A 136,994-nucleotide genomic window follows, 5' to 3' on the forward strand; every position below is an offset into this window, starting at 1 on the left:
TAAAAATTGGAAAATTGAGAGAGACTGGAAGATAACTAATTATTTCAGTAAACTTGGCATGTAGAAGAGGATGTGGATTCAAGAGCTAGCTATGGGGAATAGAAAATAGCTATGGTAAATAATTTCATGAAAGATTACCAAGATCTGATGAGGAACTGGATTAAAAAAAAAAAAAACTTTTTGAAAACTAACTTACACTTTTAACAAGAAATGTTCTTGTCAGATGAGGTCCGCTAATTTTTGCTTAAGATATATATCACAGTAGATATGTAACTTTCTTCTGTCTTTACCCAACTTCTTCCTTTCTTCTTTCTCGAACTTCTCCCAATACCCTGTTGCTTCTTTTTGGTATCCATAGGACTTGGCTAGTATCATGTCCTAAATAAATGTTTATTCATTGATTGATCTTCCACAAGGGGTTGAACTAAATGGCCTCTGAAGTCTCTTCCCTTTCTAGATCTGTAATCCTATCCATCTCTTTCCCATTTTCTTTTCCTTCCTCTTTATTTATTTATTTATTTATTTTCCTGAGGCAATCGGGATTAAGTGACTTGCTCAGTATTGAACAGCTGGGAAGTATTTATAAGTGTCTGAGACCAACTCAGGTTGGAAGTCAGCTTCAGGGCTGCGCCACTTAGTGTGGCCCTTCCCTTCCTCTTTATTCTCCTCCTTCCCTGTCTTGTTTTCCTTTTCCTCTCTAGAATTTTAACCTTCCTTTCCCTCACCTTACTTTGTTTTCCTTTTATTCGGTTCCCTTGGTGGTAAAGGATTGAAAGGTTAGGAATTATGAGTAAAGGAGTTGAGGAATAAAGCCAAGGAGGGAAACAGTGGGGAAGGGAACTTGTCAATGGGTGCTTCACTCCAAGCCCCACACTCTCCAAAGTTTAGCAGCCAACACTCTTTTGGAGAGAGAACTCTAAGGTTGAGGGTCCTCCATTCGTTCAGCGGAGTCTTCCGGGCCCTGCCCAGCTGGGTCCCAACCTAATAAATAGCTGCTTCTCCCCTCCTTCACTATAGTGACTCTTCTCTCCAGATGCTGTAGGCCGCTATCGTGTCTGCGTGGCCACTAGGAGTTCTGTCTTCTCGGGGGTCCAACAACCAACCAGTTCAGCTATGACTAGTTGGAGAGCATGGGGAAGAGGAGCTGGAGCTGCGGCTATGACTGCGATCCTCTCACAGAAAGACGCTGGCACTAATAATCCAAAAGACTCTTTGAGGGACGCCAAGATCTGGGAGAAGGTCGTTTCCAAATGAGATTCCAAGAACCAGAAGTGCCTGAATCACAGAGGAACAAGAATTTGGAGCCTAGAGACTCCGGGGTCTTGGATTTTAGGTTTAGGAGAATTCCTAGGTGTCCTTGATTTGTCCTGTTTTCTGCTTTTTAAATATTACCCTCTGGTTACTGGCTAGATTTCTTTCTTAAGGATTGTGCACTGTAGCACAGTGGCTTCAATCAAACAGATCTGTTAAAGACCTTAGCTTAAAAAGGCCAAGGTCTCCTAAGGGATCCAGGGCCATCTCCAATGGTCCTGATCTATATCTGGCCATTTGACCCAGATGACTCTGGAGGAGAAAATGAGGGAGGTCACACCTTGCCACAGTCCTCCCTCACTTAAATCCAATTCACTTGCTTGTCACATCCCCTCCCTGATGCCATGGTTCTCTTCTAAAAGGAGGGACAAATAACAATCCTCTCAGAAACTGTTCCTCTTTCACAAACCAAATTCTCTTACACTGCAAGGAGGAAAAACCAGGCCCTTTCTGGTCCTTTTCCCAGCCAGATGTTTTCCCATGACTGTAGAAGGACATCTGATTCTTCTTGCCCCACTGGTGTCCAAGGATCCCAGCATCCCCTATACACTACTTCTGTTGCTACATTTTTTCCCCATTCAATCCTGTCTCCCATCTCCCCATCTTTATGTCTACTGATATCATTTCTATCCTGGTTTTCCCATGTCTATTGACTTTTTTTTTTGATGTGTGAGGTAGTTGAGGGTGAGTGATTTGTACAAAGTCACACAACTAGTAAGTGTTAAGTGTTTAAGGCTGTATTTGTTCTCTGGTTCTCCTGGCTCCAGAACTGCTGTTCTATTCACTTGTGTCATCTAGTTGCACCTACATCTTACCTTCCATCATCTCTCTTTCTTCATCTTTCTCCACATGATAACCCTCCCTTCTTTTCATCTCTATGTACCTCTCTTTCCCATTTGAGGCTTGACTAGGATCAGTTCTTCTTCCTAGGTGGGCCAAGGGGAAGTATTGGATGTTAACTCTAGATGTTGCGTTCTGCCAGCCTTTCTGTCCTCCAGAGATTTCAATAGTTAGCTGCTGAATCAAGGAGAGCCTGGGGGTCCCTTCCTTTGCCCTTATTTAGAAACATGGAAAGAAGGCTGCAAAAAATTGTTAGGTTTTCTCCCACTCCATGGACCCTTCTAGGACCCAAGCTTCTTCCTTTTGATTAAGCCACATATAAAAACATGCCTGCTGTGTGTGGAGCATCAGATTTGGAGTACTGATTTTCCTGAAGTCATAGCAGTCCTATTTTGCTTTACATTAAAGTTTCTTAGTTGACCCTTGAAGTTTCCACTGGAGTCCTAAATGTCCTAGCTCTTCTCCCAGGCAACTCTGTGAAATTGTGTTCCCTTTAATCTGTAAAATTAGCACTCTAAAATTGTGTGCCCTCTGATCTGTAAAGAAGGGAGATTTAAGTCTCAGGCCCTCTTGGGAAGCACATCTTCCCAGAGAAGTTAAATGATATCATCCAATTGGGCCATTTCTAAGGCAAATTACCTCCATCGATAGCCACATCTCTATTCAAATTCAGGTTGAAAAAGCCTGAAAAAAAGCAATTCCTCACTTAGAAGTGAGGAAACCAAGGCCCAAAGAAGGAGATCCTAATCTGATCAACTCAAACTGCTCCCCTCCCCCACAAAATCTGCTTATATAATACGTTTCTGTTAACTCAATTCTTTGCAGAATATCCAAAGCAGGACTATGCCTTGTCATAATCTGTCTATAGCTGCCTGTCAGGACCCTGCCCTCTGAGAAAACATTCTCTTCTCAGTGACAGCCTCCATTTCTCTAATAGGACTTTGCCACTATGAAGTCAGTCTCTTAGCAAAGCTGACTTCTCATCCAACAATAAACTTCCATGAACTCTTCAGGTTCATGAATCTTTCATGAAGAACCTGAGCCTCTGATCTAAAGGGGATTTCCACAACTCTCTGACTGCTACTAGAACCTCATCAAGACCAGTTCCCTCCCTTCTTTTCTGGTCATTGTGTGTCCCAGGCCTACCACAGCTTTCCCTGCCTTCCCTCCTCAGGTATAGAAGTTTAATGTAGAAATCTCAAAGTTCCTGGGTTCCCCTCCTATTCATGAAGGTGTGCAAACATCTCTTCCTTGATGAAGACAACTGGTTTTGCGACCAAATCATGATGCAAGGTCTGGGGAATAGTGGAACTGAGTTCACATTCCTGTGTTACCATTGGGTGCTGGGTGAAGGCATTGTCTATTTCCCTGAAGGCACTGATGAGAAGGAGCTGCAGGATGGAGATGGACCAAATTCCCTCTCCATTCAGGTTTTACATTTCTGCCTTATCTTCAATCTAGGTCTGCCTTTCCTGCTCTTCAGTTTTTGTGCTAGGTTGCTCCCAACACCTGCTCTTATCTTTTGCTGTGGAAATTCTTCTCTAAGACAAGGATCAGATCCTTCTCTGACAAATTAAGGTGACATGATAAAATGAAAGATAGTTATTTTGCCATCTTAGATGCCCAGGACCTTTACCTGCTTCTATCACACTCTATATTCTAAAATGTCCCCAGTAGACTGCAAACTTCTTGAAAACAAGGTCAGAGTCTTCTCTTTGTATCCCTGGTGCCAAGCATAGTGTCTCCACATCTAGTAGGCATTTACTAACAGGAATGGAATTGGATTGGGAAGGGATGAAGGAGCTATTGAGGGAAATATCTAGAGTTGTGAGATGTTAGGAGTAGTGTGTGGGGAGGCAGGAAGAAAAAGGGAAAGAGGGAATAGAAGAGGACTGGGGCGGAAGTCTGTCATTCAGGTCAAGAAAGAGATATTGAGTGAAAACTTTCCTTTGTCCCCAAAACCCAAACAGTCAAGGATGACCCCCAGGGATTCTTCAAGATGTTCAGAGAAGAAGAGTTAAAGGAAAAAAGGAAGCAATACAGGCGAGAAAGGGAAGCTTTTTCACTCATGATCCTTGATAACTCATCTCTCAGGAAAGGCCTTTTCCCTCTTCCTTTCTATCCTAAATGTCCTTCTCAAACTTCCTCCTAACCCACATCAACCCTTTTAGGCTTAATACACCAGATCCTGTTCAATTAGACAATGAACTCTCATCTTTCCCTACTCTGACCTCTTACTCCTGCCTACACTACTATTCTTAATGAAATTTCAATCCTAACCCATTAGGTTCTCACTACCCAGTTAGCCCATCCTCCAAGATTTAACACTTGAATCCATATTCCTATCTCAACAACCACAGTTGGCACTCCTGGAAGGATAATGTAATTCAGTCTCTGGGGCTACTCTGTCTGATCTTCCTTTGGATGAAAGATTTCATGAGGACAAGAAAATTGATTTTGAGTGCTCCCTGGCCAAGGGGTAAGTGAGATTGGATCTATAGGTGTCTGAGTTGGTGATATAAGCCTGGTTGAGTGAAAGCTGGATTCTAGATACCCTCATTCTCAGGAAGAGGCTGTAATATCCTTCCTCAACCCTTCTCTCATCCTCTTCTCCCTCTCCTCGTGCTTCCCTCTTGCCCCCAGGCTTAAAGACTTTGTATCTAGGGAACTTTAAGCATCCTGAATTCCTGGAAGAGCCTGGAAGATTTTGACCAAATTTTCTGGCCTGGGCTGAGTAAACTGGCAGGTCAGTGAAACTTTACCACTTCCTCCTTATGAATTACACACCATCATCTTAATTTACCAAGCATTTTTATTCAAATGAGAAGCTGGAGATACTATCCTGAGGTCCTCAAACCATGACCCGGGGGGCCAGATGCGACAGTTGAGGACGATTATCCCCCTCACCCAGGGCTATGAAGTTTCTTTATTTAAAGGCCCACAAAACAAAGTTTTTGTTTTTACTATAGTCCGCCCTCCAACAGTCTGAGGGACAGTGAACTGGCCCCCTATTTAAAAAGTTTGAGGACCCCAGTATGGTTTTTGTTGTTTTGTTTTATTTTGCTTTGTTTTGAACATACTTAGAATTCTGTTAGTATAAAGTAGTGGTCTCCAAAGTAATGGCCCACACAGAACATGGTATATTAAGATGAGTGTTGAGGCTTTGGAAAGAAAGGTCTCCCAGGTCCCCCATAGCAAGTTTCTGGCCAGATATCAGGAATTTTTGGTCTCTCTCTCTTATCACCCTCTTCCAAAGCCTGTAGATTAGCATCAGAGAAAAAAATTGAGGCTGATTGAGAGGCTACTTGGGTAGTGAGTGGCAATAGTCCTACCAAGCCCTAGGTCCAACTGACCAGAAGTGACACCTGCAAAAGGATGGTGACAGAGATGGTATGATTCATGAGGCCTATCTAGGAGGACTGCTGGTTCTCTTCTTAATAAAGACCTTACCTCCAAGGACCGGGATGGGGAAGATGGAAGAAGGTACTGGTGGTGATGAAAAGAGATGAAGGCAAAGACAGTTGAGAGAAGACAGTGGCAGAGGAGGCAGCAAGGACCATGCTGAAGGACCCAGAGGGCTGACAGGAGGTGATAATCAATCAACAACTACTCTCTAGGAAACTTTCTTCCCTTTCTTCTTCCTCACTTAGAAGTGAGAAAACCAAGGCCCAGAGAAGGAAGCTGATGTTTGAAGAAGTTGAATTAGATGTCTCCTGCCTTACAGTTCTAAAATCTTCTACAATTTCCAGTAGGGCTGTACAGAGGAAAAGAGGGATTTCTTCACCCATCAGTGGTGGGGGAAGTAGGGAAATAAGCAAACAGTATTAGGTGGAATTAGATAGGTTTGTCTCACCTGTTTGTAGAGATACATGCAAATGAAATAGACATATTTTAAATAAGATTGGAAGCCTGGGCAATTAAGAAGAGGATTTATTGAAAACAACCAAAAGGAACCACACAAATAAACCTTAAATTCATTGGCCTAAAGGTCCCTTGAGAGAGCTTATCCATCTTATATCTATGCCTAGATACACCACTCTGTCCATTAGTTTAGGAAAATGCTCTCTCTGACATCTGACTGTTTGGATTTTGAAGCCCTCTTATACATTTACATTTTAATTGAATTATATTTATGTTTGTTGTTGTTACTGTTCAATTATTAGTTTTATCTGACTCTTCCTGATCCATAGACCATAGCACACTAGGCCCTTCTATCTATCCAAGTGCATGTTCAATGAATGTTTCCATGTCACTAGCTATCCATCTCATCTTCTGCTGTCCCCTTCCTTTTGCTTTCAAACTTTCCTGACATCAGAGTCTTTTTTAATGAGTCCTTTCTTTTCACTATAGCTGAATTAAATTTTTTAAGTATGACTACTTTGATCTCCTCTGTTCAATAATCTCTTAAAAGCCTTCTCCAGCACCACAATTCAAAACCTTCAATTTTTCGATTTTCAGCTTTCCTTCTAGTTCCAACTCTTAGCCACACCTTGCTACTGGAAAAACCAGTTTTGAACATATGAACCTTTGTTGGCAGCATTCCTTGTGTACCAGAGATAGGTAGATAGCTTCCAGTCTATAAGGAAGGATATAAGAATATGGGACATACACACATAAGAATGATACAAGAGAAGATGATGAGGGCAAAGAAATCACAAAATTTGAGAAATGGAAGGGACTTGAACAAAAAATCTAATCCAACCTTTATTCAAAAGGAATCCCCATTCTCCCTTATCCAACAAGTGGTCACATGCTGCTCATTCAACTTCTGGACAGCTCTAATGGCTAGGAAGAGTTTTTTTTCCCCTTTGATAACATACCTCCTGTTGGTCATTTTGCACCCTTCATCCTTGGTTCTGTTTCCTGGGACCAAACAAGGCAACCCTCCTCTGCATGAGAGATCCCTATTCAACTGATTCCATAGAAAATGGACTCTAGAGTTTTTACTGTTCTGGTTGCTTTCTTCTTGACGTTCTCCAGCTTATCAATATTCTTATTTTTTTGATTGTTTTCTTTTCTTTTATTTCTTTTATTATTTTTTTTAATAGCCTTTTATTTACAGGTTATATGTATGGGTAACTTTACAACATTAACAATTGCCAAACCTCTTGTTCCAATTTTTCACCTCTTATTCCCCACCCCCTCCCCCAGATGGCAGGATGATCAGTAGTTATCAATATTCTTAAATGGTAGCCAATTAAGAAAGAGAACCAGGCAAGGTATTCAAGAAGATTTGTGCTTTTAGCAATTGTATATTCTCTCCTGGGAGACAGCAGCAATAGAATAGTTGGAAAAGTGGGCCTCAAAACCAGGAAGACTTGGGTCCCAGTCTTATTTAAAACATCAACTGGATATATGACCCTGGGCAAGTCATTAATCTTCTTATTGCCCCAGACAACTATAAGTAGTAGAGTAGGAGATCTGCATGGTAAAGGAAGTTTTCCCAACTGGGAGTTGCACATACCAATGAAATCCTAAAATCAGGCCTAAATTTTTTCCCTTATTTGTTTGTAATCCCTTTGAAGGCAAGAACACTTTTTGTAGCTTTGTATCTGTCAGCTCCTCTAAATTATTCCTCAGATATTTCATCATTTTCAGTCCAGGTTCTATAAAACTCTGCTAAAAGAGCACAGGTTCTGACAGGCTCTAGCTGTCGAGGAAAGCATGATAGACTATATAACTATTATATGAGTCTAATTAGTCAATTTGGTTGCTGAGCTGAATTTTTTTGGCCAGAACAACTCTTGAAAACCATCCACTAAGTAATGGGAACTATAAGTCCAGATGTTTTCCTAAAGCATGCCAATTGATGATTTCCAACCTTTTCTAAACCTAAAGAACCCCCAAATACTGTGAAGACTTCAACAGGTTGCTGTCTATGTTGTTGTTGTTTTGTTTTTGTTTTTGTTTTTGCTGAGGCAATTGGGGTTGAACTCAGGTCCTCCTGACTTCAGGGCTGGTGCTCTATCCACTGTACCACTTAGCTGCCCCTGTCTCTATATTTTTGCCATAACCTCATCCACTCTCCTCTTCCTCTTTTCATTTCTTCTAGGTTTTCCCACCTCCTTCTACTCCGGGGATGATCTATTTCTTTTTGACCATGTGTATTTTCACTTGTACTGGCCAGCACTCCTCTGTCCATCTACACATACTATACTATGAAGTTAGGCTGAGAATGGAATGAAGCCTAAATTTGCTTGTAGATTGAGATGGGAGATAAAATGGAATTGGACAGGAAACTGAGAGACCACCTGGTTCTCTGAATGAGTCTAGATTCTCCCCTGTGTTTCATCCTTCAAGCTAGACTGGGATTACTGGGTTCCTAATGCACCATGCACTATGAGTATGCCCCCACCCAGTACAAAAGATGTGATGCTGGAGATGGTGATGGCTACTTTGCCCAATCTCCACCAGGTATCCCTCCAGATGTCTTTAATATGGCAACTTGGTCAAATTCAGCCAAACATGGTGAGGGATTGGGGGTTAAGGCTGGGGATGGGGCTAATACCTGGGCCTCAAATTGGAGTACCAAAAAACCCTGGTATGGAAAAGATCTGGCTTTGAATCTCAACCCTGACTCCACCTTTATGAATCTGGATCCTCTGACACTGAGTTCCTTTTATAAAATGGGGGGATTAAATAGGAGACTGAACAAGAAAAAACCTTAAGACCAAATCAGTTCCAATAGAGCAGTAATGAATTGAACTAGCTACACCCAGCAAAAGAACTCTGGGAGATGACTATGAACCACCACTAGAATTCCCAATCCCTGTTATTTTTGTCCGACTGCATTTTTGATTTCCTTCACAGGCTAATTGTACACTATTTCAAAGTGTGATTCTTTTTGTACAATAAAATAACTGTATGGACATGTATACATATATTGTACTTAACTTATACTTTAACATATTTAACATGTATTGGTCAACTTGCCATCTGGGGGAGGGGGGGGAAGGAGGGGAAAAGTTGGAACAAAAGGTTTTGCAATTGTCAGTGCTGAAAAATTATCCATGCATATATCTTGTAAATAAAAAGTTATAAAAAAAGAAAAAAGGAAAAAGAAAAAACCTTAAGGTTCCTGTCATTATGGATACTTGAGGAATTCTTTGCTGGTCTTTGGGCTGATGTTTTTGGGTTTTTCCCCCCCTTTTTGGCTCAGGTTCCTTTGGGATAGTACAAAGAATACTCAGGATCTGGGCCCCAGACTGCTGATTTGGTCATCCTGGACAAGGAAATCAAAGAAAGAAATTCTAGGCTGGACCTGCAGCCAAGCCGAGTGGAGAACAGTGTCACTATCTGAGTCCTCCAGTCTCTTCCAACCAGTCTTCCCAAGCTCACCAGCATTCCTTTGACGCCTTCACTTAAGTCCTAGCCCCCTCTAAGCATTTCCTAGCACATCTCAAAGTCTTCTCCTCAAAATCCTCAGGCTGGTGGGGAGATAAAGAAAAGCTTTTGGTGCATTAAAAAGAATTAGACTTTATTCAGGAGAATGAATCCTAATAGCCACCCATCTTCTAGCTGAGTCATTAAAACTGTCTGGGAATACTATAATTTATAGGAGGGTTGTGAAAGTACTAGGTAAACCTTAAAATGTTAGAATAGTTTGGGTTATGTCATAGAATTTAACAGCCTGAGCTAGAAAGGGGATTAGAAATCACATCCTATCATGAAAATCTTCATTTTAAAGAAAACTAAAAGCCAAAAGAAGTCACTTAGACTAAAACTGCACGCAATTCAGGAAATTATCTCTTCCTCTCTCCTACCCAATTTTCTATCTTTTTAAAAATGAATGCACACTCAACCAAAACAAATTCCCAAATTGATGGTATCCAAATCTCTATCAGAAGGTAGGTAGTATATTTCATCATGAACACTCTGAAATCAGGATTGCTCAGTGATATAAACTGCTTTACTGATTCTGCTCACTTCATTCTATATTAGTTCATGCAAGTTTTCCTATATAAATTTCTCTGAAACCCTCCCCTTCTCCATTTCTTATAGTATAATAGTAACCTATTATACTCATATAACTCTTAGGTATTTCACTGTGGTGACTGACTTCAATGCCTTTTCCTTGCCCATTTTGAAAAGCTGTTCTCTTCGGCTTATCACTTATCGATGATCTAGAATTTGCATACTGAGATGTATAATTAACATTAGTTTGTCCTAGAAAGGATCTTGGAAGTCATCTGAACTAACTTCCACACTCCTTTACCTGTTGAAATCCTACTTATCCACTTTAGATGGAAAATGCCATGTGCATCCAGAAAGAGAACTATGGAAACTGGATGCAGATAAAAGCATATTGTTTTCAGATTTCTTTTTTCTTCTTTTTTTTCTTTCTCATGATTTTTCCTTTTTGTTCTGATGGCTTTAATTTCACCATCTGATATGTCTGTTCATATCTTTTGACATCTTTACCAGTTGGAGAATGGCTTGTATTATAAATGTGACACAGTTCTTTATATATTTTAAAATGAGATCTTTATCAGAAACACTGGCTATAAAGGTATCTCTGATAGAACTTAATGTAAGCCGACTTTGAGATAGCGAGAACCTTGGAAATTTTTATTCAATATATGGGTACCTAAATATAAAGTACAAACTATGAATTTATACTGTGATTGGTTAATCTATCTCCTTAATTTTGAAAATGAGGAAACTGAAACCCAAGGTCATACAAGGGAGTAAGGAATCATTTGTGCTTGAATATTTCCTATTACAGCAAGTTCATTGCTCATATCCTTCCTTACCTGAAGGTGGCTCTGTTGAGTGAGTGGCAGAAACTGAGAATGTTATCTTCATCTTCTAAGTATAAATGATTGATTTTTTTTTTTTTAGCTTAAAAGTTTACCCCTGTCCTGGGCTGGAAATAGGGGTCCAAAGATGGCATGCTTATCAGACTGAAGATATAAGAAGCAGTACAACTAGAAGGAATAGGTGGAAGAGACAAAGAAATGAACTTAGGGCTGAATGAAAGGGAAAACTTCCTAACATTAAGCATAGTTCCAAAATGTAATGTGCTACCTTCAAAAGTACTAGATTCCATTTCACTGGACGTCAAAGGCTGGATGAGTACCGATTGGGTAGGTAGCATCCAGCCGATACCCAAGGTATAGGGACCTGCTCCTGTACCTTGTTAAGAGAATTTTACTGTATTGGTCTCTATACTGAATAGCTGAAGTCACACATAGCAGACCTAGAGACAGACTTTTAGAGATCAAAGTAGTGGTTTAATCGTCACTTTCAGAGAGGGGAAATATGGTTTGCAAACCAGAAGCTCTTCAGGGAAAGAGACTTTCCCTGTTGAAGGAAAGGTAGATTTTATACACAAATCCTAAGTTGGAAGGTGGATTGCAATATAATTCTTTTGATTGCTTCAAATCTTGAGGGTCAATGCACTCCCACACCTTCTCCTGCCCTCAGCACAGAACTAGAGTTCTGTGATGGGAAAAGGTTTCTGTAGTCCTAGATTTACTTCGCTTATTGTATTCAGATACAATATAGCCACAAGAATGTAGCCACTGTCAGAATGATTGATTTTTAAATTACCTTGTGAGTTTCTGACTGCTAAGTCAGAAATGGCAGCTATGAGAAATCTTATGAAATGGATATGAAATATATGAATATGAAAATCATAATTCTATTCACAGCCTTAATACAGGCTAATTTTTACCTCTGAGAATTCCCAGCTTCCTTAAAGGCTCTGTTCAGGTGCCAACCCCTACATTAGAGCATCTTAGGCTCCTCTCCTTAAGAAAAAATATTTGTATTTACATGTCATGTTGTATCCTCCCAATAGAACATATGCTCCCTGGGGACAGAGACAATTTCATTTTTGTAACTTAGCATGGTATCTTATCTATCTCTGTTGAGTTGAAGTTAAATTGTTCCTTGTTGGAGTACAGGTTGGAGAAGATGGCCTCAGATCCTTCCAATTCTAATGTTCTATGAAAGGTGTGTGTGGGTGTGTGCCTTCCCTGTGTAGACATTTAATTATAGTTTCTTTTCAGTACTCTTATACACAGGTAGAGTCTCTTGATTAGGTTCAAACTAGGTTCAAATCTTACTACATTTAAGACATGACAAGTTCTTTTACTTCTGAAGCTTCAGATTCATTTATAAGATCTATAAAAATACATGGCTTTGTGAGCTATGATTAGTTTTCTACCTCCTGATTCTCCTACCTTTCCCACACTCATACCCTAGATAGAAGCTGATGTCTTAGAAGACCTCTAGTTTGTGAAAGTTCATAAAATCCACCATTTGCTGAAGGATGTCTGGTTGTGCAACCATATAATTGAGTCTTTGATCAGATCTTGGAGGTGAAAGAGGAGAAAGTGTTTCTGTTACCAATGGGAGCAAGGGGATGATATCATCTGTCTACCTGAGGCTACTAGTGAGAGTTAGAGAGTGGGGCAAGGAAAGGGCAGAGGATTTAGGGCTAGAAGAGAGGTTAGGGGTTATCTAAATTAATACCTTCATTTAAAAAAAGAAAGAAAGTGAGAATCATTAAAGGAATGTTATTTGCCCAACGGTTGGGGCTGGGTGGGTTAAAGTTAAAGAATAGAAGGGAGTAAAAGAGAAAAGGATATAGAAAGGAAGAAGACACAAGAAAGGGAAGGCACTAAGAAAGACTGAGGTTAAGGGGACAAGAGTTCAGAAGTTGAGGGAGTTGGGAAAAGTTATATAACAAATCAATAGCTTTACCTGGGTGAGCCTAGGAACATGAGGAAAAGTGGCATCCAAAGTTGAGGAAGAGATAAGATGGGGTGGGAACATAGAACAGTAAATCTGCCTTGAGACTGGGCAGTAGGTAAAGAAAAGGGATGAGAGATGGGCTTGAAATGGAGGCAGAGAGGAACAGAAAATGGGGATGAGATTTAGGAAATTGTTGAGCTGAAGTCAGGGGAGGGAGAGAGCAGCTTGGAAGCACATACATGGAGATGGAGCAGGTAAATGAGACTTTGCTTCCATGCCTTCCCAGTTTGCATGATGGGAAATGAAGTCCAGGGCCTGTTTCAGAAATACCAAGAAGAGCTAGAAAAGGGCACTATTGGTGATGTCCCTAACTCCTGACCTCTCAGCAATTTAAGCAATTAAGCCGGCAAGGTTTACATTATAATCCTTGATTTTTTAGTGGCCTCTAGCCTACTTCCACTAATCCTTGATTTTTAACCCTTCACTGAACAATTAACTTTTGATTCCATGGATCTCCAGTTGGACCACCTGGAAGAAAGGGCTACTCTTGTCAGTGGCTGCAGTATTAGAGAAAGACTTGCCCCTGGATGTGAGATTCCATGAGGAGAAGGCAGCTGACTTTGAGAAGATACTGGTTGCAGGATAGGAATAAAAACTCGGCTTTGGGGGAGAAGTTCCCAGGCACAATGACAAATGTGGGGTTTTGGGGGGGGAAATTTCAAATGTTTTGTTCTCCACTCACTTCCTTATCCTAGAGTCTTACACCACTACTACCCAAAGTGAAAGGTAGAAATAGATTTCATTCCCCTTTCCTAAGATGGACTGCGAGACCATATTCCCACTTCACGACAGTCCGGCAAGACCCTTCTCCCGCACTGTTCCCATTAAAAGATGAGGGAAATTGGGTCGTCATTCAAAAAAAAGTGCTTCGTTTTGGGAATTCACAGAACCTTTCATTGTTCGATGGACCCCAGAGGCTGGCAGGGTCGCTTTTGGGATCGCATGACTGTTCAGAGTTCAGACCCGTGAAAAATTTCCCCCCACCCCTTATTTCGTCCATTAGTAGATCGCACCATTTCCTTGGGGCGATAGATTCCTAGTTGCCCCCGGACTCTGTGGAAGCTGGAAGTCCTGCGAATGTTGGTCTCAACACTTCTTTTCGACGTTAATCTCTGCAATTGTTTTTTTGGGGAAGGGCCGGTTTCTGGCGTTCTACACCTGCCCTTTTTCCGGCTCAAGTGTCTTCCTTTCCCCAAAGCCGGGACTCCTGAATGGGATCTCGTCTCTTTTTTTGTTGGATCCGCCCCTTCCGGAGAGAACTCGGCCTCCCGGCGCCAATCCCTTCAAGGGGTGAGCTCCTTCCCCTGACCCCGCCATTGTAGCCCCTCCAGGCCACACCCCTCAGGCGCATCTCCCTCTCTTCCCTGTCCTCAAAATAGGCTCCCCCCGAGGGGAGGTTCCCCTTTTCCTTCCTCTTTAGGCTAGAGCCCCGCCTCTTTCCACGCCCCAACTAGATTCGGTCCATCCCTGCTCGAGCTCGGCCCCCCCACTTTTTCCTCCCCCAGTCCTGTCCCGCCTCGATCTTTGTCAGTCCTCACTGGCGCTCTTTGGCAGTGCCTCTTGCTATCATGGGTTAGCTGGAACCCATGTTCCACCCCAGCCTTTGCACTCCCTGCTAGGTCTTGGGCTGATGCTCGGCTTGGTTTACATCCTTTGTTGCAGGCCCCACGTGACCGCCTGGAATGTGAAGGAGGCCAACACGGGCAATGAATTATTGAAACTCTTGGGGTTAGACCAGACAGCGTTTGCCAGGAATCGTGGGAGCAGACTTGGGGGGGCAGGAGTTGAGGAGGGCGGGGCTCGAGAGAAAACGGTAGTAGATAGTAGGTAGTGGTGGAGCCTGGAAAACAAGAGGCGGGGAGGGGGGTTCAGAATTTGCTAGTTGGCACTCGGGCCACTAGATGGTGCAGTTGATAGACTTCCCGGCCTGTAGTTAGGAACACTCATCTTTCTGAAATGAAACGGCCTCTGCCACTTACTAGTTGTGTGACCCTAGACAAGTCACTTAGCAATGTTTACCTCATTTCTTCATCTGTAAAATGGGAAATCACTACTTTCTCTGCCAAGAAAACCTTAAAATTTCCTGATGAATTGAAATCAGACAATGCATTTTTGCATGTGTGTGTGTGCATGTGAGTGAGAGAGAGAAGTAAAAGGAGAGGGACAGGAAGAGAGGAGAGGGAGAGAAAGGGGCAAGAAGAGAGAGAGGGACAGGAAAAGTCGAACGTAACTGAACAACATTGATGAATATAACTAAATCTCTTTTAAGAGATTATCTCTCATCTGTCATCATTCTGTAAAACTAAACTACTAAGGGTAATCTGTTCCATGTTGTTCATTTTGCTCTAAATTTTCCTCTTTCAAGCTTCACAAGGATACTTCAATTCTGGTCGATCATAAGTTATCGAATCAATCTGATTCGGTTTTCATCTTTCCAGAATAAGTAACAACTTACTTTTCAAACACTTTAAGATTTAAAGCAATTTATGTACATTTCCTTGTGATCCTGGCAAGCCTAAAATAAATAAAACATTATTTCTTAATATTTAATTTTCCCCAATTATGTATAAAGACCATTTTAAACATTACTTTTTAAAAATTTGAAGTTCCAAATTTTCTTCTTTTCTCCCCACTCTGCCCTAGGAAGCATGTAATTTATCCGAGCCAAGAACTATCAGAAGTGGATTTAGCAGTTAAAAGAAATGAAGTTTCTGACCAAGTTTCAGTTGAATAGTGGGGTCTGAAGCCAGAATACAAGGTCAGTAAAGTGAACTGAAGATAAGGAAATGGGGTCAATGAGAGTTTTCATTTTTTTTCCCCAACATAACTAATATGGAAATTTATTTTGCAATATTGCATAGGTATAGCCAAAGTCAAACTGCTTACTTACCATCTCAGGGAGTGGAGAAAGAGGAATGGAGGAAAAGAATTTGGAACTCAAAATTTTAAAAAATGTTTAAAATATTCTTTTACATATAATTAAGAAAATAAACTAGTAAAGGGGAGAAAAAGAACTATCATTTGCAAGTATTTGAACCCAGGATACCAGATTTTAAATCTATCTTACTACTTTCACTATACTACGCTGTTTCTCCAGTGACACTAAAATGCTTAGTCTAAGTATGCAAAAGCAATACAATCTGTTAATATTTCACAATGCTCTGAAGCTTATATGTGGTTGGTGGTTGGTTATTGTGACCCGCACAACACAAATGGGCTAGTAGTGGTTGAAAATAAAGAGACTGGGTTGTTGATAATTCAACAGCCATTTATTAAGAGAAATCATGCTGCTTATATATCTTAAAACCATTTGTTATTATGAAAAGTATTGTTCTGTGACTAGCCCTGGTTTCTGTTTTCTATGATCTAACTCTCTGAAGCATGTTGAATCTGGAGACTCAATCTTGTGTGAAGTTCACAATGCCTCAGTCAGTAATTGTGCCAGAACCTTATGTTTTCTCATGATTTCAAGCTTAAATGCACCCCTGATTAATCTTAGGAGGAAAGGAACATCCCAGTTACCAGAGTCTCTAGCTTCCTGGGAGTTCTCTACATCTCTCCCTTTTTTTTATTTTTTGAAGTGCTCTCAAGTCTTGAAGTCTGAGATCCTATCTGTAGACATTCTCAGCAATTCTTTTAACAATGGTTAGAAAATAGTCTACCAGAGTAAGTCTATAGATACAGATTCATGTAAGTAAAATTACAGCAAATGCTATAATTCATGCCCAATGGCATGGAATGTTCCTTGTGCTTTCTTAATCCAGTCAACAATTGTTTGGGCACTGGTCAGGTTCTAGATTTTCATGTCATTCTTTATCTAACATCAGCAATCTTTTTTGAAGATCTTCAATATCCAATGAAATATTCCCCATTAACCCATTAAGATGATTTCTAATTTTATCCCAATCCCATTCTGACTCACTGTATTCCTTGTTAATCACACAGAAACTAGTAAACCTGTAATCACACACCAATCTTTATCCTCAATTTTTCTATTTTTTTTTTTTTAGATTGATAAAAGAGGTTTATTATGGGGTTAAAGTATAGGCGAAGATAGAGATAAGGAGGGCACCGGACAGAGGGTCCAGTGGACAGAAAGTCCTGACATGACTAGCATGTTTGGGACCTCTGCCAATTTTTCTACTTCTTATCCTATTTTCAAGGCCATCTTCCCTTAATTAATTTGTAGCTTCATAAACGCCTTATTAATTTTATTCTGTAAACCCTTTAGAGACGTTCAGAGTAAGTTCATGCAAATAATTAGCTTGAAATATTGATTTTGAACAGTGGATACAGACATAGCAAGTGAAGCACTGGAAGCTAAAATAGAAATTAATGCAATATATCAAAAACAACACATGAATTACATCTTTTCTTTCTACTTCTGCAGAACAATGTTCAATGTTCTCCAAGGAATGGTTTGCTCAAGTGTGATACCAATTATTACTCTGTATAGGTAACAACATATTAAATGAAGACTTTATAATAAGAAAAACAATACTGGTCTTAAGCTTACTTCCTATGCATTCAGAAACCTTGAATTCCCTCCAAGTAACATTACAAGCTCCTACTACTGCTATTGTCACCTGGCCAATTTCTCCTCACATGAAAGCATAATCATTTCCCAAACATGCCTGTACTATATATGATATATTATGATAAAGCATAATCATTTCCCAAACATATACCTGCATTATACAATACATTCTTACTTCTATTCTGATAATAGGGATCTCCACCAATTTCATTTGGGGTATACCCCAATGCATATGGTAATTACAAGAGTCATTATGCCAGAATATATAAGTCTGATTCCAAATTGTCTTTCAAAATTGCTGTTCTGTTCTGTAGTCCAGAAAAGGAGGATCAACTTCTGGACAGGGTGACATATGAATTCCCCAATGAGGAGTTGTTGTTTCACAGTTCTGTCCCAATATACTCATAATCATAGTTGTTAGATTGAGGAAGTGTTGTATGTTTTATGGCATTAGACTTAAAGCTTTTTTTTATGCAATTGGAGAGTTGCAACATTTCTAGTAGCCAAAAGCCTGTGAAAAGGACCATATTTATGATGAAAACCTATTGGTTGTATCAGATAACAGCTGCCAAAGCTAGCATTTGTAGTAACACATAGGGGAGGATCTTTAGTAAGTTCAGTAAAATTACATTTAATTATTCAACTATTCGACTCCCCTCCATGCTCATTAACACCAAATTCCCTAACTAAATATTGAGATACTGTACAACAGAATTTCAGAAATATATTCTCACCCAACCCATCCCATCCAACAACTCTCACCCAAGGTAGGCTTTATATAATATCCCAGAAGGTTTTGTTTTATCCTTCTCCCAATTTAAGTTGTGCCCCAACCAGGGCATTTTCAGGAGCCATGCTACTCGATTCCTCTTGGGAAAGTCTTTTCTTTTATCTTCATGCTCTGGATTAATTTGGACAGGGCAGCTATATCTTTCGGGGATCCATGTATCTCCCTCATCTGTGGAAATACAAAGAAAATCTAGGCCCCGAATTTATTACCTTATCAGAGCCCCTCCATATCCCATTAACATCCTTCCATATCACATATTGTAATGGCAGGGCCAGGCAGCAGAACTGGTCCCTTAACCTTTTCTGTTCCTCTTTGTTGGAGGAAAAATGATGTAGTAAAGAAAAAAATAAGTGGGCTGGGGTGTGGGACATGTTATTCAATGTGAGATAATAAATGGTCTATTACATGTTTTGTGGTTTCTCCTCCTAGAGCAGAGGCATAAATGAATCATGAATATATCTACAATAACATGCACATATTTGCATTTTCCAAATTCTAATACATGTGTAATATCCATGTGCCAAAGCTCATTAGGACATCTTCCTCTGTGGTTCATACCCTCTAAGTTAGGAGGGTGATACACAACACAGGCAAGAAATCCTTTGACTATCTGTCGGGCCTGTTCTTTGGTAATATGAAACATTTTTCTGAGCATCCAAACAGATTGGTGAAATGTTTAATGTGATGCCTGTGCTTCTTCCATGGTGCTAATAAGACATTGATCTGCTATATGATTTCCATCAAATATAGATCTTTCAATGTTAGTGTAGAAAGGAATATATAAAATATATTTTTATATTTGTGACGAGCCCTAACTACGTCTTGAAGATCTTGACACATACAAAATTCAATAATATTCATTCTTTTACTATTAGTTGTTTGTATTCTAGATAACACTCCTACTGCATACTTAGAATCTGATATAATGTTGATAGGCTCTGGAAACATAACCATGGCAGTTATAATAGCTGCTAATTCATTTTTCTGAGTGGATAAAAAAGGTGTTTTGATTTGCTTAAGTAGCCCATCCTCAGGGCTATATATAGAGGCAAGATAAATTTGTAGCATCAGTAAATGTATTTTTGCCCTGAAATGACTGTTCTGATATAACTTTCTGAAATATAAATTCATTTTCTGATAAGAATTTAAAAATCCCTTTTGGATTGTCATATTTAATTGGCATTAATTATGAATCCCAATTATAATCTGCTTATTCAGGACTTTCTTGTATTAATTGTTGTATCTGGTCTTCATTATAAGGGATATATATCGCCTTGGGTTTGTTGTCACTTAATCGTATACACCTATTGATGTGTTTGAAAATTAATTTTGTTACTGTAACTGGGTACATTTCTAAAGAAGTGGATGGCTTTATGTAGATCTCCCCATTCTGTAATGTACTTACCTTGTATGATTATGGCCATAGGTGTATAGCTTGAGGCTAGAATTCTCATCTGCAACCCTTTTCCTTCTTTTATTCTGTCAGTGCACTCCCAAGAAGCTAGAATCTTCAGTAACTGGAATGTTCCTCTACTCCTAAGATTAATCAAGAATGCATTTAAGCTTGAAATCATGAGAAAACATAAGGTTCTGGCACAATTACTGGGGCATTGTGAACTTTATACAAGATTGAGTTTCCAGAAACTCACAACATGTTTCAAAGAGTTAGATCATAGAAAACAGAAACCAGGGCTGGTCACAGGACAGTGTTTTTCTTAATAACATATGGTTTTACGATATATAAGCAACATAATTTCTCTAATAATGGCTCTGTTGAAATATCAGCGACCTAGTTTCCTTATTTTCAACCACCACTAGTCCATTTGTGTGGTGCTAGTTACAACACTTAGTAAGTGTAAATATCATCTGACAAATGAAGAAAATCCAACTTCAGAAGATAATTATTCTAAGTGACATAGTAAAAAATTATTATGAAGAAGAGAATTCAAGTTCACTTACTAGCTGACCTGTATTCTTTCTACCTTTGTTTCTCTGTATCATCTTCAAGCATTTTGCATTTTTCCATAAATTCATGAGTACAATTGAAATTTCTGGTGTGAGCAATGTGATATTTTTGTAGGAAGGAAAAGTGTAGAGTAGTAGAAAGAATATTTAATTTAAAGACCTAAGTTCACCACTCCATTTCAGCGGTCAAATCACAACTTCTCTGGGCCTAAATTTCTATTCTGGCAAAATAAGGGAGTTTGGAGCCTATAGCATTCTCCCATTAATTTTAATTGCTTTTCTGATGACTCCTTGGCTTTTGCTTGGGTCACAGGAGCACGCTGACTCCTGGGGCTTGTAACTTAACTTTGAGAAATGATCTGAAGATGCTCTTCCTAGTTTTTAACTGTTAATTGGAAAAAAAACAAAAACAAACCAAAAAAAACCAAAGGATCTTTCCCTTAGGATGTCTCAGTCCCTGGTTCTTCTTATTATCCTCCTTCCCCCTTTCTCTTGAAATTTCAGAAAGGTCATCCCCATCAGACAATAGGTCTTACGTCACATCCTCCCAAAACCCACAGGTGGAAATGAATTTCAGTCCCCTCTCTCCTAAGAAGAGCACAGCAAGGTAGTAAGGCAATCTGGGCATTCTCCCAGTCAAGGGATGAGAAAAACTTGGCTAACATCCAAAAAGAAAAAAAGGAAAAAAAAAAAACATACCCAGAATTCAGAACCACTAATTGGCTAGACTGCAAAGTTGGGCAGGCCTACCTTCCAAGTCACCTGACTGGGGCATTCAGTCAAGTGGGGTCTCCCTATCCTCTGATCCCCCCCCAACATTCATATTCGTCTTTGTCCAGACTGTATTATATTTTTGGGGAGAAAGGAGAAAGATTTGTATTTGCCTCTGGACTTTGTTGAAGCTACAAATATTGTGAAATGTCCCCTTCTGCATCCTTTCATAAGTTGTTTCTCTGGCTGGTATTTGGTGTTCTGCTCCATTAGCTCAAGTTCTTTTTACAAGGCAACTCCAGAACTTCTAGTACTTCTCCCTGTACCATTCCTCCCTTTCTCCTTTCTCCCTCTCCTCCCCTCCCCTCACTCTTTCCCCACCGTTTAGTAGAGCCTCTTCTGTCTCTAGCTTTGCCTCCCAAAGCCCCTCTGCCGGTTTCTTCCGCACTTCCAGGCTGAGTTGTGCTCCTCCTCCATGTTCTGGTCTCCTCCCTATGGCTCGAGCTCAGCACTCAATCCAGCCTCTCCTCCGGGAGGGGAGTGAGGAGAAAGATAAGGTGCGGAATTAAAAGACTGAGTGGGGTTAGGCAGAAAGCTTTTATTAAGCACCTTCTTTGTGTTGGTCACTGATAAGAGCTAGGAGTAACAAAAAGGGCAAAAGAGATCTTACTTGCAAGGAACTTAGTCTAATGAAATTAGGAAAACAAGGTTTGGGGAGTTTGAGCTTGATAGGATTTAAAAATGCTGAGCACCCCAAAATATTGGGATTCAGGGCCAATGTAAGTGGAGGTATCTCAAAATAATTTATAGGCTTAGAACCAGCTCCAAATCAATAGGCAAAATTTTTTTATTAGCTGTTGACTGACGGGATAAATTCTAAGCTAGTGAAATGGGAAACAATTTATAGAGGTAATATTTTGTTGGGGGGGGGGAGGCGTGATGTTTAGGTTACTGTAGTTACCTTTTAGTTTTAGAATGCTAATTTCTAAATCTTAAAACTGGCTAGTTTCAAAAAACCTGATAAAGCTAATTTTAGGACTTAGAGGCTGAATGGAGTTAGGGGTTAGGTATCTTTCTTTCCGAGCCAGCATCCCACTCCTAAACTGAGTCAATAAAACTAACATTCTTTTCAAAATCAGTATGATTATAAAATAAAAATAATCTTAAGGTAAAATATAGTACTTTTAATGTCAGATATCTTGGAGTCCATCTAAATAATACAGACAACTTGGAGCCATGGTACAGTACACCTACTTCAGTCCCTCCCCTCTCAAATAGTATTCCTGAGACAAGACAATGCAGAGATTACAATCACATCAAATTTATTAAGAAGCTCCTCAATCTGTGACCTGCAAGCTACAATGGTCAAGGGTCTACCCACACAGATGAAATTACAATAGATCTAAACTACTGCAATATCTATTAATATCTAATACACAGCACAGAAGAGTTCAATTAATATTGAACAAACCTCAAACTTTTTATCTTCTCTACGAAATTGCTTGCCTTTTCAATGAGGAACAAGGGGAGGGAAAGAATTTGGAATTCAAAATTAAAAAAAAAAGTTTAAAAATATTTTTATATTTAATAATGACATGGGGAACCCTGAAACTGTCCTGACTTTGGGATAGATGCTTAAGAACTCCCTGAAGGGAAGAAACTCCTTGAACTCTCCTGGGAGAGACCCACCCCAGGGAATCAAGATAAAGTGGTTTCATTATGTTATCTTGGCAGGACTAGTTGAGTACAGGACCACTCCTACTTAGCCTGAGCTGGAGATCTAGATTTCTATCCACCTCTATTGAGTTGGAGATTAGTCTAGGACTACTCATTCAATTGGAAAATTTCTATTTAATTTTCAAAGATCTTGGTCTGATTTCAACTCAAACTGCCCCCAACCCCTAGCCAAAGTTTCAAATTATAAAAAGGGGCACTTCCTTGCAGAGGCCCAAAGCAGGAACATGCCATGCCAAGGAATCTTTCTCTATCCTTGGCACAGCTGCCTGCAAGGACCCTCCACTGAGAAACCATTCTCTTCTCAGTGTCAACCTCCATTTCCTTAACAGGACCTTGTAGAAGGTCCAAAGTAGCTTGCTCCGCTTCCAGGGCCCTGCCTGTTGAAATGCATTCTTTTCTCAGTGTCAGCCTTCATTTCAGTAAAAGGACCTGGCAGAGGGCCAAAGCAGGATAATGCCTTGTCAAGGAAAACCCTCTCTCTCCTTGACATAGCCACCTTCAAGGACCCCCTGCCCGCTGAGAAGACATTACCTCATCTCAGTGTTAACACCCCCCTTTTTAAAAAATAGCTTTTTATTTTCAAGATATATGCATGGGTAATTTTTCAGCATTGACCCTTGCAAAACCTTCTGTTCCAACTTTTCCCCTCCTTCCCCCCACCCCTTCCCCTAGATGGCAGGTAGACCAATACATGTTAAATATTAATACCTCTCTTTATCTTTCTGCCAAGATTTCTCTGCTAGGAACTTCACCTTGTCAATCTTCCTAGCAAAGGCTGACTTCTCAGTTCCAACAATAAACTTCTTTTTGCCAGTCTAACTTTTCAGGTTCAGAAGAACTTGCACTGACCAGAAGAAGTTCCCACAACTCTGCCCTGTGCCAAACCTCATCAATAAGAAAAACGTTAAAATGTTAAAGTTGAAAAAAAAAAAAAAAAGCCTTGAATAATAGCCCCACCCCATTATATTTAAACCCTTTTCCTTCTTCCTTAAAGAACCATTTCCCTAAAAGTAAGTAAAACAACTGGAAAAGGAGATACAAAATCTTAATAAGTCCTTGAAAAGTAGAATTGAGCAAGAGGAATTAACTAAATGACACAAGATGTCAAGAAATAACAAAACTAGAAAAATGAGCTGAAACAGCTCACTGGAAAAACAACTGGAGAACTGATCAAGGAAATTATAAAAACTGTCAGATTACCTGGACATAATATTACAAGAAACTATTAAGGAAAACTGCCCTGAAGTTCTAGAACAACTGGGTAAAGTAGAAATAGAAAAAGTCTTGTTCACCACTTGAAAGAGACCCAGAAGAAAACTTACAAGAATATCTTTCCCAAGTTAAGGAAAAAAAGTGCAGGGAACAAGAAAAACAACAAACAATAATTTAAATACTGTGGAAATAACTGTCAGGATTTCACAAGATTTAGCAACCTTTACGTTAAAACTGTGACTCTTGGACCATATTTCGAAGAGCAAAAGAGCTGGGGGTAGTGACCAAAAACAACTTACCCAAAGCAAAGTTGAATATAATGGGGGGAAGACATTAATAAACTAACTTTCATGTATTTGTAACAAGAAAGGACCAAAATCCAATAGAACATTCAATATAAAAGATCCAGAAGAAATATAAGGAAAACAGTAAAGACTGATTATAAGGCACTTATTAAGGTTAGACTATTTACTCATTAAATATATTCAAAATGTTATAAATACTTTCAAAACTTTCATCATTACTAAGGTAGTTTGAAAGAATGACTGGATCTGAATTATATATGATGGGGTGATTCTAAAAAGCAAAATTGGGTAGGAAAAGGTAAAAGGGGAAAATTATATTCTAAAAATATAATGTGAAAGGATATATAGATTGGGAAGGTAGAGAAAGGACTGTTAGAAAAGTGGGTAGATGGGAAGTGAAAAGGTGGGGTAATAGGATAGGATAAAAAGATAGGCTGAGTGGCCAGAAACTAGAAACTGAGTGGATGCCCATCAACTGGAGAATGGCTGAATAAATTGTGGTATATGAATATTATGGAATATTATTGTTCTGTAAGAAATGACTGACCAGCAGGATGATTTCAGAAAGGCCTGGAGTGACTTACATGAACTGATGCTGAGTGAAATGAACAGGACCAGGAGATCATTATATACTTCAACAACAATACTATATGATGATCAATTCTGATGGACGTGGCCCTCTTCAACAATGAGCTGAACCAAATCAGTTCCAATAGAACAGTAATGAATTGAACCAGCTATACCCAGGGAAAGAATTTGGGGAGATGACTATGAACCACTACATAGAATTCCCAATCCCTCTATTTTTGTCCGCCTGCATTTTTGATTTCCTTCATACTATTTCAAAGTCCAATTCTTTTTGTACAGCAAAATAACTGTATGGACATGTATGTATATATATATATATATATATATATATAGTATTTAACTTATACTTTAACATATTTAACATGTATTGGTCAATCTGCCATCTGGGAGAGGGGGTGGGGGAAGAAGGAGAAAAGTTGGAACAAAAGGTTTTACAACTGTCAATGCTGAAAAATTACCCATGCATATATCTTGTAAATAAAAAGCTATATATATATATATATATATATGAAAAAGGCTGAAAAGGAGAAAGAATAAGTGAGTAAAAATAAAATGAAAGTTAATTCACAATTAGTCATTATAACTTTGAATGTGGATAGGATGTTTTCAGCAGCTCTTCTTTGTTGGGATAAAGAAGTGGAAATTAGGGGGAGCTAGGTGGCCCAGTGGATAGAGCACCAGCAGTCCTCCCAGGGCAGGACCTGAGTTCAAATCTGATCTCAGACACTTAACACTTCCTAGCTGTGTGACCCTGGGCAAGTCACTTAAACCCAATTGCCTCAGCAAAAAAAAAAAAAAAAAAGATGGAAATTACAGGGATTCCGAATTTAGTTTATTTAGTTTTATAGTTTAATACACATTATTTTATGAATTATGTTGGGAGAGAAAAATCAGAGCAAAAGGGAAAAACATGGGAGAGATAAAAAAACAAAAAAGAAGTGAACATAGCATGTGTTGATTTACATTCAGTCTTCTTAGTTCTTTTTCTGGATACAGATCACTGAACTAGCAAGAACCAAGTCTTTCATACTCTATCATCACACATTCGCACAATAATACATTATTGTGTACAATGTATTCCTGGTTCTGCTTATTTTACTCAGCACCAATTCATGTAAATCTTTCCAGACCTTTCTATAATCAGTTTGTTCATCAGTTTTTATAGAACAATAATATTCCATTACCTTCATATACCACAACTTGTTCAGCCACTTCCCAATTGATGGGCATCCACTACTTTGCCAATTCTTTGCTATAACAAAAAGAGCTGCTACAAACATTTTTGCATATATGAGTCTTTTTTCTCTCCTTTTATTATTTCCTTGGGATACAGACCCAATATAGTATATGGTTGTGATGCACACATATAGCACTGATATACTGTGCTATGAGAAAAGATGAGCTCAATAGTCTTAAAAAGGCATGGAAAAAGTTACATAAAATAGTGAAGATAAAAATGAGAAGAACCAAGAGAACATTGTATACAGTAATATCAATATTGTTTAATAATGACTTTAAATCTTTTTGACTACTACAAATACACAAATTAAAAAATAGGAATATGAAGAATCTCTCTGTATCTAGAGGAAGAACTGATAGATGTATAGGGTAATTTTATATGTTTATATATATATTTTTACTTACTTATTTACTTATTTCTGATAGCTATCCCAAGGGCAGATAGTGTGAAAAGAAGAAATAGCAGGGGAAAAAAGAAATTTACATGATAACTGTATTGCATATTATATATTTATTGTAATTATAAAATATATTATATTTTATATAATTTTATTGTATAATTTATATTGTATATTTAGCAAAATAGCTAGTTGTACATAATAGATTTGAAGTTTCATGTGCAATCATCATTTTTACTATATTATGTTATGGAGATGTTTGTTTTATTCACTAAATTAAAAATAAAATTAATTTTTAAAAAGAACACCTGCCAAATATTTTCCTAAACTATACCTCTACATCATGTCTTCAGAGCTTCCTCCAAACCCCCAAAATTTCAACAGATTGCTGTCTATGTGTCTACCACAACCCCATCCAGTCTCCTCTTACTGTCTATACTTTCTATTCCTGGATTCCAGGAATGGAGCTCTATTATTTTAGACTTTGTGCATCTTCACTTGTATTAGTGTCATTAAATCAAGCTGGGAGACGGACCTGCTCATAGATTGAAGTAGAAAGTCAGTGAAACTGAGACACTGTGTTTGGTTCTGAGTAACTTGAGGTTTTTCTTTTTTGTTTTTTCCTTCCAACTGAACTAGTATGCCTGGGTATCCAATGGTGCATGCATATGCCTTCATTCAGCACAAAGAAAATGGTGACAACTATTCACTAGGCATCCCATTAGATCCTGAGTCAAGTTCAGCCATAGTGAGGGGGTGGGCAGTTAAAACTGAGGGTCAAACCTTGGATAAAGAGTGGAAGACAAATGTCTTTCCCTACTCCATTCAATCCTCTAAGCAGCTAAAGTGATGTTCCTTAAGTTCACATTCGACTGTCACTATCTACCCTCACTCTTTATTATCTCCAGGCTCAAAAGTAAAATCTTGTTTGGCAAAGAAAACCTTAAATTAGGTCTTCTCCCTCCCACATTTCCAGTCTTGTTACACTATGCTCTCCACCACATAACTTTTATTCAGTGACCTCCTTGCTAAATATTTCATGGACAAGATACCGTACTCTATCTCTAAGCTCCAGGCTTTTCTCTGGCAGTCCCTCAGGCCTAAAATGCTCTCCTTTCTCATCTTCTGGATTCCTTTATGTCTCCACCAAAATGCTATCTTCTACAGGAAATCCTTCCCAACCACTCTTTAATCTTAGTACTTTCAGTCTGTTAATTATATCCTATTTATCCTATACAGGCTTGGCATGTACATATTGGTTTGCCTTTTGTTTTCCCATTAGATTATGAGCTCCTGGACTTGACTCTTTTGGCTTTTTGTACATTTTAGTGTTTAGCATAGTATCTGATACTGAAAAAAGATAGATTTGGAATGAGATCTGGGCTCAATTCTGACAGTACTTTTGTGATCTTGAACAAGTTCCTTCTCTGAGTCTAAGTTTTTCCTAAGAAATGGGGAGGAACTGGCTAGACCTCTGAGTGGTGGAGAGGCAGGGAGCTAGCCCAGAAAGAAGCTTAAGGTTCCTTCCAGTTCTAAATCTAAGATCCCATTAAGGGATACTAGGGAACTTCTTTGCTAGTCTTTTGGGAGTGATATGCTTGTTCTATTGTTAGGTTTCCCTGGGACAGCACAAAGAGTATTTTTTCAGGATCTGGGAAGCTGGCTATGCTGAGCTGTTTGAGGGAAGATCTGGACTCCCTGAAAAAAAGATCATAGAAAAGAATGTTCAGTAAAATCTGGCCTATGAATTCCTACAGCCAAGCCCAGTGGAGAACAGTGTTACCATCTGAGCCTGCCCTGCCCCTTTTCAAACACTCTTTCTTCAGCTCACTAGAATTCCCCTCAAAGTTCCACACCTCAAGTCCCTTACCTAAGTATTCTCAGAGCCCTCTTTTAAAAAACAACAACAACAACAACTTCTATGTTGGAAGCAAGGGACAGATAAATAATGCTTTTGTTGCACTGAAATAAACATGAGTACGAATACTGACACTAGCTGTGTGATTTTAGACAAGTCATTTAGGCTCTCTGGATTTCAGTTGACTCTTCTGTAAAACGAGGATTCTACTAATTATGGGAGGAGTATGAGGAAAGCACTTGGGAAAAATTTAAAACTCTAGAAATGAGAGTCATGTCATAAAACATGGACTGTATAAACTGGAAGAGAACACAGAAATCATGTCCTACTCTGAAAACCATCTTTAAAACAAAACCAAATACAACAAAAACTTAAGAAAAGTCACTTTGTCAGACTTAAGCTATTTAGGATTCAGGAAGGGACAGTGTGGGGAGCCCCCAACCAAAAAAAAGGCAAGTTTCCTGTTTCTGATAACCAAGCCCTTTTATTTCCTATACTAGGAGTCCTAATCACCTTAAAAAGAAACCCCAGACATTCCCCCTTCCCCGCCCATTTTCCAGGGCAGGTCCAGGCCCATCTTCCGGGTGGGGAAAGTGGAAGCACCAACATTTTGAGAAGGGTGGGGACAGCTGTAGGTACATAGGCGGGTATGGGAAGGGCTTCTTCACTAAAAGGCTTGAGTCTGTGCCTTGGAGAATCACTGGACAGCAGTGAGAGGGCTCGGAGCAACTTTCCCGTTACTCTTCTCACAGCAGCCAGAGTCTCCAAGACAGATGGGTCGCTACCGGGTCCGAGTGGCCACTGGAAACTCTGCTTTCTCAGGGTCCAACAACCAGGTGCAGCTGTGGTTGGTAGGGCTCCGTGCAGAGGTGGAACTGGGGCTTCGGCTACGGCCAGCTCGAGGACAGGTCAGTGAAGGGGATAAGGCTGTGAAGAGAACTGGGAACTGGGTAACTTAAGTGTCATGCACCAGGACAACTGAGAGAGGATCAGGAAAAAGTTCTGAGTCAGGGATTTCTAGCTTACTGCCATGCTTATCCTAGTTTAAAGGATGGGAAAATAACAAAGTTGGAACATAAGGGACACCGAGAACTCTTCTCTTCTTGGACAATGGACTTGAACGAGAAGAAACTTTGAAAGGGTATAATCACAAACTATGTATGACATTCTGGGATCCCCAGGAAGGGCCATTTACCTTGGAGCCAAAAAACAGAGGAGAAGAGGGAAGGGATCTATAGAAACAATGCTAGACTTGGAGCTAGTGGATCTAGATTAAGGTGCCCCACTCTGCCACTGAAGCTCTAGTTTGTTCTTAAGTGGCCAAATCACTTCACCTTGCTGGGAATCAGCAGGGTGATTGACCTACATATCAGACAGGTTTGTTATAGATAAAGTTCTTTGAAAAGCACTATGGAAATGTGACATATTCCTATTGTCCCTTTTCCCCTGATTCTCTTAGAATTTTAAAAATTAGTAAACAAAAACTTATTTTTTTCTCCCTCCAATCCTGTTTATGAAAAAGAAAAAAAAAAATGCTTTCTCAAGCAAACCACTTCCTAAATTAGACATTCAAAACACAGATCTTAATTTGCAATGAAGTACCCAGGTGAGAGAAAACACAGGGCAACCAAAATAATGAAAATTTTAAGAGCGTTTATTGCTAGCTAGCGACTGAACCCCACCAGAACAGGGGAGTCAGCAAATGAGTGGTCTCAAGGCCACATATTTATAGAAAGAAGAGAGAGACATCAAAATGTTTCTTGATACATTTGTCATAACAAAAGGAATTTCTATTCTAGACATAAGGTAAAAATTATCACCAGACAGGCAATAAGACAGTATTTCTTTATGTTTATGAAATTCTCAAGGTCTTAGCTTTTTTAGGACAGCGCATCTGAGAGTGTAAAAATACCATCTACATTAGGGCATGAAGAGCTAGTAACAAACTTCTAACTAAAGAGTTTCAAGATTATTTTTCTCACGGTCCCTTCTAGGGTGCTTTTCCTCTTCAGCATCCTGAATCCAACAAATCATGGGCCCTCTGAAATGATGGGTTGTTACTCAATTTTTAGGTCTTTTAAAAGTCTCTATTTACAATGTTATTGTATAGTGTTCTGATTCTGCTCATTTTTCTCTGCATCAGTCCATACAAGTCTTTCCCAAGTTTCTCCATCATTTTTTACCGCATAGTATATTCCATTACATTCTTCCCCAGGTAAATGAATGTCAGACTCTTTGATACTGATCTCATTGCTTGCCCCTTAACTACTTTGAAAAGCTGTTCTCTGGGGTCCATCATTTATAATCTAGAATTTATTATTTATAAGATGTGTATGAAGTGTACAATTCACAGAAGATTATTTCTAGAAAGAATCCTAGAAGGTATCTAGTCTAACTTTCACATTCTTTTTACCTCTTAAAATCCTACTCATCCATCATGGCTCAGCCTCCAGTACTATATCCTCCATAGGTTTTCCAATTCTTGCCTCCTCTACTGAATTTGTTGTGTTTTTTTTTTTTCCTCCAGACTAATCACTTTTCTTAAACTTATGTCACTTAAACATTTACAAAATTGTATTTAATTGTACTGACCCCAACTACTCAAGTATAATCCGATAGCATCCATAATGGTATCCAACAGGTACATAGAACATAAGAGAGAAAGAATCTTAGAAATGTAATTCAGTTTCTCAAATATTAAATACCTACTATGAATTTACATTGTGATTATTTAATCCAACTCCTTCACTTTATAAATGAGGTCACTGAAGCTCAAAATCACATGTATTATAAGGGGCTAGGCTTGTTTATCTTCAGCAACAGCAGTGTAAATGAACAGTAAGTTCATTCCTCACATTTTAATCTCACAGTGACCTCCAGAGAGGAGGACAAGGCTCTGGGTTGCATAGTAGACAGTTATCTGTGAAACTTCTTTTCAATATAGAGGCAAAGTATCTTTAGATGTAGGTTCAAATTTTACTACATTTATGACATTAGGCACTTGCCTAATTCCCTTTAATTCTAATTTAATTTAATTCTAGTTCCCTTTAATTCTGAAGCTTCAGGTTCCTCATTTATAAAATCTATAAAAATATAAGATGTTGTGAGCTATGATTTCAGTTCTCTACCTCCTGATTGACTTACCTTTCCTTCTACCCACGCTGTAGATGGAGGATTTTGAAGTTGATGTCTCAGAAGACCTGGGTCCCCTCCAGTTTGTGAAGCTTCGTAAAATTCATCTTCTGATAAAGGATGCATGGTTCTGCAACCATATAACTGTTTGGGTCTTTGAACAGAGCATGGAAGAGAAGGAAATAGTATTCCCCTGTTACCGCTGGGTAGAAGGGGATGGTATCATCTGCCTTCCTGAGACCACTGGTGAGAAAGGTGGAACCTGAAGCAAGAAGAGGGCAACGGACTTAGTCCTGGAAGGGAGTTTTGGGATCAGCCAAATTATTGACTTTGTTTTAATGGAAAAGGAACTGAAGCACCTTAAAAAAATATGACTTGGCAAAAGAGGGGTGTGGTTGGAATTAAAGTTAAAAAATAGGAAAGAATTGTTAAGGAAAGGACAAGAATGAAGGAAGAAAACACAAGAAAGGGAAGGTACAAGGAAGGGAGTGTACAACAAGGAGGCAGGAGGTCAGAAGTAGAGGGAGCTGGAAGAAAAGTTATGTGACAATTCTATAACATAAAGCAGTAGCTTTAGCTGGGTGAGGCTGGGATATGAGGAAGAGAATGTACAGTGTATGATTTTAGGAAGTTAATAACAGAGAAAGGTGACAATAAAGGCCCCATAGTAGAAAATGCAAAGAATGTGATTTTGGAAAACAGGAGGTATGAGAGTAAAAGTTGGGCAGGGCCAGAAAACATAATGTTCAGAACTGAGAAAGGGGTAAGATGGGGATAGGAAGCTTGGGATGAGGACTCAGAAGAATAGGAAATCTTCTCTGAGACTGGGTAGCAGATAAGAAAAGGGATAAGAAATGAGCTTGATATGGAAGCAGAGAGGAACAGAAAATGGGGACGAGAGCAGCTTGGAAGCACATACATGGAGATGGATCAGGTAAATGAGATCTTGTTTCCATGCTTTCTCAGCTTGGATGATAAGAAATGAATCCCAAGGCCTGTTTCAAAAACATCAAGAAGAAGAGCTGAAGGCGAGAAGGACACTCTATGGGTGATGTCCCTGACCCTTGATCTCTCAGTAATTTAAGCTCAGACTCCTGGGCTCCACCTTATTTACACTGTGACCCTTGATTCTTTGGTGATCTCTAATTTCCACTAACCCTTTTATTTTTAATCCTTCTGATTCCAGCTGGGTCAGCTGGAAGAAAGGGATACCATTGTCAGTGGCTGCAGCATCAGAGAAAGACCTGCCCCTGGATGCAAGATTCCATGAGGAGAAGAAGGTTGACTTCGAAAGGACACGGGTTGTGGGGTAGGAATGAGACAAGAGGCAAAATCTGGGCTTTGGGGTGGAAGTTTCCAAGCAAAATGGTAGATACAGGGTTTGGGGAGGCATTCAAGTATCTAATTCCCAACTAACCCAATTCCTTTACTCCTTATCCTAGGGTGACAGAAATTGCCCTTAAACGTCTGTACACCCTCCTGAGCTCCTGGAATAGCTTGGAAGATTTTGACCAAATCTTCTGGGGTGGCAAGAGTGCCCTGGCCAGTAAGTAACAGCCCCATAACCTTTCAATTCAAGCTCATCTTCTCCAATGACCCATCCATGACATTCTGTTCTCCCTTTCCCCATATCAATAACACTCAACTTCTCCTAACCACTCTATCACTGTTGTCTTTCTACTGACTATTTTATTCAGAAATGTCTATAAAGGTAACTCACTTTAGGCGTCTCTTTTGAGGATTTCCTGAGGGTCGGGGCATCTGAAGGTTGGGGGCCCAAATGTTTGGGACCCTGAGGAGAGTCCAAACACAGAGGCCCTTGGGGTGCTATGATTTCTACCTTCTGTTCCTAGAGAGGGTGCGCCTATCCTGGAAAGATGATGATTTTTTTGGCTACCAGTTCCTCAATGGTGTCAATCCCACACTGCTGAGAAAATCCTCTTCACTCCCCACTCGACTCGTGATTCCCCCAGGGACAGAGGATCTTAAGGCCCAACTGGAAAGAAAGCTCCAGGTAATACTCTCCTCTCTACTCCCAATTCTTTTTTCTTCCTTGTAACCTCTCTGATGATACAGAATTTTAAAAGCTTCAAGGGACCAAATTAGGTGAGTTTCTAAATACATTGCTCAAAGTTTGGGGAAAAGGTGAAATGCCATAAGGATACCTTGTTTTTAAAAACTGAAGAACCCTAATTAAATTCTGGAAAAATAATAAATCAATCACAGAAGTACAACTGGAAGAGTCAACAATAGTAACTAAATACCTTTCCTTCATGGAAAACTTATTTTGTGGCAATCTTGAGAATATGTAAAATAAAAGGAAGAGGAGCATAAAAATAAAGTGAACCTAGTATTCTTTTTCTGAAGAATCTGGAATACAAGAGAAACAACGCAGAAAAAGAAGAAACAAATGGAGACAGGAGCAGATTAACAAATGAAGACTCTTCATATCGATCTTAGTACTGGATCTCATCACATAGAGAAAGGGAGAGAGAAGGGAGTCAAGAGATTAAATGACTTCAGGAAAATCTCTTGGAAAAGATGGCAGGGGAGGGCTTAGGAATTTAGAAAAGATGAAAGGAAGATTGAGAGGAGGGAAAATAAAATTTTTGGAAGAAGAAAAATGAAGTTTGAAAGTGGGAAAAGAAGGCAAATGATATGAGAGAAGAACAAGACTATCTAAACAAAGGGCCCTTAAATGTAAATAGAAAGGATTCTGGAGTCAGAAGACTTGGTTTCTAAAACTCCTGTTTTGCTTTAGTAGATGTGTGACTCTTGGATAAATCGTTTCACTTCTCTGGGCCTCAATTTCTCCACTATAAAATGAAAGGTTGAACTAGATGACCTCCAAGGTACCTTCCAGGTTTCAAATTCTGTGCTTGAGTCTAGTTAAGAATCTGGACTCTCAGTCCTTTTTGTTGATGTTTTGACACTCTCTGATATTAAAATTGTTGTTCCACATTAAGCTTGGAAACTTGACCTCAGACTCAGACTAATATATATATCCCCTAGGAGGGTTGCCTCTTTGAAGTTGACTTTTCACTGTTAGCTGGAATCCAGGCCAATGTGATCCAGGGAGAGAGGCAACATCTGGCTGCTCCCCTACTTATGTTAAAGATGGAGCCTGATGGGAAGCTGCTCCCCATGGTCATCCAGGTGAGAGAACCTAGGCATCCTTCTACTCAGCTCCTTTATTCATCCTTCCATCATCCCATTGACCCATTTCCTGAGACAAAGACCTTTGACTCTACTACTCTATTTAATCAACCATTCTTCCTTTCAAAAACCTATGTAGTTCAATAAAAAGAGCAGTGACTGGAATAAAGGCCTTGGATTCATATCCACTACCTGTCTGATGTTGGGCAAGTCAATTAACATCTGCTGGGCCTCTGAGGTTCCTGCCAATTTTTGGTCTATGGCTGTATTGATTCTTTTGTCCTCCAGCTCCAACTTCCCGGCTCTGACTCTCCAGTTCCACCACTCTTCCTGCCTTCAGATCCCTCCCTCACTTGGCTTTTGGCCAAGGCTTGGGTCAAAAATTCTGACTTCCAGCTGCATGAACTGCAAGCACATCTGTTGAAGACGCATTTGATGGCTGAAGTGTTTGCTGTAGCCACCATGAGGTGCCTCCCAGGGATGCACCCCATCTTTAAGGTACCTACTTTACCTTCCAGCTACCCTTCACATCCCACCCTTCTGGGATTAGATTGGGAAAGGACTGCCAAATAATATTCATGTAGGGTTTCTTTATACCAATTATATATTATGCGTTTCAACTGACAGCAAAGAATCCTGGGAGGCAGCTTTAGTACACCTGAAAGAACAAGTCAACTTTTCTTCTCTAGGTCTTAATTTCCTCCTTTGTGAAATGAAACTGAACCAATGATATCTCAGGTTCTTTCTACTTCTTACATTCTAAGGTTCTAGATTGTAATAATGCAAATACTTAGTGTGTGCTAAGCATTTATTGTGTGCCTGGCATTGATAAAATCTGAAGGATTAAGAAATTATGTGGCCTCTGCCTTCAAGAGGTTCATAATATACATACAAAACTGTAATAAATTCGGTGCTCACTCTTTCTTTCTTTCTTTTTTTTTGCTGAGGCAATTGGGGTTAAATGACTTGCCCAGGGTTATACAGCTGGGAAGTATTAAGTGTCTGAGACCAGTTATTATCTCAGGTCCTCCTGACTTCAGGTGTGCTGCTCTATCCAGTGCACCAACTAGCTGCCCCTGACTCTTTCTTTTTAGTATCTACCGGCACACTTTCCCTCTCATATTCTTTTCCCTACTGACCCTTGCTCAATTCTACTCTTCACTTTTTTCTTTTTTTTCTCTCCCTCTCTTTCACTTGCTTTCCCTTCCTCCCCCCCTCCCCCCCCTTCTAATAGAGATAGCAACAAACATGGTACTGGTGAGGAAAAAGTGTGTGGTCTAAATTACCTGAATTGGAGAGTTTTTACAGGAATGAGCAGCTCTTAAAGATTGGGGGACTAAATTTGTGTAGATTTGAAGGTTGTTAAGGACTTTGGATTTATCCTGGATATTTTACCTGGATAGGTATTTTAAGAATATTAATCAGCATAGAGTAGAATAGAGAAATAAAAAGTATTAAAAAAAAGTCCTGGAGAGGATGCCAGAACCTTGGGGGATCCACCACTGACTGGGGCAAGGAAGAAGAGTCATTAATATAAGCTAAGATAGAGATTACAGATATAAATGGTAAACATTTCCTCAATGATCCAAGAAAAAAACTCTCTAAGAAAATATGAGATTAAAGATTTTGAGCTAATCAGAAGGGAGTAGGCAAATGAAATTGGAATCCTAAATTTCCTCCAAATACATATCAAGTGATTCTCTTGCTCAAAAAATGTCCCCTACTTCCCATCATGTATTTTATAATTTGGACCCACATATAAACCCCTTCCTCTAATCAGTTTGGTCTTCCCCAACTATGATATGCTCAGTCCCACTTTCATACCTTTAAAACAAACAATATCCTAAGATGTCTTACCCTTTCCTCTTATCTGAGTTTCTTATCCCTGAAAGAACCTTGAGAGGTCATCATTTTTTTTTTTTTTATCATCTATTTATTTTTTATCTCTTTAAATTTTTTATTATTTTATTTTTATTAGATTTTATCTGATCTCATCCCATTCCCATGCTAACTATGTAATCTGTTTATATCCTTTATAATGCTTCTAATGTTCCTCTATTGTAGCACCATCTTTGCCCCAAGTCTATTGTTTTGTGGAACATAAATAAGCTTTCCCCTCTCTTATGTCCCCTGTCCTATTCCAACAGCTCCTGATACCTCACCTCCGTTATACACTGGAGATTAACACTCGTGCCAGGACCAAGCTCATCTCTAATGGGGGATTTTTTGATCAGGTATGAATGGATGAGACTTAGGAGTTAAAAAAAATATGAGAATGTCAGGGAAGATTATGGACCTCCACCCCAAGTACTTTTTTTTTTTTTCAATCCTTAGGCGCCCACAAAGACTCCTCTTTCCCACAGCCTCAATCAATCACCTGATTCTATCTTATTTTTAATCCAATTAAATATTATGCACAAAGCATTGTAACTATATGTTAAACCAGATATGAATGATCCCTGTCCTCCATGAACTTACATAACGGTAGGAGATATACACAAATAATAACAAATTAGATGATGATTTAAAGGAAGAGTCAACAACAATGTAAGATTCAATGAAAGAGTTCATATCAACCTGGGAAGATGAAAGAAGGTCAAGCAGCATCTGAGCTGGACCTCAAAGGAAGAGAAAGATTTCAATAGATAGATATGGAGTAATTGTATTCCACATGTAAGGACATTTTGCCAGTTTACCAGGAACATAGATATACAGTGTATGAAGGGGAGTAATGTGAAATAAAGTGAGAAAGGTAGGAAGGACCCAGGTTTGAGAGGGCCTTGAATGGTAGGGTGAAGAATTTGTACTTTATTCTATAATCATGGGGAGTCATTTAAGGTTGAGGACAGAGCAATGACAGCATCAAATCTATGCATTATCTTGAGCTGGATTTCTTCAATTTTTCCTAATCGCAATCCCTTTTCACCCAAGAAATTTTTATGTAACCCTGGGTATATAGGTATATAAAATAGGTGTACAAATCAAGCATTTATTGATAATAAATCATAATTGTACAACCCCCACAATCAGTTACATGAACCATAATTTAAGAAGCTAGGATATAAAATATTCTGGCAATACTGAAAGATGACCTAGAAAAGAAGAGCCTGGAGGTAAAGAAAGATGTTATTTCAATAATGCAGGTCAGAAGTAATAGGGAATGACATTATTAAATGTACCTCAATGGTCTAGCAACTGATTGGACTTGAGAAAGAGGGAAAAGTGAAAAATGACCTAACTAAATTCCTCCCAACCTCCTTTCTAATTCTTAAATTGGCTCCCCCGCCTCCATCCCATCCTAACTCTCTATTCAACCAACACAGGCGGTGAATACTGGTGGGGGAGGTCACCTGGATGTCCTCCGAAGGGCAACAACTTGTCTGACCTATAGATCCCTCTGCCCTCCTGATGACCTGGCTGACCGAGGGCTTCTGGGGGTCCCATCAGCTTTCTATGCTCATGATGCCGTTCGGCTCTGGGACATTATCTCCCGGTGAGGAGGTGGCACTAAGGGGGAGGGATGGATCAGAACAGGGGGAACATGCAATAGTGATAGGGCAAATGAGGACTGGGAACAAGACAATATAGACTAGGCAAACAAGATGGCCAAGACTGAAATGATACATTACAGAGTCATGAGATGGTGATCAGGATATAAGAAAAAAAAGACAATGGAGGGATTTACATTTATGTGGCATATTAGTTTCATATCACTTTCTTTGAAATTACCTGTGAAGTAGGTAGTGAAGATACTATAATTATAAAAAATGAATATGTTCATTTAACTACAGGTAAGGAAATTGAGACTGAGCAACATTACATGATTTGTTCTTAGTTACACAAGAAGAAAAAGTCAAGACCCAGGGAGAGGAAACTTTAAATTGACACAAAGAAAGTTGTCTAAGATAACGCTTCCAATTTAAATAGAGAGAAAAAGAGATGGAGAGAGTTAGGGGAGTGTGTGGGAAAAAAGAAAGACAGGAAGGGAGGGAGAGAGAGGAAAGCAGGTACAACACTGGTGAAAGAATACAAGTAAAGATACCCAATAATTCACAGGATAGAGAATTCTAAAGGGGGAAAATCTCATAAATCCCTCAAATGCACAAAGGAAATATTACTCATGACAACAAGAACATCACTATTGAAAGTTATGACTTATTCAAATAGAAAAGAATAATGGAATGGGGGATGTTACGTACTAAGCTCTAAGCTTAGGACAATATGGTAATTCTTATTAGGGACTAGAATGAGATGGAATATTCTTTGGGCTAGGTGATTTGACCTTGCCCAGAGGAGTTAGGTTTTCTAACTCCCCGCCTTTGATAAAAGGAAGTTCACTCAAGCAGAGCACAGATATGATTTGTAAAACAAACTTACAGAAATAGTTCAATAGCTCCCCTCAACTCCATATTAAGTACAATGATGCACAGGGTCAGCAGGAGATCTTTCCTTCCAGGGCATTCAGAAGTCCACCAAAGCTAAAGAGTATTAATTATTCATGGGCTGAGCTTTTATGTCTCAGGACATTGATCTTTCCAACTTTTATGATCATGTAACCATTTTGGTAAAATCTTTTTTCTTTTTTAGCATGTATAAATAAGCATGCACTTATTTGTATATATTAGTACTGTATGATATTGTATATCATTGTATACATCGTATAATAAGTATGTAAGCTGTAAACGATTAAAAAGTATGAAATAAAGAAAAAATAATAGGTGAATCAAAAAGGAGTCACTGGAGTATGCTAAGTGAAGAAAGTGTTTAGATCTCCACTTATATAAAATCACTTTGGCCACAGTGTACAGGATGAATTGAAGAGAAGAGATATGAAGAAAATAAACCAATTAAAAAGTTGTTACAATAGTCCAGGCAAGAGGTGATAAGGGCCAATGTGGTGATAAGAGGAGTTAGCTGTGTGAGAAAGAGAATGATGCAAGATATGTCACAGAAGTAGAAAAAGCAAGATTTTGGCAGCTTCCTGGATATGTGGGGTGAGGGAGAAAGATGAGAGTACAAAGATAGTACCTAGGTTGCAAACCTGGCTGTTTGAGAAAGCAAATTTCAAAAGCTATCAAAGTACAGAATAAAATCCTATGACCTAAAACTTCATAGTCAAAGGTAGCCTTGGAAGGATGGGAAGCTCTCAAAAATGAAGGAAAGAAACAGAAATAATGCTAAGGAAGAAGAGAGAATTGTTTAAAGAGACTAATGCCTTTTTAGCAAACAGCCTTACTTGGGGATAAAAACAAAAGACAGAATAATCTTATAAGAAAAATGTCAGTGAACTGACTCTGATAAGGAATGCTAAGAACAACAAAAAGTTTTCTAAATTACTTATGGGCAAATAAGGACCAAAGTAGAGACAGGACCACTGTTCTAATAGATGACATGAAGATGGAGCAAAGACAAAAGCACACAATTGTTTTCTTGGCCAACAAGAATGATCTTTGGATTGGAAAGAAGAGAAAGAAAATAGTGAAAACTTAAAAAACAAAACAAAACAGGATAAATTAGGAGAGGGTAGAAAACTTAACTTCTCTAGGCAAGGTCAAATCACCTAGCCCAAATTAATCCCATTGTTAAACTAACATTAGTGATATGAAAGATGAAGAGAACCTTTGCTGCAGGACTTGAGAACAAAGGTCTTAACTATCCAAAGAGAGAAGAGAAGGCAGAAGACTGGAAAGATATAGGAAACTTTCATTCACTTAAAAGTGCCAGCATATAAAGAGACACTAAATTTGTTCTGTGCCTCAAGGGACAGTACAAGGAGCAATGAGGAAAGTAGTAGCAAAGGAACGCCTTCTTTCTTTGATATAAAGAGAAGCTTCTTAATATACAGTTACCTCAGTTAATGAACTACCTCAGGAGGTTTCCTCTCATAGATGATTTTCAAATAAAGGGGGAAAAAAAAAATCACAACCTTTTGGTGATGATATGATATAGAGAAAGGATTTTTAAAAATCGATTTGGGATGAAAAAAGATGTTCTTTGAATTTCCTTCTAACTAATTCTATTATTCTTTTGGAAGCCCACCTGTCCCCCTTAGCTGCTTTTTTTCCTAACCTCCTTCTCTTTTGGAGAATAGATACGTGCAAGGAATAGTCCAGCTCCATTATCTGGAAGACGAGGTTGTGCGGAGTGACCCTGAGCTACAGGCTTGGTGCCGAGAGATCACTGAGATTGGGCTGTGTAAGGCGCAGGAACGAGGTAAGACATGTCGACATCTCTCAAAGGAAAAATCATCTCCCTTTTCTTCTAAACACTTCCTAGAAATCTCTTTAAAAGCTTCTCTGAACTCTCCTACCTTTGTGAAATTGTTTGCAAGCCTAGGGGTCATCTAAAATGATCTCATATCTTAGTCCTCTTACATTTTCCTACATTTTGTTTCCTTATTCCAGGTTATTTACAAACAAGCCCAGCTCACACACAAGGCACATAAGGCAGATGGTACCTCATGGAAACAGGGTTCTGGTTACCAGTAGATAGATCTTGGGATCTCCATCCTCCAACTTTATAACCTCTACTCAAGATAAAACTGAGAGACAAAGACTAAATTCCTCTTTTCTTACTTCTAATTCTTTAGCTTCTCCAACAGACAGGACCTTTTTCTCCTACCCCTATCTGCTAAGCCACTATATATAAGTCCTTGTACATGTCTAAACTTGTATCAAAAGTTACAGTGTAAAGGAATTTGTCAGAACAGAAAAACCTGTGAAAGGAGGAAGTTTCTAAATTTTTCTAAATACTAAAAGTGACAAGAGAAATAAGACTTTTGATCATATAGCTTCTTTTTTTTTTAACAATAAAGCTTTTTATTTTCAAAACATATGCACACTATATCCCAAAGAGATCTTAAAGAAGAGAAAGGGACATGTATGTGCAAAAATGTTTGCAGCCCTCTTTGTAGTGGCCATAAACTAGAAACTGAGTGGACGCCCTTCAATGGCAGAATGGCTGAATAAATTGTGGTAAATGAATATTAGGGAATATTATTGCTCTATAAGAAATGACCAGCAGGATGATTTCAGAAAGGCCTGGAGAGACTTACATGAACTGATGCTAAATGAAATGAGCAGGACCAGAAGATCATTATATACTTCAACAACAATACTATATAATGATCAATTCTGATGGACATGGCCCTCTTCAACAATGAGATGAACCAAATCAGTTCCAATAGAGTAGTAATGAACTGAACCAGCTACACCCAGCGAAAGAACTCTGGGAGAATTCCCAATCCCTCTATTTTTGTCCACCTCCATTTTTGATTTCCGTCACAGGCTAATTGTACACTATTTCAAAGTCCAACTATTTTTGTACAGTAAAATAATTGTTTGGACATGTATACATTTATTGAATTTAACTTATACTTCAACATATTTAATATGTATTGGTCAACCTGCCATCTGGGGGAATGGGTGGGGGGAAGGAGAGGAAAAGTTGGAACAAAAGGTTTTGCAATTGTCAATGCTGAAAAATTACCCATGTGTATATCTTGTAAGTAAAAAACTTTAACAAAAAAAAAAAAAAAAACATATGCACAAATAATTTGACATTGATGCTTGCATAGCCTTGGGTTTCAGATTTTCTCCTCCTCCCTACCCTGTCCCCCAGATGGCAAGCAATTCAATACAGATCATATAACTTCTAAGAGACAAAATTTTCCTAAGTTTGCACATCCCAGGATCTTGGCCACCTCAGGAGAACACCAGCCCTTTTTTCCCCTTTGAGTCTCCTATTTCTTCTACAAACTCTTCTCTTTTCTAGGGTTTCCTGTATCTTTCCAGTCTCGTGATGAGCTTTGCCATTTTGTCACCATGTGCATCTTTACATGCACAGCTCAACATTCTGCCGTTAATCAAGGACAGGTAAAATAATTTGCAAATCTGAATCCCTGACTGTATGTGGGCCAAATACATTTCTTTATTGGGGGAAGAGTTTGGAGGAAGGAAACTAAGGGCTCAGATCCTAAGTAATTTCAGTGTATATCTTAATTACAGCTAGACTGGTATACCTGGGTCCCTAATGCTCCATGCACTATGAGGCAGCCACCACCAACTACAAAGGATGTAACATTAGAGATGGTGATGGCCACAATGCCCAATGTCCATCAAGCCTGTATCCAGATGACTATTTCGTGGCACTTGGGTCGGTTCCAGCCAGACATGGTAAGAGCTAGAGCCAATAGATGGAACAGAGTCTAGAGGTAAGAGAATAGAAAGCTAAGGGGCTAGAGATCTGAAGTTTGTAACTGTGAAATGACCTTCTCTGTCTCAGGTACCCCTGGGTCATCACAAAGAGCAATACTTCTCAGGACCTGGGCCCCAAGCTGTACTAAATCGTTTCCAGGAAGATTTATATACTCTAGAAAGGGAGATTGTGGCTCGTAATGAAAGTTTGGACCTGCCTTATGAATACCTTAAGCCAAGCCGGATAGAAAACAGTATTACTATCTAAGTTAACACCTGACTGACCACTACTCTGATTGGATTGGAAAAGCCCCATTTCCTTTCCTAACCCTAATTCTTTTACAAAAAAATCACAAACTTGGAGATCTGTCCTCACACTTGACCTACTTCATTTTTTCACACTCCTCCTTGCCTGAGGAATCTTCTGGTATAAAACAAGCTTAATATCACACTCTAGTGTCATGAGTTTACATTCAGATCCTTGACAATACTGTTTTCCCATTCCCCACACATGCTTCTTATTTTCTGGTACTGATGTTCCTGTAAAGAAAAACCTTCTTTGACTCTAGTCCTGAGGCAGACATCCCTTCCACATCATTTTGCCTAAGGATGGGAAAGTTCCCAGTTCATAGCACTGATCGTCCCCCTAGCTATACACCTTACTGCTTCTGTGTCCTTTCATTTCTGTGACCCTTTGCTACAATCTGTAATTAATAAATAAACATATCTATATACTATAAGTCTTCTCAGTATCTATTGCTCAGAGAACAAAATAACTGCAATACTGGTATAAGGCCACTGACTAGTACTAACTTTCACTGTACCATTCAGATGATATCCTAGGATACAGTCATCTTCCATGGAAGAGTTCTCCAAACAGCCTTTAAAGCCAACTCTCTGTTGATATAACTAAATTTCTTTTGAAGCTATTTTGATCATCATCTTGTACCACCACTAAGAGTAAATGATTTTATGCCCTTGTTATAAATTTGCCTCTTTTAAGTTTCATGGGGATACTTTGTAGCTCTGGTATGCCATAAATTACAATCTTTAATAAAATCTTTTCTTCATCTTTCCAGAACGTGTAACTTACTTCTAAAACAGTCTAAAATTATTCAGAGTAGGGTATGTCCATTATCTTGTGATCTTTGAAAATCTAGATAAATAAAACAGGTAGTCTTATCTCTATTTCACACATGGATACACAGGTTCAGAGGCTAAATAACTTACCCTATATCACCAAGGTAATATCGGAGGTGAGACTTTAACTCAGGATTTGGATTCCAAATCAACCTTATTTTTTCTACTGCACCAAGCTGACTCTCCAATGATAAACACTAAACCTAAATAAACACTAAACTAAATCTGTTCACAAAGAAGCTCCTCCAACCCAATTCTTTAGTAACTCATGATGTTTCAAGGCTTATAATGTGTTTCCTTTGTAATAACTTTATATTGTAGGAAATAAAAAGAGTATTTCCATCATTGTCAGATAAGGAAACTGAGATTCATAAAAGTTAATCAAAGTACTCAAAATCAAGAGTAGAATAGAAGCAGGTCTATTGATTACCTGTACAGGCCTCTTGCTGCCACAACTACATTTGGCATTGTCCGTACCAGCTCCAAGTCTGTTTCACTTTTCTCCAAGTTCATGAGACAGAATTAAATACAATATTGCAAGTGTAGGTACATGACTGTTTTGTAGAAGAAAAGTGTAGGGAAGAGCTTTTAACGTAAATACCTAAGTTCAAGTTCTAACCCAGATGTCAACTCTGTTGTAATGAACAAATACAATCTCTCTGAGCCTAAAATTTGGCATAAAAGGGGATCGAATCATATAACTCTCAATGCTCAATTGCTTTTCTGATGACTCCTTGCCTCTAGCTTGGGCCACAGAAGCACACTGATTCTCGGGGCTTGCAGCTTACCTCTGACAAATGGTCTGAAGATGATCTTCTAGTTCCTGTTAATGAAAAAGAAGGAACAAAGGCCTTTTCCCTCAGGAAGTCTCAGTCCCTTGTTCTTCCTACATCCTTTTCCCCCTTTCTCTGATATTTTCAGAGGATCTAGTTGATAGATTTGAAAATATATATGCCCTCACCCCCCTCAGACAGCCGCGTTTAATATCACACCCCCCCTAAAGCCCAAGGTGGGAACAGGGCTCATTGCCCTCTCCTCCTAAGATGCACCGCTGGATGACATCTCCCTTCACTAGGGTTGGCCAAAGCCCTTCCCCTATATTCTCTCAGTTAAGGGATAAGGGAAACTAGGTCAACACATTAAAAAAAAAAAAAATGCTTCCGACTGGGAACCCGCAGTTACACTCACAGTTGGCTAAGCTGGAGAGCCGGCAGGGGAACCTTCAGAATCACGTGATTCCGAATTCCAGTCACGTGAAGAGCCCCTCCTCCTTGTTTCGCCCTCCTGCGGAGCGTACCATATTCTGCGGGTAAAAGAATCCTATTTGTTCTCGGATCCGATAAAACACGTCTTCGTGGGAGCTGGAAACGCCGCAGGTTTCATCCGAAGCGTTTCTTATGCACAGCGTTTCTCTCCTCTGTTCCCTTTTCTGGGAACAGCCGCTCTACGGCGCGCTAAACCTGCTCCCTACCCCTGCTCTCTAGTCTCGCCCTCTCTACCTGGTCCCCTCCTTCCGGCTCGCGCTGGCTCCTCCCCGCCTAGGGCGCTCTCCCGTCCGTCTCCCCCAGCTTCGCTAAGGCGCCTCCGTCTCGGAGACCCGCACTGCCTTCCAGTTGCTGCACTGTCTTTTACTCGGTTCTCGGAGACCTGCACTGTCCGTTCCAGCCCGGGATCACCATGGCTTCCCTCTTGTGTTGCGGGCCCAAGCTGGCCGCCTGCGGCATCGTACTCAGCGCCTGGGGAGTGATCATGTTGGTGAGGAGGCCGAGGGAGGGCGCGAAGGGATTGGGAGACTAGCACCGGACGCACCGACAATCACTAGCTTGGAGGGAGTGAATGACTAGAACCCTTTTTGGGTGGAACCCGAGCGTTGTTTTTAGGAGTCGTGGGAGCCGACTTGGGGGAGAAAGGGATGGTGGGGAGAGAGACAAGAATTGGGGAACTGGGGAGGAAGGCGTGAAGTCCAACAATGTTAAGTCTCTGCTATGGGCCTGCCAACTGCTAAGCTCCAGGAATACAAACACAAATGACAGACCCTGTCCTCAAGGAGCTGTCTAAGGATGTGAAGTTGAGCTTGGGAAGCTTGAGGAACAAGAACTGGTTAAGGAAAACTTGATTCTGATTCCGATAAAGAAGTCTGGGGTACCGTTTCCTATGATTGGCTGCTGGCCTCCAGAATGGGATAGAAAGCCTAAGGAGGAAGTCTGTCTCGGATTAGTGACACTTCCCCCCCCCCCCCCTCCCCCGAGAGATGGGCAGTGTGGGGCGAGGTGTGTTGCTGGGTCACAAAATGGGACCTGTTAAAATTTTGAGTTGAGCAGAGAAGGGTGGAGTGGAGGGAAGGTGGTCACAGTTTCACCCGAGCGTCAGGAAGAAGTAGGCGGCCGGTTCTGGTTTAGTCTGACCGTAGGTATTGCCAGATCTGAGAGCCTGATGTTATGACGAGAGGGAAGAAGGACAAGCCAAGGTTGATTCTTGAGAAGTGACTGGGAACCTAGATTTGTTTCCCCTTACCCATTATCTTCATGTTATTTCCTCAGGTCCTTCTTGGGATTTTCTTCAATGTCCATTCTGCTGTGCTAATTGAGGATGTACCTTTTACTGAGAGTGATTTTGAAGAGTGAGTTGTAGGGTATGGGAGGGATTTTCCAGGGCCAGAGGAGTCGTAGGCCCCTTAAAAGCTTGGAGAGTTGATAGAAAACCAAGAGGGCTGGATTTCAAGTATCCTGGGGGCAGTGAGGACTTGGGAGGTCTAGCAGCTGCCTTCACCCTTACTTTCATCCTCCAGGGGTGGTCCTCAGAAAATCTATCAACTTTATGAACAAGTGAGCTACAACTGCTTCATTGCCGCTGGCCTCTACCTCCTCCTTGGAGGCTTCTCATTCTGCCAAGTCCGGCTCAACAAGCGCAAAGAATACATGGTCCGTTAGAACACTTCATTGCACTCCCAAGGATCTGGGGGGTCCTCCTTGCCCCATGTCTCTTATTTAAGTTCCCTTCTCCCACTCTTCCCCTTGCTTCTTGTGGGTCCCTCCATTTCTGTCACTTTAGGAGCTGAGGGCTTTGCTGTTTACTCCTCCCTGGGGAGCGGGTCAGGGGCGGCGAAGAGAAGGACTTCCGTTACCCTTTTGGATCGACCCTTTTCTAGCCTCTCGGCTACTGTCTCTGCTAGAAACAATAAAAGCGAGTGTTCTCTCTGGCCTCGGTATGAGTCTGTGCTTGTGGTCCTCCCTTCTCCTAAGTGCCGGGGGTCGCCTTTAGGGTAGGAAGGAGGGGCGAGAAGCCTCCCGCGTTCCGAGGAGCGTTCCTAGGAAAGTGGGGCGTGGAAAGAGCAAATCCGGAGGATGATTATCCAGGAACGGAAGTGTCCCGGCGCCTCGCCGGAAGCCGAGTGAGCTCCGCCTACCAATCCCGGTAGTCGGGCCGAGCTCCGGCGCCCGCCGTCTTCCCTTCATGCCCCGTGGACTGAGCGTTCCCTCCGACTGATGGTGCGGGGGAGGAGCGCGAGCGCGAGCGCGGCGGACTCCAGGGGCCGGTGAGAAGCAGCTTGCTGAGCAGAGGGGCGGGACTTCCGCGGCCGTTTGTTGGCTGGGCTGCTCCCGTTCTCTGCTCGCGCGGCAGCTGCTGCAGCTGCGTCCCCGGGAGCTGGCGTCCAGGGCCATGACGTCAGCTTCCACCAAGGTGCGCGCTCCTCCCCCACCCCCAGCCCGGGAGAAACCGAGAGAGCCTGGGTAGTCCTGGGGAGGGAGGCCAGGAGGACGTTCTACCCACCCCCCACCCCCATTCCCGAGGATAACGCCTCTCCCGGGACTTGGACAATGAGGAATCTCGGGTGTTGCTTCTTCCCTTGGGAATTGACTCACTTCCTCTCCCCACCCCCAGTTTAGCGTCCCACCAATTCCTGGGTGTCGCTAGAGCCCGGCGCGGTCGCGCTTTCTCCCAAGGGAAGGGAGAGGGGACCCTCTGGGCAGGGTTTTCTCCGAAGCGGAAAAGGAGGTTGGGTGTGCCTATTTATGCCACTTTTCACCCAACGCAGAGAAGGGACAACTCCAGGAGCTTCTCTCACCTGGGGGGGAGAATAGAAACCCTCATGTGATGCTTTCCCTGGAGCGGAGAGCTGAACGTTCTAGTGCCCCTCCGAGCGTGAGCCTGTGTCCTAGGCTTGTGCCCCACAATCCTCTAGTGGTTGGATCCATCACCTGCCATCCTCCAGGTTGGGGAGATCTTCTCCGCTGCTGGCGCTGCCTTCACAAAGCTTGGTGAATTGACAATGCAGCTGCATCCAGTGTCGGACTCCTCCCCTGCCGGGTATGTTTGAACTGGGTGGAGAAGATCTGAGCAGGATCACACTGCCCTCAACCCAGGGAGGAGGGAGGAGAGGGCGCACGGTGCCCTTGCCAAGGGAAGGGGCGGGCCGCTCTCTACAGTCCCCATTCCCTGACCCTTGCTTCTCAGTTCGGTGCTCTGGCCCTTCACTATGGGCCTCTTAGCCTCTTGCTTACCAGGACGTGATCTCCATAAACCACTGACTTGTGCCCTCGAGCACATCCTTTAAACTTTCCATGCCTGTTTTTTTATTGGTAGAGGCATAAATAAGTCTTTGGGCGATTGTTCTCAGAATGAAGCGAGATTTGTATAACGGCTTTGTGAGCTGCACTGTGCAAAATGAAAGTATGATTTAAGTGTTCTAGGCAGGCTCTTTGCATGTTAGCGCTCAGATCATACTTATATCGATTCCTCATTCCCAGGGGTGAGGGAGGCAGATCTGGGGGGTTTATGTAGAATAGTTAAAATTGTTTCTGTTAGATGCCCAGAGATACTTAGGATTTGTGGAAGGACTTTAAAGGGGCTTGGTGGTGAAACTGAGAATCCAGAGCATGTGGTGTGTGTGGGGTGACTTCACCCCTCCTTCCCCTACTCCACTTCCCATCCCCCTTTCCCCTCCTGACAGTGCCAAGTGGACAGACACCGAGATAGAGATGCTGAGGGCTGCGGTGAAACGATTTGGGGACGATCTTAATCGCATCAGCTGTGTCATCAAGGACCGGACTGTGTGAGGGAGGGTGGTTAGACAGGGAATGGGATGGGGTGGGCTGCATTGCTTTTCCTCCTCTTGACCTTTCTTCCCCTTGTACTACCTTTCCTGCTGTCTGTGGTCAGGATGCCCCTGGGAAGTAGATATAAACAATAGGAGGATTACTACAATTGAAGCAGGGGTTTTTGAAATATTTTGGTAGGGTCTCCTAGGTTACTTCTGAAAATAGTTTGCTTAGCTTCTCCACGAGACCTTACAAAGAGTGTAATCCTAGTGAGTCGCTTGTAAGGGGATTTCTGGGATTCTTTGTGTTGGGTATTTGGGGTTGTTTCTTTAGGATGGGGTTCCCATTCAATGTGTGAGTATTTACGGAAGACCTTTATAAGACAGTGTCTATAGCCTTCCTTCTTGCCCTCCCCTCGACCCAACTCCAATTATATGAGTCCCTCTCTGGAGTTCCCTGCATTCCAAATAAAGAAGCATGAAGCCCCCTCCCCTGCTTTGCTCAGATATTTTACTTCTAAGCCTCCTGTCCCTTTCTCCTAAAGTGATCTATTTGGTCTACACTTAAAAAAAATGAAAAGTAATCCCTCCTCATAAAAAAGTTAGGCATTTCTGAGCTAGAATTCCCCAGGCCACAGATAAATTCCCTTGAGTTTCCTACTATCTCATTCCCCATGTGCCCTTTTATTCACCATATCCCTTTGACACCCTTCCCCCTTTTTTCGTATCCTCTGTCTCTCCTCCTCAGCGCTCAGATAAAGTCTACAGTGAAACGAAAGGTATATGAAGACTCTGGCCTCCCTCTTCCAACTGAATCACCCAAGAAAGGGCCCAAGAAGGGAACATCTAGTATCCTGGTTCCTGCCTTACCTGTACCCCCACCCACTGGGTCTAGTGTCCCTGAAACTGGGGGCCCTCCCCTGAAGAAGCAGAAGGCTGGTGAGGGCCATGGAGTGTTTTTTGGTAGAGGACTGCTAAGGAGAAAGATAAGATCCGAGGTCAAATGAATGAACTTGGAAATGAAAACTAAAAGGGAGCAGTCTCTCAACCTGTAGGGGAAGAGGAGAAGCAGGGAGGAGAGGGAACTGGAGTTGGGAAGGTTTGGGGAAATTGATGTTGGGGGGGAACCTAGTTGATGCCTCCCCCTCAGATGTGACGCTGAGCGCCTTGAACGATTCAGATGCCAACAGTGACCTAGTGGACATTGAGGGCCTGGGGGAGGCTCCCCCAGCCAAGAAACTCAACTTCGACCAGGGTAGGAGTCCTACCCCTTCCTATACTAATATAGAGTTGGAATTTGGGGGAGAAGGTTCTTATACCCTGGGGAGAGGGAACTCTGTGGGGTGGAGAGATAACGGCATAATAAAAAAAGAAGTGGATTGAGTCACAGCTGCTTGAGTAGAAGCTTTGCCTCTGACTAGCTGTGTGATATTCTTTAAAATGAAAGAGTCATATCAGATGTTTGTATGTGTTGTGACAGATATTTCCTTGAAAGGTGGGTTTAGGGCTGTCTCTACCTCTCCTCATTTCATTTCCTGTTCCAGACAGCCTGAAACTAGACTCTGGACTTCTCATGACCTCTACTGATCCTCCTTTGCTCTCCCGATGACCCTCCTACTTCTGGCCCCTGTAACCCTTTTATCGTGGATCTAAGTAGAAACCTGGAAAAAGGAAAGCTGAAGGAAAATATCTGCCATACAGATCCTGTGTGAACACTTGCCCTCTGCCTACAATGGACTTTTTTTTTTCTAACAAAATCAAATAAAAATTTCACTCAATTTGGTGGTTTTCTCTCTATCTCATCAGAGAACAAGGGGTTATTCCTTCAGCACAGATGAAAGGGTTGTCTTCTCCCCATAGCTGCTGTAGCCATCCTGTCTGGAGCAGCACTTTCAATACTGGCATGACTTTCCTTCAGGTGCCAATATTTCTGTGCTGCTAAAGCCAGGGAGGCCAAAGTGGTGGTGGGAGTGGGTAAGGAGAGCAAAGTTACAGAAAGATTTCATCAGTTGAGGTAGCACTTAGGATTTCTTCCAAAGTTTATGTGAGGGTATTCTTCAAAGTCTCCATAAGGTGGCCCTAGGATCTTCCCTGGTGAGATACTCCTATGTATTTATGGGGTCTATCCATTTTGTCATCCGTCCTCCAGGGTGTCCAAGGTGTCCTGCTCCAGGTCCAAGCTGTGGTGGTGGCAGTGATGCCTTCCTTACCCTCACTCTAACACCACAGTGTGGTTTGGACTTGGCCACAACACTGAACAAACCACAGTGTGCTGCTGGGGCGGAGGCAGGATGGGATTTGGGAGTAGTGTGCTGTGAGAAACAAAAGGGTAGTAGAGACACAACAAGTACATTGAAGGAAAAACTGAGAACATAAAGCCAATCGGTGGAAAAACGAACCTGGCTTGTTGGAAGGAGTTTTGGGGATGCAGTGGCAATGGGAGGGAAGGAGGCAAGAATGCAGATTAGGTAGACAAAGAATTCTCAGAGAGAATCTGACCAAAAAAAAAGATAGAACCCAGCCCAAGATTTTCTTAGGATCTGGTTGTGCACAACTGGAGTGGTAGGAGAGTAACTGATTAAGAACCTCACCTTACTTAGCCCCTACCCTAAATAAGTGTACACACAGACGTCTATCCTCCAAAGACAAACAAATAAAAAATGCCCCAAATAAGGCTAACAAGTGGTGAAAGCCAGTTCTAGATGTGGATGGGGCTGGTTCTTGAGTTGGAGGTGGAAGCCAGAACACTGTTTGGGACCCTGGCCTGGCACAAAATGAGAGGAAGGAAGAGCAGGAGTTGTAGAGGGGTGGGGAAAGTGAGTAGGCAAAAGCCTAGAGAGAAGCTACTTTTTGGCATTTCTACCTACCTCTACCCTGCTTCTTAATTCCAGTATGGGTCCTATTTGGGACCCATGTGTCCTTTTCTACATACTCACCCTTATATCCTATCAATCAGGCCCAAATCCCCAAGGGGAAGCCACGTTGAACATACAAACATTCCCCCCTTTCCTCACCCATGCTCCTCCCCAACTTCCAGGCCCTTCCTCCTGACACGTCTTCTGTCCTCCCACATCCTCCCATCTTGTCTGAGACACTAGAGGTAATGGGGGTGCAATTTAAAAAAATCTACATGTGAGTCTGTAACAAACAAATCCAAAGTCAAGAGCAAAAATCATTCTAAGAAAAATTAAAAGTACCTTCTAGATATATTAAAAAATATATAAACATATACACACACCACCAAAAACCCCTTTAAATTTCCAAAAAGAAAGAAAAGAAAAAATCCCAGAAACCAAAAAGAACAAAGATGGTGTAAACAGTTTTTCAGGTTTAGGAGGAATCCAGACACCCCCTCTTAAACCTCTCCACCTTCAACACTCCAGACTTCTTGTTATCACCTACATTATCCCTCAAATGTAAGAACCCCTTTAAAAAATCTTAATTTTAATCTTTAGGAGAATTATTTAAAAATTAGAGATGGAAGCCAATGATAGAGATGAGGAGGTGTAAAAATTCTTTGGTCTCCAATTTTAGCTCTGAGGTGATGCGTGCATGAATTTCAAGGCTCAAGAAGTAACTTCAACCTGTCACCCTATCTTCAAAGTCCATACCCCAATTCCCACCATTCCCCCCAACTTCCCCTTATTTTGCCCCCAAACAGGGAATACCTCCCTGACCCCTCCCCACTTACCTCAGCTATTCCCCCCTGGTTCCTGGTCCCCCCCTCATTTCTGAAGGGAGCCGATTTGGAAGCATATTCCCCAAGTTAGGGGCCCAGGAGAGAGGAGACACCCCAAGTCGTATCTTCGGCCTTCTCTTTTCTCCTGGCTGACTTAAGGAATGGGAAGTGTCTTAAGATGGGAGGAACCCCCCCAAGAGGGCTTAGGAGTGGGGTTTCCTCACTCCAAGTTAGAATTGGGGACACCCTCCCCCCCTCCCAATCCATCCGTCTCCAACTTGGGTGGGAGAGGCAACAGAAATGCCCAAGTCAGATTACACCAACACTACATTCCTCACCCACCCTATAGGGGTCCAGGGCCCCCCAAAAAATCCCTAAAAAATTGAGGGTCAAGGAAGGACTACCCTTGACCAGCTCCCCAAATCTTAGACACTCAGGTCCCCCCGTTTCTTCAGGAAAATTCTTTCTTTTGCTTGCCTCCCGCCCGCCCTGCTCTGTCCTGATGCCAATTTTGGAAGTCACTCTCTCCCTCCTCCTCCCGGGTGCCCCAGCCCGCCCCTCTCCCCTTCCAAGGCTGAGATGCCCGACACCTGGGGATGTAGTCAAGAGTCCTTCCCAAGGACCTGGGGAACATGGGGCCCAGTCCATTCCCCCTACTTCCTAGGAAACTGAGAAGCCCGGTTCTCTCTCCCTTCCCCTCCCCCCAACCCCGGCTGGGTCTCTGTGGTGGTTTAAAGAAGCTTGGAGGACTGGAATCTGCCATTGCAGTTGTACAGCCAGGTTTTTTTTTGTTGTTGTTGCTGTTGTTGGGGGTTTTTTGTTTTGTTTTGCTTTTGGTATAAGGTTTTTTTTTTTTGAGGGGGGGTACGGGGGAAGGAGAAGCAGAAAGAATGCTTGTGTCCCTTAATCCCCCACCACCAGATCTTGTTCTCTTTGGGAACCTATCGGTCAATCTAACTCCTTCCAATTTCCTGTATGCTTCTGGCAATCCCAAAGGATTACCAACTTTATGGGAAGGTGGTGGTGGTGGTGGGAGCTCCTGTTCAGGCATCGAATTTCAAATCCCCACTCTTTGGCTTCTAAATCTCACAGCTACAGTGGCTCTTTGTTAATAGGATCTAGCAACAATTTGAGTCCTTCAGACACATGTATTCCATGACTAACTGAAAAATCTCCAAGTCAGCACCCCCCAAATATGACAAGAGCTCTCAAACCTATACTCTCAGTCCCTGAAATCCTCCTCCATAAAGTACTCCTGAAATTAAACCCTAAAAACTGATCGCTGAATTCCTCAAACCCTCTCAGTCTCAAACTGTAAATAGAAACCCAGTTAACTGCTTCACACCCAAACTCCATTCCTAATGTTGAATTCTCAACAGATTTCCAGTCCCGGGGCCTTAAACTCTTATTCCTTGAACCCATCAACATCCTAAAATATTTAACAGCTTCCGGACTTACTGCCTTTCCTTAAATCAAAGAGAATAAGCCTCCAGTCTAGGCTTGTGTTCCTCCCTGAAAAGTTCCAAATCTTTCTCAAACCCAAGGGGCTCCTTAAAACCTGTTTCTGCTCTCAACCAGTCATAGTTAATCTCCAAAGATCTCAGAACCCCTGTTTTGTTTTCCTACAGAATTAGAGGACAATCACTTTTCCCCACCAAGAATAGAGAGGGAACTTGGAAAGAATCATCTTCTCTCCTTGACCCCCTGAACTGCTCTATGATCCTTTACTATGTCTTTCCTATTTTCCAGTATGATCACAAATTATAAATTAATGATGCTTGCTTAAGATTCTTAAGGGATTGAATCGCAGATAATTAGCATGACTAATGATTAAGAGAATTCTACGCCAATCCAAAAACCTAGAAACCTCTTCTGACCATCTTGTCCAGACTATTGGGTCTACCCTCTTCCTCATGACCCCGTAGCCAGAAGCTTTCCACATCTCTGAATTTTATTAAGCTCTACTAAGTACTTAAGCCATGGGCATATACAGAAGGCAGAAAACAGTCGATTCTGGCTCTCAAGAAGCTCAAAGCCTTAAGGGAAGACTACATGTAACTATGTACAAACACAAGACAAGGACAGGATGGAGAGGGGAAAGTCAATAGACACATTCTCTCCCCCACCTCCCTTCTTTAAACTCCAATTCCCATCTCTGTTGCTACGGGCTTAGCTTTTCATATTCCAAATACAAAGGGAGATGGAAGGGTGAAGTTGTGGGAATATAAAATACAGCTGGGGAGTGAGGAAAAAACGGAACCAGGTTCCTCTCCAGGTTTAATCCTTTCCATGACGCCCGTTGAGGTCCAGTCGCCTCCTGAACGTCTGGGACAACGCAATGCCGCCATCTTGTGGATAAAATAAAACATTATGGAGCAGCGTCCTCAATGAACCAAAGACAAAAACCTGTACCTGGTCTGGGCAAGCTAGAAACCTGGGTCCCGTAGAAGGAGCGAGGGATGGGGAAGCAGGAGATCCCTGTTAGAGGGCATCTGTCTAGTTCTAGAGTCAAAGTCAAGAGAGACCTTCGTTCAAATCTCGCCTCTATTAGAGGCTGTGCAACCCTGGGCAAGTCTGTTAACCTCTCTTGAGTCTCTCAATTGCCTCACTTGTATAAGATTTGTTAGCTAAAGCTTATTTCTATATTATTAGCTAATATCTTAATTCAAAATTGTTAATATGGAATAAGATAACGTAGAGAGTAGCAATCTCTCTCCCTCCCCCCCACACACACACACAAATCGTGGTGCTTGAAGAGTGGAGTCTGGCAGGAGGGGGAAAGGCTATAGCTTCGAGTTGGTGAGATGCCAGTGTCCCCTCCGTTTCTCTCCAGACTTCCGCCCTGGCTTGGGGGGTTTCCCCACCCTCTCTGGCGGAAGCAGCTGGACGGTCCGTCCTGTCCCAGTACAATGGCAGGAAATGGACTAGAAATCACATCCGCCCCTCCCTTCACTCCCTCTCCCTATCAGGTCTCCTCTCCCCGACTCTCTCTCTCTCTCCCCGGTTCCCCTGCGAGGCCCGGCCATGAACATTTTCTATAGCTACGTGGCAGCTACAGAAAGTTTAGGGTTGAGGCTAGCCTTCTTGGTAGGGACTCTTAGACATCAGGGACAAAAACCTTCTGTTCTCAATAACTTTTCTTTCCACCTCTTGAACTGGGATGTTTGACTCCAGCTGGAATTTTCTTTTCCTTGCCAGGACTCTTTTAGTCGGCTATACCCCACTTACCTCCCGCTCTTTGCCTAAGCAAGTTGCTAATTGACCCCCAAAGGCCTTCCCCAGTTCTCCTAGATACCCTAAAACTTTTCTCTGTCTTTCAAAGAGGCACTGCAATACCTCAGAGCTTTCTAACCCTAAATCGGTTCACACTAACGTTATTCTTCTTGGACCAGCAGATCAGACTTTTCCCATGCCACTACCTCAGTTTCCAGGGTCCCACCCCCAGTCTCCACCATCTAGGCAGGCAGGAAGGATACCGACCCAAATACTTCCCCTCCTCCCTCCTCCCGCCCCCAACATCCCGCCGGGATAAAGGAGTCAGGACTGGGAGAGATACCCCGCCCCATCCCAGCAAGAACAGAAACCGCAGCCCCTGCCGGACGGGGGTGAAAGACAGAGGGGAATACGCACTCCAGGGATCCTGAGAAGTGTAGGGGCAAGTTGGGCTAGAAAAAGAGGGACCCAGGGAGTTAGACATAATGTGGAGGAGGGAGGAAGACTAGCAGAACTCAGGGTCGGGGGGGGGGGGGGGGGGGGGGGGGAGAGGACCAAGATCTCAGGAGTCTCTGATGTCTCTGGATAGATTTGGGTAAAGAGCAGGATTTGGGGAAATATAGTAGGAGTCGAGGAGAAGAGAGGAACAAGATGCCAGGTTTAGATCAAATTCCAAGTCTAGGTTTTTTGCAATGTCATTAGCTAGCACCCCTTCACTATCTCCTGTTAAGTGAAGAGTATCATTAATAAGTTGAGTCTAGTTTTCCAAAAGCGGTTTTTTTGAATTCTCCCCTGCCTGGGATAGGGAATTAGGATTCTGATGAATGGTGCACCAAATCTTGGGGAGAGCCGCACTTGGACTTCCAGCACTTAAGCCATATTTAAGTCCAAAGGCAATGGGCTTGCAGAGGCTGCCCTTCAGGAAACATATCTTGAGAAAAGGATGGGGAGGAGAGGGAGGCCGTTCCAGGGGAACAAGAAGTGCCCAGATTAGGAATCTACCTATTCAAAATCAAAATCAAAAAAAGGAACAAAGACCCTAGTTCTTTGACTCCCACGTCTCATTCATTTTCAGGCCACCTTCATCATGGACTCCGCCGCCGCCGCCGCCGCAGTGGGGAGTCTAGGCTACGTCCGAGAATTCACTCGCCATGCAACTGATGTGCTCTGGAACCTGAACGAGCTGCGCCTTCGAGGGGTCCTCACCGATGTCACGTTGCTAGTGGGAGGTCGGGCCCTCCGAGCTCACAAGGCTGTCTTGATCGCCTGCAGGTTCGAGAGGGCGGCTCTGTGGAGAGGTGGGGAGGAAGGTGCTCTTCGATCAGGGGCGGGACCTGACTGAAAGTAGGGGAAGGGCGAACTAGACTGATGGGGGATTTGGAGAAAATTTACCTGGATTGAAGAAATGAGGCCCTTGGAACAATTAGGTTTACTTGGGAGGAGCAAAATATTAACTAAAAGCAGAGCCCACGGGTCCAATGTGTGGATCTCAGAGTTTATGTAGCAGAGGATTATTTTTGTTTTGGCTTTCTGGAACTGAACCACCTGCCGCATCAAATACCTGCATTCTCGATTGTGAGATTGTTTTGGCCTAAGGGAGCAATAAAACTCACCTCCCCTTTGTCTGGCCCACAGTGGCTTCTTCTATTCGATTTTCCGTGGCCGGGCAGGAGTGGGAATGGACCTTCTATCCCTACCCGGGGGCCCTGAAGCTGGTGGCTTTGCCCCCCTTTTGGATTTTATGTACACTTCACGTCTACTCCTTTCACCTGCTAATGCCCCGGCCGTCCTGGCAGCAGCCACATATCTACAGATGGACCACGTAGTAGAGGCCTGTCACCGATTCATCCAGGCAAGGTGAGGGGGAGGCAGTTTGGAGGGAGGAGGCTTGGAAGGAGAGATGACAGTTGAGTAAGATTGGGTTCCCACAATGGAGCTATCAGAGGAGTTGAGAAAAGGAGAACAATTTCAGGTTGGGGAATATTTAAGAAGATTGTAGGTTTGGAGGTAGTGAAAAAATTGGAACTTCCAACACCTTGGAAATAGATCAATTTACCTCTCTGACCCTCAATTTTCTTTTCTATTAAAAAAAAAAATTCACATTGACCTGATGGCAAGGGCCTAGTAGTTTTGCTTACCATAGTAGAATGGAAATTAGTTTCCTCTTAAGTGGATTGATTTAGAGGCTTGGATTAAGTTTGGTCAAAATTGTTTGGCTCTCTCACTTCCTAGTAGTGTAACTTAGGGTTATTATATTTATTATACATATTATTACTATTATGTAATTATAATAAAATTATACATATTATTATTATACAAATATTTATTATACATCTGCTAAGTGACAGGTACCATGGTATGTGTTGTTAATTTGAAAAACAAAAATGACAGGTTCTGCCCTCAAAGAGTATATTATTATCTTCCATGTGGGAGACAATACATACATACAGAAAATTTAGAGAAATTGGAGGGAAGGTAATATCAGGAAAGGAATCGGTAGAAGGTGGTACTTGAGCTGAGCTTGAAGGAAACTAGAGATTCCAAGAGATAAGGAAAAGAAGAAGTATTATTATAAGCAGTGTATAGCCAGTACTCTAGGAATAATAAATAGCACAAAGACTAGAGATGGAATATTGTGTGTGAAGAAGGCCAGTTTGGCTGGAGAGTAGAGAGTGAAAAGGGAGGCTAGAAAGCTAGGTTACAGCCAGATTGTGGAAGACTTTAAATGCCAGAGGAGATTGTATGTGATCCTAGAGAGCCATCAGAGGTCATTCAGCAGGGGAGTGCCAAAATCAGACCTTGCTTTAGCAACATTGCTTAATTTTATCTCATTTGTAAATTGAAGGAATTGAAGCAGAGAATTGTTAAGGCCACCTCCATCTCCAAACCCTATAACCTCAACTCTTCTATCTCACAGCTATGAGCCCATAGGTACCTCCCTGCAACCACTTGATGCAGAATCACAGGCACCTCTTATGTCAGCAGCCCCTCCAGAAGGTAGCCCTCACCGCTTTGAGGGGCACCCGGACCCCCCAACAGAGTCCCACAGCTGTTTCCATGGTCCTCCTATCCCAGACAGCCCACCTAGTCTTGGCCCCTCACCCTGCAACTGGAAGAAATACAAGTTCATCATTCTCAACTCCAGGATGGCCCAAGCAGGGACCCCAGCTGGGAAGGCGGACGCTACTGCCGAACCAACTGGTTCCGCAAAGCCTGCCAGTGGCGAAGAGGCCTCTAGCAGCAGTGGGGAGGAGGGTTCCTGTTACGGGACTGGGAGCAGGTTCGAGGGCAGTGGGGACTCCGAAGGTTGGGGGAGGCATGTCTGGTGATATCTGAAGGGTGTGGTCTCAGGGAGTTGGGACCCAGTGGTATTTGGAGGGGCGTGGTCCTAGGAGAAGCGGGGAGGAGGTGTTTACTGAACACTTGAGGGTATGTCCTTAGTAAGTAGTGAAATAGTTCAATCACTAATCCAGATTCTAACTGGGAACTACGAGCTTACCTCTAGTCTAGATCCACTCTAGATCCAATACAGCTTCTCGTTTGGGAGTGGGAGGGTAGCTTTTTTTCTCAGAAGAGCTTTTGCTCTCCTTTCCTCCATCCCTAGGCTCTCCCCGGCGCTTGATCCCCCGTTACTGCTCATGCTTCCCAGCCAGAGAAAACTCGGACCGCCTTCTGAAGCGTCCTGTCCCCGACCAGGTGAGAACTCTCTCCCTTGCTCCGGGAATAAGCAATTCAAAGAGACAAGTTTCTTTCCAAACAACCATAGGGCTAGAGTGAGGCGTTTTCTACCGGCTGTCACAGAGAAGGAGCTAAGCTCAGGAATAGAAATCAGTCACTTCTCGGTAGAGACTACAGTTCTGGAGAGTATTCTAAAAACGGTTACTATTGCATTCCCTTCCCAGGGAATAATTTCTTCAACTACCAAAACTGTGAGGGAAGGCCTGGCTGCCCGGCAGAGGTAGAGTCGCGAGCACTGACCCCCCTCAGCCTGGGGAACGAAGACAAGCCCTACAAGTGTCAGCTCTGCCGGTGTGCTTTCCGCTACAAAGGCAACTTAGCCAGCCATCGTACGGTGCACACAGGTACACAGAAAGAGATCAAGGGGGTGGGAAGGAGAGCCCCGGACCAGCCCGCTCTAGTAGAACCCAAAGGTCAGAGCTCGAGTTCCTTCTTTCCTCCTCTTATTAGGGGAGAAGCCTTATCACTGCGCTGTTTGCGGGGCGCGTTTTAACCGACCCGCCAATCTCAAAACGCACAGCCGCATCCATTCTGGGGAGAAGCCTTACAAATGCGAAACCTGTGGCTCTCGCTTCGTGCAGGTACCGGGGTTGCGGAGAGGAAGCTCGGGAGAGTTCTAAGTAAGAATTCTAAAATGATCCAGGATTTGAGTCCTGGGATGGACAGGTTATATACTTAGCCGGCTCCCTTTAAGTAGGCGCACTCAAAGGTCCCAAATCGACTAAAGCTTGGTTCAATATGTGGAGGGAACGATGAAAGGTGGTGAGTGAGCTGAAAATATGGCTGAGTCCCAACGCTATCCATCCTTGCGCGCACAGGTGGCACACCTTCGTGCACACGTGCTGATTCACACTGGGGAGAAGCCCTATCCTTGTCCTACCTGTGGAACTCGCTTTCGTCACCTGCAGACACTGAAGAGCCACGTGCGCATCCATACTGGGGAGAAACCCTATCACGTGGGTATTAGGGATTGGGTAGAGCCAACCCCTCTAAGAGAAAATCTGCCCATCAGTGTTCTGAGAGCTCAATTCGGGGTCTTTAGGGAGTGATGGGTGAGTCGAGAGCAGAGGAGGGAACAAGAAGGTTGGAGAATTCTGGAAGTGAGGTGTGGGAGCACATAACAAACGGTTGTTGGGCGGAGAATGAAGATCAAGATCGGGGAACTAGAACAGGCACTTTTTTGGTCCCACTTGAGAGGGGAGTAGGGAGGGTGAATAGAAAGTAACTTGCCATTCAGGAGCTGGTTAGGGAGTAGAACTGATGATCGTGAACCAGCACTCCAAGGAAAAGATATTTATTGTAGAGTTTAAAAGTGAAAATGGTAGGTTTGGGTACAGACTGTGACAGTATTTGCTTGTTCTGTGGCACGTTGCCAATTGTGACTCTCCGCTTTTATCCATCAGTGCGAGCCGTGCAACCTGCATTTCCGCCACAAGAGTCAACTTCGCCTGCATCTTCGACAGAAACATGGTGCCGCCACCAACACCAAAGTCCATTACCATGTTTTGAGGGCCCCTTGTTGAGGGCCAGGCTTGTGGCTCAGCTTACCCTTACCTTTACCCTTACCCTTTTCTGGTTCTAATGTTGATCTCAGTGCATTTTTTCACTTTGGGGAGAGCAGGGGTAGCAGATCTACTAGGTCTGTTTCCATTTTGCTGGCCAAAATCTCTTCCCTTTGGGATTTTTTGCCTAGTTCCCTAAGAAGAATTAGGTTGCCTGGCAGGGAACAGAACTCAACTCCTAGCACCTAATTTCAGTTCTTCTATTAATATAATTTATTGGAGTTACTGGGTGAAGTTGATAATTTTTTTCTCACAAGGAACCATATTCCCCATTTCCTCATTCCTCCCCCACACCCATTAGGGAATTATGTGGCTAGAAGTGATCCACAGTAAAGTGAGGATATAGCTCTGCTGGCAGAGCCAAGCCTGGGGACCCATTTGTACCTAAGCTTGAATATTTCATATAATTATTATTATTATTATAGTCATTTGTAAAGAAACTTTTTTTTTTTTTAATTTTACAAGAGGTAAGAACCTCTATTCTACAGCATTTTAGGAATCCTATGGGGGTAATGAAGCCAAGCCATGCCATTCTGGAAAGTGATGGTTCTTAAATCAGTTGCTTTTTTCTGTGCCTGTAGAACAGAACAATCCCTTCGGTGATCTAGATGTAGAGAAAATAAATCTTTCACCGTGGTTCTGTAAGAAGTTTTGGGGTTCTGCATTACTCCAAAGTGGGGGCTGGTAACCTCCAGAAATTTCATTAGTTCATACCTAGTCACCTAGAAAAGGAGGACTGGATCCTTCATGGTGAATATAAAATTATATGTTTTCTCTTGTCACTGTAGAGTTGGGTCTGGAACCTAACCTGATATTTTTCAAATTAGCTCTAGTTGTGCAAAAATTGGGAACTTACATGTTGGCTCTAGAAAGGAATCTAGAATTCCTTGCTACCCTAGAATTCAGCCTGTTATCTGTTAGGCTGCTGGAACTCTCTATATTGTCTCTATATTGTCGTTTGGAATGACAAGGACTAAGGTCCTTGAGGCTGAGGTGACACCTTCTGTTTGGGTCTATATTTCTTTCCTTAGTGTTTTCTCTTGCAGAGAAGAAAATGATCATTTATTTTTCCTTGATGCTGGACATTGCCTCATTAGTCTCCTACTGTAACTAGAAAACTTTAGCTCAAGAAATCTTGGGTACTATGTAATACTGTCTTCTTGTTGTTGTTGTTTAAGCTTAGAAACTGTTCTGGAATATCAGTTTTGTTTGTTTTGAACCGCAAAAGGTATCACAACCTAAGGCTATAAAGAGGTGTGGGAAGAAGAAAGAGATAGTTTAAGTTTCATGGAATAGAACATGGACTGTGGACATTTAAGGGACTGTTGTAATTGCTGAGTTGAATTTAAGGGCTTCCAAAAGGATGGTCTGTCATGAACAGCCTCTGACTATTGGACAGAAAAGTAGACTTCTATGTATCTGGGCCCAGGATAAAAGAAGACATTTCCAAATGATGTTGGTTTCACAAGCTGGGATCAAGTGAACCTTGTATTCTGATCTGCTAGTTGAACAAAGGGTTGGAAATAAAATCAATTCCTTTCAAGATGGAGAAGTCTTATTACAGTTACACATCTTTACATCAAAGCTGTGCAAATGGATAGACTGGTATTTCCCTACAAATTACTTTTAGTAGTGTGAGAGAGGTATCCTCATTGTAGTTAGGCAACTGAATGTGGTGAGGGTTAGGGCTTAAATTTGGTGGCCCTTGCCCAAGTGAAAATAGAAAGAGGAGAAAAATGAGAGACCAGAGGTGATATTTAGAGGGAGAATGAAGGGAAAGTGAATGAGAGATGGATCAATGAGTGGATGGATCTAAAATGGCATACAGTATGGGACTTGGAATAAAGAAACATTAATGTCATTTGTTGTTGATTTCTTGGTCATATCTGGAATGGGGAGCTGTGCTTAGGTGAATTTTGACTTATACTCTCCAGACTAACAACATTAGCCCCTTCCAACTACACTCTCCACAACTTCACACTCATTGCTTGTGATATCATAAAGCTCCAGAGCCACCTGCATCCTGTCCCATGAGGTGACTTCCTATATGAGTTGAGGGACTGAGGAGGAAATCAGAAAGCTCTGTCAAGGGGCAGCAGCACTTCTTTCCTGAAATATTATTAAACATCCTGATCTTTCTCATACCCTGAATTCTTGTTCTACTCTCAGTCCCCAGTTATCCCTTCACAACATGTCATTTCAGGACACATATGTGTGTTAGAGAAGGAAAAGGGAATATATTGTACAATCAGCAGTTTTGATTTATTAAGAGCCTGCTGTGTCAATTCAGGCTTAATATGAGGTCAGTGTAATAACACCCAAGGAAATCAATGCATTTTTAAGACAAACAGTGTCCTAGAATAAAGAGATAGTAATCCTGTTGGGCTCCATCTGGTCAGACAACATCCGGGATACTATGTTCGGTTCTGGGCACCACATTAGGAAGGAGATTGGTCATTTGGAGAAAATCCAAAGGAGAGCAACCAGGATAGTCAAGGTTTTTAAGTTCATGCTATGTAAGAAGGAACTGGAGATGATCAACTTGGAGAAGATAATTCTTCCAATACTCAGACTCAGCTAACTTATTTGCCATCACTTTTTTAGGTGCATATGGCAAAGCATATATTAATGCCCATTCTTTAATGTTATTTCCATTAATGAAATGATACCAGTTTCTGATGTTGAAACATTTGATAGCACCAAAGACTCTGGTGGCAAAAAACTTTTTTTTCCCCTGGGGTTTTATGGCTGTGGCACTTTCAGGAAACATCTCCATAGAGCTTGTTTCTCTATCTGAGGACACTGAGCTGAAAGCATTGCTATTCCAGGGCTTTGGGGACCAGGGTCTTTTCATTCATTAGCTTGGAGCTATGAAACCTTGATATAGGTGTGAAGAAAATTATTATGATTTTCATCATTATCAATATGATGTATATATAATGAATATACCTCTAGATTTTTCAGAGCTACCATTTTCTCAGCAGGCTCTGACTTGGGATTCAGTCTTACATTTCACTTGAAATGATTAATGAATTCTTGACAACTCTCCTGTGTATATTAAGTGAAGTAAACTGAAGATTGTAGAATCTGTTCCTGTCACAGAATTCTGGTCCTGTCCACCACCAAGTAAAACAATCTTGGGGATTTGAAACAATCACTTAACTGTTTCCATAGAATTGGAAAATACCCATATTGTCCTGTACTTGTGGGCTTATCATGGGAAAACTACTCAGGCTCTGAAAATGATTGTCTTATAATCTACCTTCCACATCCTTTCCCAGTTATGATTTGTGTATAAAATCTCTATCTCTCCTGCAATAGCAGGAGGTTTCCTGCTCAGAAGAGCTTCTAGTTTGCAAACTGTATTTCTCACTCTGAAAGTAATTAATTAAAATGCTAGTTGATCTTTAAAACCTGTTTCTAGGCCTGCTTTGTTTGTTCTAGCTATTCACACAATTTAGAGACCAATAAAGTAAATTCTGTTAACACAGGGGAACAAAAATACAAAAAATAATTACAAGTACATAAAAAAGATCATAAGAACTATTCAATTTCCTAGGGAGAAAAGGCCTTTACTCCTTTGGAAGATCAGGCAAGGTTTCATGAAAAAGGTGACCTTTGGTTTGAACTTGAAAGAATTAATTCAAAAATTGGAGGAAGTGGGTGGGGGAATTCCAAAGCATAGGGATTTGAATGAACAAATGCATATTATCAGGAAATCTCAGAATGTGTGGACCAGATGGCAAATAGGGAAGTTTGGCTGGAGTGATTATTTACAGTTTATTTTGTATCTGTCTTGTTTTGTACATAATTTGCATCTAGTCTTCCTTATTAGACTGTGAGCTACTTTTTCCTTTCTATGAATCCTCAGCATTCAACCCAGTGCCTGACACATAGTAAGTGCTTAACAAATGTTTATTGATTGACTCTAAAATGGTGGAAATTAGTATGAAATGAAGCCGTTGGTGACCATCCTCCCCTGCTTCTCTAATTCTCTCTCTCTTTTTGTTTTCATTCATTTCATTTTATTTAGACTTTATTCTTCAACGAAATCCCATAACAGGCAAAATACAGAGGCATTTAATATTGAGGTCTGGATTCAGAACATGAATTACAGGTAAAGTTCCCCAATAGTGAACATGGAGTTCAACCTCAGGACCGATTAATGACATGATGTGTACCCACTTTCTCATTCAAAAGGAAGAAAATAAGTCCACATTAAATATTCCTTGAGGTAGTATTTAGTAGAAAACTGAGATAGTCATAATTTACTAATATTCCTACTCCCTCAGGAACATGAAATGAAGGAAACAACCTAGAGGTATATTTTACAACTACAAGTATTTACTTAGTGGAGGCTTGTTAGGGTCTTTTTACAAATGGGTCAAGCCTGGTGCAAACAGGAGGTTATTCTTAACTGGAGACACCTCCCTCTCTGATTGGCTGTGTGTGACCTCACGGACCCTTTTTAAGCCCACTCCAGCTGGGGGTCACTCTCTTTATCCTGGGGTAGCTGAGCCAAGTGGATGGATAGTCAAGAGAGATAGCAAACATATGGGTCTCTCACAGACCAAGTGTTCACTTGGGAGTTAACAGGTCAGTGCATTATGTGACCAAGTATAATATGGACTTTAAGTTTGACCACAGCTGTTCTTGAGTGCACTATCGGTTATTAAACTATGGTTTATGAAATCATAGCCAGAGATCTCTGAAGGCCTCAGATGAGGCAAGTCGGGTTAGTTGACACTGCAAAGGTCAGTGGCGAGAGGATTCTCTGATACCCTGAGAATTAGGAGACACTGGCAATGAAAAGCACAGGGTAACACTAGGGCATTCGCAAATAAAGTGATTGCCCAGGGTTAAGTAAATTATTGTACTTTTCAGAAGCTGCCCCTGCTGATAGGCCCAGCATGAAACCAGTTCACAAAGTCAGCTAAGAGTTATGATGGTCCGGTTCTATACAAGTTGATGCTGTTGTGGGAGATAGAATATAATCTTTTGGCTTGAATAAGACATCTAAAAGGACACCTCCTAAAAGTAAAGCAAGAAGCACAGGAGAGAAGAATTCATTCAACTGCAATGCTCCAAAGCTTTGGCCCTACACTATAAACTAGGACACTGTGGCTCCTGCAGACTTCCAATAGGTGGCCTTGTCAGGAGCCTCTTTCTTATCCCAGGAGTCACTTGGTCTTCAGTGCCAAATGCTTATCCATTTCAGCTGCTATATCATCTGCCATTTGTCCAATCTGTTTAATTGTACCTTCTATCATTTTATCCTTGATTTTCTTCAATTTACTCATTGCATTGATTGGCGCTTTTCTCAGGGCATCTTAAGCCTTTTTTTGTATTCTGTTTTGCAAGCTTGATCAGTATTTCACTGTGTTCCCTTGTAACTTTAGGAATTGGTACCTGAATTACTGTCCCATCAACTTCTGGGTTGGTTCCACTTTCATTCTATTTTCTTTTATGGTCTTGATAGCTGCAGCAGTACACTCTGGGAAATTGGTCATGTTTAGTAAAATTAGCTGAGGCTATTTCAGGGAAATTTGGCCAATCTGATTTAGATCAAACTTCCCATCATCAGTTGTCACAGTTAAGTGATCCAGGGACCCTGGAGAAGTCCCTATATTGAGATTTTTATTGAAATTATTCTTAATCACAGACTTCATTTCCCCATCTACCTCTTCCAGATGGATTGTGTCCTCCACCAAGGATGCATTAATGATGACTCTGGGCTGGAGATGTCCTTTGCCCTTGGCTTTGGTGTTCTTGGTAGCAAAATGTCAGATAGACAGTTGGATAGGCCCCATATTGCTGATAGTCATTCCATGTTATGTATGTAATCCTTAGCCTAACTTCTGAAACAAGTTGCAAAATTCAGGCTGCACCCAATGAAACCACCAGCCGTGGTTTCTGCTGTCAGGGAAAGAGAATTTGAGCTGGTCTCACATTGTTTCTCTAATTCTCAAAAAGTATTGCACACCTCCTTCTCCTTTTCCTATCAGAACTAATATGAAGTTCTGAATCATTATACTTTTCTTTCCCCACCTCACTTTGACCACCCTTCAGGTTGGACAATCCTGTGCGGAAGACTGGTGGAGAGATTCCAAGATGTTCTCTTTGCCCTTGAGGAACCCAGAAACCAAATAGGGGAACTGATACTAATGTTGAGGGGTAAAAAAGGAGTTGAAGCAGAGGTTAGGCCTGAGGAAAGATAGGCCAGTATTATTTAGAACTCAATTGGTAAGGGTCTTGAGGAAAGAGGATCTGTTGGTACAATATCTGGGGTTCATTGCTTATCTTTCTCTCCAACCTGTGAAGAATTACAGACACAAAGACAGAATTAATGAAAGGATCCTTGCCATGTAGCAGAGGGAAAGGTTCTCCTTCCTGAGGAGGAAAGAAAGAGGATGGTGAGTGTGATCCTCTTGGTTCAATCACCACTACTCTTCTCAGTTATTTTTGTTCCCTTTTCTGATGTCCTGTTTTTGAGAACAGAAGTGATAGGGCCTGGCATCTTAGTCCAAAGATAGAATCTGTGAATTCTGTCACCCAAGTCCACAGCTCTACCTTTCTTCCCCTCAGAAAATGAATTTTAGGAATCAAAACTGTCTTAGTCCTGATTCTTAGGTTGGAACCTGCTACCCCTACTTCCTATCAGGAAACATTCATGATTCCCTCCCTTCCCCCTTACAGCCATGCTCTCTCTCACATCCACACATACACACAAAAAGTTATTCTGGACAGGTTAGTGAATAGAAACAAGTTTATCTAAATCTGTTTCCCCTCATACTTTCCAATTTCTACTAAGGGACCTACTAGTCTCTCAATCACCCTAACTAGAAACCTCAGGGTTAATACTTAACCCTCATTTTCTATATCCAGTCAGCTGCCAACTCTGTCCATTTTACCCCCACCACATCTGTGAATTTGTCTCCACTCCATTTACAGTCACCACCCAAATTCTTGTCCTTCCCAATTCTCTTGTGGACTATTGTAATAGTTTCTTAATTGGTCTTGTTTCTATTTTATCCTTACATTAGTCTATAATACAGCTAAAAATCAAAACAAAACAAAACTCTTCTAAGGCCTAAGTTTGGTCATATTACTACCCTGTTTAAACACCTTCTGGAATTTGCCTCTAGAATAAATTACAAATAGAATAAAATACAAACTCCTCAGTCCTGCATTTAAGGCACTCTGCTCTCTGGTTTCAGCCTCTCTTTATGACTTTATTTTACAATAATTTCTCCCATCCCTTATCTTTATTCTCTATTGCTTTATGGAACTTTATTTATTTATTTTTTTTACATAACTGAAACAACATTTATGATGCTTCATTCTAATTAAAAAAAAAAAAAAAAAAAAAGACCAGGAATCAACATCATGATCTCAAAGCAAATAATAAAAATGTGTCAAGAGACAGAGAAACTATGCCATAGTTTATTCAATTTATTAAAGAATAAAGAAATTACTCACCCACTGACTGTATTTATTATGAGTTCAGCACTATACTAAACAGTATATTAGAATATAAATCAACTACTAGCTCTAATAAAATTTGAATAAAAATTTTAATACTTTATTTTGGAAAAAAAATATTTGACTTTTAATTTAAGTTTTCAAGAATAGATTATTTGGGGACAGCTAGATGGGACAGTGGATGGGGCACTGGCCCTGAAGTCTGTAGGTCATGAGTTCAAATCTAGCCTTAGACACTTAATGCTTATTAGCTACATGGCCCTAGGCAAGCCACTTAACCCCAATTGCCTCACACACACACACAAAAAAAGTTATTCCCCTACTGGCATGCATCATTCTAGATTTGGAAACAAGAATATAAGTTTGAGAATTTGCTGGGGGAAATGTTTTCACTCTCCCTTTGATAAAAGCTAACTGTATCCATTAGCTGAATGTTAGCACCACTGGGGACTTGTGAGCTAAGGAGGAGTATTCATAGTGTACCCCTCTGGAACTTCATAATCATAACCACCTTCTAGGTCAATGGTGTCAAACTCAATTAGAAACAGATCACTAAATGCTACATATTAACTTAGAAAATCATAAATTAATATTATCTCTACTTTTTTTGTATTTTTATTTTATTAAAACATTTCCCAGTTAAATTTTAATCTGGATTTGCTGTGTGAGTTTGACACTTCTGTTCTAGGGTGAGTGAGCAACAGTTGAGGGAATATTCTAGGGGGAATGCTACACAGAAATGAGTTGGGGTATTACCATACCATCAGAAATGATGAATATGATAGCATGGAAGCATGAGAAGCATGGAAGACTTATTTGAAATGATACTAAGTGAAGTAAGCAGAATGAGAAAAGGATATATAAGATGTCTGCAAAATATTAATAAAGAATAACAACAAAAAGAAAGACACATAATAAATATAATTACCAAACTTGGCCTGGAAGAAGAGTTAAAGAAATGTACCTCCTATGAATTATTTTAGTTTTGCTGAAAATCTTTTTCTTTTTGTCACTTTTTTTAGTTCTTTGTAATAAGGGATGGCTTGTTAGGTGGGGGAAAAGAAGGAGGAAAAACTCAGAAATGAAAGTGATGTTCCACGAGTTCCACTATTAGGCATTTAACTCACTCACACACTGATTTTTAGAGAAGAAAATGACAAACCATTCCAACATCTTTGCCAAGAAAATTCCAAATGTAGTCATGAAGAATTGGACTTGACTGAAAATGACTAAACAACAATATTCTCTTTTCTCGAGTCCTTTTCTCACTTTACCTGTCACCATTCACACCTTGATAAAGCCCAAGCCTGCATTATTCTCACCATCTAAACTTAAAGCTGGGATAGGGAACTTCCAGAGCAGTAACTTGTTATCCTTTTAAATGTACAGGTGTCTTCCCCTATGAGAATGGGGAATCCTTTATGTTTCCATTCCCTTGCATCAACCCTTAGCTAAGTCACTTATCCAATCCCAATGAGAAATGCCAGACATTCTGGGCCAGTCCTAATATGGGCCAGTCCAGTGGTTGAGGTTCAAGCTTAGAATGAAATAAAATATTTGTAGAACAAAGTAGTGAAGAAAACTCAGTTTGCCTAATCATAATAAAGAAAGGATATTTAGCAAAGACACAGTTGAGGGAATTAAATGGGTCATTGGATAGAGCCCTGGAACTGGAGTCAAGAAGATCTGTTCTCAATCTGATCTCAGACACTCACTAGCTGTATAGTGCTAGGCGAGTCACTTAACCTCTGTTTCCTTTAATTCCTTAGAGAAGGAAATGGCAAACTGCTCCAGAATCTTTGCTGAGAAGCATGAGATCACAAAAAATTAAACTTACCAGCAATAAATGCAGTTGGGTACAGTTTTCAACCCTCTGCAATTTGCCATAGTGGCTTTAGGGCTATATTAGTGGACAGTTCTAATTTTGGGTATCAATAAGCCTGTGTTAGGCAATATTGGAGATAAAAAATAATAAAAACCTAACCACAAAAGACAACCAGCAATATGATGACCCCCTAAGAAAATGTCTAAATATAAAGATCAGTTTCACCTTCCCTCAGTCTTTAGGTTTAATCTCTAAGGGTTAGAATGGTTTTCTCAAGAACTTTGACAGATATTTTTCTCATCATGGTTACTGTTGTTAGAGACTAGCCAGTCATATTTAATTAGCTCATAGAAATGGATATTTGCTATGGCAATAAAGGTCACATAAAACATCCTCTCAAAAATCTGTAATACTTTTACACACACACACACACACACACACACACACACACACACATACTATATATGTCTGTATCATATTCAGAGGGATCTAGCAAAAGAGACTTCCAAGAGCTGTATATTAACCCCTTTATATGACAAATACCTTATTTTATTGTACTTTGCAGATATTGTGTTTTGGGATATTTTATGGGTTTTTTAAATTACAAATTAGAGGTTTGTAGTAATTGCACCATTTTTCCAATCAAACGTGCTCACATCATGTTTTCATGTAGCATTTTGGTAATTCACATAATATTTCAAACATTTTCATTATTATTATATCTGTTATGGGGATCTGTAAATCTTTGTTTTACTAAAACTATAATTGTTCTGAGACACCACAAACTGTGTCCATATATAAGATGGTGAACTTAACTGATAAATGTTGTGTGTGTTCTAACTGCTCTACTGACTGACTGTTCCTCTGTCTTTCTCCCTCTCCTCAGGTCTCCCTACAACAAAATTGAAATTAGTCCAATTAATAACTCTATGGCCTCTACATTTTCAAGTAAAAGGAAGAGTCCATCAATATGGCAAACTTCATTGTTATCTTGTTTTATGGGAAAGCCACCCCAATCACACAGCAATTATTCAGGTAACATCAATGCAAAGCCCCCCATCAGTAAAAAGATAAAGGCTCAGATAATGATTAGCATTTATTTTTTATCCATAGGACACTTTAATTAAGGTGTCAACATTATATTTTTTAGACATAATACTATTATTGTAACCTTAGCAAAATACAATATGGTATAAAGTAACTTCGATATGCGTTGGTAAACAAAAAAAAATTCATGTGATTTGTATTATTTTGAGATTTGCTTTATTGTTGTAGTCTGGAACCAAATCCACAATTTATCCAAGGCAAACCTATATAGATAGATTTCCTTTTGGACTCTTTATAGTCTTGAATCTTCTTTGAACTATCCTTGGCTCCTGATATAGGCACTTCCATCAATTATTCTGAAGATAGTCCAAAATGTTCTAATCCTTCAAAGTTCACGAGGTCCTCCTCTAGGCAACACATGGAGAAATAGAGAGAAAGAAAGAAAGAGTTTTTCCCAGGTGATTCCTTCTCATGTATTTAGTTGGAACATTCATTTACCTGGTTCATAATTTGCTAAATTTGTATGACTTCCTATCAGCAGGTGTCAAGCCATATTCACATCTACTGAGCAATTAATATATCTTCTCCCAAATAAATATATCAGAGCTTAGCATCTTGACACTTTGAGTGGAAGAAATCAGTTTCATTTATTTACTAAACTGACCTCAATCATTATAGAAATTCATTTTTATGAAGACATATGTGCTCAATTCCATCTTTTTGCCATCTTCGAAAGGGACAAAGCATTGTTCTCATCTAGAATCTCTTATTTAACTGGCTTTGCAAAAGTAAGTGTTCATGAGGTCCCCTAGCCAAAAGAATTTAGTAGCCCAGAAGAGTTTCAACTAGGCCTCATTGGACCATGCTTTCCAGTGCTTTATGAGGTTATTTAAATTTCTCTTGCATTTATGCCAAGTTCCTGTAATGAAAGCCCACCTACCTTTTGATCCTACTTTCAAATGAGGCATACTAATAGGGTAAACCTGAGGCTTTCTTACTAGCAAGGCAACTTTTTAGTTCTCAAGTCTTATTTCCCTTATACCTTTGATTTCAATGGTGATTTAACATATTTTCCAGCAAGATTTCTGATCTCAATTGTGATTTAACATATTTTTCAGCAAGATCTCTAGGTCAGAAGTCATATATCAGTATGATATCTATATATCTATATATATATCCCACCTATGGCCTTTCTGTGTCTCCCCCATTAGCATATTTAATTGTATTGTCATGTTTATTGAAATTGTTTCTTCCTAACCAAGTCATTCTCCAATTGACAAATGGTCAAAGGATATGAACAGACAATTTTCAGATGATGAAATTGAAACTATTACCACTCATATGAAAGAGTGTTCCAAATCATTATTTTACCCTTTTTTAACCCTTGCAAAAACTTCTGTTCCAACTTTTCCCCTCCTTTCCTCCACTTCCTCTCTTAGATGGCAGGTAGTCCCATACATGTTAAATATGTTAAAGTATATATTAAATACAATATATGTATACATATTTATACAATTGTCTTGCTACACAAGAAAAATTGGATTTAGAAAGAAGGTAAAAATAACCTGGGAAGAAAAACAAAAATGCAAGCAAACAATAACAGAAAGAGTATAAATGTTATGTTGTGGTCCACACTCATTTCCCAGTGTTCTTTTGCTGGGTGTAGCCAACATTTACCCTTGCAAAACCTTGTGTTTCATATTTTTCTCTCTCCCTCCCCACCTCCCATAACTTACTCAGTCATTCCCCAACTGATGGGCATCTCACTCAATTTCCAGTTTCTTGCCACTACAAAAAGGGCTGCCACAAACATTTTTGCACATGAGAGTCCTTTTCCCTTTTTTATGATCTTGGGGATACAGGCCAAGTAGAGAACCTGCTGGAGTCAAAGGATATACATAGTTTGATAGCCCTCTGAGCATAGTTCCAAATTGCTTTTCAGAATGCTTGGTTCAGTTCACAGTTCCACCAACAATGTATTAGTGTCCTAGTTTTCCCACATCTCCTCCAACATTTGTCATTGTCTTTTTCTGTCATCTTAGACAATCTGAGAGGTGTATAAGTGGTACCTTAGAGTTGTCTTAATTTACATTTCTCTGATCAATAGTGATTTAGGGCATTTTTTCATATGACTAGAAATGGCTTTAATTTCTTCATTTGAAAATAGTCTGTTCATAATCTTTGACCATTTATCAATTAGAGATATAAATTTGAGTCAATGCTCTACATATTTTAGAAAAGAGACCTTTATCAGAGTTTTTGAATGTAAAATTTTTCCTCCAGTTTTCTGCTTCCCTTCTGCATTGGTTTTATTTGTTCAAAAACTTTTAAATATAATCAAAATTATACATTTTGCATTTTCATAATGTTCTCTAGTTCTTCTTTGGTCATAATTTCCTTCCTTCCCCACAGATCTAAGAGGTAAATTATCCCTTGTTCTCCTCATTTGCTTATAGTATAAATCCTTTATGTCTAAATCATCAACCCATTTCGATCTTATTTTGTTATAGGGTTTTACGTGTTTGTCGATGCCTAGTTTCTGCCACTGTATGTTTTCTTAGTCGAAATTTACCCTTAAAATCAAAAGACCTGCAAATATGGATAACTCTGTGTAATACATGTTGCCTACCAAATCCCCATGGGAACATTTCTGTAGGCAAGGCAATATCATTCAGATCTCAAGAAGGATTTTTATTGAGTATGTTTTAAGTCATAACTATGATTTTAACAGTATGGGAAGCTCCTGGTAAGATATTTCCTCTGAATCCTTCCTGAAAAGGATGCATATGTATAAAAATGCTTACCCAGCTCTTTTCATAGCAAAAAAAAAAAAAAAAAGGAAACTGAAGGAGTGCCCACCAAAAGTTATGGGATATGATTATAATGGAGCAGTACTGTACTGTAAGAAATGATAAAGGGGACTGGTTTCAGAGAAACTTGAGAAGATTTGTATGAACTGATATAAAGGAAAATAAACAGACTAGGGGAACAATTTATAATGTGACAACAATATTGTAAAGACAAACAATTTTGAAAGATTTAGGAACTTTGATCAAAACAATGGGCAACCACAATTCCAGGGACTCATGATGAAACAAACAATTCGCCTCTAAATAGAAAGATCTTGGGCTCAGCATTCAAAGTGAGGTATTCACACACAGAGATGTTATATGTATATATAATACATAACTATATTATATATGTACATATATGTGTATATTATATATATATATATATATATATATATATATATATATATATATACAAACTTCAGGCCCCTTTCTGAGTTGTAGGATATTTATTTTATATCTCAAAGTCCCTCCCCTTATACATGTGTATATATATATATATATAATATTAATATAATATTTACATATAGATATGCTTCAATCTGAACTGACTCTATGACCTGTGTGTGTATACACACACACACACACCCCTACCTGGATATGATAAGACTAATGCAGGCAATTATTGTGCTTGACTACATATATTTGTAACAGTTTTGTATTTCTTGCTTTTTCAACTTGCAAGTGAAAAAAAAAAAGGATTTTTTTTTTTTTTAAAGAAAGAAACTTCTGGACCAGCTTGGTGGTGCAGGGGATGGAGCACTAGCCCTGAAGTCAGGAGGACCTGAGTTCAAATGTGACCTCAGACACTTAACACTTCCTAGCTGTGTGACCCTGGGCAAGTCACTTAACCCCAATTGCCTCAGCAAAAGAAAAAGAAAAAAAAATAAGAAAGACACTCCCTCTAACAACGCAAATGAACACCTTCTCTGGAATATTATATTGTATTGTATTATTTTATGTTATATCATATGAGTTGCCTGGAGGTAGTGAAAGATTAGATGACTCATACAGGATCACAGACCCAGTAGGTATCAAAGGTGGACTGGGAACCTAAGACTTCCTGATTCCAAAACCAATTCTCTCTTCAACAATCTCTCTAGATTCTCTACAGGAAGTTTAACTGAAGTAAATCAGTCACTACAAGGAGAAGAATATAAATATTTTAGAAACCACATCCCCACAATTGGCATTAGAAGATTAGGCCCCAGAGAAGTAGCTGTTCCTACTCTGCTCAGAGAAGTAGCTGTTCCTACTCTGCTGATCTGGGTCAAGCATGTTACTCAGCTGCTCAGTGGGTTCCTCGCTAGGTTCAACCTCTATGAAGCAGTTTGTTTAGCCAGACTTGCTTGCTTCCAGACTGGACCAAGCAGGTCGTTTGGCCACAGGGCAGCTGCTGCCTAACTAGGTTGAGCAGGTAATTTCCTCGCTGTGGCATCTCTACTAGACGGATTTCTTGGATTTTTGGATTCTCTGGATTCAACGAGAACCTCAAGTCTTTGACCACCTTCAGCCTCTGATTCAGTGGGTAGCAAGAGTTTTTTCTCTTAGATTCCCTCAAAATCTCAGAGAACTACCCTCTCTTTTAGGTAATCTTGCCTAATTCAAAGTCAATTTCCAAGGTAATCCACCTGGCTTTTGGTAATCCAGCCACAAAAATCTTCCTTCTTACCTTTTCATCCCCAACTGCAACTGAAACCTAAAGAAAAATAAAACTAATTACAAACAAGTATAGTTAATGAAAACAAATTTCCATAGTAGTTGCTATGTCCAAAAAACAAATCTGTCTCATTCTGTACTCTAAGTCCTTCACCTTTCTATCAGGAGGTAGGTAACATGTTTCATAATTCATAATCATAAATATTAAATTATGTATGAATTATGGAATTGTGGTTGCCTATTGCACTGATAAAAATTCCTAATTTTTTCAAAGTTGTTTGCCTTTACAACATGGGTGTCATAGTATAAATTGTTCTCCTGGGTATGTTCATTTTACTCCATCAGTTCATACAAATTTTTTAATATTTCTCTGAAACCATCTCCATTATTTTTATAACATTTCATAATATTTATATATCATAATTTGTTCATCTATTCCCCATTTTATGGGCACCCCTCAGGTTCTAATTCTTTGCCACTACAAAAAAAGCCATAAATTATTTTGTCCATTATTAATTTGCTCCCCTAGTTTTCCCTCCGGCCTTGTCTCCTTTTATATTTCCCCACTAATTGAATTATACTTTTGTGCTCAACAATGTGTGTGTATGTGTGCATTTTTTCATCCTTGAACCAGATCAGATAAATTGTTTAGTCTTCCAATCATGTCCATACCTTCACTATCCTCCATTATCTCCCAAAATCTGTCCAAATTCATGTTAATTGTTTCCATGATACTATCTCATCTTTTGCCACTTTTCCTTTTACCTTCAATGTTTCCCACCATCAGAGTGTATTTTAATGAGTCCTATCTTCTCATTATATAGCCAAAGTATTTCAGCTTCAGCTTCAGTATTTGACTTTCCAGTGACTAGCCTGAATTAATTTCTTTCATATTGACTGCTTTGATCTCTTTGCTCTCACAGGAACTCTCGAAAGTCTTCTCCAACACCCGATTCAAAAGGATCAATTCTGCAGTGCTCAGCTTTCATGCCAATGGGCAAATGTTTAATTTCATGGCTGTATTTGCTATTTGTGATCTTTGAGCCCAAGAATATGAAATCTTACGCTTTCTTTTCTTCTCTATTTGCCAGGAAGTGATGGGACCAATTACTAAGATTTTATTTTTTTTATGTTAAGCTTCAAGCCAGCTATTTTTCTTTCCTTCTTTTTCTTTCTCCTTCCTTCCTTCCTTCCTTTCTTTCTTCCTTTCTTCCTTCCTTCCTTCCTTCCTTCCTTCCTTCCTTCCTTCCTTCCTTCCTTCCTTCCTTCCTTCTTTCCTTCCTTCCTTCCTTCCTTCCTTCCTTCTTTCCTTCCTTCCTTCCTTCCTTCCTTCCTTCCTTCCTTTTCTTCCTTTTTCCTTCCTTCTTTTCTTCCTTCCTTTCCTTCCTTCCTTCCTTCCTTCCTTCCTTCCTTCCTTCCTTCCTTCCTTCCTTCCTTCCTTCCTTCCTTCCTTTCCTTTCTTTCTTTCTTTCTTTCTTTCTTTCTTTCTTTCTTTCTTTCTTTCTTTCTTTCTTTCTTTCTTTCTTTCTTTCTTTCTTTCCCTGAGAGACTCATCTTCCAATGTTATCTCCTTTATTATTTTAGTATTATCCATGGGCTTTTCTTGGCAAAGATACTGGAGTGGTTTGCTATTTTCTTCTCCAGTGGATTACTTTTTTTTTTTTTATTATAGTAACTTTTTATTGACAGAATCCATGCCAGGGTAATTTTTTTTTACAACATTATCCCTTGCACTCACTTCTGTTCCGATTTTTCCCTCCCACCCTCCACTCCCTCCCCTAGATGGCAAGCAGTCCTATATATGTTGAATATGTCATAGTAAATCCTAGATACAATGCATGTGTGCAGATCCAAACAGTTTTCTTGTTGCACAGGGAGAATTGGAGTCAGAAGGTAGAAATAACCCGGGAAGAAAAACAAAAATGCAAACAGTTTACATTCATTTCCCAGTGTTTTTTCTTTGGGTGTAGCTGCTTCTGTCCATCATTGATCAATTAAAACTGAATTAGGTCTCTTTGTCAAAGAAATCCACTTCCATCAGATTACATCTTCATACAGTATCGTTGTTGACGTATATAATGATCTCTTGGTTCTGCTCATTTCACTTAGCATCAGTTCATGTAATTCTCTCCAAGCTTCTCTGTATTCATCTTGCTGGTCATTTCTTACAGAACAATAATATTCCATAACATTCATATACCACAATTTACCCAACCATTCTCCAATTGATGGGCATCCACTCAGTTTCCAGCTTCTAGCCACTGCAAACAGGGATGCCACAAACATTTTGGCACATACTGGTCCCTTTCCCTTCTTTAGTATCTCCTTGGGGTATAAGCCCAGTAGAAACACTGCTGGATCAAAGGGTATGCACAGTTTGATAACTTTTTGGGCATAATTCCAGATTGCTCTCCAGAATGGTTGGATTCGTCCACAGCTCAGTGGATTACTTTTTGTCAGAATTCTCATTATCACTTATCTGATTTGGATAGCCACTTGGCATAGCTCATGGTTTTATTTAATTCATTTAATTTATTTTTCTTAGAGGGCTCTGCTACACAAATAGCATTGCCATATATTACCTACATCATTTTCTTTTAATTTTTTAAAAACTTATTTTTGTGAGGCGATAGGGTAATTCCAATTTTGATTTGTCTATGGTCACACAGCCTGGTCTAATTTGACCCCTGATAATGACATATGTATCATCTTCCCTATATTTGAATCTAGACAGTTTTATACTTGTTTAGTTCCTTGTCATTCATTGTTCATTGATGTTTATCTTTTGATATTTCTCTTAACTCCTGTATTTGAACTACAAAGTTTCTGTCCATCTCTAATCTTTTCATCAAGAATACTTTGAAATATTCCATTTCATTAATTGTCTATCCACCATTTCTCTTGCATTATGCTAAATTTTTCTGAGATAGTTATTCTTGGCTGTAAGCCCATATTCTTTGCCTTCTAGAATGTTGTACTCCAAGTTCTTTGCTTCTTTATAATGGTAGATGTTAAATTATGTATGAACCTGACCAAATTTCCTTGGTAGTTAAGTTTTTTCTTTCTTTTTATTTGCAGTGGTTTTTTTTTTTCCCTTTGACCTGGAAAATTTGGATTTTGACAATGATGTTTCCAAGAGATTTTTTTATTTCTAACCCCCCCCCCCCCGCCCCTGCCCCAACCTCCAGTCCCAAGATATATGGGCAGTTTTCTTTTAAGTTTTCTTGAAATATGATGTCTAGGTTCTTCTTTTGGGCATGGCATTCAGATAGTACAATGATTCTTAACTTTTTTTTTTGCCTTGATTTGTTTTTCCGGGTTAGTTATTCTTGTTATACCTTACATTTTATTCTGTTTTTTCAAAACTTTTTTCTTGTTGTCTCATGGAATCGTTGGCTTTTATTTAGTCCATTTTAATTTTCAAAGAGTTGTGACTTGGGTAAGTTTTTATGTGCTCCCCTACATAAAGACAAAGCACCTTATGTATCAAACTGTAAATTTCCTTTCCTATTCTTTCTTCCATAATTGTCATTTTTTATTTCTTTTTTATAATAGCTTTTTATTTTTCAAAATACATGCAAAGATAGTTTTCAACATTCACCTTTGAGAAAGCTTGCGTTCCATATTTTTCTTACCTCCCTCCTTCCCATAGACAGCAAGCAATCCAATATAGGTTAAACATGTGCAATTCTTCTAAATATTTCCACATTTATTATGCTGTACAAGAAAAATCAGATCAAAAAGGGAAAAAAGTGAGAGAAAAACAACTACAACAAAAAGTGAAAATATCATGTTGTGATCCACATTCAATCTCCATAGTTCTCTCTCTGAATGCAGATGGCTCTCTTCATTGGAATTGGCCTGAATCACCTCATTGTTGAAAAGAACCAAGTCCATCACAGTTGATCATCTCATAATCTTGTTGCTGTGTATAATGTTCTTTTGGTTCTTTTATCACTTCACTTCTTAGCTCACATTTATTTTCCAGATTTTCTCCAAGTGTTCTTTTTTCATTAATAATAAAAATATTTTTAACTCTTAAGAAAACCAAAACTCATCTTTTTCAGGAATTAGAATTTGAATTCAAGATGGGTATTTCTCTGAGGCTTTGCTTGTATGTTTTAGAATCATTCTCCTTTTCTAGGTATCTTAAGCTTTCCTATAACCATAATAGCATAATTCCCATGTCTACAAAAGTTTTTAGAAACCTTAATAAGGAACATAAATAAACCAAATTATCCAGAGAGCCTTTAAAGATTAAACTAGAAGGAGGAACGCTGACAGGAAAAACATTGGAACAATTTCTCAAGATTTCTATTATAAACTATATTATTAATAAGAGTGGAAATATCAAATTTGAACTTTAAATCACAGTCCCAAATACACTGCATTTGAAAATAAAAATGGCACTAAAGAAAACAAAGATGGGAAAAGCACGCACAGAATATGCCCCTCTTTGCTGAAGGTCAGTTTTGAAGGTGTTGAGGGATAAATTGCTTCTCAAGTTATCAGGATAGTGTCTTCACCTTAACCTTTCCCCCAAAACATGGATATTATCTATTACTTAAACAACATTAAAAAAAATCAGCAATTACCAACTCATTTTACTTTCCCCTCCTTACAAAGTAATAAGAACAATCTACAATCCGATTTGTCTTATAAATACTGGATACAACAAACCTGTGATGACTTCTAGTCAATCTCCGAGCCTCAGTTTTCTCCGCTAAAATAGATATCTTATCGGTGTCTAGTTCAAGCAATTGTTGTAAGGATTTATTAGGATTAACTATGTCAAAGTAACTTAAAAAAAAAAAAAACTTTTGATAAACAAAATCTTTTCTTTCCCTTCTCTCCTCCTTTGACGCAAAAACACAAACAAAACCCTTGTAACAGATATACATAGTCAAGCAACAAAAATTCCTCCCACATCTGACAGACACATCCAAAAAAGTCTTATTCTAAACAGTATTGTTGTGGTGGTATAAATTGTTTTAGGGCTCTGCTTACATCACTCTATATCAGTTCATACAAGTCTTCCCAAATTTCTCATCCATAATCTCAACCATCCTGGTGAAAGTACGGAGGATGCCTAATTATTAATTTTGAAGTCTGAGGACTTTAGATTCAATTAGGTATTGGTTGTACTATGCTGGAGCTAGCTCCTAGATCCCAAGGTTAAATTTTCATCTTGAGCATTTACACCTCCGAACTCGGCAGCCGTTGCAAATTAGGACTGGATTATGTCTTTCTTATTGCTTAGATTTGTGAAAGTGACGGAAAAATATTAATAAAGCAGTTTAAATTCTGGTGTCCTGACTACATTCCCTACTACCACCACCCAGGAGATGGTTGTTAAATATTTACCAGCACTCTGTACTGGGTACCGCTACCTTCAGTTACGTGAAGAGCCTTCTTATCTTAGAAGAACCTTAGAACTCATTGGTCCAGTGATTTCCCCGTCGGGTCCTAGCTTTTAGCTCGTGCCTGGGAGTGCAAGGATTTTCTCAGTTCTCCCCAACCCACTGGCCCAGCCGCCTTCCACAGCTCACCCGACCTTAGTGTCTTGGTGAAGAAGAAAAGCTATAGGTGATACGGGAGGAAAGAGGCGTGTCTTGCTCCGAAGCCTCACCCTCTCCAGGGACTAGAAAGCTAGACCTCGATGAACCGGACTTCCTCCCTTGGAGCGGGTTGGGTCCGGCTCCCTTTTCTACTTTAGTGGTTTCGCGCTCTGCTGTGGTGGGGGGTTGAGGGGTGCGGAGTGTAAGTGGTGGGAGGCTACCGCCTCAGGTGTGCACCTGCCCCGAATTTATTCTTGGCGGGCGGGGGACGAATTGCTGGAGCTGCTTTCCCTTTCCCCTTTCCGCCCATCCCCTAGGATCGCCCCTGTCCTGCTTGCCCCAACTTGTAGACAGCGTGTGGGCTTGCTTTAGCTAGTTTGGGCTTAAATCAGCCAGGGCGCAGCCTTTGGAATCGCGCGTCCGCCTTTTACGCTACCTCCTTGCTCTTTGGGGGATGGCCTGCCCGGTCGAGCCCCCCGATGGGGGTTGGGGGTGGATAGTGGTCCTTTCAGCCTTTTTCCAGTCAGCGCTGGTGTTTGGGGTGCTGCGATCTTTCGGCGTCTTCTTCTTGGAGTTCGTGTCGGCATTCAAAGAGCCAGCGATGCGGGTCTCTTGGATCACCTCCATTGGGATCGCCGTGCAACAGTTTGGGAGTACGGAGGGCAGGGACAAGGCTGAGGGAAAAGGGCTGGACACCCGCTTCTCCGAGGGGCGACAGGGCGAGAGCTTGAGACCCCTGGCTCTTCTCCGAAAAACCTGCCTGTAGCTCACCTCCTTCCACGTCTCCAGGCCCCGTGGGCAGTGCCCTGAGTACCCAGTTCGGCCCTCGGCCCGTGGTGATGACAGGGGGGATCTTGGCTGCTTTGGGTCTGATGCTGGCCTCATTTGCGACCTCCTTGACACACCTCTACCTTAGCATCGGCCTGATCTCTGGTGACTATGTGTGGTAGGGGTTGGGGAAGCTGGGCAAGGGAGGATTGCCTGGGTCTTCTGTTGGGTTCTGGAGTCCCATGTTCTCCCAGTCTGTGCCCCTTGAAGGAGATAATTAAGGAGGGGCCAGGACCTCACTGGAAGACTGGAAGAATCAGACAGGAATCAAGTCTGGAATGCTTTGGCCCAGAGAAAACAGAACCTAAAGGCTGTATCTATGCCGGAGCCTGCTGAGCCCTTATTTTTCTTTGTTTTTCCCCTTTCTGGCAGGTTCTGGCTGGGCCCTGACCTTCACCCCCACCCTGGCCTGCCTCTCCAGATACTTCTCCAAACGGCGCTCACTGGCCACAGGATTAGCACTGACTGGCATAGGCCTCTCTTCTTTTGTCTTTGCCCCCTTCTTCCAGTGGCTTATCACCTATTATGCATGGCGAGGTGCTCTTCTCTTGGTAGCTGCTCTGTCCTTACACCTTGTGGCCTGTGGGGCCCTCCTGAGGCCTCTCAGACTGGCAGAAGATCCTAGTGTGGGAGGCCCGGCGGCTCAGTTGGTCTCCCTGCTTCACCATGGCCCCTTTCTGTGTTACACTGCTGCCCTGACCCTGATCAATGCTGGCTACTTTATCCCTTACGTTCACCTTGTGGCGCACGCCCAGGATTTGGGTTGGGATCCGCTGCACGCAGCCTTTCTCCTGTCCTTAGTGGCTGTGGCAGACTTGACAGGCCGAGTGTTCTCAGGATGGCTGGGGGATGTGAGCCCAGGGCCTGTGGTTCAGCTGCTGGCGATGTGGTCTTTTCTGGCAGGGATGGCATTGGCCTTGCTCCCTGTAGCACAGCAATCCTTGGTCCTCATGGCCCTAGCTATAGTCTATGGCTTCACTGCGGGAGCCCTGACCCCTGTGGCTTTCTCAGTTCTGCCTGAACTTGTTGGAGTTGGAAAGATATACATCGGCCTAGGACTGGTACAATTGGTAGAGAGCATTGGGGGACTGTTGGGGGCACCATTGTCAGGTAAGAGGGCTGGGGGGTGGTCTGAGTGACTAAAGTCACTGAGGAAAAAGAAAGTTGGGGAGTACCTGAATCTCCAGATAGTTATAAATTAGTGAAGAAAAAGGGTAGTGGGGTAGTGTGAGTAACCCTGAGCTCTGGTAGCTTGTGCTTTTTGAAGGGATTACCCAGGCTGCTAGAGTTAAAGTGCTCCTGAACTTCTTTCCCTCTCTGGCTCTTGTCCTTCTGGACTTTGGCTTCAGATATGATCAAAGTCCTTAGGACTGGAAGAGAAGCCAGATGCATTTAAAGGGCATCTAGAGCCTAGAGCCTGTTAATAGTTAATGGGAACAATGTGAATAGGAAGAATTGGCTAGTAGATCTGAAAAGTGAGAGGCTGTGGAATTGTTTTTGTCCTGCTTCATTTCAAGCCCCCTTTGGGTTCTGAATAAGGAGTCATTCTAGGATTTTCTTTCTTTATTGTCCTATGCAGAGGCAGGAGGATGGCTTTGATGATGCAGGAAATCATTTATTGGATAAACCTGAGAAGTGGTGGCTGGAATGTTGCCAATTAATCTGTTGTTCAGAATGGATTTTAACCCATCTGTTCCCTCTCCCTCTCTTTTCTGTTCTAGGCTACCTCCGAGATTTGACAGGAAGCTACACAGCTTCCTTTGTGGTGGCTGGAGGCTTCCTTCTCACTGGAAGTGTGGTGCTTTGTACCCTTCCTGGTTTCTTCTTCTGCTTCTTCCTACCTTCTGCCTCAGAACAATATTCTGTGACAAAATCATTGGAAGCCAGAGTCTCCCCCAACAGGGCTGAGTATGAAGAAGGAAGTCCAGAGGTCCAGGATCCTTAACTTAGATAAGGTTCCAGCAATTCCTCATCTTCATCTTCATCACCACATCCCCCACCCCCTACCTTAGCTATTTATATCTGCCTCCCTTTTTTGTTGCTTATGTTGTAACTCTTCCCTCCCCCTATACCCTCCTGTTGTCTTCAATTCTCTAAAGACTACATAAATTCAAGGCCCTCTACTGTTTTTCTTCCCCTTACTTCCACTAACAGTCCAAAGCTATGGATCAAAGACCCATGGCAAGGATTTGTCTGATACCTTTTATCTGGCCTCAGTTATCTTAGCCTCTTTGAATATCCCACTTCAGGACTGAAGAAAATCAAGATATAAGTGTATTTCTGATGACAAGAGAAGCCAGATGAGGATAGCTGGTGATAGATGGTTGAGCTCATGGGCTTGAGTACTTAGGATGCCTGTTTATCCTGTTTCCAGGGCTGGGATGTCCTGAACTATTCCAGATCAGACTTTGCTCTCTGTACTATGGGTCCTTTTTTATATTTGCTGCCTCTTTTTCTGAAGAAGGGAAGGCTACTGGATCAAAAGAAAGGGTAAATTGATAAAATTCTGTAGAGTCCTAGTGGGGTAAGAAGCTGAAGATGGGAAGAGAGCAGAGGGAAAACACCATGATGTCTAGGGTCCTGCTCAGAGATCAGGGTGAAGTCATATGTATCTTGATCATTCTCCTTGTTCAAAACCAAGATTTTTTCCCTTGGCACCACCCAAGGTAGGGGTAGAAAGGAGGTCAATGTTCTACAGAGGCTTATCTGTTAAGGAGAGTAAATCTTATCCCTCATACTTGGTTTTCTCAATTTGGGAGTTTCCTGTAGCTAATAATATAGGGTCTCCCATCCCTCTTCTCCATCCCACTTATAATTTCCTCCACTTTTTTTAGGTTGTCTATGGGGTTTGAACATGAAAAGGGGGTTGGTAGTAATTTTATTTGGAGATAAAGGGGAAAGAATAAGGAGTTAACAATTAGTATTTGAAAAGGAATGAGGATCTCTTGGAGAACCCAGGGCACTTTCAGGAGAGGGAAGGAGTTCTCCCTGCTCAGCAGAAGGGGTTGGAGGAGGTGGAGTAGGATGACAGGGAGGCAGGGCCCCAGGGAGCATCAAGTAGATGAAGCTGCCAGAAAGGATGAAGGAGCCACAGACAAGGAAGGAAGCCTTAAAATCACCCGTCACATCCCGAAGGAAACCTGTGCAATAGGAGAGAAGAGGCATGGGAAGATTAAAAATTTCTCTTCTCAAGGGAAGGAAGGGACTCAGAGGAGGAAAAATGAGACAGACTCATCTTTTGTGCCTGATTCCCTTACCTGAAAGTGGTGGACCTAGGAGTCCTCCCAGGCTCATCAGCATCATCACCAGCCCTGTGGCCTGCAAGATGCCCCCTAGCCCTACAAGACCAGGAAGAACACCAAATACCAGTGGAGCAAATGCACCTGCACTCATTCCATAAGCTCCTGCTGCTGCCAGTAGGGGTCCCCCCCACCCTTCTTCTTGTTCCTGCACCAACCCCACTGCCACCAGCCCTAGCCCAGTCAGTGCCCCAGTCAGGGCCAGCAACCGTGGGAGAGGGATCCAGCCATGGTCTGCCAGCCACCCAGAGACCAGTCGGGTTCCTGCATCCCCTACTGCAGCCCCAGCAACCACCAGAGCTGCCCCATATCCTCCAAGCCCAAGGTCCAGAGCATGGGGGGCAAGGTGCACATAGGGAATGAAATAACCAAGGCCCACCAGGGTTGTCCCCAGTGCAAACACAGCAAAGGCAGAGTGGGTGAACAGGGTGAGACCAAGAGCATCAAGGGGACTGTGGGATGGAGTCGTAGGATCTCCAGAGAGAGGCAAAGGCCGCAGCAGGGCCCCACAGGGAGTGAGATGGAGGGTGATGGCCCCAAGCAGGAGCAGGGCACCTCGCCAACCAAAGGCATCGAGGAGGAGTTGTAGAACTGGGGCCAGGAGCAAGGAGGCTACCCCGTTGCCAGTCAGGGCCAGCCCCACAGCCAGGACCCTGCGCTTGGAGAAGTATCGAGAAACGGTACCCAGGGCTGGGGCAAACACCAGAGCCCAGCCAGAGCCTACAGAAAAGAGTACAGCTAGAGTCAGTGCCCCAGCCCTTACTGCCTCTGGGGATTCAGGCACACTGCCCTGACCTCCACCTGCCCCAAGGTCCCCCTCTCTTAAGGAATGCTGGTACCCCACTTCCCTCCTTCTCCCACCTCACCCGCGAGAAGGCCAAGGCTCAGGTAGAGGTGCAGGAGGCTGCTGGCAAAGGCTGAGAGAATGAAGCCAAGGGAAGTGATGAGACCTCCTACCATCACCACAGGACGTGCCCCCCAACGTGTACTCAGTGCACTGCCCACCGGGCCTGGGAGAGGTGGGGACTGGAGTCAGTTCTGGAATGCCCCACTTTTGCTTGGGACTTTCCAAACTCTCCTCACCCAACCGTGCCCCACCAAAACCACCCTTCTGCAATGTTTCCCCCCACTTTTGTCTTCAAGACTAGTAGCTGGGTTAGCTCTTGATCTCTTCTTAACTATGCCCTTTGTTGTCTCTTCTGGGCTACCATTTGGTTCTTACTGAAGTCTTAAAATCATCTGCTTGCCCTCCCCCTATCCCTTCTTGCTTACTGGCAGCCTGCTGCACAGCCAGAGTAATGGCACTGACCCACGAAGTGTCCTGGGTACTTTGGTCAAAGTACTCTGCTAAGGCAGGGAGGGCAAGGCCCAAGGATCGCAGCAGCCCATAGGAGAGCCCATTCACCACAAATGCAGAGCCTGCCACCACCCAGCCCCAGCCCCCATCAGGGGGTCTGGCTAGTGGAGGAGGCGTCATTGCCTGTGGGAGTAGAAATGTGGAAATGAGAAAATGACAGCCAAGGAGGAATAGGAAGGATTGGGACCCCACCACTCTGTGTCCCGACTCCTCCTTAAAGAGCAGCTGTTAGGACTCGATTCCCTCCAATGGGAAGGAACACCCCTGTGGTTGTGAGGAAAAGGAGTCAGTGAAACCTAGGGTAGGTGCTGGAGCCTCAGAGCCAAACACCCAGCTCCTTTTTGTAGAAATGAGGAAAAGAGGGAATGAGGTGAGAGATATCTGGGAACTCCATTCTCCAATCAATATCCTTCCTTCTCCCGACACTTACCTTCAGTATTCTATCTGATTAGAGGGAGAGAGCAAGGATGATCCTCTTCCCACTTGTGCCCAGAGGAGGTCAGAAGCCTGGAAAGGAAGAACAGCAACAGAACTGAATTAGGCAGCTTCTTCCTCTGTAAACAGAAGTTACCCTGAGGGACCAAACCACCTGGGCAAAGATAAGGAAGGAGAAGGTACAGCAGAGTAGGGTGGGAGTGGAACAGGGCTGCCAACCAATCACAGGAGAAAAACAGTAAGTCTAGGAGTTGAGTTCCACGGGGATTAAATTACTTCTCTTGTATGGAAGGAAAGTCCTTTCCAGTTTCTCATACATCCACTCATCTGCTCTTGATTTTGCAATGAAGAGTAGGGTGGTTTACAAAGCCCAAAATGCATTTTTGGTCCAAGAACAGACATAGATTGATAAGATTTTAGGAATAGCTAAGACTAATCTTATATGTAAGTGCCATGTAGTTTAACACTTTTATTTAAAAGAAGGGGAAACTGAAGCCAACTTGAAATATCACCATGTCATTCACAGGGCCAAGACTAAAAAACAGATCTTTAGGTGTCTACTACTTAGCTCAAGAGTAAGGGAAACTCAGGTATCGATGGCAAATTAATAAATTATTGAGTTATTTCACTCAGAAATATTTCACTTATTTTGTGTAAATGATGAGATAGACACAAGTAAGAAAGGGAGAGGAATTGATTGTCTCCAAAATTCCAATTCTGGAAATGCACAACCAAGAGCAAAGCAGTAGAAAGCATTAATGTCATTATGTCTATAGTATCCCATCTATTCCTCCTTCTCCTCCTCCCAAAGAGTTATCCCATGTGACAAATAGTATTTTTTGGAGAGAAAAAAAAATCAGCATAGATTGATACATCAAAAAAGTTCCAAAATGTGAGCAATATGTAACACCTGTGATTCTACCATCTCCACAAAAGGGGTAGGGATATCTTATCTCTTTATTTGAATCCTGATCTTTAAAATTTTGTTATATTTACTTTTGATTTTTTTCTATGTTGTTTTTCCAGTTTCATTGTTGTAGTTGTTGAGCATATTATTTTCTTGACCCTGCTTACTTCATTGCGTCAGTTCACATAGATCTTTCTGTGCTTTTATGTGTACACATAATTTCTTATAGCACACATTTTATTTAGTCATTTCCTAAATGTTGGGCATCTATTTTGTTTCCAATTCTTAACTATCATAAAAAGTGCCACTATAAATATTTTGGAGTACATGGGAATTTTGTTTGTTTGTTTGTTTATCAATGACTTCCTTGAGATTTAAGTTCAGCCAGCTACGCCCAGAGAAAGAACTCTGGGAGATGACTAAAAACCATTACATTGAATTCCCATCCCTATATTTATGCCCACCTGCATTTTGGATTTCCTTCACAAGCTAATTGTACAATATTTCAGAGTCTGATTCTTTTGTCCAGCAAAATAACGGTTTGGTCATGTATACTTATTGTGTATCTAATTTATATTTTAATATATTTAACATCTACTGGTCATCCTGCCATCTAGGGGAGGGGGTGGGGGGGTAAGAGGTGAAAAATTGGAACAAGAGGTTTGGCAATTGTTAATGCTGTAAAGTTACCCATGCATATAATCTGTAAATAAAAGGCTATTAAATAAAAAAAAAAGAGAGATTTAAGTTCAGCAATGGAGTCTGTTCTTCAAAAGATATGTCATTTTTGTCACTATTTTCATAACATCACATTTTTTTAAAAATTGTTGTGCCAGTATGGAGCCAAGATGTCAGAGTAAAAGCAGGAACTTGTCGAAACTCTCCCCCTAACTTTTCCAAATACCTTTAAATAATGATTCTAAACAAATTCTAGAGCATTAGAATCCACAAAAAGATGAAGTGAAGCAATTTTCTAGCCAAGACAACTTTGGCTTGGTTGGTACCATGGTGAGAGAGAAGTGCAATACAGTGCTGATAGGACCAGTTGCAGATCTTTGTAGAGGGCCACAAATAGTGGGGGAACTCTGGGTGATATATAAGACCCTTCAGCCCAGAGGGAACCTGCTGACAATGTCTGGTTCGGCTCCTCATCTCCCCTAAGGGCTCTGGGCCCTCCTGACAAGTCAGGGAAAGCATGACCATCTGTGTTCTACTAGAAGCAAAGGATACTTACAGTAAAAAGGCATTTCCATATCAATAGCAGGGTGCTTATAGTTAAATACTTGTGCTGTGGTAGTGATGTAATTGTACTAAGGTACTTAGGGGCTGAGAGGACTTGAAATACACCCACTCCATTTCTGACTGTCCTTGTGGGTCCCTGCTTCATCACGCCTCCACTAAGACCAAGGACTCAGGCTAATCCCAATGTTCTCCAGAGAGCTAGTTCGGACCATATATTTTGGCACCCCAGCGTGGGGGCTCTAAAAAGCACACTACACATCCTGTCTCAGCAAATCAAGAGCAGGCCTCAGGACAACTGAATCATTGGCAGCAGTGGTAGTTTTCAGCCAGCCTCAGCCCACAGATGGTAAGGGGATCAGACAATGTGTCAGAAGGAGATTTACAAGGGTCCCTTTACAGGACTTTGTTGTATGGCCTATACTTGCATGTGGGTTGTGTCCTAGGTCTTCATTCCAGTTCAAGGAGGAACACAAGCACATCTTTCTGTGGGTTCTGTTACTCTAGATTTTGTTTAGAGTCATTGTTGCAGTCTCAGCAAGAGATCAGGGACGCTGGTCACAGTTACAAGATTGAAATGAATGCATGTCACTACTCACAAACCAGAAGGTAGTACAGGAGAATAATAAACACCCCTCCCCAGATCCCACCACCTTGTAAGAGCCAAAAATTTACAGGTCCCCAAAATTGCCCATACACAAAAAGCCTGAAGCTTGGGACAGTGGTGTCTCCACAGGGAAGCAGAGATAGACTGGAAAATGAAAAAAAAAATGAGAAAAAAAATTCTGACTATACAAAGTTATTATGGTGACAAGAAAGATCAAAATACAAACTCAGAATAAGTATTCTCAGGCCATGGAAGAGCTCAAAAATTTTTTTTAATCAAGTAAGAGATATATATGACAAATTGGGAAGAGAAATGAAAGTCACGCAAGAAAATCATGAAAAACAAGTCAACAGCTTGGTAAAGGAGACATAAAAATTGCTGAATAAAATAACACCTTAAAAATAGAGTAGGTCAAATGGTAAAAGAGGCACAAAAATCTAATGAAGAGAAGAATATCTTAAAAAACAGAATTGCCACATTCATCGAAGAGAACTTCTTAAAAAGCATTGACCAACATCCTGCCATCTAAGGGAGGGGGTGGGGGGGTAAGAGGTGAAAAATTGGAACAAGAGGTTTGGCAATTGTTAATGCTGTAAAGTTACCCATGCATATAACCTGTAAATAAAAGGCTTAAATAAATAAATAAATAATTACAGGGAAAAAAAAAAAAAAAAAAAAGCATTGACCAAAAGGAAAAGGAGGTACAAAAACTCATTGAAGAACATAATTTCTTAAAAGTTAGAATTAGGCAAGTGGAAGCTAATGACTCGTGAGATCAAGAAACAAACAAAATCAAAAGTATGAAAAAATAGAAGAAAGTGTGAAATATCTCATTGGAAAAACAACTGACCTGGAAAATAGATCCAGGAGAGATAATTTAAGAATTATAAACTACATGAAAGTCATGATTTAAAAAAAAAAAAAAGTCTATACATCATCTTTTAAGAAATTATCAAGGAAAACTGCCATGATAAACTAGAGGATAAAATAGAAATTCAAAGAATCCACAATCACATCCAGAAAGAAATCCCAAAATGAAAACTGCCAGGAATATTGTAGCCAAATTCCAGATCTTCCACATGTATGAGAAAATACTGTAAAAAGCCAAAAAGCAATAAATTAAGTTTCCTAGAATCCCAGTCAGGATGACACAAGATTTAATAGCTTCTAAATTAGAGGATCAGAGGACTTGGAATATGATATTCCAAAGGGCAAAAGAGCTAGGATTACAACCAAGAATCACCTATTCAGCAAAACTGAGTATAATCCTTTAGGGGGGGAAATGGATTTTCAGTAAAATAGAGAACTTTTCAAGGATTCCTGATGAAAAGACTAGAGCTTAATAGAAAATTTGACTTTCAAATACAAAATACAAAAGAAGCATAAAAAGGCACATAGGAAAGAGAAATCATAAGGTATTTGACAAGATTAAACTATTTATATTCCTAAATGGGAAGATTATAATGACTAAAGATTTTCTCATTATTAGGGCAGTTAAAAGGAGTATAGATAGACTGAAAGTAAAGGTGTGAATTGAATATGAGGATATGATTAGCTAAAAAATAATGTTAAGGGATGAGAACTCACTGTGAGAAAATGAGAGAAGGGGAAAATGAGAGAAAGAGGAAGGCAAGCACATGAAACTTCTTCTCATTAGAACTGGCTCAAAGAAAGAATTATATATCCACAGAAAATTGGGTATAGAAATCTATCTTATCACATAACAAAGTAGGAAGGACAAGAACAAGAGAAGGGATTGAGTGGAGTTGATGGAAGGCAGGGCAGTTTGGGGGAGGTAAAAGTCAGAAGCAAAATATTTTTGAGAATGAACAGGGCAAAATGAGAAAGAGAGTAGGATAAACAGGAGAAAAATAAGATGGAGAGACATATTAGTTGTCAATCATTACTGTGAAAAAATTTTTCAATGAGTTTCTCTGATAAAGGCTTTATTTTGCAATTATAAAAAACAGTCAAATTTATAGAAATAAGAACCATTCCAAAGGATATGAATAGATAGTTTTCATACAAAATAATCAAAGCTATGAAAATAATGTTCTAATCTTAATTAGAGAATTGTTAATTAATTATTAATGAGAGAAATACAAATTAAAACAATCCTCATTGGGTAATATGACAGAAAAGGAAAATGACAAATGTTAGTGGGGATGTGAGAAAATTAAAACACTAATGTACTATTGGTGAAGTTGTATACTGATTCAACCATATTGGAGAGCAATGGCGAAAAAAACCATGCACACTCTGATCAAGCAACACTACTACCAAAAGAGATTTAAAAAAAAAAAAAAAAAAAAGGAAAAGAATCTACAAAGAAAACTATTTTATAGCAGCTCTTTTAGTAGTGGCAAAGAGCTGGAAATTGAGGGGATATCCATCAATTGGGGCATTCTGGGCTCTCCCCTCTAGATGTTTTCTATCACTACCTTGTAAGGACTTATCTCATGAGGACTTACCCTCTTTCCATTGTGTCTCACTCTCAGGACAATAACAATTATTATAAGTATCAGAGAGGACACTGACTCATGATAGAGCCTCTAGTGTGCAGGGCCAGGAGGTAAGACTCCATCCCAGGTTTTGAGTCTTACAGTAACTTGGCTCACCAAAACTCCCTTATTGATATAGCAGAGACTGCTTGTCAATATAATAAATTAATAATCTAGCAACTGAAGCAAAATGCAAACATTACTCTTTGGATTAAAAGTTAAACCTTTGAATTTAGGACAGGAAAGAATGTCCACAAGGAGACTAAAGGTATTTAGGAGAGATATATGAGATAATAGTATAATAAACTTTACTCTGATGTGTATCTCAACTATTTACCTTCCTAAGTAACCAACATCCGGGGCTTAAGGGGTTTGATCATTTACATCATAGTGGAATTTTGTTAGGCTATAGGAATTTTAAAAGAGTGTACTTTGTATCAAACCTATGAGCATTTGTGGTATATATATTTATGTCTCTGTAAACTTCGAACCAGGACTTTTCTGCCTGGTCCCAGTATGTTGTCACATCCTTCATCACTACAGGAGCTGGATTCAGTGGTGGCCCAACTAGGGACAGAACATGGACAGAGTTTCCGTGGAAGAGTTCCCACTTAGACACAAGTGTACAATTCAGGTAAGTGGGGAATTAAATAACAAAAAGTGAGGATAAAGTGGGAAAAAAGATGATCACCAACAGGCACTTTATCACTGGAAATAATTTGGCATTAGAAATAGTTTATCACCAGGCTGACACAAGGGAAAGATATCAAATATAAGATATGATATCATATAAGAATATATATAATAAAATAAAATTTATAAGATTGGTTATTGTCCAGCTGATATTGATGGGGGGAACCCTGAAACTGTCCTGACTTTGGGGCAAATGCTTGAGAACTCCTTGAAGGGGAGAAAATCCTTGAACTCTCCTGGGATATCCTAATCCAATTCTAAAAGAAATCTTACCAAGTAAGCTGGGATCAGTTGCAAGCAGTGGGAGGATAATAAATTCTTGTTTTCTCTAGCATGTTCTCTAGCATGAGAGTATTTGGCTATCTTATCTTAGAAGGGACTTTCTGTTTGCCCTCAGATGGTAGAGATATTGGTTCAAAGAACTTTAATGATTGGCAAGTTCTATTGACTAAGGTCCAATTAATAATATTATTAAAATATTTTTAGCTACTAATTTTATGATTTGTGACTAGACATCAATGGATATTTCCATAACTGAGTAACAAAAGTAAGACTCTTTGTATATATATTCCATCTATCTGGACTGTACAATATGCCTTAAATCCCCTGGAAAGATAGGTTTTGTAGAGGGCCACAGATAGTGGGGAAACTCTGGATAAGACCTTTTAGCCCAGAGGAAATCTGCTGACAATATCAAGCTTGGCTCCTCATTTCCCTTGGTGTTCACACCTTTTCCTGAGAAGTAAAAGCAAAAGGCATGATCACCTGTGTCCTACTTGAAGCAAAGATACTTATAGCAGGGTGTTAACTCAGTGTGATTAATGAGATGATGGTTCTGTAGTACTTAGTATTTAGTATGGTGATGTAATGGCTCTCTAGTTCACACATACTTAGTGTGCTGTAATTAGGACTGAGAGAACTGGACATAAAGACATTCCATCTTTGACCGTCTTCTTTTTGGCTCTCCTACCTTCTGCACTCCTCCACTAAGATCAAGGCTGGTCCTGAGATTCCCCAGAGAGATCCTTGAGAAAGCTAGCCCAGATATCACAGATTTGAGAGGTAAAGCTTGAGAAAAGCCTTAAACTTAAAATGACCCAGCAATACCAAAACTTTTTTGCTTATCTAAAAAGACCCTTCATTCAAGAGCTCTGTCTCACTCCCTTTGTCTTTGAACATTATTATTAAATATATTTTTTAATACTTTGCTTGAAAATACAGTAGTATTTTCAAGTAAAAATTATATGCAATTATTACTACATTGTATACCACTCAAGATCTTCTTAATATTTTTCAGATAGCAAATTTTCTGTTTTTTGAAACAGCCCAAGTTCTGAATATTCTGCTGGTTAAAAGATTTAATAATAATTTTTTTGTATGTGAGTGTATAAAAGTTGATGCTTGAGCAAGTGATAATAACGATAAGATTTTTTTTTTTTATTTTTCAAGTTTATGGCGTTATACAAAGTTGGGACAATTCTCTTTCATGTCATTTTTGTTTGTGTCTATGTTTGTTTCTGCACAGAATGTCCATGTCATATATGTGTATAAGCTAGATTTTGGAAAAAATCATAGGCGACTAGCCAGAAAGAACCTTTGTGCTGTAGTTCATATGCTGAAAAATTTCCTGAAAAGGGGTCTAATCTTTTTTCTGTGAATTTAAAAACCTCTGGCCAAAAGTTGAAAAAATGCACAGAAAAAGTAATTAGAAAATAAAATTAAAATAATATCTTTCAGATTCTCAAAAGTTTCATGAGCAAAATGCCTTAGTAAAAGTCTCAAAATTTTGAGAAAATTGATTATGGAATTTGGAAATTATTCAAAAACAACAATTAGGAAAATAGCAGTTTTTATTAACTTTTCTTTGACTCTTATCTTGCTGGAGTAATCTCCCACTCCATATAAGAATGAGATTCTGGAGGGGTTGCTGATAGGATTGTTGTCTTCCTTATCATTATTTCCTAACTTCTCTCATATGTTAAAAAGTATTGTAGAATAAGCCTTAATAGCAGTAGATGCAAAACCTTGCAAAAAATTCCTGCCCAGCCAAGCTTGGAGGAATGCAGATGGGATGGGGGTCAAACTCCACCATTCTCAAAATCCTGTCTCCAGCCACCCCAACTTCATCAGCTTCTGTCCAGCAATTGCTTGAGAAGAATCTGGATGCCCCTGGCAGCACCCAGCCTGGTAGCATGGAGTGTGTAAGACACTCAACATATTTTCTTTTTTGGTAAATTCACTATTCTTTATTTCAATTAGAGAAATGGACTAGCTATGTAATATATGGCAAATTAATTTATATCTGACCAATTTTCTGATTTGTAAAGACAACTAATGTTGATTGTTGCTTAACAAAAAACAAATGATATATGAATGTTAAATTGCTTCATATTTTGATATGAACTCTATGGGTTTTTAGATGTGATCAATATGCAGTGCTAATGTTGAGAGATACAATTTTTTGGGTGTGTAAATTACAGTAAGCAAATTCAACTAGGCCTCACTAGGCTTAGGAAGATACTCTATAGAATCTCTTTTTCTTTCCTTTTTCCTTCCCTGACCTGAAGAAGGGATAAAAGGAAGATTATATATATACTATATATATATATGTAATTTGTTATTTGATAATATAATTATTGCAATGCAATATAATTTGTTATTTGAGATATGATGATAAAAGTGGTTTAAAGGAACTTTAATCAAAGCCCATTATAAGAATATATAAATTGTAATCTATTTGCACTAAATTTAGGAAAACAGAAAAGCAGTTCATAGCTAACTTAAAAACTGCCAAAAAAAAAAAAAAATCAGCCTGCTTTTGAGTTATCTAGAATCAGACTTCTCAGGGCACACACACACACACACACACACACACACACACGCAAATTACATCTTAACTCTTTCTTGGCTCACCAAGGAAACATGATTTGTGTAAAATTGGAAAATATTCAAAATGGATATTCAGTTTGTCCAGAAGATTTGATTGATATTTAGGAAATTTCATGAATTAAAGTCATATAAATCTCAAATATGTTTTAGCTCAAATATATGTGTGTGCACGTGTGTGTGTGTATAGGTGTGTATCTCCATATATATACATACATTGCATTGTCTTCTCTCTAAACAAAACAGTAAAATTATTTAAGGCAATGAAAATCATCTCTGAGAACTTCTCAGCTCAGCAGTTTGGAGATAGAATAGATGTGGCAACTATTAAGAAGGTGAAAAGTCTGTTTAGCCTTGTTCATCCTATCTCATTTTGTAAATGTAAATTAAGGAATTAGTTATATTTCACTACTGCTAGAAAATTAATAGAAAAATTACCACAAAAATTATTTGGTTATTCTCAGGAAATTTTTTTTTTAATCTGTTAACTAAGTTATTTGGAGCTATTGTCATCATGTTAAACCTAAATCTGATAATTACTGTATACAACATAGCCCATCAAAACACGATGAAGGGTGGGGGTTGGGCAACAAACAGCTCAACTACTTCCCTGGGACCACTGCCCAACCTTTTAATTCTAAGCTTGTCTCTTTTCTTAAACTTTCGGGATAGATAAGGGCATTAGCCCTGTTTAAGAGATATAGTAACATGATATACCAGAATGAGTTTAACATATGAAACAAGTTAAACAATCTTCTATGTGTTTAAGTTTGGTAAACTTTGGTAAAAGAGATAATTTAGCCTTAAGTTGCAGTTAGGAGAATTTGATATAGGAGATGAAATCTCTTAGGAAAGCAACTGATATATTTTTTCTGAGTTTTGAATTTGATTGCCTGATCATTAAGACAGTAACCTACCTCTTGAGAGAAATTTATAAGCTACTCAGAGAAATGCAATCCTGAACAAACAGGAGTCTAATAGGGTAAGAGTTGGGAGCTTTTGCTCAAAGTGAGATCTTTCTGACTGTTTCCCAATTCTGTTTCTTTGTTTCATACTTCATTCCTAAGTCTGATAAAGTAAAACTATTAGAATTGGATATCAATCTAAACTAAGGAAGTTTTATTTTGTCATGTGTGTGCTCTCAGGCTGAGGCCTGAAGAATCAGTTTTGATGGTATTATCATACCTCCATATTTTCCTTTTATAACAAATTCCTATGATAAGAGCAAATGGTCAACACAAATTCAAGTATATAATATCTTGTTTTCAATATGAAAATATGTAGTTAATATATCTTTAAAAATTTGATGAATGAGTATTTGGCCTAGTCATTCATTTGTTATAGATATATATAAATGTTTGATGAAATAACTTTTTTATAGGTTTCCAAAATAATGTAAGAACAATTAGCATGTTTGTTCATTAAGGATGAACTGTTATTTTATTGTTCATTTGAAATTAAAACTGAAATATCTTTAAAATTGGTATATATTGTATGTCCTGTGATACAAATATATTTCTTTACCTGGACATTGCTGCTCAATATACATTGGTCTTTGTACATCTTATAGAAGTCCTTGTGGATTGTCTTTTTATTTCAGATTATCCTAACTGGTATTTGTTAGAATTGTTTTGTATTCTAGATTTTGGTCAGTTACAGCTGCATTGGCCAGCTTTTCAAGGAATTAAATCAACCTTTAGATTAATTAAATCAACCTTTAGTCAACTCCAACTTGTCATCCCATCCATAAAAAGATGGTTCCCTGCAAGTGATTCAAATCTATGCCCATTCTTAGCAGGAAGCAGTTTCAGAAGATGAGATCATCCCCCTGGCACCCAGAGGACTTTGAGCCCCATTTGTTTAAAGGGGGGAATTGGAACTGATTGGTGAATGGACCCCAAATTATCCAGTCTCTGGAGGGGTCTACTGTTACAATGTATTTGGGACTTAGAATGGCACAAATTTTCACATTTCAGATATGGATTCCATGATGTTTTTCAAACCCCTCAGAGATATACTGTAGCATATTTTAAAATAACCACAGATATTTCTAATTGCAGAGACTGTTTTAAGGAATGGCATTAGAATCCAAATCATGAATGTGTTAGAAGACTATATTGTAAAATGTTACAATTGTATTTTAATCCAGTGTCTTACTTCTATTCAAATGTTTGTCAAATTCCATACCTATATGATAATATCTAATTAGATTAATCACAATTGGTATAAATCAGCAGGTGAAGGGGTTTGAGACAACATCAAATAAACTAGAAAACAGTAGTAGTAGAAGAGATTTGTGGGATGACTTACTGATGGAATTCTAACAACTATTACAACACTTGCTATTTCAGCTACAGCTCTTACAAAAACTGTTCAGACTGCTCAATTTGCAGATAAATCAGCAAAAGTTTTTTATCATAAGTTTTTTTTAAGAACAAATTAATATAGATTATGAGTTAAAACAGGAATTAAACCTAGTGGAACAGTCATTAATATAGTTAGGGAATCATGTAAACAATTTGAATCTTGGTTATAGCTAACTTTTTAGCAAAAAACATGGCAAGAAGCAATGTCCATGGAATTGATCCTGATAACCAAATCTTTGAGTGGTTAAAAAAGATAAATCTTGTAAATAATCTGACCTCTATGCTTTTGCATTTTGTTTCTCTCACATGTTTTATTTTGCTACTAATTGGCTTAGCCTCTTGTGCTGTCAAATATGTTCTGCAATCATTCTCAACTATGAGAACTGAAGTCCATAGACTTAATTTTTAATTTAAAAAGGGAAGAATTGTAGAGGGTCAGGAGGTAAGATTCCATCCCAGGTTTTGAGTCTTACAGTAACTTGGCTCACCAAAACTCCCTTATTGATATAGCAGAGACTGCTTGTCAATATAATAAATTAATAATCTAGCAACTGAAGCAAAATGTAAACATTACTCTTTGGATTAAAAGTTAAACCTTCGAATTTAGGACAGGAAAGAATGTCCACAAGGAGACTAAAGGTATTTAGGAGAGATATATGAGATAATAGTATAATAAACTTTACTCTGATGAGTATCTCAACTATTTACCTCTCTGTCTAAGTAACCAACATCCAGGGTTTAAGGGGTTTGATAATTTACATCATAGTAGAATTTTGTTAGGCTATAGGAATTTTTAAAAGGTGTACTTTGTATCAAACCTATGAGCATTTGAGGTATATGTATTTGTGTCTCTGATCAATAAACTTTGAAGAGTCCACAACCAGGACTTCTCTGCCTGGCCCCAGTACGTTGTAACATCCTTCATCACTACAGGAGCTGGACTCCCAACACCCTACCTCACCAGGTCCCTGATTATGCAACTGATCTCTGCTTTCTCTTGATTCTTCCCCATATGTTTACCTGGAAATCTACTGCCTTTGTCTGTGTTCTCCCACTCTTCTAGATTTCAGTTGCTTTCAGGGTTCTCTTCCAAGACAAGATTTTTCAAATACCAAATCTCACAGTCCTCAACTAGTATAAAATCCTCATCTTCCTTCACCAACCATTTCTCTTCCCCATGATTCCACGAATGGTTCTTGAATCATTTGTGAATGCTTTGAGAGTGATTATGCATCAGTGGAACTCCTTCCTGCCTTCAAAATCAAGCCTCCTTTCTTTACTCCCATTTTTCAGTCTTTCCCTCTTTTTCACCCACTCTGTTGTGGATGCTTCTCTTTCCAAGATCACAGAGGTCACTTTCCTCTTATTAGCTAGCTAACCTTTGATTTGACCCCAAAGCATAATTCTTCTTGCTCTCCTCCTTCCATGTATCAACCTATATTGTAATGTAGTCCCAGAAAAAAAAGCATTTACCTGTAAGCAGGGTGCTATCAGGTTTTGTCTGTAATGCTCCTTTTTTCTTCACTGTTTCCTTTTCTAGATTTCTGCCTTCACCCTTATTTCATGGGATACACTTAAAAGTCTTTTACTGTTCTTTCTGTGTCACTCTGTTACTGTCCTTGGCTGCTACATTTTTTCAATCTTCCTGAATTACTGTTGTTTGGGATATTTGCGAGGTAAATAATCTCTTCACTTACAATTTTCTTTCTAAAAATGTTTCAAATTCTTTATTATTGAACATTCATCTTTTGTCCTGGATGGTTAAGCTCATGTTTCCAGAATAGATCACCCTGGGTTACATCCTAAGTTCCATTTCAGCCTGAGCTCTTTGGAACACGTTTGCCATTCCTTTCTCTTTTTTTTCTAGAGGCTGAGGAATAGTCTTGCTTTACTCAAATTTCCTTTCTTTTGTATTTGAAGGTCTCTCTCCTGATGACTTGTAGAATTTGTTGTTTCTGAATCGAATTGTTAAATTTAACTAACTACTATGTCTCTTGGAGTTTGCAGCCTTATGTATTTTTGGTATTTTTTTTTTATTTAGTTTTTGTTTTTTCTGGAAGTGATCTGTGGAATCTTTCAAACTGGAATTTCATTTTCTGTGTTTAGAAGTTCTGAGCAGTTCTTTTCCATTATTTCCTTCATTACAGTGTTAAAGTTTTTATGTCCTTTTCTTTTAGGAAACCCATGATCCTTATATTGTCTCTGCATGTGTTTTGCTTTTTTACAATGAGCATTTTCTTTGTTTACTAGTTTTTTTGTTTCTCCTCTAGGTTATCCTTCAGTTTTGCATATTTCTATTCTCAATCTTTTCTTTTCTCTTGTTTCTTTAGTGAGGTTTACTGCTGCAGATTTGTTTTTCTATCTGCTGATTATTTTTGCTGTACAAGGAAAAATTCTGCTTATTATTCTCATTTTTCTTTTGAATCACTCAAGAACAGTGTATTGTGATTCCATGTTGTTAAATTTCACAGGGTTCTCTAAATAATCAAGTGTTAGATTATTTTTTTTTTATTTCACAGTATCTATTAATAGACGCTGAACTAATTTACTAAGTCTTGAGACATATTGCATTTTGTTGTTACAATTATTCCTATAGTTTATGTTCAAGGCAGTTGAGTTGTTTTTTTTTGTTTTTTTTTTTTGTGTGTGTGTGAAATCTTTGGTATTTTCAGTCTTTCTTTTCTATTATTATTATTTGTCATTTATTTCTCTTCCTTTTGACTCCCTTCCTTTTGGTTGTGTTTTCCTTGAGGGTTGGATCTTAAGTTATTTCAGCTAACTAGTCTGGATCTCTGTCCTAATTAATTTTTGGATGATCATAGATGGCCCAGCTGGACCCTCTACTCTTTCTCACATTATCTATGGTACCCCTTAGCAAGATGCAATTTCCTTTCTTATCTCTTTTAATTAGATCTATTTTTACTTTTGTTTGATCTGAGATTAGGGCCACTACTACTGCTTTTTTAACATATATATATATTATTTCAGCTGAAGCATAACAGATTCTGCCATTTTATTTATCCCAAGTTATACTTCTTTCTCTCCTTTCACTCTTTCCTTCCTCACCAGTATATTGTTTATGACCACCACTTCCCTCAATCTATCCTCCCTTTTTTCAGCCCCCTATCTTATCACTTTCCGTTTTTACTTTTGCCTTCCCTTCTATTAACCTCCCACTTTCCTTTCCCCTTTTCCTCCCTACTATCTTATAGGGTAAAACAAATTTCTATACCAAACTAAGTATTTATGTTATTCCTTCTTTGAGCCAAATCTGACGAGATTAAGGTTCAAACAATGCTCATCTCCCTCCCTTCTTTCTATAATAAGTATTTTGTGTCTCTTTATGTGGTGTAATTTACCCCATTTCTTCTCTTAGTACAATCTCTTTTCCACCCTTAATTTCTTTTTTATTTCATCACATTAAAGTCAACTTATAACTATACCTTCTAAATATATCACTTCTAACTTCCCTGACAAAAATACAGTTCTCAATATTCATATTGGATCACAGAGAGTCAGATATGACTGAAAAATGACTAGACAACAATAAGAAAAAGAGAAATGTTACAGCTGCCTTGCCCTAATTCAGACTCTGGAATCAGATTCAAATTCCACTTCTAGTGCTTCTAACCTGTTTGACTTCCTGGAATTTTCTTAACCTTCCTAGAATTTATAAGTAAATAAATAAATTAATTAGATTAAAATAATTGACTAGTGATTAAATCCATGAACATGAACAGAGATCTATATTAGCTTTTCCTGATGAGATGACCTGAAAGATTATTGAATTTGAGCTCATATCCCCACCTGGTGGCAACCGCAGATTTTACTTTGAATAATTACATCTCTGAAACTCCTGGTCAATTTATCTCCTTTACTTTCCCCAGTGTCCTTTTTGGAGGCAGATAATATGGGAAGCCACTCAGAGTAGCTCTTGCCTTGTCACTGCTAGCTTTTCGTATGTAATAGAGTCTTTTGGATGCAGGCAGCTTTGACTCAGAAGCCAATCAAAAAGCCCGTCCTCAGTATCCAGTAATTGCATCATAAATAGTTACTGAATTACTGGGAATACTCCTAAAAGGTCCTCATGGAGGATTGCATCAGACTAAACAAGTTGCACATGTTCCTGGTTTACCTGCCAAGGCAAACCCAGGTATTATATGAACACAACTACAAAATAATTTTCACACAAATAAAGTCATATCTAAACAACTGGAAAAATATAAATTGCTCATGGATAGGCCAAGCCAACACAATAAAAATGACAATTCTACTTAAATTACTCTATTTATTCAATGTGACACATACCAGTCAAACTACTAAAAATTATTTTATAGAATTAGAAAAAATCTTAACAAAATTTATCTGGAAGAACAAAAGGTCAAATATAGTAAGTAAATTAATGAAAATAAATGTAAAAGAAGGTGATTTACCTGTACTAGATCTTAAATTGTATTATAAAGTAGTAATCAATTAAAATTACTGGCTAAGAAATAGAGAGTGGATCAGTGAAATAAATTAGGTACGCAAGACTCAGTAATAAATGATCATTGTAATCTAATATTTGATAAAACAAAGATGAATGTTGAAAACTATCTATGCATGTTTTTTGAAAATAAAAGGCTTTATTTAAAAAAAAAAAAAAAAAGGTTTTGCACAAACAAAACCAGTGCAACTTAGTAGACAGCTAGGAAACAACACTTACAACAAGCATCTCTGATAAAGGTCTCATTTCTCAACTATATAGAGATATGAGTCAATTTATAAGAATACAGGTCATTCCCCAATTGATAAAGGATCAAAGGACATAAACTGGAAGTTTTCAGTTGAATAAATCAAAGCTATCTATAGTCAAATGAAAAAAAAATGCTCTAAATCACTAATGATTAGAGAAATGCAAATTAAAACCACTCTGAGGTACCATCTCACACTTATCAGATTAGCTAATGTAATAAAAAAGGAAAATAATAAATAATAAATAAAGGGGATGTGGGAAAATTGGGATACCAATGCATTATATTAGTAGAGTTACAAACTGATATAACCATTCTGGAGAGCAATTTTGAACTGTATCCAAAGGACTATAAAATTATATATCCATTTTGATCTAGTAATACCTCCTCTAGATCTGTATCCCAAAGAGATCATAAAAAAGGGGGGAAAGGATCATATGATATAGTAATATATAGCATATTATAGAATAATTTTATATAGTATTATAAATGTATAGATTATATATGGCATAATATGGTATATTGCAATATAGAAATAATATATAATGTTAATTAATAAAAATATTTACAGTAGCAAAAGAATTGAAGAGATGCCATCAATTGGGGCAACAATTTGTGATATGTGATTTTAATGGAATATTACTATAAGAAATGATGAGCAAGATGATGGAATAAAGGCAGAGTCTTACCCAAACTCTCCCCAGCTCCTCTTTAACCCTTTAAATATTGACTCCAAATAAATTCTAGGGTGTCAGAACCCACAAGAAAGACAAAGTGAAACAATTTTCCAGTTCAGAAAAACTTGGAAGGTGAGCAGGAAAGGTCTGTTGCACTAGCGTGAAAGTGAAATGCAGTCTAGAGCAGGCTGCACCAGCACAGCCCTGACCTGAATCAGTGACAGCAGGAATAGTTTCCAGACCTTCTCAGATCATAGATACTAAAGACAATTTAGAAAATCAGCAGGAAAGGTTTATTGCAGCTGGATGAGAAGGGAACATAGTCTGGCACAAGCCTCATCACAGAATGGCCTCATCACAGCCCCAGCAAACAAGGATTAGGACTCAGGAGCCAGGGAATCAGCAGCAGCAGTGGAGGCTTCCAGAACTCAGCTCACAGAGGGTAAGGGGATTGAACAATTGAACAAGGAGATTACACAGGGTAATTGCTGGCACTGAGGTAAGATTCCATTACCTTGCCCATATTTAGGTTCCAGGTCATAACCCTGGGTACTGTCCCTGGGTTAAGAAGGAGCACCAGCAACCAGAGCTTGCAAGCATTGTGGAACAGGAATCCTTAAAATTCCAGGGCAGAAAAGAAGACTTGAATTTGCTCACAGACCAGAGCACAAGCTGGGAGAGCAGTAAACTCACCCCTCCTTGGATCATACCACCTAGATCTAGGTAGAGATACTTCTAGGTCATTAGAAGTAGCTCAAAAAAATAGCTTCACAAAATTCCTGAAATTGGTTCAGTGCACCCTCTACCCTGGAAACAGAGAATTTTAACAAAGAGTTAAAAGTCAAGTAGTAGGTTGGGGGAAAGAGCAAATGATAGAAAAAGATTCTGATCATAGAAAGTTATTATAGTCACAAGGAAGATTAAAATACATACTGAGAATATAACAAAATCAAAGCTCCTACATTCAAATCCTCCAAAAAAATATGAAGTTATCTCAGGCCATGAAAGAATTCAAAAAGGATTTTGAAAATCAAGTAAGAGAGACAGAGGAAAATTTAAGAAGAGAAATAAGAATGATGCAAGAAAATCTTGGGAAAAAAGTCAACAGACTGGAAAAGGAGACACACACACAAAAATACTCAAGAAAGTAACACCATAAAAAATGGTAGGCAAGTGATAAAGGAAATATAAAAAGCCAAAAAAAAAATCCTTAAAAAGCAGAATTGGCCAAATGTAAAAGGAGGTACAAAAGCTCACTGAAGAATATTATTCCTTAAAAGTTAGAATTGAACAAATGGAATCTAATAGCTTCATGAGAAATCAAGAAATAATCAAACAAAATCAAAAGAAAGAAAAAGTAGAAGACAATGTGAAATATCTCATTGAAAAAACAACTGACTTGGAAAATAGATCTGGGAGAGATAATTTTAGAATTATTGGACTACATGAGAATTGTGATTTTTTTTAAAAAGAGTCTACATATCATCTTTTAAGAAATTATCAAGGAAAACTGCCATGATGAATCAGAGGGTAAAACAGAAATTTAAAGAAATCACCAATCATCTCCTGGAAGAGACCCCAAAATGAAAAAGCCCAGGAATATTATAGCCCAATTCCAGACCTTCCAGATCAAAGAGAAAAATACTGGAAGCAGCCAAAAAGTAATAATTAAAGTATTTTGGAGCCACAGTCAGGATAACACAAGATTTAGCAGTTTCTTTATTAAAGGATCAGAGGACTTGGAATATGATATTTCAAAGGACAAAAGAACTAGGATTAAACCAAGAATCACCTACCCAGCAAACCAGTATAATCCTTCAGAGGGAAAAATGAGTATTCAGTGAAATAGAGGACTTTCAAGCATTCCTGACGAAAAGAGCAGAGTTGAATAGAAAATTGACTTTCAAATACAAGATTGAAAAGAGGCATAAAAAGGTAAATAGGAATGAGAAATCATAAAGGATTAGATAAGGTTAAACTGAATATATTCCTAAATGGGAAAATTATAATTATAACTCCTAAAGACTTTTTCATTTTTAGGGAAGTGAGGAGTATAGATGGACAGAAAGCAGAGGTATGAGATGAATATAATTATCTCAAAAAATAAAATTAAGGGATGAGAAAGAATTCGCTGGCAGAAGGAGAAAAAGACAGGTATAATGGGGTAAAATACCATGCATAAAAGAGGCAAGAAAAAGCTTTAATAGTAGAGGGGAACAAGGGGGAGGGGAAAAGGAGTGGCTATCACCAATCTTGGTTCAATTGGATATAGAAATCTATTTTACCCTACAAGACAGTAGGAGGGGAAGGGAAGTTGGGGGGTGGGGTGATACAAGGGAGGGCAGATTTTTTTTTAATAACTTTTTATGGACAGAACCCATGCCAGGGTAATTTTTTACATTATCCCTTGCACTCACTTCTGTTCCAATTTTTCCCCTTCCTCCACCCTCTCCCCCAGATGGCAAGCAGTCCTATACATGTTAAATAGATTACAGTAGATCTTGGATACAATATATATGTGCAGAACTGAACAGTTTTCTTGTTGCTCAGGGAGAATTGGATTTAGAAGGTATAAATAACCTGGGAAGAAGAACAAAAATGCAAGCAGTTTACATTCATTTCCTAGTGTTCTTTCTTTGGGTGTAGCTGCTTCTGTCCATCCTTGATCAATTGAAACTAAGTTAGATCTTGTCTTTGTTGAAGAAATCCACTTCCATCAGAATACATCCTCATACAGTATCGTTGTTGAGGTATATAATGATTTCCTAGTTCTGCTCATTTCGCTCTGTATCAGTTCATGTAAGTCTTGCCAATTCTCTCTGTATTCGTCCTGCTGATCATTTCTTACAGAACAATAATATTCCATAACATTCATATACCACAATTTACTCAACCATTCTCCAATTGATGGGCATCCATTCATTTTCCAGCTTCTGGCCACTACAAACAGGGCTGCCACAAACATTTTGGCACATACAGGTCCCTTTCCCTTTTTTAGTATCTCTTTGGGGTATAAGTCCAGTAGAGACACTGCTGGATCAAAGGGTATGCACAGTTTGATAACTTTTTGAGCATAGTTCCAAACTGCTCTCCAGAATGGCTGGATGTGTTCACAATTCCACTAACAATGTATCAGTGTCCCTGTTTTCCCACATCCCAAGGGAGGGCAGATTGAGGGAGGAAATAATCAGAAGCAAGACACCTTTGGGAGAAATAGGAAAGGGAGAATAGAATAAATATGAGGGACATATAGTTAATAAGATTAATTGTGAAAAGAATTTGAAGCAAATCTCTCTGATAAAGACCTTATTTCTCAAATATATAGAGAAGTGAGTCAAATTTATAAAAAAAGAGCCATTCCTCAATTGATAAATGATCAAAAGATAAGAACAATTTTCAAATGAAGTAATCATAGCTATCTACAGCCATGTGAAAAAATGCTCTAATTCACTATTGATTGGAGAAATGCAAATTAAACCAATTCTGAAGTACTACCACAAACTTATTAGATGGTCTAATAGCACAGGAAAGGAAAATGACATAAGTTAGAGGGAATGTGGGGAAAGTGAGACATTAATACACTGTTGGTGGAGTTGTGAATTGATTCAACTGTTCTGTAGAGCAACTTGGAACTATGCCCAAAAGGCAAATAAATATGCCTAAAAGGTAAACCAATAAATTATCTTGAACCTTGCAATACCATTTCTAGGTCTATATCCCCCAAAACATAAAAATAAAAAGGAAAAAGACCCGTATTTATAGCAGCTCTTTTTTGGTAGAAAAGAATTGGACATATATTGAGAGAAATGATGAGCAGGATGCTTTCAGAAAAATCTGGAAAGACTTCCATGAGGTGAAGCTAAGGACTATACTATATACAAAATAACAACAATATTGTAAGATGATCAGCTATGAATGACATTGCTATCCTCAGCAATACAATGATCTAAGACGATTCTGAAAGACTAACAAAAAATACTATCCATACTCAGCAGAAAGAACTAAAGGTGTCTGAATGCATATTGAAGCATATTTTTTTAAACGTTATTTTTCTTGAGGTGTGGGGGATTTTATTGGTCCATGTTTTCTTTCACAGATGTTTTGCATGAGTACCTCCAGGTATAAACTATATTGAATTGTTTGTATTCTCAATGTGGGAATGTGGGTTGGGGGTGGAGAGGAAGGAAGGGGAGAAACCTGGAACTAAAAGTTTTAAAAATTAATATTGAAAATTGTTTTTGCAGGTAACTGGGGAAATTAAAATACTAAATTAAAAATAAAAACCCCAAACCAGGAAAGATTTATATGAACTGATGCAAAGTAAAATAAATAGAACCTGGAGGACACCATATACAACAATACTGTATAATAATCAATTATAAATGACTTAACTATTTTCAATAATACAATGACCTAAGACAATTCCAAAAACCTAATAACAAAAAATGTTATCCATTTCCAGAGGAAGAACTGGTGGAATCTGAATGCAGATTAAAACATATGATTTTTTCACTTTCTATATTTTTTCACTTTTTCTTTGAAATTTTTTTACAACATGACTGATATAGTAATATGTTTTGCATGATTGAAAATGTATATTGTATCAAATTACTAACTGTTTCAGGAAGTTGGAGGTGAGAGAGGGAGAAAAAATTTGGACCTTAAAAAATTTTAAAATGAAAGCTTAAAATTATCTTTATATGTAACTGAGGGTAATAAAATATTACTTAAGGAAAGAAATTCTGCTGACTAAAAAGTTGTTAAACCCTTTAGAAAAAAAACTACATTTTGTTGTAGCAAAGAACTGGAAACTAAGGAGATGCTCACAGGTTGGGAAATAGCCAAATCAAATAAAATGTAATATATGAATGAAATGGAGTGTTATTGTGCCATTAGAAATGATGAAAGGTAAAGTTTTGAAGAAATCTGGAAAGACATATGAACAAACCTAACATGGAAAACCTAAGAACAATTTATATAATGACAGCATTGTAAAGAAAAACAACTTTGAATGACTTAAGAAGTCTTATTGACAAGGGAGCCCCGAAACTCTCTAAAATTCCTTCAAGGAGAAAGTCTCCTTGAATTCTGCCTCTGTAGGGGACCCTGCTCAAGGACAAACAGCTTCATTCTGTTATGTAGGTGGGTCCTGAGTTGGAGAATTTCAACCCTATTGAATTGAAGAGATGCCCATTCAATTCTAAGATTTTTTATTCAATTCAGCTCAAACTGTACCCAGCCCCATCAAGAACTGCTCCCACCTTGTAGATAAAAAGAGCCAATTTAGGGCTCAGTACTTGCAGAAGAGCTATCATGCCATGCTATGCATAGCAGCAAGCCTCTGCCTGGTGGGTTGATATTCTCTTCCAGTGCTACCCTCTATCCTCACCTATTTCCCTAATAAGACTTTATGCTTCTCTGTCAGGATCTCTCTACTAGAAACTTTACTTCTCTGTCAGACCTTGCCACTAAGGAGTTAGTCTTTCCATTCTTGCATAGCAAAGGCTGACTTCCCAATGCCAATAATAAACTTCTTTTTATCAGTCTAGCTTTTTGGATTCATAAATTCCTTTACAAAGGACCTCTTTGCCACGAGAAGAGGGGGGTTCCCACAACTCCCTCCCATGTGCTGAATCCCAAAGGGGATTTAGAGGAGCCAAACCTCTCCATTTGGTTCCCTGAACTCTGAACCTGCCATTAACCTCATAATTTAACTCCCTGACCACCAGGAACTCTAATCTCATCATTTTGGTTCCCTGAATCTTATCTCATCAATGACCAATACAATTCCAGAGCATTCATGATGATGATAGCTGCTATTCATATAAAATTTACTATGTGCCAGGTACCTTACAAATATTATCTCTACTGAGGTAGATGTTATTATTGTGCCCATTTTACGAAAGATAGAAATTAAGTGAATTGCCCAGGGTCACAAAATTATTAAGTGTCTGAAACTGCATTTGAACAGAGTCACTGAAGCATTTTTAAAACAAGGAAGGAAAAGCAAGCTGCCTATCATAAAAGATTACAGTTTGGGGTAAATCCACCCAGTCTTTTTTGGTTCTACTTTTATTCATTTTATTTGATGTTTACTATGTTCAGAATAAAAAAAAAACTAAAAACTTTACTAAAAGATTTCTTCTAGTCAAGCTCTAAAAAGAGTTGTAAATTGAGGAGTCACAGGAACGGAATTCAAACCTGATTCCAAAGGATAATCACTTCATTTCTACATGCCTTGATTTTCTCATCCATAAAATGAGGGTTTCCCAAGAGCAGTATTTCCTAGAGTACAATTCCATTGGCCAGGATAGTGCTTTATTTTATGCCAGCTCAGTAACATTTTCCTTAAAAGGTATTGAAACCATCCTTGAGACTTAATTGGCTCAGGCTGGTAGTTTTGAGAAGTTAGGCTTCTGACTAGCAGACTATCATGAGTTGTCATGTCCTTGCTGAATTCTCCTGCTTGGACCAAGTAGACCTTTGGAAAACTATTAGTGTAATACAAGTGATGAGTATGTCTCATTTCTTTTTAATCCTCAATCTGAGCTGCCAGTCCATTATGATTTAGATAAGGATTACTACATTTGTAGTATTCAGTAACACTGAGTCAGATTTACCTCATCAAAGAGAGAAAAAGGTGGGAGATCCTGATTGCCTCCTTGGTGCTGAATGACTCTATTGTCTATTCTCTCTTTGTCCTTAAAAGAGATCAGAAAGTACACTATATACAGGAATTCAGCAACTTAAGACAGAGGTGAACTTGCTCTGTGTTTTTAAGAATCATGACATCCAATTCTAGTAAACTTGTGATGGAAAGTGTCATCCACATCCAGAGAGAGAATTATGAAGACTGAATGTGGATTAAATTATAATATTTTCACCTTTATTTCAGGGGCTATTTTTAGTTTTTTTCTTGTTTTGGTTGGTCCCCATCCCCTTTCTTGTGTTTTTTTTTTCTTTTTGATCTGATTTATTTTTGTTCAGCATGACAAATATGGAAATATGTATCAAAGAACTGCACATATTTAATCTATATGGGATTGTTTGCTGTCTTGGGGAGGAGGAGAAGAAGGGAGAGGGAGACAGATTTGGAAGACAAGATTTTGTGAAGGTGAATGTTGAAAACTATCTTTGCATGTATTTGGAAAAATAAAATACCATAAAAAAAAGAATCATGATAAAAGCTGTAAACTAGTTTATTGAATTTACTTTTTTTTTTTTTAGACCTACCTAAAATATAAGATTTGGGGATTATCTAACAATGAAACTGCAGAAGGAATTGTTTGGGAATTTTTATATGGCATTTAAGAGATCATTGGAAAATGTCTTCCATGGACTTTGGCGAAAGGCATCGGAGGAAGCACTTAAAAGGACAGTGATCACTTCAGGAACTAAATAATTGGACATATGATTGATTTGCTTGATTGTAGGGAGAAGAGGGGACACTGTGCACTTCATCACTCTAAAAACTTTAAAAGGAAAGGTGGTTTCCATTCTTTTTTTGTTGTTGTTAATTAGAATCAATTGCTGGATTTTTTTTTTTTTTTTTTGGCTATGATAAAATACATTGAATAAAACACATTCCTTATCATCCAAGAGAGATAAATACAAAAGCAGCCACTTTTACATAATGGTGAAATTATGAAAGGACCTGGGGGATAGAAGGATATATTATGATATTAATATAAACACCACTCTTTTAGTTTCTATCATTTAATGTATTTTGAGGGTTTGAGGGTCAACATGTGTCCTTTCTCAATGATAGTGCTTCCATACTTATTGATTCAGAGAGCTTAGGTGTTTGGTTTTTCATCAGAAAAATCATCTTTGTAGAGGATAAAATTGGCTCTTTCAATAAGGATTTTTCCAAAAAATTAATACAAGCTGAAAAACAAAGTCGAAATATTTTGGCAAAAAGGGTCAATTTCAGGATTGAAGGGTGAATATATATGTAGTTCTTTGATAACTATCTGCAAATTATCCTTTGAATACACAGGGATTTTAGAATGCATTGGTTTTGTTCTCATGCTCTCATATGGCTTAATTTAGTACACTGTGTTCTTTATTTCGAAAAAAAATAAAAAGGTGTTAGAAATGAGGTTTCCATTCTTGATCCAAAAGTATGAATTGTAACTCTGCCTAGGACTTCCAGTGAGGAGTACAGGACTGACTCCTATAGAGCCCAGGTACTCTCACTCACATGAGCATTAGTAATTCCATTTTACCTTTATCCATATTTTGTCAAGCTAAGTTTCAGCTGCTTGTTAAATCACCTGATTTTGTAGAAGTCATAAGTTACCACCCCCCTCCAAAAGATCATCTGACTTAAGTAATGTCACAAAACTATCCCTCTTCCTCTTGTCTCAATGTATCCCCATCCTCTCCACTAAAAAGAAACCTTAGGTCTTTCAATCCCTATAATCCTGTTTTGTTTTGTTTTCTGTGTAGAAACCAATAATCAATGTCCTTGGTACTGGTTTATTTCTGCAACTGCAGGCATTGCTTAATGTATTGCTAACTTCTAATGAAAGAGAGAGAGAGAAAGAGAAAGAGAGAGAGAGAGAGAGAGAGAGAGAGAGAGAGAGAGAGAGAGAGAGAGAAGGAGGAGGAGGAGAAAGAGAGAGAGAGAGAAGGAGGAGGAGGAGAAAGAGGAGGAGGAGGAGGAGGAGGAGGAGGAGGAGGAGGAGGAGAAAGGGAATCTTTGTTTCCAATGGGCAAGAATTTATGCCATTATGAATTAATTAGGAACTACATTTGTGACTAAAATATAAATTCTCTATTGTAAATTTACAAATTGTGATTTGAATGTTCCTGTAAATGTTGAAATATAAAATTTGTTTTAAGAAAAATAAAAATGAAACTGTGAAAGTTACATAGAAACAATGCTTTTTAAAATCACTTTTTTCTCTGGAGAGTGCCAGTTTTATTGTTTAGTGAAAGAGAGGAAGGTGATTTCACTGATTAGAGAAAAGAAACAAAATAAATTAGCAGTTTGCAGTTTAAATTTAAGAACGGTTTACTATTAACTTTTTTTTTTTTTTAACCATGAAAAGAGAGAAGGCTGTTTAAATTAGGGAGCAATTGAAGAGTAAATAAAATTTAATCTGCAAGAATATTTTGTATTACCATAGAATTTCTTCTGTGAATGATATAATAGAACTTAATTATTTAGTTAAATTAGAAGCAAAGTAACTAAAAGATATTGGAATAGACCATGCGTTTATAAGCTTTCAATAACCTGAAAGACAACAGCATTGCAATTAATTTGTTTTATGTAATAAAAACTTGTGCTAAATTACAAAGGAAAAATTCAGTGCAGTAGAGAGTAGTCTAGCTTATGATTGGGACATAAAGAGGAATAAAGCAATCAGAACAGAAGCTTCTGATCAGAATATGAAAGACATAAGACAGGAGTAGTTTTGAAGGACTTTAATAAAGAAAGGAAGAGAGAAAGTTTAAGCAAGTAGGAGCTATGTGGAGCTCCTTCTCCATCCTGTGATCAAAACTGCAGAAAATGAGTGATATCTCGGGGAAAGTAAGGGCATCCTCATAAAGAGTCCAGGAATTGATTTGGCTCACTGGGTGATTTTAGAGGAATCAAAAGCACTATATAAATATTAGTAAACATACTCTATATTGATCTTGAATGTGAACAGTATAGATCCAAAAAGTGTGAATCTATGTAAGATAACCTGGAAATGCATTAGACTAAATTACCTAAGTGGTAATAAGTTTTGTTTCATATTTTAAATATGTGATATCATGTAGGCTGTTATAATGTTTCTAAAAATTATTTTATATTTTGAAGTTTGAGAAATCCTTATATCAGAAATACTGTTAGAAAAACAACTTCTCTTTTAATTTGGATGCTGTTAGATTATGAGTTGATCTCATAATTATGAGATTATGTCAAAAGAATGTATTAAAATGCTTGAAAACTTTCAAATATTTAATGGGATATAATTGATTTTATATTGTGTGTATGTTTTTATATATGTATATAATTAGTTTCTAATGGGGTATACAGGCCTTGAATGTGTTTTAGAAATAAGGTCTCAAAATTGGATTAAAGATTTTCTATATAAAGTTGCATCGATAATTGTAAGGAAAGTGAAATTATTTTCCTATTTTGAAGTCTGATAATTTTAAGAGACAAAAAGGCTCATTTTGCAAATCCTCATGCATTTAAAAAAAATTCTTCTTTCAGCCTTTTGATGGCAGTGTTTATATTAGGTACAGGGTAGAGATTAAGATAGAAACAACAAGAGGTGTGTAAAAAATTGATATCCTTTGAAGTTTCAGGTGAATTCTGGGTTCCTTTTATAACTCTGTTGTTAATAAGGTTAGATCCATATGGTTAGAGCTGGATTTTACCATATGAATGAGTTGGTGGAAAAGCAAATTTAGAAGCTTGTACTAAATTGTATTGAATCTTGTTACTGGAAGATTTTAGCAGGATTACTTAGGAATGTCTCTGCAATGACTTGGAACCAGAACATCAGATCTGCCAGCAGGATTTCACTTCAGAGCTGCCATAGGGATGAGGCTATTCCAGAATATCCAAGGCAAAAAACTTTCAGGGACTGGACAACTACCTGTGATATTTGGGACTCAAGATGAAATGTGCTAATTAAATGGACATTGGATGTGGTTTATCAGATTATGGAGAGGTGATTTAATATTGATGATTTTGGAGAAGTCACAAGATTACTCTCCTTTTTAAAAGGTTACTCAAATGAATTAAGAAATGTCACAAAATTACCTCCTTCCTCTCACTTCATGTCTCCCCAATCTTTCCACCAATAAGAAACCAAGTGTTTCAATCCCTATAATCCTGTTTTTCCTGTGTTTCACTCCCTTCAAATTCTATATTAACTGTGTAAATACCTGTGTTCAAATGTCCTTAGCTATTTAGAGTCTTGGTCTTGGTTTGTTTCTGCAACTATGTGCTTAAAAAAAAATCAATAGTATTTTATTTTTCCAATTACATGTAAAGATAGATTTTGAGTTCCAAATTTTTTTCTCCCTTCTTTCTTACCTTCCCCCCACCCCCAAACAGCAAGCAATCTGATATAGGTTAAGCTTGTACGATCCTTTTAAACCTGTTTGCATATTAGTCATATTGTGAAAGAAAAATCAGAACAAAAGGGAAAAACCACAAGAAAAAAAAAGCAAAATTTTAAAAGGTGAAAGTACTATGCTTCAATCTGTATTCAGTATCCATAAGTTCTCTCTCTGAATGAAAATGGCATTTTCTATCCCAAGTCTATTGGAATCATCAATATATTGCTGAGAAGGGATAAATCTATCATAGTTGATCATCACATAATTTTGCTGTTATTATGTACAATGTTCTCTTGATTCTGCTTACTTTACTTAGCATCACTTCATGTAAGTCTTTCCAGCCCCCCTCTTTTTTAGCCTTTTGTCATTATTTCCTTGGTTTTTTTAATTTTGAGTAGTAATTTTCCAAATACATGTAAAAATAAAACTATCATGACTTTATGTTCCAAATTTTTCTCCTTCCCTCCCTTCTCTACTCTCCCCAAGACAGTAAGCAACTTGATATGTTAAGCATGTGCAATCTTTTTAAACATATTTCCATATTTGCTAAATCAGAACAAAAGGGAAAAAAAACCTGAGAAAGAAAAAGCAAACAAGCAAACAAACAAAAAAAGGTGAAAATACTAGGCTTCAATTCACATTAAGTCTCCATAGTTCTTTCTCTGGTTGTGGATGGCATTTTTCATCCCAAATATCCATCACAATTGATCATCACATTATCCTGCTGTTACTGTGTATAATGTTCTCCTGGTTCTGCTCACTTCATTTAGCATCAGTTCATGTAAGTCTTTCCAGGTTTTTCCGAAATCAGACTGCTTATATAATGTTCCATTAATTCACATTCCATAACTTATCCAGCCATTTCCCAATTGATAGGCATCCACTCAATTTCCAGTTCCTTGCTACCACAAAAGAGCTACTACAAACATTTTTTGCACATGGAGGTCCTTTTCCCTATTATGATCTCTTTGGGATACAGACCCAGTAGTGACATTGCTGGATCAAAGAGTATGTACAGAAACTACATGCTTTGCTGGATGTAACATAGTTCCTTTATTGTATCATAATACTGACCACTCTTTTTTGCTTGACTATAGATAATCTATTCAGAAGTGATGATTCCTGGCCTTCTGAGCAGCAGCCTAGAATTCCTGCATCCCTTAGTAAAAACTGACTAATAGCAGAATGAACTTCCTGCATTAGAGAATGATGGGAAGAACCAAGCGTTGCCCCATCTGGCCAGAATCTCTGTCTTGGAAAAATCAGAGGGATTCCCATGTGGCCAGCCACTCCTTGTAAAGTACAGGCCAGTTCCCTGGAGGCCCTCAGGGTCAGTCAGAGTCAGAATAAATTAAAGTCCTCAGTCTTTAGGGGGAGAAGTGAAGGAAATAGACAAGCAAAATCCTGGATTCTGGAGTCCAGAGTCACCAGCCTCTCTCCTCCTCGTCCTGCTGTCAAGGGACTGCCCTCTCTCCCTCTGCCCTCCAATCCTTGCCTATGATTATCTTAACACCCAACATTCAGCAAGCACCAGCTGTGAGAAGAGCAATTTTTTCAAATATGGGATAACTTCTAATTCCAGCCTATCTACGAATGAATTCAACAGGATATGACTACTAAGCCATGTTCTACACTCATCAAGTCTGAGAGACTTAAACTGAGTCCAGGTAACTGCATCTTGACAGACAGGGCCAATCAGATCCCAGGGACAGTTTTATTTTCTTTTAAGTAAAGCTACCCATATGGGTGGGAGGAAAGAAGTGTCCTACTTTCACATTGTTGTGGCACAAAGTAGTGCCCAGTAGTCACTGGACAACTCCTTCCTAGAAAGGATTTGGATTAAGAGATGGCTTTTATGACAACTGTTTCCAGAAATATGTATAGAAGAATTGCACATGTTTAATATATACTGTCTAGAGAAGGAAGTGGAGGGAAGGCAGGGAGAAAAATTTGGAACATAAGGTTTTGCAAGGGTGAATGATGAAAACTATCTTTGCATATATTTTGAAAATAAAAAGCTATAATTTAAATAAATAAATAAAAATAAGCAATGAGGAAATAACAACAAAAAAAGAATTGGCTTTTAAAAGTGCCTAGCTTTCTGGTAGGAAGAATTGGGGTAGAAGGGATGGATAACAAGAAGAAAGCAGCAGAAAGAAAACAGAAGAAAGAAACAGCAGAGGTTTTGAAAAGAACAAAGACTGGGTATTCTTCCTCTTTTTCCCCTTATACTTCCCTGAAAGGGGAGGAGCAGAGCATGGAACACTGAGTAGGTGGTGATACTGAGCAGTGTTGACCTTGGCACTGGAACAGACAACATGTAAAAGGGTAATGGCCTCTTAGTTACTGACTACAGATGACCCTGACCCATGATGAGCATCAGTGACTGTGCTAGAAGTGACCCTACAGCACTGTCCCTGTTGCTGTTCCTAATCTTTTTTTATATTATAGTTTCTTCTTTGCATCAGGAAATCCACTATGAAGTGCTAAGATTTGACATAATATATAATCACTCCTTCAGGGGACCATTATGTTGTTTGTTTTCTTTGGTTCTTTCTTTGCTTTCTTTGCTTTCTTTCTTTCTTTTTCTTTTTTTTTTTTTAGGTGTCTTTCTGTTTTAGCGGGTTTTTTTCTTTCTCCTCTTCCTATAAGGCAATTTATCTACACATGTCAAGCAACTAGAAAGCTCTGGATCTCTCCAGATCTCTCTCAGGAAGACCTGAGTTTAAATCCAACCTCAAACACTTATGTGTCTCTTAACTTTTGTTTGCCTAGAGAAGGAAATAGCAAGTAGCTATAGCCAAGAAAACCCTATGACCACCATTGACATCCACTAATTCAGGAAAAGTTGTATACAACTGACGGTACTAAGTGCCTGGCACATAGTAAGTAGTAGCGATACAAATGTTGGTTATTATTATCATTATCGTCTAATCTAAGCTACCAGATCAACCTGAACAAAGCCTGTGACAGAGAGGATTGGCTGAGCCAAATGACCTTGAAGATGCCTTCTAGGTTTTAATGACCCTGTGGTGTGTGTGTGTGTGTGTGTGTGTGTGTGTGTGTGTGTGTGTTGTGCATGCCTAAAAAAAGGGAACAAAAGTAGGGTATTAGTTAAGATTCAATAAAATGAAAAAACAGCATTAACACCTGTCACCACTAATGACATCTTGGTAATAGTTCAAGGAACAGAGACAAACACACAAACATAACATCCTAGAATGGAATTTGGAACAGCACAGGGGAAGTATAGAAAGTCTCCCTCTGAACTTATTCCAGGAATATGGAATGTTGTGAAACTCCATTTAGGCAGGCTGATGCCCTATCCATTTTCCAGCATTTTATATACAAAATATTAATACATGCTTGTTAAATCAGCAAAATGGAAAAGAACACTTAAATGAAATCTTCAATTTTTTGCCCACAAACTCAGGATCATAATTAACAAATAGGTGAAGAGATCAAACATCTGGTTATTGACTCATGTTGCAAGTTTACAAAATGTATTACCATCAGTCCTAGTTCATGCATGTCGATTATTTCTCCATACAAAAAAGGCTGAAGATCACAAATCATAGATTTTAGTACTGAAGCAGGACCTTAGAGGTCATCCAGGTAGTAGGGGTCAAACATGTGGTGCTGTGGATCTGCTATTCAACTTCCAGTCAGTGAAAACGTAGTTCCTATCTGACTTTAATATATTTGTGTTAATAAATATACATAATGTATAAACACATATATGTCAATAAATATGTTGGCATGAAACCTACAGGGATGGTATGGTTTAGTGGCTTCCCTATTTCTATTTGAAGTTAGACTAGACCAGAACCCTTATTTTTCTGGTTAAGAAGCTGAGCCTCAGAAAATTAATTGACTTACCCAGAATCAGATAGATAGTAAGTAGTAGAGCCAAGATTTGGAACCAATCTAACTAAAAATCCATAAAATTCATCCTGGTTATTTCTCAGGAGGGACTCAAGGCCTCTCAGAGTTCACTTTGGTATTCCCATTTGGCAGAATGATTTATCTATCTGGCAAAGAAGGAAATTGTTTATCAGTGGAGGAAGGGGAGGGAGTTGAGAGGCAGAAAGAATCTAGTTTTCCCTTTGCCATACCTTGATTCTAACTCAAGTTGGCTATTCCATGCTAAAACAGATGCCTCCAGGGTAGTCTTGGGATCCACTCTAGGGAGCAGTCACACTCTAGGAAAAGGCTACCTATTCAGACAGTCTTAAGTAATAGGTGTCTTTTCTTAAAGTAGGTGGTCATTCCATACTGGAATGTGTGTGTATATATATATATATATATATATACACACACACACACACACACATGTCCAAACAGTTATTTTGCTGTATAAAAAGAGTTGGACTTTGAAATTGTACAATTAGCCTGTGAAGGAAATAAAAAATGCAGGCGGACAAAAATAGAGGGATTGGGAATTCTCCCAGAGTTCTTTTCCTGGGCGTAGCTGGTTCAGTTCATTACTGATCTATTGGAACTGATTTGGTTCATCTCACTGTTGAAGTGGGCTATGTCCATCAGAATTGATCAACATATAGTATTGTTGTTGAAGTAAATAATGATCTTCTGGTCCTGCTCATTTCACTCAACATCAGTTCATGTAAGTCTTTCCAGGCCTTTCTGAAATCATCCTGCTGGTCATTTCTTACAGAATAATAATATTCCATAATGTTCATATACCACAATTTATTCAGCCATTCTCCAATTGATGGGCATCCACTCAGTTTCCAGTTTCTGAATGGCTCCCATTCTTATAAATTTGACTCAGTTACTTATATATCTTAGAAATAAGATCTTTATCAGAGAAACTTTCTGCAAAATTTTCTCTTCCTCCAAATCCTGTTTCTCTTTTAGTTTTAGCTACATTGATTTTATTTTCAGAAAATCTTTTCAATTTTATGTGATCAAAATTATTTATTTTACCTCATATGAACCTTTTTGTTTTTTGTTTGGTTGTGACCTTGTAACAAAAATTTAAGAAAGAAAAATAAAGGTAGTTCAGCAAAATCAGTCATCTCAGCAACTGAGTCTACATCTGATTATACAGTGGTTTCCATTTAATCACCCAATCCATAAACATTTATTAGTGCCTGTTCCTTGCCAGGCAGTGTATTAAGTGCTAGAGATATAATATAAAAGAAAAAGACAAGGACAGCTAGATGGTACAGTGGATAAAGCACTGGCCCTGGAGTCAGGAGGACCTGAGTTCAAATCTAACATCAGATAATTAACACCTACTAGTTGTGTGACCCTGGGCAAGTTACTCCCTAAGACAGCTTTTGACTTACATTCCTTTGGGAGGAAAAAAAAAACATTAAAAAAAATAAACTCAAGAACCAGGAGATCATTATATACTTCAACAATACTGTATGAGGATGTATTCTGATGGAAGTGGATATCCTGGACAAAGAGAAGATCTAATTCAGTTTCAATTGATCAATGCTGGATAGAATCAGCTACACTCAGAGAAGGAACACTGGGTGTAAACTGTTTGCATTTTTGTTTTTCTTCCCAGGTTATTTTTATCTTCTGAATCCAATTCTTCCTGTGCAACAAGAGAACTGTTCAGTTCTGCACACATATATTGTATCTAGGATATACTGTGACATATTTAATATGTATAAGATTGCCTGCCATCTAGGGGAGGGGGTAGAGGAAGAAGGGAACAGAAAAATCGGAACAGAAGTGAGTGCAAGGGATAATGTTGTAAAAAATTACCCATGCATATGTACTGTCAATTAAAAGTTATAATAAAAAAAAAAAAAAAGAAAATAAATAAGCTCAAAAAAGGGAGGGAGGAGAAGGTACCTAGCAGACAGTATGATGAAGAAATCCAAAAGTCCAAAAAGAGTATAGAGATGGGTGAGAAATGGAGAGGCAATTAGATGATAAAGAAGATACTGATGGGCCTGCAGTTAGCCAGTCAAAACACATTTATTAACCACCTGTGCTAACTGCCTGTGATACAATACAAATAAAAATAGTCCTGCCCTCAAGGAGCTTCTAAGGGAAAAAAGGAAACTGAAAAGTGGAAAGGGGTATGGGAAGGAGATGATAGATCCAAAAGAAATCCAAAAGCATTGCAGGTAATGGGAAATAGGGAGAAAACTGTGATGAGTCTCTTATTTAAATAGAGGCTCTGACCTGTAGGGGGGGAAAAAAAGGTCAAAGAGACAGATGGGAACTAATGAGATATGAGTACCAGGCAGATTCAATCTTGCAGTATTGATGAGTCAGGAGAGCATGAGTTCAAATCTGAAAAGTCATAAGTTTTACCTGTCTCATTTTCTTCAACTGTAAAATGGGAATAATAATAGCACCTACCTCCCAGGGTTACTGTAAGGATCAAGTGAGAGATTTGTAAAATACTTAAAATTTTAAAAGTGCCTGGTACATAGGCACTTAAGAAATATTTGTTTAAAATGAGAAATGAATTTCTATCTCTCAGCAAGAGAGACTGTGAAATTGTCCCACCATTTTCCACCACACATTTGAGTGAATACTCATTTTCATTTTATTCCTATTTTAAGTGAAAATTGTTGCTGTTATTCAGTCATTTCAGTTGAGTCCAATTCTTTGTGACTCCCTTTGGAGTTTTCTTGGCAAAGATACTGGAATGATTGTCATTTTCCAGGTGGGGAACTGAGGCAAATAGGAAAGTGACTTGCGTAGGGTCATATAGGCATACAAAATCATACAAACGTATGTTAGCAATTGGAGAAAGACCTTTAGCAGATCTCAGCAAGTAGGAATTCCTGGAATTCTATGACAATAAGAAAGGGGAGAAAAACCTCAGATGGAGTCTAACATGGGTATGGGCTTAGGGTCCTATGACAGAAGAAATAAAGGCCTCAGTGGCAGAATGGAGGCCACAAGAGAGAAAAGCCCTCACCTAGCATTTAGACAGACTGGGTCAAAAAAAAACTCCTTGCAGAAAATGGAACAGTCTTAGCCACCATGGTCAGGACCAAGCAAGGCCTGCACAACTTCTAGGAGTGTAACAGTACAATTCACTTCAAGCACAAGTTCCCAATCCAGACAGTGAGGACACTGATATGAGCAAATCAAAGGAAGTACTAAATACTATGAATACTATACCTTGGACTGAGACATAGCCAAGGGGCAAACAGTGAAAAAGAAAATAACTCCACAAAAAGTCTATGTATCTGATACTCACAGAGGAAAAAATTCCTTGACCACAAAGATTACAAGAAATGAAATGAAATACAAAATGGAATAGCTATGGAAATAATGCCAAGGAGAATTTATACTTTAGAACAAATAGTGGGAAACCTTATCTAAGAACTAAATACTCTGAAAATTAGAATGGGCCAAACAGAAAACAACAATATAAAGAAACAACAAGAAACAGGAAAACAAAATCAAAAAAGAAAAAAAGAAAATATGAGGAATATAATATAAAACAACAACAGCAGATTATCTGAAAATCATCATCATCAACAACAAAAATATTTGGGTACCATAGTTCAAGAGATTATAAATGAAAATTTTCTTTTTATTTTAAAACTGAAAAGAAATGTGAAAATAGAAAAAAATCACTAGTCACTTCCTGAAAATAGCTCCAAAATGGAAAACCTCCAAGAACATTGTAGCCAAAATCCAGAGCTGCAAAGCCAGAGGGAAAAAATACAAGCAGGCAAAAACCAAGCAAAGTGAATTCAACATTATGGAATATTATTATTCTATAAGAATGATCAGTGGGATGATTCCAGAAAGGCCTAGAAAGACTTACATGAACTGATGCTAAGTGAAATGAGCAGAACCAGGCGATCATAGTATATGGCAACAAGAAGATTATATGATAATCAATTCTGATGGACATGGCTCTTTCCAACAATGAAATGACTCAGGTCAGTCCAAATGTTCTTGTGATAATGAGAGCCATCTACATTCAGAGAGAGGACTATGGGAACTGAAGGTAGATCACAACAAAGTATTTTCACTTTTTGCTGTGATTTGCTTCAATTTTATTTACTTTCTCATTTTTTAAAACTTTTTGATCTGATTTTTCTTGTGCAGAAAGATGATCATATAAATATATATGCCTATATTGGATTTAACATATTTTTACCAAGTTTAACATAGATTGGATTACATGCTATCTAGGGGAGGGGGTTTGAGGAAGGGGAAGAAAACTGGAACACAAAAATTTTTCAAGGGTCAATGTTGAAAAATTATCCTTGCATATGTTTTGAAAATAAAAAAACTTCAATAAAACAAACAAACAAACAGAAAGAATTCAAGAACCACGCAGTCATAGTTAGGATGAGCTAAAACTTGGCAGTTTCTACTTTATAGATGAGATCTTGAAATATGATATTCCAAAATGCAAAAGAAAATGGTTTTAGAGGGAAAAGCTAAGATGGTGGGAAAAAGTCAGGAAGTTACCTGAGTTCTCTCCAACTCCTTCAGAAAGAATGCTAAATCAAACCTCTAAAAAGATTCTGGAGTGATTAGAACCCACAAAAATTCAGAGTGTAACAATTTTCCAGCTTGGAAGGATTTCAGGAAAGGCCTGTCTCATTTGGGGAAAAGGGGAACATGGCCCAGCAAAAGGAATCTAGTGGAGGCTCTTAGCCAAAGCACAGACCAACAACCAAGGCCCTTCTTTCCTACTTCAGTGGACCAATGGCTCAGCAAGTCAGCTGTGAGACCACCAATCCAAGCAAAGAAGACAAATTGCAAGCCTCCAAACTCTTAAACAATAAGCAGCATTGGGTCAGATGAATCCAGTGCATCAGAAAAGCTGGCAGCACCTCAGGCCCCAGAAAGGAAAGCTAGAGAGGCCTCTGACCCCTGCAAAAGAATTCCCTTGTGCCTAGGAGCAAGCTTAACTTTTAAAATGGGCAAAAAAGCAAAAAGAGCCCTGTCTATAGAAAGCTACTATGGCAACTGTGAAAATAAGAACACAAACCCAGGACAGTAATGGCAAAATGCCTATATGGGAAGCCTCAAAAGGGAATATGAACGGTCTCAAACTCAAAATGTTCTCTTAGAAGAAAAAGCTCAAAAAGAATTTTTAAAAACAAGAGAGGCAGAAGGAAAATTGGGAAAAGAAATAAGAGCGATGCAGGAGAATTATGAAAAAAGTCAACAATTTGGAAAAACAGCTTGGAAAAGGATGAACCAAAATTAATTGAAGAAAAAACTCCTTAAAAACAGATTTGGTGACCAAAAGCAAAAATTGATCTAATTAAAAGAGATAAGGAAAGAAACTATATCTTGCTAAAGGGTAGCATAGACAATGAAGCACTATCAATACTAAACATATATGCACCAAGTGGTATAGCATCTAACTTCCTAAAGGAGAAGGTAAAAGAGTTGCAAGAAGAAATAGACAGCAAAACTGTAATAATGGGAGATCTCAACCTTGCACTCTCAGAATTAGACAAATCAAAGATAATGCGGAATGTTGGAGGGGATGTGGGAAAACAGGGACACTAATACATTGCTGGTGGAATTGTGTATACATCCAGCCATTCTGGAGAACAATTTGGAATTATGGTCAAAAAGTTATCAAACCCTTTGACCCAGAAATGTTACTACTGGACTTATATCCCAAAGAAATCTTAAAGAAGGGAAAGGGACCTGTGTGTGTAAGAATGTTTATGGCAGCCCTCTTTGTAGTGACCAGAAACTGGAAACTGAGTAGATACCCATCAATTGGAGAATGGCTGAATAAATTGTGGTATATGAATAATATGGAATATTATTGTTCTATAAGAAACGACCAACAGGATGATTTCAGAAAGGCCTGGAGAGACTTACACAAACTGATGCTGAGTGAAATGAGCAGGACCAGGAGATCATTATATACTTCAACAACAATACTATATGATGATCTTCAGCAATGAGATGAACCAAATCAGTTCTAATGGATCAGTAATTAACTGAACCAGCTACAACCAGCAAAAGAACTCTGGGAGATGACTAAGAACTATTACATCAAATTCCCAATCCCTATATTTTTGCCTGCCTGCATTTTTAATTTCCTTCACAGGTACAATATTTTGGAGTCTGAACAGCAGACTCCAAAATCCATTTTGGATTTCTGAACAGCAAAATAATGGTTTGGACATGTATACTTATTTTGTATTTAATTTATACTCTAATATATTTTACATGTATTGGTCATCCTGACATCTAGGGGAGGGGGTGGGGGGGAAGGAGGGGAAAAATTGGAACAAAAGGTTTGACAATTGTCAATACTGTAAAATTACCTATGCGTATAACTTGTAAATAAAAAGCTATTAAAATTTTAAAAATTAAATTACATTTTTAAAAAACCGACTTGGTGAAATGGGGGAAAATACACTGAAAAATAATCTCCTTAAAAATAGAATTGATGAAGTTGGAAAAAAACTCACCAAAAAGCCCTGAACAAAATAATTCCTTTAAAAGTAGACTTGCCCAAATAAAAAAGGAAGTAAAAAGGCTAACAAAAAAAAGTCACTAAAAATTAGAATTGGACAAATGGAAGTGAATTACTCAATGAGATATCAAGAATCAGTCAAACAAAATTCTAAAAAAAATTTAAAAAGATAAAATACCTCACTGGAAAAAAACTGACCTAGAAATCAGATCCAGTAGAGATAATTTAAGAATTATTGGACTACTTGAAAACCATGATTTAAAAAGACCTGGACAATATCTTTCAAGAAATCATCAAGGAAAACTGACCTGATATCCTAGAATCAGAGAGTAAAATAGTCATTGAAAGAGATGAAAGTTCCAAGGAATATTATAGCTAAATTCCAGAATTATCAAGTCAAGGAGAAAATACTGCAAGCAACCAGAGAGAAACAATTCAAATATCAAGGAACCAGTCAGGATAAAGTAGGACTTAGCAGCTTTCACATTAAAGGATCAAAGGGCCTAGAATATGATATTCCAGAAGGCAAAGAACTTGGACGACAACCAAGAATCAATTACCCAGCAAAACTGAGCATTATCTTTCTGGGAAAAAGATAGACATTCAATGAAATTGGGGATTTTAAAATCATTTCTTGTGGATAGAAAAGAACTGAACAGAAAATTTCATCTTCAAATACAAGATTTAAGAGAAGCATAAAAAGGTAAATGGAAGAAAATATGCATTATACTAGAAATATTATACTAGAAATCTATCTTATTATACTAATAACTTATGTTATACTATATATTATATTATATACTATATAAGTATATTACACTATATACTTATTATACTAGAAATATTATCTTTAATGAAAAGGAAAATGAATCGAAGAAATTACAATAAGTAATCAGAAAACAAAATTATCATTCTTTGCAAATGATATGATGGCATACTTAGAGAATCTTCAAGAATCACCTAAAAATGACTAGAAATAATGAATAAATTTGATAAAGTTGTAAGATATAAAATAAACTCATATAAACATCAGCATTTCTATATGTTACCAACAAAGTTCAGCAGCAAGAGATAGAAAGAGAAATCTCATTTAAAATAACTATAAATAATATAAAATATTTGGGAGTCTACCTGCCAAGACAAAGCAAGAAACTATATGAACAAAATTACAAAACACTTTTTATACATGTTAACTCAGATCTGAACAACTGGAGAATATAAATTGTTCATGGCTAGACAATAAAAATGACAATTCTGCCTATACAATCTACTGTGCCATACCAATCAAACAACCCCAAAAACATTTTATTGAGCTAGAAAAAATAACATCATCTGGAAGAACAAAAGGTCAAGGATCTCAAGGGAATTAATGGGAAATATGTAAAGGAAGATGATTTAGTCATATCAAATCTAAAACTATATTATAAAATCATCAAAACCATTTAGTACTGACTAAAAAATGGAGTGGTGAATCAGTGGAATAGGTTAGGTACACAAGACACCATAATTGATGACCATAATAATCTAGTGTTTGATAAACCCAAAGACTCCAGCTTCTGTGACAATAGCTCACTATGTGACAAAAATTCCTGGTATAACTGAAAAATAATATGGCAAAAACTAGGCACAGACCAACATCTCACACACTACACCAAGATAAAGTTGAAATGAATTCATGATTAAGACATAAAGGGTGATACTATAAGCAAATTAAGAGAGCAAGATATAGTTGATAATCTGACAGTTACCTGTCAGATCTTTGAAGAAGGAAAAATTTATGACCAAAAAAGAAATAGAGAATTAGAATTTCAAAATGGATAATTTTTATTATAACAAATTAAAAGGGTTTAGCACAAACAAAACTAATGCAATCAAGATTAGAAGGGAAACAGAAATCTGGGAAACAATTTTTACAGCCAATGTTTCTAATAAAGGAGTTATTTTTAAAATATATGGAGAACTGAGTCAAATTTGGAGAATACAAGCTATTCCACAATTGACAAATGGTCAAAGAATATGAACAATTTTCAAATGAAGAAATTAAACCATTTATACTTACATAAAGAAATGCTCTAGATCACTATTTATTAGAGAAATGCAAATTGAAACAACTCTCAAATACCTATCAGATGGCAGGAAAACATAATGATAAATGTCTGAGAAAAGGTGAAAACCGGGACACTAATACATTGTTGGTGAAGTTATGAACTAATTCAGCCAATAGAGACCAATTTGTAACTATGTTCAAAGTGTTATAAAACTATGCATACTCTGATCCAGCAATGCCACTACTGGGTCTGTATCCCAAAGAGATAATAAAAAAGGAGAAAGTTCCCACATGTGTAAAAATGTTTGTAGCAGCTCTTTTTGTAATGGAAAGGAACTGGAAGTTGAGTAGATGTCCACCAATTGGAGAATGGCTGAATAAGTTATGGTATAATGGAATGTTATTGTTCTGTAAGAAATAATGAGCAGGCTGTTTTCAGAAAAGCCTGGAAAGACTTACATGAATTGATGCAGAGTAAAGTGAGCATAACAGTAACAGCAGGTTTATGTTTTAAATGATGATCAACTATGATAGAGACTTGTGGTAGAGAGAGAGAACTATGGAAATTGAATGTGGATTGAAGCATAGCATTTTTACCATTTTTGTTTGCTTGCTTTTTTCTTTGCCATGTTTCCCTCTTTCATTCTGATTTTTCATCCACAACATGACAAATATGGAAGCATGCTTAAAAGAATTGCCCAGAGAAAAATAATTAACCTAATTCGAACTCTTCTGATCAACTCTGCCCTAGCAACAATCACCTTTTTATTATCACAATTCTATCTGTACCTAGAAAAATTTAGCTCCTACAAATGCGGGTTTGACCCTTGTCATTCTCTTGGATAAAATTATTGATTTTGTCTATGATTTGCTGTTTCATCCATTCATTCTTTAGTATGAGATTAGTTAGTTTCCAATTACCTTTTGATCTTTTTTCTCCTGGCCTTTTATTGAATGTAATTTTTATTGCATCATGATCTGAAAAAAATGCATTTACTATTTCTGCCTTTCTGCATTTGATTTTGAGGTCTTTATGTCTTAATATTTGATCAGTTTTTATATAAATTCCATAAACTGCTGAGAAGAAAATGTACCCCTTTCTGTCTCCACTCAATTTTCTTCAAAGATCTATCATATCTAGCTTTTTTGGTATTCTATTTACCTCTTTAACTTCTTATTTATTTTGTGGTTTGATTTATCTAGTTCTGAGAGAGCAAGGTTGAGATCTCCCACTATTATAGTTTTGCTGCCTATTTCTTCTTGCAACTCTCTTAACTTCTCCTTTAGGAATTTAGATGTTACACCACTTGGTTCATATATGTTTGATATTGATATTGCTTCATTATCTATGGTACCCTTTAGCAAGATATAGTTTCCTTCCTTATCTCTTTTAATTAGATCAATTTTTGCTTTTGATTGATCTTAGATCAGGATCTCTGGTTTTTACCTATAAAAATATAGATTGCCCATATTAACAGAAGAGAAAATAAATTAAGTAAACAGTCCTATTTTAGAAAGAAATATAGAACAAGCTATTACTAATCAACTCCCTAAGAAAATATCCCCAGGACCAGATGGATTTACATGTGAATTCTACCAAACATTTAAAGAACAATTAACTCCAATACTTTTATATAAACTATTTGGAAAAAATAGGGAATGAAGGACCCCAACCAAATTTCTTTTATGACATAGACATGGTACTGATACCTAAACCAGGTAGAACAAAAACAGAAAGAAAATTATAGACCAATTTCCCTAATGAATATTGATGCAAAAATCTTAAATACAATATTAGCAAAGAGATTGCAAAAAATCGTCCCTAGGATAATACACCATGATTAAGTAGGATTTATACCAGGAATGCAGGGCTGGTCCAATATTAGGAAAACTATAGCATAAATTACTATATCAATAACCAAATTAACAAAAACCATATGATTATCTCAATAGATGCCGAAAAAGCATTTGATAAAATTCAATACCCATTCTTATTAAAAACACTAGAGAGGACGGACATGGCTCTCTTCAACACTGAGATGATTCAAACCAGTTCCATTTGTTCAGTGATGAAGAGAGCCATCTACACCTAGAGAGAGAACCATGGGAACAGACTGTGGATACAACATAGCATTCTCATTCTCTCTCTTGTTATTTGCTTGCATTTTGTTTTTGTTTTTCTTCCTTCTTGATCTGATTTTTCTTGTGCAATAAGGTAACTACATAGATATGTATACAAATATTGGATCTAACATGTATTTCAACATATTTAACATGTATTGGACTACCTGCCAGCTAGGGGAGGGGATGGGGGAGAGGAGGAGAAAATTTGGAACAAAAGTTATGCAAGGGTCAATGTTGAAAAAAATTACCCATGCATATGCTTTGTAAATAAAAAGCTTTAATTAAAAAAAAAAACACTAGAGAGTATAGAAATAAATGGACTTTTTCTTAAAACAGTCAGTAGCATCCATTTAAAACCATCATCAAGCATCATATGTAATGGGGATAAACTGGAACCATCCCCAATAAGATCGGGGTGAAACAAGGTTGCTCACTATCACCATTACTATTCAATATTGTACTAGAAATGCTGGTTTTGACAATAAGAGAAGAAAAAGAGATTAAAGGAATTAGAGTAGGTAATGAGGAAACCAAATTATTACTCTTTGCAGATGATATGATAGTATACTTAGAGAACCCTAGAGAATCAATAAAAAGCTTTAATTAAAAAAAAAGAAAGAAAGAAAAGGAATGTTGAAAATTATCTTTACATGTAATTGGAAAAAAATAAAATACTATTGAGAGGGAAAAAGAAAACCCTATTTAACGAGATTGCATATGATTAATTATATGAGAGGCAGGGAATGAAATAGAAGATGCCCAAGCATTCCTAAAGGAAAGGTTGGATGGTTGAAAACATTTCAATAAATGTGAAACGTCTGTCTGGAAGAGGATAGGGGAAGAAGCAGGTTGAAAACATTTCAATAAATGTGAAATAAAAAGGCTGGAAATAATGTAATAAACATTTTGAAATGGAAATACATAGAAAGGTACACATATCTGTTCAACTGGAAGAGATTGTGGAATGAATTGCTTACATGCTAACAAGGGAAATAAAAAACAAATGCCTTCTCAGTACCTTACTATCTTTGAGAGTCACAGATAAAAGATAAGATAGCCTGATAGCCTCAGAAACACTTTTTCTCTGTTTTGATGACCTTTGGATAAAAAACTAGGGGGAAAGATAGGGGAATCTATCAGGAAGCAAAGGAGAGGGAAAGGGAAGGAAATCACTATCATATATATATAGTAAAAGGTAAAGAGAGATTGAATACAATAACTTATACACATACATGTATACATATAAACATTGTATTACCGAAATATATTAAATTCAAAAAAGAAAAAGAAAGGGAAAGAGAGGATATTTAAGAGGAAAGGCAGGATAACTAGTAAAAAAAAAAATTCCAAAGTCAGAATGGGTAGCATAAAAGAAAGATTAAAAATAAAACTAGATAGCACAGTGGATAGGGCACCAGCCCTGGAAGCAGGAGAACCTGAATTCAAATCTGGTCTCAAATAATTTGATACTGACTAGCTGTATGATTGCCTTACCCCCCCCCCAAAAAAAAGTAAAGAAATAAAAGTTAGAAACCATATTGCAGCAAAACAAAAGGAAGAGAAAGATAAGAAAATGGGTTGGTGTCATTTATAGGTGACAAGTGTTAGGCAAAGAACCTCTCTTTTTAGGCAAAGAACCATCTTTTTCTTATTGGAAGTAGGAGCAATGGAACAAAAAAGTACAAGTGGACAGAATGGAGACAATAAAATTAATAATAACTATGAGTGTTAATGGAATAAATTCACCCATAAAATGTAAGGAGGCTGAAGAATATATTAGAAGCATAATCCAAAAAAATATTTTTTATAGAAAACACATTTGAAATATAAATATCCATCTAGGAGTAAAATGAGAGATAGGAGTAAAATCAATTACATTTCAACTGAAATTTTTAAAAGCATGGATAAAAATAGCTAGGTGGTGCAGTGAATAGAGCACCAGCCCTGAAGTCAGGAGGACCTGAGTTCACATCTGGACTCAGACATTTACCACTTCCTAGCTATGTGACTCTAGGCAGTCACTTAATCCCAATCACCTCAGCAAAAAATAAATAAATAAATAAAAATAAAATGCATGGATAGCAATTATGATTTTAAGTAACACTACAATAAATATGGACATAATAAAAAGAGATAAATTGGGAAATATGTTTAAAGGCATATATACATTATATATAGAGAGATTATATATGTATACATATATAATGGTGACAAAGGGTGGTCATAATACCTGTATTCTTCTAGTTAAGGCTTTGATTTTGGAATAAAACAAAGCACTTGTAAGTCATTGAACATTTCACACAAGGAAGTTTATATGACCTTAACACAGCACCAATATGCAAAAATGATATAGTGGCACTTAGCTATTCTGGCTGGATAAGGTCCCCTTTGTCTCCATGTAAAAATGTGTCTAGTCAGCAAAACAGAACTCGCTGCCACGTGGGCTTCAGAAATCCAAGTTCGGGGGGCAGGGAGTCATAATACTGGAACTTTTTATTCCCTTGAAAGACTAGCAAGTCACATCTGGAAAGACAGGTCCAATCAGGTTCCAGAGATGAGGTGGGTTTTAAGAAAGGAAATTTCATTAAGGAAGCTGGAGCCAATCACATAGGACAAGGTCCTGGGGACAGCTTTTTTCTTCTTTTAAGTAAAGCTCTCTATCCTTCACCACCACTATTATGCTGTATGTGGAAAGAAAGAAAATGAATTAGGGAAATGCTGGTCCTTCACAAATGAAGACCTCAAGAAGGAGGATTCTGGGTAAGTGGCAGAATAAGTTGGTAAATTTCAAGCTCTCCTGGTTTTTCCCACAAATAGAACAAATTTGTGACTCAGGGTGAACATAGACTGGTAAAAAATCAAGAAGACTTGGGTCAGAACAGGGATCCTCTTAATATAATCTGAGAAGATCAGAAGACCCCAGTTTGGGTATTAACCTGTCTGAAGTGCAAACACTTCTGGGCTAGCTCCATAGAACCACCTAGTGGGGAGCCCTAGGGCTAGCCGAGTGTGGCAGGAACCACAGAAACTTTTAGCTCCTGGACTCTTTGTGGAGTCAGGGTCTGAATCCAAAAAGACTGAAGAAATTTTGGTTGATCAGGAATGCTATGCCCAGATGTGCTGCAGAGACATGGCTCTGGGCAAGAAGGAGGCAGTACACTCCTGAAGGCAAAGGCAGTGGAGCAGGGATGCTGCTAACTGTGAGCACTTGCTGGAGGGGGGAATTCTTGGTTTGGAGTTCTTGGTCAGACAAGAGAGTTGAGATGAAACCAGAGGCACCATTCTCCTCCTCCCCTCCCCCCACTTCCACCCCCGCCAGAATTAGAAGTGTTTACACTAATATCTCTTATTTTAAAAAAAATGAACCTTGCAAAGGAAGAACCCCCATCATAGAAACATATTATGGGAAAAGGAAAGATCAGGGTTCATCTTTAGCAGAGGACAGTGAAGTAAAAAAGGCTTCTTCCCCAAAGAGTAATGTAAAATGGCTCCCTGCCCAGAGGGAATTTATAGAAGAACTAAAAAAAGAATTTAAAATTCAAATGAGAGACATTGAAGACAAACGAAAAAAATAAAAACCATCCTAGAAAAATAAGAAGATTATTTTAAAAGTTAATCAATTAGAAAAGGAGGTACAGAATCTTAAAGAAGAAAATAACTCTTTGAAAATTAGAATTAGACAAGGGGAAGTCAGTGAAGCTACAAGAGACCAAGAAATGAAAAAAAAAAAAAATAGAACCAAATATGAAACATCTTATAAGAAAAACAACAGATCTCAAAAACAGATCAAGAAGAGAAAATATAAGAATAATTGGGCCGCCTGAAAGTTGTGACCAAAAAAAGGTCCTTGACACAAATAATGCAAGAAATTATCCAAGAAAATTGTCCTGGAGTTAAAGAACATGAGGGGAAAGTAGAAATAGGAAAAAATTCATTGATCACCACTTCAACAAGATCCTTTGTGAAAAACACATAGGGACATTATTACCAAATTTCAAAACCTCCAGAGCTCAAAGAAAAAATTTTGCAAGAAACAACAACAACAAAAATTTTAAATATGCTAGAGCAACAATTAGAATTGTACAAACCTTAGCAGTAGTCACACACACACAAAAAAAACAACCATAGGTGCTGGAATCATATCTGCCAACAATCAAAAAAACTAGGCCAAAAATATCATAACCAGCAAAATTACCTATAATTTTGAGTGAGAAAAATGAATATTCAGTGAGCTTGCAGATTTTCAGGATTTTCTATCAACCAAACTTGAACTTAATAGAAAATTTAACATATAAGAGCGAATATCAAATATCAATTTCAAGGAACTCAATATGGACAAATTGTTTGTTTGTTTTTTTAACCTGGAAAATGAATACCATATGTTTAAGATTGACATCAACAATAGGGCAGATCCAAAAAAAAAAAATTGGGACAGAGTTAAGGTAAAAGTAATCATGTTATACAAATGAAGTAATAGACAGAGGCATTAGAAAAGGGAAGAGGTCTAGGAGTTCTGAAAACCTACTCAAATCAGGAATGGGTTAAATAGATAACTACATATACACAATGATTTATATAGCACCCTCCAAAATCTCTAAAGAAATAAGGGAGAAGGAATGAGTGGACCCAGAAGCAAAGGGTGAGGGAAGAAGACAAAGGAGGGATCCATAAGTAATTGCAAGGCAAGCTAAGAGCAGAATTAAAGCAAAGAATATGCAGGGATAAGAAAAATATGTGTGTAGATGTATGGGGATGTGTGTGTGTGTATGTGTATGCATATATCTACATATGTTTACATATATATATTCTTAACTATAGTCTGCTTAAGTGTGTGGGTGAGGTGAAAGGGGGAAAAAATAAAGCAAAAAAGGTGAGTGGCCAAGAACAAAAGAATAATTTATAAGGAAATTAAGAAAATATGGACACTCATGAATATAATTTCTTCTACTAACACACACACACACACACACACACACTTTCTTGATCTGGTAATTTTTTATTATATATTCTGATTAACTTTCTAATATTCTACTGAGCACACTGAAATACCCCAGTTTCCCTGCAGTATAATACCTCAGTTTCCCGTTATTAGTTTCCCTGAATTATAATATCTCAATTTCCCCGAGTTAGTATGCTATGTCCCACCCACCCCTTTCCTGACCATTAGGACTGGGATAATCAGAGCTGCAGAGCTCTGGCCACTCTGGCATTCCAAAAGAGTCATAAAATTCCAGATATTTCAAATATCTAGATGGCATCCTCTATACCTCCTACTCCAGACTTCCTGTCTCTTGTTTGACTATCTTCTTCACTTATCAGAATTTATAATCCTTTCTGAAACTTTGACTTATTAGATGTTTCTCCCCCCCCTTGCCTTTGTTTCTCTGATAATTGGAGCCTATAAAAGTCTCTAGAACTAATTACTAGATGCTTTGAGACAAGGCTCTAATTCAGCCAACTACTCAAAACTCTCCATTAATAAAATATTAAAAAACTCTAATCTCTCTCTTGCCTCAGTTTCTCTGGGCCCTACAACATGAAAATGTTCTCTTTTGTTTTGTTTTGTTTTTTATTCCTTTTCTGTCTTTCTTTTTTTCTTATTTTGTTTTTTAAAATAAAATAAAACAAACAAACAAATGGAGACCTTAATGAACCTATTTCAAATCTAAACAAATCTAAGATAACAAAAAATAAGTTAAGGGTAAGATAAGAATTTTAGAAAAAAAAGAAATAGTAGATCTCTTGGTATTACTGAAAGGAAACAGAAAACGATTTAATTCTGTCATGTTTGTCACATTTACAAAATCGACTTTATATTGGGACATAAACCCTCACCAAACAAACAAAAAAATACCTCAAATCTCAGAAAGACAGAAATAATAAGAATATAACTTATTATATTCAATAAAAAACCTTTGAAGAAAAAATGATTGTAGAGTAGATAAGTTAATTTTAATTTGTTAAATGATAAATAGTAGAAGCAATAGAAATTTTTATAAAAAAATTAAAATAAGACAAAAAAATCAAGATATGTAATATCTGTAAATAAAATTATAAATGGAACATGTAACTTAAGAAATCAGCCACTAGAACAACAAATTCAGTCCCTTCAAATGAACTAGAAATTCTTAACAAAAAATAGGTTAACAACATTGAAAGAAAATTATTAAATTGTTAAACAAAACTAGGACCCTTTTTTGGGAAAAATTTAATAAAATAGATGTGGTTAATCTAACATTTTTTAAAAATAAGAAAACCAAATTGTTTATCTAAAATAAACAGAAATTCACAACAATTTTAGAGACAATAAAGAAAATTATCATCTAAAGTTGATGAATTCTTACAAAAACATAAACTACTTTGACTAATGAAAGAAGAAATAGACATTTAAATAATTTAATATCAAGAAAAACAAATTGAATTTAACCCTAAATCTAACCCTAAACTCCCGAAGGGGGAAAAATTTGTCTAGGATCAAACAGATTTGCAAGTGAATTCTATCAAACATTCCAAGAAAAAGTAATCCCAATATTATTTATTATATTGAATACAGTTTCCCTATCCCTCTTTTGGCCATGCTGATGGGCTGGCCAAATCTACTGGAGGAACCACTGTTGTCTACTGTTGTCTGGCTGTCTTCCGAATTCAGGCCACCAAAAAACCCACATCAATGGCCTACATCTTACTCTTCTGAGTCAATTATTTCTTAAGAACAGCTTTAATACCCCTTAAGCAAAAACTAACCTGGCCTACCTAACAGAAATTGCTTCTACCACAGCCTGCCAATAGTGCAAAGATTGTCTGAATCAGTCATTTCAGATATTTCAAGTGAATGAAGGAATTGAATTATATAACTCAATGATCAATTCAAATTAGGGGAAAAGATAGAAGCCATAAAAAAAAAAGTAGTGACTTTTTTTGCCTAGAACTTCAGTTGTAGGGATCCCACTGTATAAACACAACCCATAGAACAAACATAATTATATTGTCAGCCAAACTGGACCTTTCACATGTATAAATTTAAAGATTCAGATAGACAATTTTAATGATTTAATGAGGAACCCAATCAACCCTTATCTTCAACTAGCTGAGGGGAAGATAGGACCCAAGAGAGCAGATATCTTCAATAAAAGTCTGGGCTCTCACTGTTACAAAGAAAGTTGTGGAAATCCTTTCACCTGGAGGCTTAAGACAAGACTTATTTTTACTTATATAATATGTATTTTAAATGTTATTGGATCTTGATGGATGTATTACATTGTCATCACAGATTTTGAATACGTTTT

The 136,994-nt window shown here is 38.8% G+C and overlaps 7 protein-coding genes, 1 non-coding gene and 1 pseudogene across 21 annotated transcripts; 5 read left to right on the plus strand and 4 right to left on the minus strand.

The window, feature by feature from the left end:
- Positions 1–14,044: 14,044 nt before the first annotated feature.
- On the minus strand, positions 14,045–46,484 carry LOC105750644. Of its 6 annotated transcripts, none has more exons than XM_031965395.1 (5): positions 46,390–46,484; positions 45,064–45,178; positions 19,645–19,775; positions 18,212–18,407; positions 14,045–14,752 (listed from the first exon to the last, which is right to left on the minus strand). In XM_031965395.1, the coding sequence occupies exons 1-5, from the start codon at positions 46,400–46,402 to the stop codon at positions 14,557–14,559; spliced, it is 651 nt and encodes a 216-aa protein (XP_031821255.1). In that variant the 5' UTR covers positions 46,403–46,484; the 3' UTR covers positions 14,045–14,556. The 6 variants fall into 6 exon arrangements, 1 of the variants encoding a protein (XP_031821255.1); XR_004233743.1 differs by lacking the exons at positions 14,045–14,752; positions 46,390–46,484 and adding exons at positions 31,397–31,646; positions 44,664–44,698 and having other exon boundaries at positions 17,109–18,407; positions 45,064–45,229; XR_004233744.1 differs by lacking the exons at positions 14,045–14,752; positions 46,390–46,484 and adding an exon at positions 31,397–31,646 and having other exon boundaries at positions 17,109–18,407; positions 45,064–45,229.
- Positions 29,011–43,480, plus strand: LOC100933073 (arachidonate 12-lipoxygenase, 12S-type). Of its 2 annotated transcripts, XM_031965393.1 has the most exons (14): positions 29,011–29,160; positions 31,420–31,630; positions 32,351–32,432; positions 32,571–32,693; positions 32,827–32,930; positions 33,238–33,398; positions 34,397–34,540; positions 34,829–35,038; positions 36,688–36,774; positions 37,864–38,033; positions 40,632–40,753; positions 42,314–42,414; positions 42,547–42,714; positions 42,824–43,480. In XM_031965393.1, exons 1-14 carry the CDS (start codon positions 29,026–29,028, stop codon positions 43,001–43,003), a joined length of 1,998 nt encoding a protein of 665 aa, XP_031821253.1. In that variant the 5' UTR covers positions 29,011–29,025; the 3' UTR covers positions 43,004–43,480. The 2 variants fall into 2 exon arrangements, with proteins under 2 accessions (XP_031821253.1, XP_031821254.1); XM_031965394.1 differs by lacking the exons at positions 29,011–29,160; positions 31,420–31,630; positions 32,351–32,432 and adding an exon at positions 32,109–32,318.
- On the plus strand, positions 45,377–47,083 carry RNASEK (ribonuclease K). Its single transcript, XM_031965399.1, has 3 exons — positions 45,377–45,630; positions 46,416–46,495; positions 46,664–47,083. Exons 1-3 carry the CDS (start codon positions 45,553–45,555, stop codon positions 46,803–46,805), a joined length of 300 nt encoding a protein of 99 aa, XP_031821259.1. The 5' UTR covers positions 45,377–45,552; the 3' UTR covers positions 46,806–47,083.
- A 46-nt stretch (positions 47,084–47,129) lies between these two features.
- C4H17orf49 (chromosome 4 C17orf49 homolog) lies at positions 47,130–50,691 on the plus strand. 8 transcript variants are annotated; one of them, XM_023504150.2, is made up of 6 exons: positions 47,137–47,556; positions 48,059–48,183; positions 48,827–48,928; positions 49,662–49,852; positions 50,064–50,168; positions 50,458–50,691. In XM_023504150.2, exons 1-6 carry the CDS (start codon positions 47,536–47,538, stop codon positions 50,520–50,522), a joined length of 609 nt encoding a protein of 202 aa, XP_023359918.1. In that variant the 5' UTR covers positions 47,137–47,535; the 3' UTR covers positions 50,523–50,691. The 8 variants fall into 8 exon arrangements, with proteins under 8 accessions (XP_023359921.1, XP_023359922.1, XP_023359918.1 ...); XM_023504151.2 differs by having other exon boundaries at positions 47,139–47,556; positions 50,462–50,691; XM_003770709.4 differs by having other exon boundaries at positions 47,139–47,556; positions 48,089–48,183.
- A 380-nt stretch (positions 50,692–51,071) lies between these two features.
- MIR497 (microRNA mir-497) lies at positions 51,072–51,221 on the minus strand. Its single transcript, NR_105729.1, has one exon. It is a non-coding gene; the product is annotated as a microRNA mir-497 (primary transcript).
- A 4,337-nt stretch (positions 51,222–55,558) lies between these two features.
- BCL6B (BCL6B transcription repressor) lies at positions 55,559–62,966 on the plus strand. Its single transcript, XM_031965400.1, has 9 exons — positions 55,559–56,241; positions 56,881–57,077; positions 57,441–57,662; positions 58,723–59,085; positions 59,410–59,501; positions 59,708–59,887; positions 59,994–60,124; positions 60,362–60,499; positions 60,947–62,966. Exons 2-9 carry the CDS (start codon positions 56,893–56,895, stop codon positions 61,064–61,066), a joined length of 1,431 nt encoding a protein of 476 aa, XP_031821260.1. The 5' UTR covers positions 55,559–56,241; positions 56,881–56,892; the 3' UTR covers positions 61,067–62,966.
- A 3,254-nt stretch (positions 62,967–66,220) lies between these two features.
- Positions 66,221–67,929, minus strand: LOC100920743 (annotated as a pseudogene).
- Positions 67,930–80,922: 12,993 nt separating this feature from the next.
- SLC16A13 (solute carrier family 16 member 13) lies at positions 80,923–84,724 on the plus strand. The gene is made up of 4 exons (XM_003770718.4): positions 80,923–82,178; positions 82,315–82,458; positions 82,726–83,463; positions 84,075–84,724. The coding sequence occupies exons 1-4, from the start codon at positions 81,980–81,982 to the stop codon at positions 84,296–84,298; spliced, it is 1,305 nt and encodes a 434-aa protein (XP_003770766.1). The 5' UTR covers positions 80,923–81,979; the 3' UTR covers positions 84,299–84,724.
- Positions 84,725–84,878: 154 nt separating this feature from the next.
- Positions 84,879–88,043, minus strand: SLC16A11 (solute carrier family 16 member 11). The gene is made up of 5 exons (XM_003770719.4): positions 87,440–88,043; positions 86,925–87,132; positions 86,519–86,662; positions 85,611–86,372; positions 84,879–85,493 (listed from the first exon to the last, which is right to left on the minus strand). Exons 2-5 carry the CDS (start codon positions 87,127–87,129, stop codon positions 85,264–85,266), a joined length of 1,341 nt encoding a protein of 446 aa, XP_003770767.2. The 5' UTR covers positions 87,130–87,132; positions 87,440–88,043; the 3' UTR covers positions 84,879–85,263.
- Positions 88,044–136,994: the final 48,951 nt, after the last annotated feature.

Source organism: Sarcophilus harrisii, chromosome 4 (genome assembly GCF_902635505.1).
Source record: "Sarcophilus harrisii chromosome 4, mSarHar1.11, whole genome shotgun sequence".
NCBI classification, from domain to species: domain Eukaryota; kingdom Metazoa; phylum Chordata; class Mammalia; order Dasyuromorphia; family Dasyuridae; genus Sarcophilus; species Sarcophilus harrisii.

Excerpts from the sequence above, each read along its gene's own strand:
- LOC100933073 (XM_031965393.1), top strand. The coding sequence starts at position 29,026 with ATGGGTCGCTACCGGGTCCGAGTGGCCACTGGAAACTCTGCTTTCTCA. Across the intron at positions 29,161-31,419 it reads TACGGCCAGCTCGAGGACAG|ATGGAGGATTTTGAAGTTGA; the intron begins GTCAGTGAAGGG and ends CCCACGCTGTAG. Across the intron at positions 35,039-36,687 it reads GGATGCACCCCATCTTTAAG|CTCCTGATACCTCACCTCCG; the intron begins GTACCTACTTTA and ends CTATTCCAACAG.
- RNASEK (XM_031965399.1), top strand. The coding sequence starts at position 45,553 with ATGGCTTCCCTCTTGTGTTGCGGGCCCAAGCTGGCCGCCTGCGGCATC. Across the intron at positions 45,631-46,415 it reads CCTGGGGAGTGATCATGTTG|GTCCTTCTTGGGATTTTCTT; the intron begins GTGAGGAGGCCG and ends TTATTTCCTCAG. Across the intron at positions 46,496-46,663 it reads ACTGAGAGTGATTTTGAAGA|GGGTGGTCCTCAGAAAATCT; the intron begins GTGAGTTGTAGG and ends TTCATCCTCCAG.
- LOC105750644 (XM_031965395.1), bottom strand. Across the intron at positions 18,408-19,644 it reads TATGGCCATAATCATACAAG|ATGAGGGAGATACATGGATC; the intron begins GTAAGTACATTA and ends GTATTTCCACAG. Across the intron at positions 14,753-18,211 it reads TTATATAAAGCCTACCTTGG|GCTCCACCACTACCTACTAT; the intron begins GTGAGAGTTGTT and ends CTTGTTTTCCAG.
- C4H17orf49 (XM_023504150.2), top strand. The coding sequence starts at position 47,536 with ATGACGTCAGCTTCCACCAAG. Across the intron at positions 48,929-49,661 it reads GTCATCAAGGACCGGACTGT|CGCTCAGATAAAGTCTACAG; the intron begins GTGAGGGAGGGT and ends TCTCCTCCTCAG. Across the intron at positions 50,169-50,457 it reads GAAACTCAACTTCGACCAGG|ACAGCCTGAAACTAGACTCT; the intron begins GTAGGAGTCCTA and ends TTCCTGTTCCAG.
- BCL6B (XM_031965400.1), top strand. The coding sequence starts at position 56,893 with ATGGACTCCGCCGCCGCCGCCGCCGCAGTGGGGAGTCTAGGCTACGTC. Across the intron at positions 59,502-59,707 it reads AGCGTCCTGTCCCCGACCAG|GGAATAATTTCTTCAACTAC; the intron begins GTGAGAACTCTC and ends TTCCCTTCCCAG. Across the intron at positions 60,500-60,946 it reads CTGGGGAGAAACCCTATCAC|TGCGAGCCGTGCAACCTGCA; the intron begins GTGGGTATTAGG and ends TTTATCCATCAG.
- SLC16A13 (XM_003770718.4), top strand. The coding sequence starts at position 81,980 with ATGGCCTGCCCGGTCGAGCCCCCCGATGGGGGTTGGGGGTGGATAGTG. Across the intron at positions 82,179-82,314 it reads CGCCGTGCAACAGTTTGGGA|GCCCCGTGGGCAGTGCCCTG; the intron begins GTACGGAGGGCA and ends CCACGTCTCCAG. Across the intron at positions 83,464-84,074 it reads GTTGGGGGCACCATTGTCAG|GCTACCTCCGAGATTTGACA; the intron begins GTAAGAGGGCTG and ends TTTCTGTTCTAG.
- SLC16A11 (XM_003770719.4), bottom strand. The coding sequence starts at position 87,129 with ATGACGCCTCCTCCACTAGCCAGACCCCCTGATGGGGGCTGGGGCTGG. Across the intron at positions 86,373-86,518 it reads GAGCCTTGGCCTTCTCGCGG|GCTCTGGCTGGGCTCTGGTG; the intron begins GTGAGGTGGGAG and ends TCTTTTCTGTAG. Across the intron at positions 85,494-85,610 it reads CCTAGGTCCACCACTTTCAG|GTTTCCTTCGGGATGTGACG; the intron begins GTAAGGGAATCA and ends CCTATTGCACAG.